The sequence below is a fragment of the Rattus rattus genome, chromosome 3 (assembly GCF_011064425.1).
Source record: "Rattus rattus isolate New Zealand chromosome 3, Rrattus_CSIRO_v1, whole genome shotgun sequence".
NCBI classification, from domain to species: domain Eukaryota; kingdom Metazoa; phylum Chordata; class Mammalia; order Rodentia; family Muridae; genus Rattus; species Rattus rattus.
The window spans coordinates 203,733,320-203,868,228 of record NC_046156.1 but is presented as its reverse complement, the minus strand read 5'-3'; the positions used below and the strand labels follow the sequence as shown (position 1 = coordinate 203,868,228).

At 42.4% G+C, this 134,909-nt stretch overlaps 3 protein-coding genes and 1 pseudogene across 7 annotated transcripts in view; 2 read left to right on the top strand and 2 right to left on the bottom strand.

The window, feature by feature from the left end:
• Ankrd34b (ankyrin repeat domain 34B) overlaps window positions 1–7,610 on the top strand; it is a 16,892-nt gene extending 9,282 nt beyond the window's left edge. For all 3 annotated transcript variants that reach the window (XM_032899039.1, XM_032899041.1, XM_032899040.1), the window contains one exon: window positions 4,191–7,610. In XM_032899039.1, coding sequence (XP_032754930.1) covers window positions 4,214–5,740 — 1,527 coding nt within the window. In that variant the 5' untranslated portion in view covers window positions 4,191–4,213 and the 3' untranslated portion in view covers window positions 5,741–7,610. The remainder of the gene's footprint in view (window positions 1–4,190) is intronic.
• A 6,389-nt stretch (window positions 7,611–13,999) lies between these two features.
• Window positions 14,000–49,198, bottom strand: Fam151b (family with sequence similarity 151 member B). The gene is made up of 6 exons (XM_032899038.1): window positions 49,084–49,198; window positions 39,502–39,627; window positions 35,251–35,416; window positions 30,492–30,709; window positions 29,528–29,663; window positions 14,000–14,595 (listed from the first exon to the last, which is right to left on the bottom strand). Exons 1-6 carry the CDS (start codon window positions 49,106–49,108, stop codon window positions 14,436–14,438), a joined length of 831 nt encoding a protein of 276 aa, XP_032754929.1. The 5' UTR covers window positions 49,109–49,198; the 3' UTR covers window positions 14,000–14,435.
• A 2,603-nt stretch (window positions 49,199–51,801) lies between these two features.
• Zfyve16 (zinc finger FYVE-type containing 16) lies at window positions 51,802–96,352 on the bottom strand. Of its 3 annotated transcripts, none has more exons than XM_032899035.1 (18): window positions 96,300–96,352; window positions 87,436–87,544; window positions 84,331–86,606; window positions 83,023–83,119; window positions 80,100–80,261; window positions 77,647–77,789; window positions 75,250–75,628; window positions 73,828–73,950; window positions 72,549–72,704; window positions 71,572–71,796; window positions 69,158–69,240; window positions 67,768–67,872; window positions 67,186–67,333; window positions 64,244–64,324; window positions 59,899–60,061; window positions 58,809–58,914; window positions 57,783–57,950; window positions 51,802–53,298 (listed from the first exon to the last, which is right to left on the bottom strand). In XM_032899035.1, exons 2-18 carry the CDS (start codon window positions 87,503–87,505, stop codon window positions 53,137–53,139), a joined length of 4,647 nt encoding a protein of 1,548 aa, XP_032754926.1. In that variant the 5' UTR covers window positions 87,506–87,544; window positions 96,300–96,352; the 3' UTR covers window positions 51,802–53,136. The 3 variants fall into 3 exon arrangements, with proteins under 3 accessions (XP_032754926.1, XP_032754925.1, XP_032754928.1); XM_032899034.1 differs by lacking the exon at window positions 96,300–96,352 and adding an exon at window positions 93,683–94,059; XM_032899037.1 differs by lacking the exons at window positions 51,802–53,298; window positions 57,783–57,950; window positions 58,809–58,914; ... (10 more) ...; window positions 80,100–80,261; window positions 96,300–96,352 and adding an exon at window positions 93,683–94,067 and having other exon boundaries at window positions 82,397–83,119.
• A 7,165-nt stretch (window positions 96,353–103,517) lies between these two features.
• Window positions 103,518–105,305, top strand: LOC116896057 (annotated as a pseudogene).
• The last annotated feature ends 29,604 nt before the right edge of the window (window positions 105,306–134,909 follow it).

Below are 134,909 nucleotides of genomic sequence, written 5' to 3'. Positions count from 1 at the left end.
AGAACAGGCCCCCAGGTGGCCCCAGGGTGGAAGCAGGGCACTGTCTATCACTGGTGGGCGGGAGTTAGAGCCCATTGTCCACACTGTCCAAGTTTCCCCATGCCAGCATGGCTCAGGGGTCTGAGTGAACGTGGAATTGGTGTACTGGCTGGGGATGGAGTCTCAGACGCGTGGTGTGTGGTCTCACCAGAGTAGTGTAGGCTTTGCCACTCCCTAGCGTCTTTTGGCTTGCCCCTTCCTAAAGCTTCTGTGTTGTGCATGGGAGGTTAGCTCTTGGCTTTCTCTGGCTGGCTCCCCTGGAAGCTTTAGGGCCTCCAGGTTGCTGTTGTCTTCCCTGTTTTCTCTCTGGCTTTGTGAGTGTATGTCTTTAAAAAAAAAAAAACTCATTTGTTTTGGGAGGGAGCAAAATGAGATGTGTGCATTTTGCTGTATAAGCCCCAAGCCTAGCCACCTGCAGCCAGATTTCCCAAGTTTGGTTCTGCCTGTCATTGTAGATAATTGCAGATTAGGCCCCACCATCTCCCTTCTCCTTTGGTCTGCCTGAAAAGGCCTTTTTTATGTTAATTTTAAAATACTTATTATTAGCGTGTGTGTGTGTGTGTGTGTGTGTGTGTGTGTGTGTGTGTGTGTGTAGAGGGGGGGGAGGTGTGAGTCGAGACATGCCATGGTGCACGTGGAGGTCAGAGGACAACGTGGAGTTGGTTCCCTCTTTCCGCCTCTTTCTGGGGCTTGAACCTGGGTCATCAGGCTTGCACAGTGAGCACCTTACTCACTAAGCCTTTTTATTGGCTCCTTAATTTTATGTTTGCTTGTTTGTTTGTTATTGGTGCTGGGGACAGAACTGGGGGCCTTTCATGTGTTAGGCAAATGCTCTACCACTGAATTACATGCCTAGCTACCTGCTAAATTCTTAGTCTTCAAAAAGAAGCTCCAGTGTCTGACTTCTGAAAAACCTCATTTGTTCCCAAATGACTAAAGCTGTTTAAATCTCATGAATCCTGCTATAACCAGCTCCGTACAGCACCTTCCGAAGCCTCTGTGAGCTCCTCAGCAAAGGCTGGTATCTTTGCAGCTCTGCCCAGCACCTGTCAGGGACTTACGGATGCCAACGGTGAATTCATTTCTGGGCATGCCCACTCTGTCTTTCCCCTGTTGGCCTTCTGATCTCTTCATGTACTCTTTCTCTCTAGTAAGAGACTAGTCTATTAATCACCCCTCATATTTTCAAACAGAAAATTCCTGTCCCGAAATCCTAGTCCTTTTTATTTTTATTTTATTTTATTTTATTTTATTTTGAGACAGGGTCCCACTCCCCAGCTCCCACACTGACTTTAAACATATTAGGTAGATCAGACTGACCTCAAACTCTTGGTGATCCTCCTGCCTACACATCTCAAATGCCAGGATTACGAGAGTGACCCACCAGCTAAGAGTCATATCTTGGGGGGTGGGGAGGTTTTGCAACTTTATTTGACATTGAGCAGGTTAGTTCTCATTCACATTGACCGTCTGTAGATTTTTTTGAAGGTGGTAACAGGCACGTAAGTTACCAATGTGTAGAGCTTGTTTGGTGAATCCTCATCCTTATTACATTTTCTGGACAAACGTGCTGGATGTGATACGGACGGGGCATTCCTTATTCCCAGACGGCTTTACTGAGCCTGGTGTCAATGCACACATCTGGAGTCCCCATTTCCTTCATGGCAAATTTCCGATTTCTCTGAGTGCCCAAGGAGCACGCTTCTTGAAGCCCACTCCATAGATGCGCTTGTGTGTGTTGATGGTGTATTCTCGGGTCACCACCTCATGGATGACAGAAAGGTCATTCTCACCACCCTTCCCCTTCTTTGCAGGAGAAATTCTGCCTGGCCCAAGTTGGGAAGGAAGAGCGTGAGGGATTGTGGGATAAGGTCGCATAGCCGTACAACTTCCGGGTCACGGGGAGGCGGGGAGGAAGAGGTGGGGGGGTCATAATTTTAAATTAAAAAAAAAGTGATTCGATGCCCTCTTCTCGTGTGTCTCATACCTACAGTGTACTCATAAATAAAAAAAAAGTGCTTAGCCAATTTACTGTGCTGTGTTGGCATTGTATAGAAATGAACAGCCGTGTTGGTCTAAAAATGTTCCTAGTTTTCTTTCTTTTATTTATTTATTTTTTTTTTTCGGAGCTGGGGACCGAACCCAGGGCCTTGCACTTGCTAGGCAAGCGCTCTACCACTGAGCCAAATCCCCAACCCCTAGTTTTCATTTGTACAATGCCAGTGCATTGTATGATCTAGGGAGCGTCTTATGAGAGCTTGGCTACAACAAATAATAAAATATGCTCTAAACAATGAAAAGATCCAGAGACTAGAAGAAACAACAAATTTCTAAAAATTATTCAGATTATACCTACATCCTATACATATCACATTTATAAAACTTATCTGATCTTTGTCTCCTACTGTAAGCACAACTGAAAGGTTTTTCTCTTAGCGCAGTATAAAATGACAATTATTACCCCCATCATGAAATTATCTGTTGAGAGAGTCTGAATCAGAGATATTTAAATAAATTAAGCGTGTATTTTTAGTGTCAATGGTAAAGATTAAGTGATTACAAATCCCGCATTTCTCCTTTTACATTTCGTTTACATTTTATTTTATGTGTATATGCATATGAGTGTCTTGCCTGCCTGTATGTCTGAGCACTACCTGCATACGTATTGCCTGAGGAGAACTCAAGGAGGCACCAGCGTCTCTGGAACTGGTATCACAGTTTAGAGCAAAACGAGGACGCTGGGAATTGAATCTGAGCCCTCTGAAAGAGCAGCCAAACTCTTAATGACTGAGCCATCGCTCCAGTTTCTTAAAATAATAATAACAATTTTCTTAAGATTTATGTTTATGTAGGTGTGTGTGCATGCATGTGCACATGTGTGTGCGGTCTATGCATTGGGTTGGAGGATTGAATACACAGATCCATATGCTTACGCTAGTACAATTCCCCGAGGAGACTAGAGGAGGCCCCTAGTACTGCTTTCTGTCTTATATCTTTCAGACAGGATTGTTGCAGTAAAAATTAAAAAAGAATGTTTTCTATCAGTTTCTGCCAGCCAGATCCACTCACTCCCGCTGCTTCTCTGCCACACAGTCCACAAGCCACCATCTCTTGGCTGTCTCCCTTGTAGCTGCCCTCTTAGCACGGTCCCCTAGGCAGTAGTTACCATGCCTGGCTGGCACACATGCACACACACACACACACACACACACACACACACACACACACACACACACACACACACACACACACACACACACACACACACACATTCTGCTGGCTCTGCACATTCTTACTCCTCCCAGGCAACAGAACCAGATCCGTACGCTCCAACTGCCTCTCAGCCATCTCTTTCACACGCTGTCCTCTTTAGCCTGGTAAAATCAGAGTTCCAGAAACTCGTAATTTAGCGATTAGATTTACATGTTAAATTCTCAACCCACAATTCATCCACACACTAAACCCACTGCTAATTGATCAAGATATAAACTATCTACTTTACCTAAATCTGAACCACCCTCCCCCATAGACGCCATCTTGATCTCGCTCCTTCCTCCTCTCTTCCGCCTTATAAAAACTTTGCTCCGCCCCACTCTCTACTGTCCAATCATGTATCTCCCTGACATCAACCCGCGCAGGGTCTCTCATTAAAGCTAAGTCACCTTTGCAGCTGGACCAGTTGGTCAGGGAGATCCTGGAATCCACCCGGAATCCTGGAATCCATGGGCCTCACCTGGCTTTTCACTGGGGCGCTAAAGAGTTTAAACGCAAGTCTCCAGGCTTGCACAGCAAGCTCTCTTACCTGCTGGGCTATTTCTTCAGCCTAGCTTTTCTTCTTAATGTGAAGGTTTAAAATATTCTCTTCAAGAGCAGAAAATAAGTAGCCTGTCATTAAATGTAAAACTTAGGAAAATATCTGAGTTGGTGCTTCAAGGAAGAGTTTAAAGAAACGTTTTAACTTACAATTCCATAAAGTCACTGTTACTCTGAAAATTCTTATATTTTTGCAATTCATGATTCTGCTCTGCACCCATCAATAACATAAGCCCATCCATGTCCTGTTCATCCATATTTCAGAAATAGACAAAATGACAAGATGAATTTAAGTAGGACATTGAGTCTGACTAATCGTCAATTTTTTTCATAACCAGGTATTGATTTCTGACTTTTGAAGATGGATGAAGGCTCGGAAGTTTCAACGGATGGAAATTCCTTGATCAAAGCAGTGCACCAGAGCCGACTTCGCCTCACTAGACTTTTGCTGGAAGGGGGCGCCTACATCAACGAGAGCAACGATCGTGGGGAAACGCCTTTAATGATTGCTTGTAAGACCAAACATGTCGACCAGCAGAGCGTAGGTAGAGCCAAGATGGTTAAATACCTTCTCGAGAACAGCGCCGACCCCAACATCCAGGACAAATCCGGGAAAAGCGCCCTGATGCACGCGTGCTTGGAACGCGCCGGCCCGGAGGTGGTCTCCTTGCTCCTCAAGAGTGGGGCGGATCTCAGCTTGCAGGACCATTCTGGTTACTCAGCTCTGGTTTATGCTATAAATGCGGAAGACAGAGACACCCTGAAAGTCCTCCTTAGTGCTTGCCAGGCAAAGGGGAAAGAGGTCATCATCATAACCACAGCGAAGTCGCCCTCTGGGAGACACACCACCCAGCAGTACCTAAACATGCCTCCTGCAGACATGGATGGGAGCCACCCGCCGGCCACGCCATCGGAAATTGACATCAAAACAGCCTCATTGCCACTTTCGTATTCCTCTGAGACGGACCTGACGCTTTTTGGCTTCAAGGATAAGGAGTTGTCTGGGAGCAGTGATAACACCTGGGACCCAGACTCTCCTCGGAGGAGGCCTGGGATGGCCACCAATGGGCCCAAGTTATCCCAGGCTCCAGCCTGGATCAAGAGTACCCCATCATTAAAGCACCAGGCCAGAGTAGCCTCCTTGCAAGAGGAGCTCCAAGACATCAGTCCCGAGGAAGAAGTAGCCTACAAAACCAACGCGCTGGCGCTTTCTAAGCGTTTCATCACCAGGCACCAGAGCATCGATGTAAAAGACACTGCGCACTTGCTCAGGGCCTTTGATCAGGTCAACTCAAGGAAAATGTCCTATGATGAAATAAATTACCATTCTTTGTTTCCGGAAGGAAACCAGCCATGCGTGGAAACTCCCACTGACCAGGACCCAGACTCTAGTCAGATTTTTGCCTCCACTCTAAAGAATATAGTTCAAAAGCGAAACTCGGGGGCCAATCACTACAGCTCAGATTCGCAGCTCGCTGAGGGTATCACTCCTCCAACCTCAGAAGATGGCAAAGCTTCAAAGAAAAAGATCTTCGCGCCATCTCCTTCCTTGCTATCAGGATCCAAAGAATTAGTGGAGACTGCCCCTCCTGGGCCCCTGAGCAGGAGGAATCACGCGGTTTTGGAAAGGCGGGGCTCCGGGGCTTTCCCCATAGATCACAGTCTGGCGCAGAGCAGACCTGGGTTTCTGCCACCCTTGAATGTGAATCCTCACCCTCCCATTACAGACATTGGCGTCAACAACAAGATCTGCGGCCTGCTTTCTTGTGGCCAAAAAGTGCTTATGCCGACGGCCCCTATTTTCCCAAAAGAATTTAAAACCAAAAAGATGCTGTTACGGAGGCAGTCCCTGCAGACAGAACAAATTAAGCAATTAGTAAATTTTTAAGAGACCATTAGGAGACACACTATGTTCAAATGTCGGTATCAGAAAAACATAGACTTAGAGAAGAAATTTTAACTATATCCTTTTAAGTCTTAGCTAGTGCATCGCAGCTAGGCAAATCAAAATATAGTGTATTTTGTATTAGGTACTGTGAGCACACCTTAATATATAGCTTCTGAGGGAATTCTAACAAAACGAAAGCTGTTTTACTCAAAATGTCCAATATTTATCAACTTAAATGCGGTCCACGTTGTTCATCTAAACAAAACACCACTAAGAAAGAAAATTGCCTACGTTAGAAACAATTTTTTAACATTTCAGATTGGCTTCATGTTCTTTTATGAAACAATGCTCTCAAGTCAGTAATTTTGTGGTCACTTTATGCCAACCAAGTTGTAGCTTTTCATGTTGTCAAAATCATCAAAGAAAACACTGACATCAGTAAAGCTAAACTACAAAGGAAGAATAAATGGCTCCTTTAAAAATGTTGACTCAGGCAGGTAAAAGTCTAATTAAAACCTTTTAAAGCATGAAAACTAGGTAGACAGAGCAAGTGAGGTTCTCAGGGGCTGCTAATTCTGCATCAGAATGGCAGGTGTGGGGGCAGAGGAGATGGCTCGTTGGTCCTGCAAGCCTGATGGCCTGAGTTTGGATTCCCAGAAAGCTTGTGACACCTAGACAGAGTAGAGCAAGTATCTGTAATCCCAGCATTCCCTGCGGGGGAGATGGGCGGAGCCAGAGGAATCCCCGGAAACACAAGGCTCAGATAGTCTGTCTACACTGAAGAAAAGTAACCCTGGCTCAAACAAGGGAACCAGGATGACTGGTACCAAAGACTGTCCTCTGACAGGCCGACTCCCCATCCTCCAAACTGTCAGGACAAGGCAGCAAACCACATCCTATTTTTTTGCACCGTGCATTGCTTTCAAACAAACTTACCAATCACGTTATCCTGTGGAATTATTTCTCCTGTTATTTTTGAGTATTTTACCCATAGGTTTCCAATATCAAGATAATATAAAAATTAAAAAGGATTCACCCTGACATACATTATTCTTGTCTTCCCAAAAGAAACGCCAAAACAGAACAGGGGGAACAAGAAGTTTGGGATTGTACACAAGTGAGAAGTAAATGCTTGCTTCGTCTTAAAAAAAAATAAGAAACACCGATTAATAGAGTAGTTTAGTTTAGCAAAAATTACAAAAGCCAAGTAGAAACCTAATCATAAGGTTATTACAGGGTCACTACTAAGCAGTATCTTTATTTCTGATATGTAGTTATTAGACAGTCATATAAAGATAACGTCTTTGGTGTGACATCTGGAACATCTAGTATTTTAGGGTCTATGAATAACTTTTAACAAAATACACATTACTATAAGATATTTAAAAAAATGACAATATTACCTACATGACTTCAAAGTATAGCGTTCAAAGAATTCTTCACTCTGGCAGTCCTGTAGCAAAGCCTACCCAAAGTGCTAGCGAACCAAGGGCGTGAGTCTAATAACATCATCTGCACTTTCATTTCTTTGCCCAGCGGGTGGCATGAGGCCTTTCCTGGTAATTTGATATAAGCACTTTGAAATGTACATAGAAATTATTTAATTATTCGTGGCTTTTATTTAAAAGAAAAAAACTAAATTGCAGGTTTTTCCATTTAATGTTTTGAAGAGAATATTAATTACATTAGAAATATTTTTTATTCAGAAATTAAAATTGTACTGATGTTTATAAGTAGCTGAATTCCTTTCGCAAGTTTTAATATCACAAAAAGTACTTGACCTCACATGGTAAGGAAACAGTTTGGAAGAAGAATATGTAAATAGAGTAATTCGTTATCAAGGCGGTATCAATAAAGACTTAAAATATCATTTTGACCAAGTTTTATTTCTCCTTCATATACTAATAATATTTCAACCTAATTTCAAGGGAAATTGTTCCACATGTACTTTAAATAACAAAAGGATAAGAGTCACTTGTTGTCTTCTCAACACGAAAACACAATTTAACATGATTAAAACTTTGTGGACCATTGCCAGAATTTTTAACCTTCTAGCAACCCTAAGCACACTTTAGATACTCAGGTTGTTAGAATCTAGTTGTAAAGCTGCTCCACCAGGCTTCTCACTGCACTAGACAGAATGTGTCGCTGGGTACCCATGATGAGTCACCAGTGTTTCCATCAGGAATCATGTGTGTGTGTGTGTGTGACATCTATATTTGAATTTCATATAGAGTTTGCTTTAACATTAACTTAAAGGTCAACTTTAACTTAGGGGTCTTACAGGTCTTAGTTCCTGGTGAGCAGGATTTCCTAGACTATAGTTAATATAGACCCAAGGAATAGTCATTTAGAGGGGACAGGCAGCCCTTGTTACTAAGAGGAGTGTGACATCGCCTCTCCAGAGAAGGCAGTGGCACCTACATAGTCTATCCTTGGTGGACATGCACAGGGCAGCCCTTTACACATCTCCTTCTGTTCCCTAATAATTGTGATTCCTGTATTTGCTTAACAGAGACTGCGTCTTGAAGGAGGTTTTTGAGGCTGATGAGTTCCTAGGAAGGGTAGAGATAGCAAGCCAGTCAGCTGTGGCAGTCTGTCCCACCAACCTCAGCATGGATCGGTGAGTCAGTCAGTCCTACGAACAAGGTTACATCATCTGCAGGGAAACAAATAGAAACAGATATCGCCGTGGTAAGCAAGACATGGCAGACAGGTAAATGTACATGTTTTGCCATGTGGAGTCTAGATGTAAATGTATCTTTAAATATGGCTACCGTATAGAAATGTAAGTGGGACTATTTGGGGAGGAAGGAGACTAGGTGGAAGGGGAGCAAAACCTGTATGAATATGTTTTTTTTTTTTTTTTTTTTTTTTTTTTGAGCTGGGGACCCAACCCAGGGCCTTGGGCTTCCTAGGCAAGCGCTCTACCACTGAGCTAAATCCCAGCCCCATGTATGAATATGTTAAAGTGAGGCTAGAGAGACGGTGTAGGGACAATACCTGCTGGGCAAGCGTGCAGATGTAAGTCCACATCTTCAGCTGTGTAAGCACAGCTGTGAGCATCTGCATGGATGGCAGAGGCAAGAGCCTAGGCGGTTGTAGCTAGTCAGTTCCAGGCTTAGTGAGGGACCTTGCCCAAATCCTGCAGCCCCAAGCCTCACCATCCTTTACCTTTTATGAACAACCCCACATCCTGGTTAGCAAGAACTATTAGCAGAAGCCAAAAAAGCAAGGTCCGCCAACCATGCCCAGCAATGCTTTTCAAGGGCAACTCTCCATTCCTCCCTCCCTCCTCGCCTTCCTTTTTTTTCTCTCTCTCCTCTTTTTCTCCATCTTTCATTCTTTCTCACCCCACCCCACCTGCAACTCTCTAGAGTCTCCGAACATTTTCCAGGCTGACCTAGAACTTCTGGGCTCAATTGAGCCACCTGCCTCAGACTACCAAGGAGCTGGAACCGCAGGCGATACCCCTGTGTTTGACTTAACACCTAATTTGATACAGGGGTTAGTCCAATTGGAAGCCACGATTCTTAATAGATTAGTAATTGCGTTTATATCACCTTGCTTGCTGCCGGTATTCTGTAGATCACATCGATTTTGTTTTGTTGAGATAGGGTTTCACTATAGAGCTCAGGCTGGCCTTGAGCTGAAAACTCTCAGCCTCAGTCTCCGGGATGCTGGAATAACAGATATGTGCTACCTGCACCTGGCTGCTATTTATCTTTTTGATAATTTCTTATCCACCCACAGCTGGCATTTGGATCACGTGTCCAAGTTCCTAGGAGAGCCAGAGCACAGCAGATCTGTGAGATATGGTGGGCTCGGCTGTCAGCCTCCCAAGCTGACACGCCGTCTCTGTGGACGTTCTTTCAAAATCTACAATTAGAGGGAAGGAATGGAAAGAGAAGGCTGGGAAGGAGGCAGATAACAGGAACCACTGAAGAACTGAGCAGAGTGGAGCTCTGCTGAAATGCAGGATCAAATCCACAGTGAGAGGCAGTCAGGAACACAGCAGGTTCAGAGCCTAGGGTTAGGAAGGTCTGTGACAAATGAAGGAAATGGCTTCGGCTAGTCACTAGCTTGATACGGTCGGTGCTCAGGAACTGCCAGCCGGCCTGTATCGCGTGACTGAAAGATTAATCTGTGTCTACTACTGATCCAGCATTCCTTGATCAACTGTGAGAGAGCTGATTCTGGGCAGGGCATTGAAACCAGAGTGTACACATAAGAGTTGTGGTTTGATTTGAAAATGTCCCCCATAGGTTCCCACTCTGAACACTTGCTCTTTAGGCTGGTGGCAGCATTTTGTGATGCCGGGGCCTTTCTGATGTGGGGCCTGGCTGGCAGAGAAGTCACTTGGTACACACTTTTGCAGGGTGTAGTATGACCCTTGGTTCCGGGTCACTGTCTACACCTGTTAGCCGTACAGGGGACAGCCACAGGCACAGCCATATACATGGTCCCACTGCCATGCATCCCACCCCATGGTGGACTGAAACCCTGAGACCACAACACCAAATAAAGCCTTCTCTCCTCCGTGGTTCTGTGGGTGGTTTGTCACATCGATTCACAACTAATCAATGCAAAAAATGAAAAATACGATGAAGATTCTGCAAAAGAGTTAAAAGCAGGTAAAAGAAGTGGTATTTAGGGGCTGGAGAGGTGGCTCAGAGGTTAAGAGCACTGACTGCTCCTCCAGAGGTCCTGAGTTCAATTCCAGCAACCACATGGTGGCTCACAACCATCTGTAATGGGATCGATGCCCTCTTCTGGTGTGTCTGAGGACAGCTACAGTGTGGTCGGGCGATATATGATAGATAGATAGATAGATAGATAGATAGATAGATAGATAGATAGATAGATAGATAGATAGATAATAAAAGGTGGTATTTAGCTCAAGTAGAGTCTGTTGAGATTGGCTGGCTGGCCTTATATTCTTAGCCTAGAGTCTTCCAAGTGCAATCGAACATGACTAGAAAAGAAGCTACTAGAGTATTTCCACTAGGGCCTCCAATCTATGGAGAAGCTTGTCCTAGGGAGACAGAGGTACCGTTTCCATACAAAGGGGAAGGCTGTGGATCACGCAGCAGGAGGGCGGGCCTCTTACCTGCTGGCCTTTCTTTGAGATTGTCTTCACATGTTCTGGACTGCATCGGGAAAGTCGAGTGCAGACTCTGGGGTTTCAGCCATGCGCACAGCCTTCTGCTTTGTTTTGCTCACTCAGGGTTGGTTGGGACTGCACGGATTTTTGATTGCCCAGGAAAACACTTCAATCCAAATCAATTTTCTCAAATTGAAAGAAAAACAAAAAACAAACAAACAAACAAAAAAAAAAACAACTTGCTAGCTGGCTCCTGTAACTGTGGGTCCTTACTAGGACCAAGAACTTGGAATAAAGGAATAAATGATGTCACTTCCACTGAGAGACACGTGGAAGCCGCCCTGAATTGGAAGCGGTTGGAACATTCTGGCCAGTGCAGATATGAGTTCCTCTTACAGCAGGCAGCCATGATGGAGCAGAACTCTAAAATCAGCGGGAAGAAAGGTGAACAGAAGGCCCTTGCTGGGTAAAGCTCTTAAATTACCATGGCCAGTGGCAAAGTAAGTTATTACAGTCCCACGCAGGCGGGAGCACCAAAAGGTTGGTGTACAACACGAGGAGTGTGTGTGTGTGTGTGTGTGTGTGTGTGTGTGTGTGTGTTTGATACTGGGGATTGAACCCAGGACCTTTCACATGCTATGGTAGTTTGAACGAGAAATGAGAAAACGCCCCACCCCCATCCCACCCCTCCACACACACACACACACACACACACACACACACACACCACACACCCCTGCCCAGGCACACTATTCAGTACTTTCTTCCTAGTTGGTGGTGCTATTTGCTGGGTGATCCACAACCTGGATGGAGTCTCGACATGGAGGCCACAGTGAAATGTTTGTAGAGTTTTGGTACATGGAGATAAGATGGCTGCTCCATTTTCTCTTAGCTGAGCCCCAGAAAACTGTGGGCTTCTTCCAAAACCACGTGATTGGTCAAACTGTGGTCCAAGCTTACAGCCAGTGAGTATAAAGAAGAGAGACAAGTAATGACAGGCAAATTAGAAGTGTAATGTGGGTGTGGCCGCTAGAACAGTAGTCCCAGTTCCTCTATGGATCTGTCTGCGTCAAACCCAGACAGAAGTCCTTGGGTGGGCAGACTCGATCAATCTCATTTTCTACAGGAAGAGATTAGGCTCATCTGAATCTTCCTTTTTTAACACTCAACTATTCTTGCCTTTGTTCATGAACGCATTACTCTTGTGACTCTCAAACCTTGAAAGCTCCTCACAGGCAGGCTCACATCAAAAATAACATGGAGAGGGACGCAGCACCTTTCTATGAATTCACTAGATGCTGATTACCAGAGTAAAAAGCCCAGTGAACTAAGATACAAGCAAATCAACAAACTGTTCCAAATTACTTTTAATAATTTTCTACTGGAGAAATCAAATCCTAATGGCTAACAAGTAATTACACCACTCTCACAGGACCAAAAGCAATTGTAGGTTTGAAAGACTCTGAATTTTGGAACAATCAAACTTTTTATCAATGGCTCCTCTAAGGTGTAAGGGTCTTGTGAGTTGTGGGAAGCAGAACTCAAAAGCTATGGGATGACAACCTTGATACTCTAGGCTTGGGGTATGTGAAAGGGTCAAGTACTTTGTGTACCTTTTCAAAATTCTTCTGTGCATGTGAACAACTTTGCATAGAATGCATAGAAGAATGCATAGTGCTGGTGACCCATGGCATCTTTCTTCATTAACACAAGCTGAAAGGGTTGGCTTCTCAGTGCCTGTTAGCAACTGACACATTTTTGTCTATTAAGATCTGTGAAAATACTATCAAAGGTTGATATGTATACCTTACGACACAGTAAAGAGTACCTCTCAGTAATTCCTTGCCACACACACATCCAAGTATGGGTGTTGGCACAGCCATAGGCATTTTCATGACTGGCCCAAGTCACCCCACTGCCCGCCCAATGCTGTACCCTGAGCATCTATCCTTCTGACCTGTTGGAGTCACAGTGTCCTCAGCTCTCCTGCTCCTTCTGCACTGTGTTTACTATTACCCTGCCCGTGAATAGGCAGCTCACACTGTTTTAGGGCTGTGTAGTAAGTCCATTATATTTAGCAGTTTCCTTGCTGATGGAAATGTGTTGTTTCTAATTAGGGGCTCAGGATATAACTGCCACCAACATTCTGCCACCAGTCTTTTTCTGTGAATACAGGCACTCCCTTGACTTTGTGTTTATGGATAGAATGGCTGGGTCCTAGGGTAGAGTTATTCTCTTTATTGGATATTTCGGGACTGCCCCTCGCACAAGTTATCAGTCCTTATAGTGCCAGTCATTCTGCAACATCCGCACTGCAATCTCACTGTGCGTTAAATAACCTGTCCTGGATGAGAGGTAATACTGTCTGAACCTTTCCAGGAAAACTTGCTTTGGGCATACAAATATTTTATTTTGTGATGTAGCTGTTAGTTTTTGTCTCATTTTTAAAACGCAGGCTTTTGGCTTTTTACCAGTCGTATAGGAGCTCTTTGTGTAAATAGCGCTCCGTTATCAGATACATCTCAATGGTGTCTCTTCATTTTTTTTTAAGAAATTATTTTCATTTCATGTGCATGGGTGCTTTGTCTGAATGTGTGCCTGTGCACCACGTGAGTGCAGTAGTTGAGGAGGCCAAAAGATAGGAGATCTGGAGTTTCAGATGGTTGAGAGCCACTGAGTCAGCCAGTGCTTTTAATCGCTGAGCCATCTCAATGGTGTCTTTTAAGGTGCTCCTCAGTCACCTACAAAATAGTGAAATAGTGAGTGTCGCACACAAGTGGCCATTCAGAATATACCTTGCAGCAGAATAGATCTCACAATTCCATTTAAGTTCTTTTGCTTCTTAGAACACAAAAAGAAGTTCCTTTTTGCCTTAATCTGAGCGGCAGCGTCTTGAATGTCACCTAACTGTTATGCGCTACTGTCTTAAGACTGTTAGGCCAGAAAGATAGCTCAGGGGTACAGCTTCCTGCTGCCATGCTGACGAGCTGAGTTTGACCTCCAGGATGCACATGGTAGAAGGAGAAAGCCCACATTGCCCTCTGACCTCCACACACCCGCCATGGCATGCATATCCATACAAACAACGAATACGTGCAGAAAAACTCAAGGAAGTCGCTAAGGGTTAGATAGGAAAACTTCACTCCGGACAAATATACTGCACTTCTAATTTCAGTAAAAAGTAGTTCATTTATTAATTCAGGTCTTTTTACAAAATTAATGTATGATGATTAAAGAGACGTTATAAAAATTTGCTTTTGAGACAGGGTATTACAATATTGCCCAGGCTGGCCTTGAATTCTTGATCTTCCTGTTTTAGTTCCACAAGTCCCACGTGTTACCCCTCACAGCTGGAACATTTTTACTATAATTTTAAAACAATTTTATTGCAGTTGGTAAAATCTTGTACAGACATGAGACACTGTAGTCAGAGGAGGCATACAATACGCATCTGATTAGATGAATTTAACATAAAGCAACAATTACAATTAATATAGCCATTGATTGAGACCAAACAGCAAAGGATCATAAAACCAAAGAGAAAGTGATTTAAAAGAAAAAAAATATATATATACATTTTAAAATATATTTTTAGAGAGTGACTCGGATTCCAATGGCTTGTTTAAATTCATAGTTTTGTGGTTCCAAAATATCATAGAAAACTTGGGTTTTGTTAAAGCAGTCTCGAATGTAAAGTAAATCTTCAGTGGGGTAAATGTCGTCTTTTCCAGTCCACACGGTCAAGCTGTACCTGTATTAAAACAGAAGTGGATAGGTAAGACGGAGATCAGAAACTAGTGGAGAACCCCCCAGGCCCCGCACTGTCTGACCACACTGCCCTGCTCCAGCCCTCCGCAACATCAAAGCCATCAGCAAGGATACAGATCCCCACTGCTGCTGTATAAATTATGTAATTTCTATATTTCAATTATGAGATGCTCGGTGGCTTAGAGACCCACACGGTGGCATTGGGAATGAGTCATGTTTTGTAAAAGGAGCTGATGAAAGATTTTGCTGCTGATCAAAGACTCTGTCCTCCAAATAAAATTACAACTGTGAACCTGGATTTGCTTAATAGCCTGGTCGGACTGAAACGAAATGCATGATGGGAAGAGATTGTGAGGTGATCAGCGTCACTGTCAATCCCAATATGCAGTCACTAATGATGGCCCCATTATGCCTCTGAGGTTTTCTCATGGAGTGACGGAATGCCAAGAGATGTCATTAACAAGAGCAAATGGGCTGGTGAGAGGGCTCGTTGCTGAGCCTGGTGACCTGAGCTCAGTCCTAGAGACCCACTGGTGGAAGGAGAGAGAACCAGCTCCTGGCAAGCTGTCCTCTGACCTCTGCATGCACACTGTGAGGCACGTGAGAACCTCACCACATACAATATACAAAAATAAAATGAAAAAAAAAAGGGAAGAAGACAATTTTAAGTAAGAGTCTATGCAAAGTTTTATACACGCATAGACGGAGCGTGTCTGGGGAATATTTGCTCTGTTTCCCTCCTTACTGATGTGGCTGTGTTGCCTGTGCCTGGAAATAGGACTCTCTCCAGGAACTGCATCCCATTTTCCCCACTGTGGGGATCCAGGAGAGAGCTCTAGGGCATTTCTGCACTGATGGGGACACAGAGCGAGTGAGGGGTGTGGCTTTGTTAAGCTCCTGTCCTGAGGAGATCTGAGCAGAAAGAAACACACAGAGGAGGAAGATGCCTCAGACTTAGTTCTCAGAAGTGAAATGCAACACACTGAGAATTTTAAACTACAGTGTAGGTCACAGAAAAGAAAAATATACTTTTAATTCTATTATTTTTTTCTCAGATGGGAGCTATTAATTTATCTGGGTTCCATGGTAACGAGCCTTATAACAAGACACAGATATGATCATTTAGGTTAAGAAAAGAATTTTCCAGGTCATTTCTGCCTCATTAAATAGCTCTCCATTTTATTAAGACTGAAATGGGATAATAAAATTGTTAAAGGATATCTTAAACTGGATTCATTTAAATCAATTCTCAGTATATATATATATATATATATATATATATATATATATATATATATATTTTTTTTTTTTTTTTTTTTTGTGATTTGGGGAGTGAATCCCGGGCCTTGTGTTTTTTTGGCAGCGGCTCTCCCACTTCGCTAAATCCCCAACCCCCTCAGTATATATTTTTTAAAAACATTTTATTGTGAAAAAATCACAGATGGTATATAAATCACAAATGTAGATTTTTAACCAGTTATTATATAAGTGAATGTCAACATAACTAAAACACAGAGCAAGAAACTGTGGGCGGCCAGCACCTTGGGGCATCTGTGTGTCCCTGCTTCATCACATCCTGTCCTTGGATCCTCCTCTCACCTGTTCTACATGTTCATAACACTGCAGAGTGGTCCCCAGCCTCATCACTAGAGATGGAGAAGCATTCTACATGTTCAAAAAGGAATAACCCATAGAAAAGGCAGAAAACAAGAAGTATTTATACACTGAATCTTTAGGAGTCTCAGCTTCATAAGCAAGGTATGCGTTAAAAGGCATGCAAGGTCAGATAGATCCTGACTGCAACAGTGGAGGAACTCAGTTCCTCACTCTGCTTCTTATCGGGGGGTCTTCCAGACCCTCCTCCAAATATCAAAGAAGTATCAAATCTAACTTATGCCATAGATAGATCAAGACACGGCTGTGGGATGTCTCACCTGACTGGCAGGGAGCAAGGACTTCTTGGTGAGAGATAAAATCTCTAAAATCAATTAAATTGTGGGCCACAAAGCCAGATTTAATGAAATTGAAATACTTCCTAATAATGTACCATACTATACTGAACTAGAACTATAAATCAGTAGCAAGGGAAACCACAGAAACTAAGCTGGCATTCAGCCTGAATGATGCACTTTTGTTATGTATTTACTTCTGAGGATCAAATCCATGCGTTTTGTATCCTAGGCAAGAACTCTACCAACACCCTAAAAAAACACACTTTTGAATGAACAGTGAGATGTAGACTAAAGCAGAGAGGGAATTTTAAAAGCTTCTAGTCTCAAATGAAAACAACACAATTCACAAGAACCCTGGATGATGGAAAAGCTGCATCTGAAACTGCCAGAGATAAACAGGGAAACAGGGAGTATAGGCAGAGGCAAAGGCCTTCTAAGCGGAGCTCTAAACATACAGGAAACAACTCTAAGAATTGACAATGGAATTACATGCAGTCAGAATGTTCCTGCACAGCACAAGGAGCCACCAAGAGGGTGAGCCCACAGCCTACAGAAGGAAAGGAAGTCTGTGCCAGTGGCACTCGGGCTAACATTTAGAAAACAGAAAGAACTGCAGAAATTAAACATCCAAGCCCTAAATCTTATAATCAGTAAGTGAGCTAATGAACTGAGTAGAAATTTCTCAAAAGAACACAAACAGCCAATAATACTTTTAGAAAGCTCCAACACTTTTTAGTCATCAAAGAAAAGAAAAGAAAAATTTTGAGGTTCCATATTAGTACAAGAAAACAAATTCTGGAGAGAATGCAAGAAGAGAGAAATCACTGGTGGGATGTCAGACTGCAGGGACAGTGAGGACATTGGTGTAGAGGTTGCTCAAAATACTGAAGATAAAACAATCACAAGACCTAGCTATGTTACTCCTGGACACACACGCAAAGCATCCCACATCCTATCAAACAGATACTTGCACATTCATGTCTACTGTCTACTATTCACAACATCCTAAACATCCATCAACAGATAGCTAAAGAACATGTGATAATTATATATATATATGTTTATATATATATGATACCACATTTGTTAAAAATCATAGCTGAAAATTATTTTACGTATCGCAAGCACAGAAAGATAATTTTCTCTGAATTAAAACATTCCATCCCTCAGGACAACTCCTTAAGACCTAGGAAGTACTCTAAAGGAAGATGACTTAACATTCAGAAAGTAAACAACTCACAAGTCTCAGGAAGTTCCTAAAACTTACCAGACTCAGAAATCCCCCTCCTCCTCCTTTAATAAACAGTAAGGCCTGTTGTAGAGAGGAGACTTTGATCTGTAAAGTTGCCAGCCAGTTAAGTAGATAGGTCTGGGACCCTAGCTTTCATGAGTCACCACTGTATTGGGGTGAGCTCTTCGTGATGCCAATGCCTTGAGCCATTCATACTACAGTAGTAAACAATCTTGCAAATAACCCAAATAAACTTAATGGTTCACCAAGTTGGACTTTGGTGATATCAATCCTCTATCTGGGGTAAGCAGTTATTGCTCGTGTCTTCTGGGATAATGCTGTGCAACATACAAACACCATATATTTTCTCTTCTTGAAGATCATAGATTTTAGTATTATATGTGAAGGGAACAGAGTCGATAAAAGTAGAAAGGAAAGGTGACCTCCAAGGGGAGTAAGAGGTTTAGAAGGGAGTGGGAAGAAGGTAACTGATTACATGTGATATAGACTCTATAATAATATATGCTAATTCAAACAAATAAAACTGTCAAAGCAATAAATTTAGTAAATGTGGTGGTTTAAATAAGAATAGACCCCAGAGGTTCACATATCTGAAGGTCTGGTTACCAGCTGGTGGAACTGCTTAGGAAAGATTAGATGAGGTCTTACTTGGAGATTCCTTCATGGAAGAGTGGTCTTCAAGGTTTCAAAAGCCCCTGCCAGGTACGGTTCCTCTCTCAGAGATCGCAGTTACTGCTGCAGTACATGCTTGCTTGCCTGCGTCCTGCCGTAACAGTCATGAACTTTACCCTCTGAAACTGTAAGCAAGCTCCCAATTAAATGCTTTCTCTTGTAAGCTGCCTTCGTCACGGCATCTCTTCAAGCAACGGAATACGAAGATGGTAAAGTTACATGAACCAACATAAAAATAGTGCATTTCTACATACTAACAATAAATAAGAAAATAGGAAAGCAATTCCAATCCAAGAGCATCACAGGGAATTAAATAGGAATAAATTTAACACATGAAGTGTGGTGTCTGTAGACCGAGGATGACGAGTACAAGTTAACACTGTTTATCCGTCAAAGCAACCAATGAGGTCCTAGCAAAGTACCTGCACTAGCTACTCTTCTGTCACTGGGAAACAACACCATGGTCAAACATGGCGAGCTTGCTTCAGCTTATGGTCTGGAGGGACAGGAGCCCATCACGGTGGGAAGGGACAGAGGTGGCAGCAGCAGGCGATAGGCATGCTGGTGGGAGCAGGAAGTTAAGAGCTCACATTTCAACCACAAGCACAGAGCTGAGAGAATAAATTGAAAGTAGGGAAGGATTTATAATCCCAAAGCCCTCCCCAAGAGATGGACTTCCTCCAGCAACTCTGTACCACCTACACCTCCCTGAACAGCACCACTAGTGGGGAACCTCGTGTTCCAGTACCCGAGGCCAGGAAGGACATATCTCATTCAAACCACCATGTTCCACTCCCCGGCCTCCATAGGCTCATGGGCATAACATTATACAAAATGCATTTAGTCCACCTTCAAAAGTCCCCATTGTGGAGCACATTTTTAACCCTATTTAAAAGTCTAAAATCTCTTCTGAGACTTAAGGCAATCTGTTAACTGTAACCCTCTGTAAAATAAAAAAAAAAATCATGTATTTCCAACACACAGTGGGGCAGAATGTGCATTACAGTTGTTAAGGGGGGGAATGGGAGCACCACGAAGAAATACCAGGCCTAAGGAAGTTCAGAGCCTAGCAGGGTCACAACACCAGGCCTGTAGCCATGTCTGACATCTGGGCTTAAAGGGCTTAGATGCCTCTGTCCCTGCAGCACACATCTATCTTTTGGGCTATCCTACTCCCAGTGTGTAGTTCCTCTGGGTAGCTGCTCGGAGGTCTAGCATTGCCAACATCTTGTAGTTTGTTGCTGCAAATCAGGCCTCATTTTCACAGCTTTGAGTCCTCTCACAGCCTCGTGCCCTCTCTGGGCCTTCACGCATGGACTCCAATGCACACGCTGCCTGACCTCAGCAGCAATCTGAGCCCTCGGAGGAGGAATCCATGAGCCCCTCATTGTCTTGCCTCTAGAGTTGGAAGCTCGTGGGTCGTTCACCTACATTTGTCCCAGTGCGGAGCAGAATGCTTCTCAATGGTGCCCATCTCCATAACAGTTACAGTCTGTCCCCCAGGACACACCTGGGCTCTTCTTCTCTTCAAGTGGTGCATTTGTACTTCTTTTTGCCCCCTCTGCTCTTTTCACTGTATACAACAACCACACCACAGAATCAACATCATGCACTCTTGAAATTTCTCCCATTAAAGAAAGTCCTCCTTTACTTTTTAATTTAGCCTCAAGTAAGTTCTTACAGCAAAGACAGAAAGCAGCTAGAGCCATTGCTGAACACCACAGGAACGGTCTGCGGCCGTCTGCTGTTGAAGTCCTCGCTTTCCTCTGCTGTCTGGAGCCAGGCCTTCCTCACAGTAGGCACTGCTCTCCGAACGGCTCTGCTCCAGGGTCCACTGTGGCTGCTGTAAACTCTGTTTACTGCACTCAACCACTTTTCTAGTCCAGACCTGCAAAGCCCTCCACATCTCTCAGAAAGGTTCTCCTCACATGATCAGGCTCCTCACAGACAGCCCATCCTTAGCACCAACTTATGAATGAGCCACTTTTCAGTTGCTGTGAAACACCACAGCCAGAAGTAACTCATGGAAAGGGGGTTTCTGTTGGCTTACAGTAGCAGAGGAACAAGCCCATGATGGGGACACATGGCAGCCAATGGTAGGCATGGTGTATGAACAGGAAACTGAGAGATCACAAACCACAAGCATGAAACAGAAAACAAACAGGTAGAATTCTACAATCTCAGTGCCCACATCGAGGGTCACGCTCCTCAGAAGGCCGCACCACCCAAACCTCCCCCAGACAACACCAGCAACTGGAGAGCAAATGTTCAAACACCTGAGCCTCTGAGAGACACGTCTCACTCAAACCACTGTCGTACTCATTTTTACAGAAATAAATCGACCTAAAGTTATATGGAACCATAGAAGATTTGAATGTCTAAAGACTCTTGAGCAAGAAGAAAAATATTGGAAGTATCACATAAATTGTAATTTGTAAACTCAAATTACAAAGCCACAGTAATCAAACCCACATGCTAGTGTCATCAAAAGACTCAGAGCCATGAAACAGAGCAAGGGAATTAAAAATAGTTCAACAGATTCAACACCAAATATTCTCTTATTTGAAAAAAAGTAGGAATATTGGTATTATTCCTTACATGACAATAAAGGCAGAGAGGAATAATGAAAGCAAGACTGATAAAGCTATCGCTGAGGTGGCTGAAGTTTCTTTCAAGTAATGTCTGATATGACACTAAAAGAGAAAGGGCCATGGCTGCAGCACGGTTCAAAGCAGCAATGCAGGGAGCTGCAGAGACCGACAGGGTACAAGTCAAGCACAGGGCAGAGAGAGGGCGGTCTTCAACACCTATATTAATATAAGTCATTCAGAGTGTCATCTCTACGAGTGCGAAGGGGACAGCCAGCAGTGTAAGCACCCAACAGGAAGTGAACAGAACTATGTTTTAAGGAAGAAAGGGAAGGGATTACTAAGTCATAAGCCAGAGAAATAAAACCAATCCAAGATCCTACTTAAGGAATTATCCAGTCTAGGGATGGAGAGACAAGATAGCCCAGTGGGTAAAACTTTGTTTGTTTGAGATAGGGTTTCTCTATGTAGTCCTGGCAGTCCTGGAAGTAGGATGTGGAAAGGGGTGCCCAGCACTCAGGTAGAAGAAGGGTGTGACGGTATGTGCACAGACCAGCAACCTCAGCATGGCGGTGGGGGAGCAAACCCCTAAGCAGGGTGGCTACCCAGCCTAGCCAATCCATAAGCACCAGGTTCAGTGAGAGACACTGTCGCAGGAAATATGGTGAGCGTGCCTGAGGAAGACATGACATCGCTCTCTGGCCTGTGAGTGCGTCTGCCTACACGTGGGTACATACATGACATCGCTCTCTGGCCTGTGAGTGCGTCTGCATGCCCGTGGGTACATACATGACATCACTCTCTGGCCTGTGAGTGCATCTGCATGCCCGTGGGTACATACATGACATCGCTCTCTGGCCTGTGAGTGCGTCTGCCTACACGTGGGTACACATATGAGGATGTACACATGAATATACCACACAGGCAAACTCTCTAGTCTAAGAAAAGCTCAGGTGCACCAAGGAACTGAAGACTCGTAAGGAACTAAGAGTAACAGGCTATTTAAGTCAGCTGTAACTAAATACTTTTTAAAGACAAAACGAACAAATTTCCAAAAAATTATAACTGATGCAACTTGGTTTCTAAAGCCATTGAAAGAGAAACAAATCCATTTCAGAACAGTATGTAGAAAGGTTCTTCAAGTCCAGCTTTCCCCAAAGCCTCAAGCCTACAACATTTCACATGCAGGCCATTGTGATGTTCTCTTCGATATCCCTGGATATATAACAAAGTACAGCACATCTTATGAAATGCACAGCATTCCCATAGCTAAAACTGGGGAGCAGAATCACGAAGATGAGCACAGAATTGGCGTCGAGACATCTCATGCCTTACCCTCATGGGGAAGTGAATGGATGGTCAGTGCGAAATAGCACTAAATATTCTCTCAGTAAGCACAGAGGAAAAGAAGACACTGTGGGGGTTAGTCTAGATGGAACTTGCTGTGCAGACCGGCTGGCCTCAAACACATAGCGATCCACCTGCCCCTGCTAGCCTGCTGGGATTAAAGACGTGGCCACCACAGGGGACCGAGACTACTTCTGAAGGAATTGAAGAGGCGCTTGGGAAAACTGAACAGCCACTGGGAATCTCATGCTTGTTTAGACTGGCGTCTTTGCAGGATTTGGAAAGCGTCCACATTAACAATGCCCACAGTCACTAATAATTGGATGCCTTTCTCAAATTCCCCACATGGGCATGATGTCATCACGTGAGACTGTTTCTCTTGCGGGTGTCCTGTGCAGTACAGAACACACTCAAGACCCCTGTCACGAGATACCTCCTGGAGTCGCTGCCACACACACAAGTTTGGAGAACCAAGATGTCCTGAGACATTATCTGCTTCAGAGTTAGCTTTACCCTAGCTGTGAGCCCCTGTTCTGGAAACACTAAACAGCATGCCTTAAAAGCGAAAAGAAATGATAGCTCAAAAGGAAGAGAAAATATTGTTTAAAGAGAATATACATTTTTTTTTTTGCTTTGAAAACTTGAAAATCCACTGAAAGCCATTTAAAATGAGAGAAGTATTAGAAGATTAGGACATAAGCAGGTACAAATAAAGACCTTCCTATACGTGGCATGTTGGTATTCTGTTTAAGCTCCACCCCCACAGCTACCTGGCAGGCAGCAGCCTGGTATGCTATACTCTGTCCCATAGTTGCCTGGCAACAGCCAGCTGTGCCTGACACTATAAAAGGGGCTGCTTGCCCCCTCCTCCCTCACTTATTCTCTCTTACCCTCTCTTACCCCTCTTGCTCTTTGTTCTTCTCTGTTCTTGCCCCTATCTGCCACCACCCCACCTCCACGTGCCCATGGCCGGCGCCTTTCCTCTCTTCTTCTACTCTTCTCTCATTAAACCTCTCCACGTGGAACCATGGCGTCTGTGTATATCCTGTCTAGGTATGGGCCGAGATTCGAAACCCTAACATGGCAAGTGAACATTACATATACTTTAGATCCAGGCAGGGCACAACCGCAGCAAAGGACTTTTCAGAAACAGTAGCTTCCGGGGTTAAGAGCCTGGATTGCTCTGGCAGAGGACCCAGGTCACGTGGGGTTGCTCACAGCCACTAATATTTACTCCAGCTCTAAGGGATCCTGACACCTTTGCCTGCACGCTGCAGCTTCCAGTGCTCACATGGGCATGCTCCCGTGTTCCCATGTTCCCTTGAGTGAACAGACAGAGACACGCACAGTTTTAATACACTGGGGATTTGTTACTTTTTGGAGCTGGGAAGTGAGCTAAGGGCCTCACCCATGCAAGGCAGCGCTTGCCACGGTGGTGGTCCCGGCACCTAACCTCTAGTCTTCTATGGTGAAATCATGATCAGATTTTGTTGTTTTATCAACTTAGATAAACATCTCAAGGCTTTTGCTCTAATTTAAAATAAATAATAAATTTCCCACTTCTTCCTGTCTCAAGCTGTGTAAGGCCATTAGAGCTGTAACAATGACAAGGTTTTATAGTCTCTACAATCAGAAGTTCTGGGATGAAGACCACTCAATTAGCTGGTACAATGAGTCACTGCATAATATCCACAGCAGTGGCTCTCAACCTGGGGGTCAAGTCCCCTTTGGGAGTCCAGTGATCCTTTCGCTGGGGTCACATGTCAGATATCCTGCATATCTGATATTTACTTTGAAATTCATAACAGTAGCAATTACAGTTATGAAGAAACAACAAAATAATTTTACAGTTGAGGTCATTATGACATGAGGAAGCGTATTAAAGGGCTGCAGCATGAGGAAGGCTGAGAACCACTGCTCTACAGTTTAATTTCACTCATCTTGTGTCTAGAACAGTGACAGTCATGGCATAAATTTCAAGTGTAATTGGACTTATTTTGTGTTAGACTTTTGTTATGGCTACTGAAGAAAATATGCCCTTCCATAAGCTATACACTTTTCATAAGAGAAAAATCTAGGATCTGAGAACGTAGTTCATTGGGGAACTGCTTTGCTCGGCATGGATGAAATTCCCAGCATCCCCTCCCATACACACACACACACACACACACACACACACACACACACACACACACACACACTCACACACACACATACATACACGCACACACTCACACACACGCACACACACACACACACACACACACACACACACACACACACACACACACACACACACACACACACACACACACACACACACACACACACACACACACACACACACACACACACACACACACACACACACACACACACACACACACTCACACACACATACATACACACACATACATACACACACACTCACACACACACATGCACACACGTGCACGTGCATACACATAGTATGTGAAGTATATTTTAAATGCCAACTGAAGATAGGTAAAGTATTTAAATAAAAACATATTTGTCTTTATTCATTAATGAAATGATACTGAAAGGAATTCTAAATTGTCTTTTTTATTGGTGATTAGTGTCCTTTTAGCTACTTGTTTTCAACTACTTCGTGTGACAAATACTTAGGGAATAAACTGAAGGAGAAATCTGTTTGTTTCATATCACTAAAAAGAGGCTTAGCTTCCACAGTCTTCTAAGCCTCAAGCAACTTTAAACACTCACTGTACTTGCATTGGGGGAAAGATTTTCCATATACAGGTGTGCATCACACACATATACATACATACATTGCACACATACACATGTGTGCATTACACAAACATAGATGTGTATGCATCATACACATATATTTATAGGTGTATGCCTCACACACATACACATGCATCACATACACATACATGCATCACACAAATACACACATGTGCATGCTCATCACATACACAAACATGCATATAACACACATGCACACGTGTGCATCACACACATACATGACTGTGCATCACACGCACATACATATACACATGCAAAGGCTAAGAGAACTTGGTAAAAATGACACGATGAAAACAGTATGTAGTCCATAAACATGAACAGATAATGAAATACAGTGCAAGTTAGCACCCAGGAGACACATGTCAAAATGGCTGATATCGCTAGTGACGACCTAAGGTATACTATTGTCCCAACTTTTCCTGATCATTTTTTTTTTTTAAGATTTATTTATTCTATATAAGCTGTAGCTGTTGTCTTCAGACACACCAGAAGAGGGCATCGGATCCCATTACAGATGGTTGTGAGCCACCATGTGGTTGCTGGGAATTGAACTCAGGACCTCTGGAAGAGCAGTCAGTGCTCTTAACCGCTGAGCCATCTCTCCAGCCTCCTGATCATTTTTAAAGCATTGTTCATATACAAACTTTTTTTTTTGGAGCTGAGGACTAAACCCAGGCGCTCTACCATTGAGCTAAGTCCCCAACCCCATATACAAACTTATTTACATACCACTTGTGAGCAACATTTGAAATGTTGGTAATTTATGCTGTTTATGTCACGAGAACTCATTACTTTAAAAACGATTTCTCACACAGTGTCCTTATTGTAAATAGACAGGTCATGGGTTAACAACCATTGGTGTTTGTCCAGCGCTTTATACAGATTCAGAATGAGGATGAAAGTAGCCACTCACTGCTCTTAAATATTATCTCTATGGATTTCGTGAGACAGTTTACTGTGGAAAAAAGACCCGAGCTTGAAGAAGTTACTGTCAACTTACTGTGCAGAATTCTCTAGGTCACTGGAATAGCCTTTGGTAATATCCAGCTGCCATGTTTAAAACCATGGGGAAAACTATATATAATCCGCCACTTTCGACTCGAAAGACTTAACACGAGATATTTAAGAACTCTGCGGTTTCTGCTTAACAGAAAAGAAAAGTTCCTAGGGTTCACAGCACAGGGCGGCCCGCAGTGTCTGTGGTACTTGCTCCTCTGTCTGTGGCACTTGTCAGGCCTGTCAGGATCATGTTCCAAAGACTTATCTCTGACTGTGGGCTCTCTGAGTTTTTAGGGAGATCAGACATGACCTTTCAAAACCGCCATCACCAATCAGTGGAAATACTGCAGTCTGCGCGTGAGCGAAGTGTGGCCTTGGCCAGGTTTCCTCACAGCTGTGGCTCTAACTCCACAGTGCTTGTGTACACGCTCGCTAAGTCCTCCGTGTCCACATAAATACTCTGTTTATATTGTGAATGCTTCTCAAACAGGGCTACAAGAAGGTGTTTTCAAAAGCCGGAGTTCTGCATAAGAATCCAACTTTTACAATTTAATTTAGTGTCACAATTTAAAAAATAATCTTTAAAAATTAATATAGGATGCTAATTGACTTCAGAGTAATTCTTCAACACTAATGAAAAGCAATAAACCTCGAAGCAGCATCGGTGATAATAGTAAGAGTTACTGAGGATGCCATGCCTGCCCAGGAGAGTGTCTAAAGCATTGCACACTGTGAAAATAACTGTCTCGGGACTGCAGAGGTGTTCAGTGGTTAGAGCACGGTCTGCTCTTCCAGAGGACCCAGGTTCAATTCCCAGTGCCCAGAAGGCAGCTCACAACTGGCTCTAACTCTAGTTCCAGAGTTACATACATCCTCATGCAGACATACATGCAGATAAAACACCAATGCACATAGAGTTAAAAAAAAAGATTTCCTCATTAGCTCAGTACATCTTTTTTCTGCTTGTTAGCCAGACAGATTATTGTCTGGTAACCATCTAATGTCTCTCTTTTGCCATAATGCTGGCTACAGCTGCTCACACAGCTTCAAGTTTAATCCATCTATAAATATTTTATACTTCAGTTTCTCATGCAAGTAGAATCATAATTACTATAAGATCATTGTGAGCTTTAATGTTTTATACTTAACAGAGATTTGTCCATATGAAAACCTCAAGCCTACAGCATGGCCTATAACAAGTATTATGCATTATGAGAGCATGCCATAATATACTCAGCCAGTTTCCGACCGGAATGCTTGGAAACTCTGCTAGCCCTTCTCTGTGCTTACATCCACTTTCTAGGTAGATAAGCCCTCACTAATACAAAGCCATGAACACGCCCACTGTTTCCTTAAGGAAATAAATCAGTTTACATCTATGATGCATACAACAACAGGCCTGCCTCCTCTATTCTCTCCAACCTGTGAATTATTAAGCTGGGCTTTTTGCCAGATGATTATAAAAAACAAGTTTATGTGTTAGAATTCTTTGTATCTCTCTGACATGTATCAAAATATTATTTTTACCAGAATTCCTGATTCTTATGTCTTCAAATATAGCAAAGTTTTCTTTCATAGCTTCTGGATGTGTTACCTTTAAATACCAAAAGACGACTATTCTGAAACTACATTAAAGAGCTAGCCTGGGGGCTGGAGAGACTGCTCAGTGGTTAGAGCATTTGATGCTCTTGCAGATGACCCAGGTTCAGTTCCCAGCCCACATGGTGGCTCACAATCATCTGTAACTCCAATTCCAGGAAATCTGACACCCTCTTCTGACCTCTGTGAACACCAGGCATGCAGACACTATACATGTACACACAGGTAAAAAGCACTGTACACATAGAATATAATAAATCCTGTTTAAATGCCATCCTAGTCTGTTTTTGTTGGGAATATGTTTGGCAGGAAGAATAAGGAAGCTGTATGCACAGCCTTCTCCAGAGACTCAACTGCTTCTGAACCAGTTACTAAACCTTCGCTTTGACGGCTGTAATGCCGGCTTATTCCCACTTAAGTTCTGTGAGTATGCATATGCATGTATGTCTATGTGTAGGCATGTGCAGGTGAGTATACATGCCCTCAGAGGTGTGATCCCCAGAGCTGGGGCTGCAGGCGGCTGAGAGTCACCTGGCATGGGTGCTGGGAATTGAACTTAGGTCCTCTGCAAGAGCAGTGCTTGTCCTTGATCACTGGGCCATCTTCCCAGTCCCTAAAATGTATTTTATATTATTAGTGTCTATGTGTGTGTGTGTGTGGGGTACACACATGCATGCCATGGCTCATGTATGGAGGTCAGAGGACAGCATTGGCTCATGTATGGAGGTCAGAGGTCAATTCTCTCTTGACACATTTGTGTGGGCTGCAAGGCACGATGAGAAGGCCATCGGCTTTCATGGCAAACATGTGGAATTGCTGAGCCACTTGCCAACCCCAGCTAATTTCTCACATATATCAAATGATTAAAATTTTGTGTGAAAAAGATTTCTGCAATGGTAGTGTTCAAAGACAAGCCACCTTTTGTACTTACAGCTGGAAGCTGACAACATTTCCTCGGAACTACCGTGCGCACAGACTGTGGAGGGCAGGGGTAACGCCATGCTCTAAGGTCTGCTGGGAGGGAGTCTATGTGCTGACCCCGTCAGTTTTCACTCCTTCTCCCTTTCACCCACTGCCCTTTGATGATTAGTATATCATGGCCATTTTTTTTCTGTTTGAAACAGAGACTCAGGTAGCCCAGGCAAGACTCCAAGTCCCCCTGTAGCTGAGGTTGACCTTGAATTCCTTAGCCTTCTGCTTCTGTTCCCCAAGTGCTGGGCTTGCAGGCACACATACGCCCTTCTCTCCACATTGTACACTGATATGGTGATAGTTGTGGGGGTTACTGAGGTGTTGCTAGGTATTTAAATGCTAAATAGTGGCCCCCAAGTCGAGGAGAGCCTCATGAACACCACCATGATGCACCACACTTTCAAATTAATTAGTTAATAAATGTCTAGAGACTGTGACTGGGCAGTAGGGAGAGAAAGGCAGAACTTGAGGATGAGTGAATGGTTTGAGAAGAGACCAGAGGAGGGGAAGAGGAAGAAGAGAGGAGACCAAGGGAGGAGGGGACCGCCATGAGAGGAGATGGTCCACAAGCACCACGTGCCCAGGAGATACGGCAAGTAACAAGGGACATGTGGATGGGACATACGTTAGAATAGCTCATAACCTGCCCAATCTGGGCTTACAGCTTGTAAATAAAGTACCAGGATGCGTGTCTTTTGTATGGGCTAGCTAGAGTAAGCCATTCTTACTGCAGATAATCCGTACCTGTTCGACTTCGCCAATAGCCAGAGCAACTGAGAGCACGACGGCCTCACCAAGGCTGCCCTGACCGGGAAGGTGACAGGCTGGGTTAGCTCGCTGCATATGTAGTCCATCTCTTTCACCATCGGCCAGGTGTATCCTGAGGTGGGAAGAGAGGAGTGTGCGTTTGTGATTGGAATCTTGGAAGACAATTAGCTAAAAACCAAACCACCCAGGAGAAGACAGCTCTATCAGTAACTCACAGATGAGCTCCTACTCCACACATTTTCCATTGAGCTCAGAGAGAATTCAAGCATCACAGTACAAGGAAAACATTGGTTGTATTTATGTGCTTCATGGTGCTGGGTGGAACCCATGGTCTTGGGCACACTGAGCGAGCAGAACATCATTAAGCCACCCAGGGTGGTTTGAATAGGCATGGCCCCCACAGACTCATGTGTTTGAATGCTTGGTCCATGGGAGTGGCACTATGAGGAGGTGTGGCCATGGCGGAGGAAGTGTGCCACTGTGGAGGCGGGCTTCGAGGTCTCCTGTGCTCTGGCTAGATCTAATGTGGCAGTCCCCTGCTGCTGCCTACAGACGAAGATGTAGAACTCTCAGGTCCCTGTCCTGCACCATGCCTGCCTGTCTGCAGTGCTTCCTGCCATGATGATAATGGACTGAATCTCTGAATTGTAAGCCAGCCCCAATTACATGGTTACCTTTATGAGAGTTGCCATGGCCATGGTGAGTCTGCACAGCAATGGAAACCCTAAGACACCACTGGACCACAATGGAATGTTCAGGGACAGAGCTGTGCTCTTCAGCCACACTGACACAGCTTCCTCCTGCCTGAAAGGCTCTCATGTGCTTGAGCTAACACATGAGTTTGCTCTGTACCCTACTGAAGAAATGAGTTCAGAATATTCCACACATTCGCAGAGACCAACTTGGCATTTGCTCAAAGCAAACTGATTAGAATTATCACCTTCATTGACTTTCTCAGGATGCCACCCTGTTGTCCAACCCAAGGAAAAGGTCACGTCTGGGAAGAAGGACGTCACGGTGTCCAGAAAGGCTTTGGCGTCTACTACTTTGCTGCTCCCATTTGGCCCGGGAAGGACGTCGGCATTAATCCACACAGGCCGCTGCAGGTGCTGCTTCACGTTGTCCAGGAACAGCATGGATGCTCGGGCGGCTGCCAGACTGAAAGAGTTTGTGACCCGTGAGACTTCCCACACTGAGGTCTTCCTGTCTCAAATCCGGAGTCAAATGGAGGAGCTCTTATGGGACCAGAGGGCAAGACTAGCATGCACCCTACCTCCAAGTCTTTATACTTCATTTCCATGTAGGAACTTATAGATTTTATAGTGATATCAATAATGCCAGTCCCCGTGGACCAAACGGGGCTTCAGAGCCCCCCATTCCGGTCACTAAGTGTGAAGTGATGTACGAAAGATACAAAGGTTTCGCTTGCAGCCACACTCAAGAAGGAGAAGTTGCAGGTGGGCCCGTTCTGAGAGTGGGTCCTGCTACTTCAGCCTTTGATAAGATTGACTGCAACACTCGCAATCCTGAGGGAGGAAAGGTCTCTTTTCCTTCAGGCATGATTAGGTGAGTTTGGAGACACAAACACATTTCTTACATGCCTAGAAAGCCTAAACCCATATCCCTGGGGCTGGAGTGACAGCTCAGTGATTAACAGTAGCAGCTGTCTTTCCGGAGGAACCAAGTTCAGTTCCCAGCACCCGCATGGCAGCTCACAGGCATCTGTACCTGTTCCAGGGCTTCTGACACCCTCAAGAGACATTCATGCAGGTTAAATGCCAACAAACATAAAATAAAAAACAAATTAAAAATGTATTTCCTAAAGCTAATGCAAACTCATACTCTTTCTGTATTTAGAACACTTCTGTGGAAACGAGAAGATATTTTAGCTCCACTTGAACGATGTGTTGTCTTCTCTTCCCTACAACTACTCTAGCCACAGAATTCAAACCAGTAAAGGCTTTTGTTGCTGTTTTCATGTGTTTATCTGTTGGTTCTTGAGACAGGGTCTCACTATGTACCTCTGGCTGGCTGGAACTTGCTATGCAGTACGTGCTAGCCTCAATTCAGAAATCATCCTGCCTGCCTGTCTTAAGCCCTGGGATTAAAGGAAAGGAATGCGTCAGCACACACACGCACACACACACACACACACACACACACACACGCACATGCACACACGCACACTCGCACACGCACATGCACACGCACACATGCACACATGCACACTCGCACACACACATGCACACGCACACACGCACGCGCACGCACACACACACACACGCACAACTGGAGAACCTCACTACTTCTAAAGATGAATGCTCCTGACCCTTTAGAAAGGTTCATCAAGGGAAACAGCTCCTGTGCTGCTGTGACAGAGGCTGAGAACCCTGGGGGCGGGAGAGACCTCAGCTCATCCTGCGGATGGGCGTGTCCGTCGTGCTTCTCTCCTGTCCCTCCTACTTTAAGGAGAGACATTTTCTTAACCTGTGTGCTGACACCAGAGGCATGTGGCCCTTGGCCTGCAGGCTCTTTCCCTTGCATATTCTCCCCACTCTGTCCCTGGAGTGGATGTCCTAGATTTTAGTGGATTAGTAAGTGAGCCTCAGGCGGGACTTTGAATTTAGATGCTTTTATTTCTCTGTAATGCGTCCTGACTTCTACTACACTGACACCCTTTAAAACCTCGATTCTGAAATCCACAGGGAGCCACAAAAGACCCTAAATCAGCAGAGCAACCCAAGAAAATAGAGCAGAGGACTCAGGAGGCAGAGGCAGAGGCAGATAGACCTTTGAATTTCAGGCCAGCCTGGTCTACAGAGAGACTTCCAGGGCCACATGGAGAAGTTCTACCTTGAAAAACAAAAATAAAAACAAAAAACAAAACTAAGAGAAAGAAAGCTGGCTGTGCCACAGTCCCTGACTTCAGAGCATGTAGTCAGAGAGAGGCGTAGCACACGCTTGTAATCCCAACACTAGGGAGGCTGCTGGGGGTTGGTACTGGGATGAGCTCAAGATCTTGACTCAAAAGACAAAACTACACAAACAAACGGACAACAGCAACAACAACAACAACAAACAACAACACACTGAGAAGCTGCAGTAAAATCCACAGCATCATGCTTAAGGTCACACTCTTAACTGTTCCCCAGAGACTCATTCTGAGCACACGGGTCCCAGCCTGTGGCACTGCTTTGGAGACTACAGAGAGGCTGCTAGAACTCGATTAGAGGTGCAGGCCTGTGAGGGCTCGACCTGCACTTGGTTGCAGGTTGCTCCCTGGTCTGCCCCTTGTGAACAGATTCATTTCACCAGAACACTGCCCACCCCCCCCCCCACAGCATTCACCCTCTCTAGCCAGCTGGACGGAAACCCCTCTGAAACCCTGAGCCAAGGTTTGACAGATATTCTGTGAAACAGTTTGGCCACAGCGATGCAAAACTGAACTAATACACAACTAGTAAACTAATGCACAAACTGATCTTACCTTATCCTGCATGCTTAGGAATTTTTTTTTTTTTAGAAATTGAGGGCAAACACTCAAAACACATGGAAGAGGAGGAGGTTCAAAAGTTTAAACTGCCTGGTGCTGTACTTCACGGCCAGGGAAGGCTGCCCTGGGCCTGAGTCCTGAGATCTGAGGCTGGCCCGGCAGTCTCCTTCAGGGACTAAGACTCTGCTAATAAAACAGATGAACCACTCACTGTAAAAGTGTCTTCTATTGTCCTGAGGTAACGTCCCCTCAGAGGCTCACTGCTGAGTGAGAGCTCGCTCTGTCTGACTCTCTCTGGACTCTGGCTGGCTGGTCAACTCACCTGTTCCGGCTCAAAGTCCTGTCCACACTGACTGGTTCAAACCGGCGTCTTTCACCTTTTAACTGAATTGCTCTGCTCTGCCTCTTACTAACTTCGGCAATCCGTTCTAATCTTCTGGCTTGTCCGTCTTCACCCGTGTCTAGCTTGTTCTCTCCTCGATCTGTCTCTGTACAACTGTCCTAGTAAAACTGCCCTCTCTTCTTCTCTCTTTGCTTCCCCCATACCCTGCTGCTCTCCCTCTTACATAGCCTGTTTTCTCTCTATTCTCATGAGAGTTGAGCATATCCGACTCTGTCAAATCTTTCTCTGATTCATCACTTTGTCTGCCTCTTAATTAGACATCACTTTCAAACATGGCTGCTTCCTTCTACAAAGTAACTTTACCTTCACTGTTTGGGTTTAAAGGTGGGTACTAAGGTATGCCTTATTCCAGCCAGAGGGACTAAAACTGTGTGCTAAAGGGGGGTGGGGTGGGGAGGGTTCTGTATTTCAGCCAGAGAAGCCACATTGCTGCATTAAAATCCCTCTAGAAATCACCACCCACAAAACTCTCTGGTCCTCAAATGATTCTGTAACCCAATCTCTGTCAGTCCAGACTCCTATACATCCAGGTTCTACACAGCCACTCATCACAACCAAGTGACAAGGATGGCTGGACATCCATTCACCCACAAATGGTTAGTTAGTTGGTTACCCACAAGGTTGTCAAATCCTACTCGCTAAAGTTTATTTTTAATTTATATATGTGTGCCATGTGGGTGCAGTTGTCTGCAGAGGCCAGCAGAGGGTGTTGGGTACCGTGCAGCTGGAATTACAGGCTGCTTTGAGCTACCTGACATGGGCACTGGGAGCCAAACATGGGTCCTCTGACAACTACTGAGCTCCCTCCAGCCCTGAGAGAACTTCACACTGAAATATGATTCAAAGGTGGGGTGAATTTGCCACCAAATCTAGGTTTGGATGGCAGTAGACACTGGAGTTTGTGGTCATCTGTTCTGCATCCCATCAATTCCAGACATTATAGCTTCCTCATGGCCAAATGACATAAAATGTCTATGACAGACACTGGAGGGAGGTGACACTCATTCCTGCTCACATGGTCAATTCCTGCAAAACAGTATTTTAAAGGATGCTTTGACTACTGACGACTGCATTTCAGACTAGTGTCTTTACTAACGTAATACAACAGAATTGAATATGCAGGTACTGGCTCTGTTACCGTCCTCGCCTCTCTGCACCGGTGGAGAAAAGCACCTTTGTTCTGCCATTCTGTGGTATGATAGTTACATTCCTTTATAAAAGCTGACTTTAGTCTTAGAGGTCCTTAAGGAACAATCTTAGCCATTAGCACGACGTTGTTTTAAGTCTATTCTAGAAACACAGGAAGGTCTAAAAATTCATTTCAGTTTGGATAATGTGTAAGAATAGTCAGTTGTGATCATTTAAATAGATATGTTCACTCCCTACAGACTCATGTGTGCGAATGCTTGGTCCATGGGGAGCAGCACAATTAGGAGGTGTGGCCTTGTTGGAGCAGGCGTGGCCTTGGTGGAGGAAGCTGTCACTGTGGGGGTGGGCTTTGAGATCTGCTATGTTCAAGCTATACTCAGTGTGGCACAGTTTCCTTTTGCTGCCTGTGGATGAAGATGTAGGACTCCCAGCTCCTCCAGCACCATGCCTACCTGTATGATGCTATGCTTCCCACCATAATAATGAACTAAACCTCTGAAACTGTAAGCGGGCTCCGTTGAAATGTTCCTTTATGAGAGTTGCTGACTCGTCGAAACAATAAAACCCTAACTAAGACAGTCGCCACAGAGACGCATGTTTTACTGTTCTCCCTGAACGTGAATTGTAGCAACACGAAGCACGTCTGTAAAGTACCTCTTGAAATCCAACTTGATGCCTTTGCTGCTCTTCATGACCTCAGCCAGCCACTCCTGCAGAGTGTTGTCACTGCTCGTCTCGGGCGGGTGGGCCATGATTGGCTGGCCATGCTCCGAGCCATCGCTAGGAAGAAGGACATCAGCCTCGATCATGTGGGCGGCACCTGCCCAAGTAAGAGAGCTCACATTACTGCCAACAAGGACAGGACTTCAGGAGCAGCGCCTCAGTGCCCTGTGAGAGAGAAGGAACACGGGGCAGCTACAGAATGCCAGGCACTGTATGAGGCCAGCACGCTATCCTTAGATCCTGCAGCCCCTCAACCATTACCCTGCCCATGAATCTTCTAGAATCTAGAAAAGTGAACACAGTAAGGGAAGGGAAGTCTATTAAGTATTTGTTGCTAACAAAAATAGTATATTTGAGCAGAGAGTGTCCCTCAAAGGTGCTGCACACACACACCTACACACGCACCCACACCCCCTCCCCCCCACACACACCCGTGTACACACAGACATACAGACATAGAGAACCACAGACACGTACATGCATTATCTTCTTGATACTCAAATTAGATTCAGGGATATTCACTGTTCATGTCTGAAATGCTACCTAAAAATTAATGTCTTTGATTTAGAGCTTGGCTACTTTTTAGAGGTGGCTTGTTTTGTGGGACAAGCTCTCACTGTGCAGTTCAGGCTGACCTCTAACTTGCAAATGGTGCTGCTCCAGCCTCCCAAATGCTGGGATTGCAGGTATGCACCCCCCCTCCAGCTTTGAATGTGTGCTACCAGGAGAGAAGCAGAAACAGACATCTGGCTGTGGGTACTGTCCTAATAAAACCCTGAAACACAGCATCAGCACTGGGACCTGGGGAAGCATCAAAACGGAAGGAAGGAAATAGACAAAGCAGCATGGAAATTATCTGTAATTTGAAAACTGACACTTGTCTTAATTTTTATATTTATTAAGTGATATATTTATAACTTTATATATTTACTTATATTCTATATAATAAAATATAAATATTTTATATTTGTATTTATTTATAAAATTATATACACACATACATAAACATTTGTGTGCATGCATGTGAATGCCATGGTGGCAGAAGACCAGGTGAGGCGTTGTTTATTTCCTCCTCTGTGAGGACCTGGGTGTCACACTGAGGTTGTCAGGCTTGGTAGCAAGCCTGTGTACCCACTGAGCAGTGCTGGTGGCCCCATCTGTCTTATACAACACTGTCGTTTGTAGTAATGGTCAATCAAGAGAACACCGACTGAATGTGTGGAGTCAACATAGGCAGTTGCTAGGGGACGCTCAGCATCAACTGTCATGAGTGTGTGAGGAAAGGTAAGCGATTAACTATTGGGCTTTTTAGTAGTGTACTAAGGAAATATTTCCAATTTAGACCCCAAACTCCCTAGAGACCTCACCTTCCATATAATTCCATTACTAATTATATTTAAATATGAGTTTGGAGAAGACAAACTTTCAAATCAAAGCACAGAAAAATGTAAATTTAGTGCCAACAGGGCAGCTGCAAGACTCTTTATGAAACTCCAGAGAGACCGCTACTCCCACATAACTATGTGAAGAGAATTTAGAATTTAGAATACTAAGAGTGTACGTCCACAGTAACCACACCTATAGACCAACTGGCCCAGAATGAAGACTATCGCAAGGCTATTGGGTTTCTGGCTTTTGGCTAAAAGAATGGTTTATAATTTGTTAGGTAATAAACCCACAGGCTGGGGCTAGAGAGGCGGCTCAGTGGTGACCAGCCCTGTTTGGTACCCACTGGCTGGCTAATACTGCACAGGATCTGGATTCAGGTCCCAGCACCCATGTGACGGCTCAGGACTGTTTGTAACTCCCCTTACAGGAGACCCAGTGCCCCTTTCTGGCCTCTGCAGACAACATGCAAGCACACAGTGGACATACATACATGCAGGCAGCAGACAAAACACTCAAGACATGGAAAGTTATTAAGTAAATCTTAAAAAATAAAACATATATACACATACATACATATGCCCACATGCCATATACATACACATATATATGCATATATACTATATATACATATACATACATACATATATATGTGTGTATATATACATATATATATGTATATATATCCCTGCATGCCAGAAGAAGGCACCAGATCCCGGATCTCATGACGGATGGCTGTGAGCCCCCATGCTGCTGCTGAATGAACTCAGGACCTCTAGAAGAGCAGCCAGCTCTCAAGCCCTCCCTCCAGCCGAAGCGCACATGTTTATAGGAGATCAGGCATGTACTTGGATCGAAATGAACAGAGATAGAGCTGGAGAGATGGCTTACTAGTTAAGAGCCGTGAGCACTTGTTGCCTGCCATCTAGTAACACAGACATCCAGGCCGTAACCTCTTACGGCCCACAGAAGTGTCTGTAAACGGTCAGCCTTGAGGAAAACAACTCACACAGTAAAGGTCACCCCTTGACAACACGACTGACAGGCTGTGTGCTCACAGCCTGATGGTCAGTGCGGGGCGTGGCTTTTCTGGAGAGCTGCTGTCTCTGCAATCAACACTCATATGCAGGGTTTTGGGGGTATGCTGTTAGCTCTCTTATATGGCAAGCAAAGGAATGAGAGCCTATGCCAGGTTCAAGCCTGTTCAGACGCCCCACAATGAAACTACTCCCGCCTTGACTCTTGCAAGGAGAACTTTCCCCCTCCCGCTCAGGGGTGCCGCCCTATCTCTGGAATTCACTCATTGCTCTCCTTCAGTGTGTTTCAATAAAACTTCTCCTTGTCTGTCCATGTCTGCTGACTCCTTTTCCCCGCATGTGCTGCTGGCCTCCTATACGCCAGTTCACAGGGCAGACAGGAAAGTAGTAGCCAAAGTGGCAACAACTCAGAGGTTTGTTAGCTGATGAGTGGATAAGATGTGCTCCTCTGTGTATAAAAGGATGCAGCGGAGATCTGTGCCAGAATACGGCAACCTCAGAACCACACTCACTGAAAGGAATAGCAGAACTGAGGCGAGGAGCTGGGTTGGGGTGGAGGGCAGTATTCCATCCTGGGGTCAGGAACAAGCATTTGTCTTTAAGAAATGGCAATTTGACTGATGCCAAGGGCTTTGTGGTAGGTTAGCCAGGCCTGGGATGCAGCTCAGCTCTGTAATTCCCACTGCTTGGGAGGCTGAGGCAAAAGACAAGTTTAATCAGCCTAGACTACAGAGAAAGTTTAATGGAAAATAAAAAGATGAGCTGGGCGGGAGGGTCTGCAGTTAAGAGTTCTGGATTCTCTTACAACGGACTAGAGTTCAGTTCCAAGCACCCACATGGCAGCTCACAACTGCCCAGAATTCCAGAGAATTCAAGACTGTTCTGGCCTCTGGGCACCAGGCACACTCATGGTGCATAGATACACATGCAAACAAAACACTCTAGTACATAAAATAAAAATTAAAAAATTAAAACTAAAAAGTACAAAGCAAGATAGAAAAGTAAGAAGAACATGGAGACACAGCTTAGTGGTGGCACTTGCCCAGGATGCTCAAGGGCCTGGAGTCAACATCAGCACCACTAAACACACACTGCTGGGAAGAGAGCAGCCAGGCGGAGGCAGCAGGTGCTCGGACGTCCAGGAACAAAGCCTAGCGGAACCAGGGCAGGCGGATATGAAGACATAAGCCGGCTTGTACAGGGTTCTCAAGTCACTAGGATGGTCTGAAGGCTCCAAAAGCCAGCACCCATCCTCCACACGGATGCTAAGAGATAAAGCAGAGGTTCAACAGAGGAGTGTCGGACTCGTATCACCCTGACGCTAGGACAAATGGCACTGCTTAGCCGAGAGTGAAATGAGCCTGATAATTTCTAACTGTAGCAACCATCCCTGGTCCAAATTCTGCAACAGAGTCTGTTTCCAGAGCCAAGTGGCAGCAAGAGCATCCACACAGCTGCTGCCCACCCTCCAGGGGACCCTGCACTCTCTTCTCTACTGACTGTGGCAGCCTGGTTCCCAATTCAGCCAAATCGCAGCTCAAGACATTTTGCTTGGATGCCAAAAAACATACTCAGATAATATGTTACCCAAAGAAAACTGAAGTAGTCGGGTACGGTAGCTCCTGTCTAGAATCCCAGCCCTCAGAAGGCTGAGGCAGGAGGATCGAAAGTTTGAGGCCAGCCTGGATTACATATCAAAGAGTGCTTTAAAAATGAAGTGAAATGAGATGAGAAACCAATCTCTGCAGAGGCCGCTTACTCTCCAGGGCGTCACTCATCTGACACTTGTGGTTCGCTGCGTGGTACCAGAGTATCTCAGCGCCGTCTTCTGCCGTGATCTGCCCGTTCCTCAGAAAATATGTTAGTATATTTTCACTCCAGGATCCTAAAATAACAATATGTACGTGAAGAGAATATTGGTTTTGATGGGGAATGTTTTTAAGGTAGATACCATGATACTGTGAGATACAATAGCAGGAAATATTTCTATCCTGAGGTAAATAAGCATGCCCATCATCTCGTCGATAGCCATTTGTAAGTTGTGTGAGTGTGTGTGCATGTGAGCTCACAGATGCATGGAGGGCGGCTGTAATCTTATTAGCTTAAGTCTCATCCGCATTTTCATTACCCATTGTCTTCACGGTTGGTGCACATTCCACCTCTGGACTCCCTCAACCTACACATCTGCTCTTTATCCTTTAACCAGCACTGCCTCACCTCTCCTAGGAATAGCCCACGCTGTTATCTCCACTTCTATACAGTCGAAAAATTTCAAGTTCTACAAGTAATGAGATCCTGAATTGTTTTTTCTTTCTGTAGCTAGCTTATTTCACTAAAGCACAATAATACGTTCTAGGCTCCTCTGTGTAGCCACTAGCAACGGCTCTGTTAGAGTGGGATGCTGTTCTACTGATAACACGTACCACATCTTCTTCATCCATTAGTCTGCCATTGTGTCTTCCGTGGCTTCCAGGCCTTGGCTATTCTGAATGTTCACAGACATTCATTTACAAAGTAGTGGGTTTCTTCCCACGGGTATGTGCCCAGAGGAAGGAAATGCTGGATTACAGGGTTAATTTTTTTTTAATAAAGGAGTGAATGACATAATGAGGGGAAAAATGAAGCAATTGAGCTAGGAAAAATAGATTTATGAAACAGAACAGGTAGTGTGATGTGTGGAGCTGCAATACATATAATCATGCATCATGCTATAATTAGTCATCATAAGTATGGTCTGGAGATCAGAGCAGGAAAAGCATATAGGAGAGAACAGAATTGCTAAAAATTAAACACTCAAGAACAGAAATTCTAGACTGTGTCCTCCGAGAACCGAGGTCCCCTGCACAGAGCCACGGCAGTATGAGAGCAGTGAGGGCAGCTCCATCTCCTTCACGGTGTATCTGCTCTCAGACCACGACTCTCTGGGCAGCAGTCACAGGCTCGGCTGGCACACAGATGAAAGTATTGCATATATCCTCCAGTTGCTTACAGCATACCAGTTTCTCTATCTTGTTACCAGTGCTAAGCCTAACTAACCTCCTTGTGTGCGAAATATTCTGCCCTCTGCCAACTAACTGTCTGGCAACAGTTAAAAGCCTAAAAAAAAAAATGCTATCACACATTGCCAATAAAACATCAGGAAAAGTGGGGAGTTTGAGAGATGGTTCTGTGGTTGACAGCACTGGCTGCTCTTTCAGAGGACCCAGGTTTGATTCCCAGCACCACCATGAATGCTCATAGCCTTCTGCTAAGTCCAGTTCCAGGGAATGAACTCCCTCTTCTAGCCTCCATGGGCACTTACATCAGAGCAAACACATACATAAAATAAAAGTAAAAAGTATATAAAATTTAAAAAATATATGTGTATATATAGGATAATTACTCTTTGGTCAGAAAATAGAGCTTCTTTCATTTTGAACTACCTCAGTTCATTTCCATCTAAGTGTATGTATCTCTCATAGATATGGCATTATTTTTAAGAGTTATTTATTTTCTGTGTCTGGGTGTTTTGTCCACCATGTCTGTGCCTACTGTCTGCAGAGACCAGAATACAGCATTGGATTCTGGAACTGGAATCATGGAGAGCTGTGAGTCACCAAATGGGTGCTGGGAACTAATCCCAGGTCCTCTGCAAGTGGCTGTAACCACTGAGCAATCGTTCCAGCCCCAGCATGTTGGCAGTTTACATACCAAATTATACACCACTCCTTTAGTCGGGAAATAAGGGTCAATACAGATAATGTCTGGCACCTTTAGCAAGCACTCTCCATAGAGGAAGGAGAGTTGACTGAGCACTGCTCCCAGCACTGCCCGCCCCAGCACAGGGTCCTGGTCACATATGCAAAAGTATGTATGACATATTTAAATATTCAATTTAATCATTCTAGAAGGCATGTTAATTTTTAGTTGTGACAAATACCAAGCAAGAAAACAATCAAATCATAGTATACATTCATGATAAAAAACATAATGGTTGTGGCTTTGGACACGAATCGCACATCTCAGCAGCTCAGGATAGAAAGATTCTAAGTTAGATTCTCATGTAAACCAGCCTAGACCACACAGCAAGACATAAGATCCTGCCTAAGATAAGGTAAGAAGAGACAGATAGACAGAGACCAAATGACTTAGAAAATTGGTCCTTCTTTCCTGGCACATCGGTTGCCAGAGCAAACCTGGGCATTCATAAACAGTGCACATTAGGTTTTGCCGTGGCGCCTCTCAGCTGTCTTTACAGTGCATTCAGAGTTTTTATTAAGGCACTTTACAAAATAATAACAATACACAATGATGCAGGACTTCTAAGCATGCCAAATACATTTTTTCTTAGGTAGACTGCTATTCTGTACTTAGTGAGCTATAATGGAGTTATGTCCAGGTAAGCTAATTGTTGAGTTAAAATATCCTAATCAGAATACATTCAACATACCTACAGCATCATAGCTCAGCTCAGTCTACTTTAAATGTTTGGAACATATAAATTAGGTAAATTATGGCTCTCTGTAATGACCAAGGCAACATGTAAAGCAAGCATTTACCTGGGGGCTTGCTTACAGTTTCAGAGGGTGTATCCAGGGTTGTCATAGCAGGGAGAGGGCAGGCAGGCATGGTGCTGGAGAAATTGCTAAGGACTTATATCTTATTTAAAGTCGAAGGCAAGACGGGTTTGGGCCTGTCATGGGGCTTTTGAAACTTCAAAGCTTGTTCCCAATGATGCACCTCCTCTGGTAAGGCCATGCCTCTCAGTCCTTCACACAATAGCTCCACCAACCACAGGCAAAGCACTGGAACATGGGGTCCCGTGGGGGTCATTCTCACTGACACCACCACAAAGACTCTCTGTCCTTTGATTGAGAAATCCTAGTTCTATGGATTTATTCCATAGACAGGTAAGATTACTTAGGAGAACACATTACAATCAAGAAATATAATGCATTGTCTGTAACAGCAGAAAGGTAAAACTTTAAATGTTTGTCAACACTACATAGGGTCTGTTCTGTGGCCCTTAAAATGAGCAAGGAACTATCCAGGTACAGTGGAATCTCAGAGACAGGAGTGAAGAGAGCACTAGAGCAATGGTGCTCTACAGCAGGAGGGCAATGGAGACCTATCCACACGTTACACAGCGAGGACAAAATCAAGGCAGCTAGTCTGATGCCTTAGCATCTTTGTGAACGTGTGTTTTCTTTCTGAGATTTCATCAAAGAGAGGGCATAAGATATTATAATTCCAAATGGAATTTAGGGTTAATCAGAGATAGGAGGACATTTATATGAGTGTATACATTTTAATAACAAGGTCCTTATAAGTCTACAGGGAGAAAGGCCAGTAAAAGTTGAGGTGGTGTAGTAAGAAGAACTCAACTAATTATTTCTGGCTTGAGAGGTACAGGAAGAGACAATGGGCTAGAAAGGCAAGAACACGGTCATCCACACCTCCTGGAGAAAAGCAGTCATGTTAACACTTTAGCCCTTTGAGATTTGCTTCAGACAGGAGAACTGAAAACAGCGGCATGGTGGTGGCTGTGTCTCCTGTCAGAATGCCCCTTTCTTGTTAGATGTCCTTACACCACAGTTAGGGTGTTTCCTTTGTATAAGCAACGCCTAAAGCGCCAGGGCTTTCCTCCACACTTGTGATCCATGCCATTGTGTTACAATGTGCTATGCCTGTGTGTGCATGTGCATGTGGAGACCAGAGGACAGTCACAGATGTCATTATGAGCCTTCGCCTTGTGTTTTGAGAAAGGGAGGCTTGCTGACCTGGAGCTTACTAAGAAGCCACCTCTGGGTGACATGCTACTTCCATGGACCCACCTGCTCCCATCACCCCAAGTGCCTGCCTATAGCACGGTCCCAGGTTTTCACACATGTTGTGTAGATGGAACTCTGGTCCACATGCTTGCAAAGCAAGCAGCTTTGCAACTGAGCTCTCTCTGGCCCCTCCATTGTGATTTTGACAACTACCTCTCCCTCTTTTGTGGGCCTCATGGGAAGAAATACCTAAGAAACTGATATTGAATTGAATTAATTGGTCCACCATGGGTTTGGAGGGGAAAAATCTCACCTTACCCCATAAATATGCACCATAAACATTTACAGAAACTCTCTTAAAACCCACAGTACAAAACCAGAGGGAGGCCCCCCAACCTTGGGACAGCCCACTCTACTCCCTCTTCGGAGTTTGATAAATATAAGAACAAACAAAAAGAGATGTGAAGTTAGAGAGAGGTTTAGTCAGATCTGGGGGTGGGGGAAAGATGAATTGATCAAAATACATTGTTTGCAATCTTCAAAGGGTTAATGCAAAAAAAATTACTTAATGTGTACGTGTGTGTTAAAAGGGAAAAGGCAGGCAGAGGTGAGGAGGCCACAACTACCTCAATACCTAGAGTAATGGGGTCCAGGGATGCAGGAACTCCCGCTCAGTCAGGGGCACGCGTTCCTTCCCGTCTGAATCAGTGCCCTGAGCAGACCCTTGGGTGCTGGCTCCCCACCAAGCACCACAACACCCAGAGGAAGCCAGACTCCCAGGTGCTCTGAAACGCCCAGGATCACAGAGGAAGCTTGGCTTCCAGGAGCACTGGTAAACCCAGAATCTCAGGATTACAGGAACCCAGAATCACAGAGACAGCCAGGATCGAAGGATGGACAAGCTAAAGTCAGAGACAGCAAGGGCAGGCAATACTAGGGATAACCAGAGGGCAAGAGGCAAGCACAAGAACATAAGCAACAGAAACCAAAGCTACTTGGCATCATCAGAACCCAGTTCTCCCAGTATAGCAAAGACTGGATATCCCAACAGACTGGAAAAGCAAGATGTGGATTTAAAATCACATTTCAATGATGATGATAAGAGGACTTTATGAAGGACATAAATAACTCCCTTAAAGAAATACAGGAGAGGGTTGGGGATTTAGCTCAGTGGTAGAGTGCTTGCCTAGGAAGTGCAAGGCCCTGGGTTCGATCCCCAGCTCCAAAAAAAAAAAAAAAAAAAAAAAAAAAAAAAAAACCAAAAAAAAAAAAAAAAAAAATACAGGAGAACATGGTTAAACAGGTAGAAACCCTTAAAGAGGAAACATAAAAATCCCTTAAAGAATTACAGGAAAATACAACCAAGCAAGTGAAGGAATTGAACAAAACCATTCAGGATCTAAAAATGGAAATAGAAACAATAAACAAATCACAAAGGGAAACAACCTTGAAGATAGAAAACGTAGGAAAGAGATCAGGAGTCATAGATGTGAACATCACCAACAGAATACAAGAGATAAAAGAGAGAATCTCAGATGCAGAAGATACCATAGAAAACATTGCCACAACTGTCAAAGAAAATGCAAAATGCAAAAAGCTCCTAACCAAAAACATCCAGTAAATCCAGGACACAATGAGAAGATCAAGCCTAAGGAAAATAGGTATAGAAGAGAGTGAAGATTTCCAACTTTAAGGGCCAGTAAATACCTTCAACAAAATTATAGATGAAAACTTCCCTAACCTAAAGAAAGAGATGCCCATGAACATGCAAGAAGCCTACAGAACTCCATATAGAATGGACCAGAAAAGAAACTTCTTCCATCACATCATAACCAAAACATCAAATGCCCAAAACAAAGAAAAATAGTAAAAGCAGTAAGGGAAAAAGGTCAAGCAACATATAAAGGCAGACCTATCAGAATTACACCAGACTTCTCAGAGACTTCTTAGAAGATCCTGAACAGATGACATACAGACCCTAAGAGAACACAAATGCCAGCCCAGGCTACTACATCCAACAAAACCCTCAATTAACATAGATGGAGAAACGAGGGTATTCCAAGACAAAACTGAATTTAAGCAATATCTTTCCACTAATCCAGCCCTACAGAGGATAATAGAAGGAAAAGCCCAACACAAGGAGGGAAACTACACCCAAGAAAAAGCAAGAAAGTAATCTTTCAGCAAGCCCAAAAGAAGATAGCCACACGAACATAATTCCACCTCTAACAACAAAAACAACAGAAAGCCCACATTCACTTGAAAGGTGAACAGCACACTACTCAATGATAACTTGGTCAAGGAAGAAATAAAGGAAGAAATTAAAGATTCTTTAGAATTACTGAAAATGAAAGCATAACATACCAAAACTTATGGGACACAAGGAAAGCTGTGCTAAGATGAAAACTCAAAGCTCTGAGAGCCTCCAAAAAGAAACAGGGAGGAGCATACACTAGCAGTTTGACAGCACACCTGAAAGCTCTAGAACAAAAAGAAACAAATACACCAAAGAGGAATAGACATCAGAAAATAATCAAACTCAGGGCTGAAAATCAATCAAGTAGGAAAAAAAAAAAAGATCCATACAAAGAATCAAGAAAACCAGGAGCTAACCAGACTAACCAGAGGGCACAGAGACAGAATCCAAATTAGCAAAATCAGAAATGAAAAGGGAGACATAACAACAGGAATTGAGGAAATCCAAAAAGATTATCAGATCCTACTACAAAAGCCTATATTCAACAAAACTGGAAAATCTGGATGAAGTGGACAATTTTCTAAACAAATACCAGGTACCAAACTAAATCAGAATCAGATAAACCATCTGAACAGTCCTATAACTCCTAAAGACATAGAAGCAGTTATTAAAAGTCTCCCAACCAAAAAACCTCAAGGTTCAGTGCAGAATTCTATCAGCCCTTCAAAGAAGACCTAATACCAATACTCTTCAAACTATTCCACAAAATAGAAACAGAGGAAATACTACCCAATACATTCTTTGAAGCCACAATTACACTTATACCTAAACCACACAAAGACCCTACAAAGAAAGAGAACTTCAGACCAATTTCCCTTATGAATATAAATGCAAAAATACTCAATAAAATTCCCGCAGACTGGATCCAAGAACACAATAAAAGGATAATCCATCATGATCAAGTAGGCTTCATCCAGAGATACAGGAAAATTTCCAGAACAGAGCACCAGTGGCTTATGCTCTAAGATCAAGAATTGACAAATGGAACCTCATAAAATTGAAAAACTTCTGTAAGGCAAAGGACACTGTCATTAGGACAAAATGGCAACCAACAGATTGGGAAAAGATCTTTACCAATCCTACATCCAATGGAGGGCTAATATCATATATATATATATATATATATATATATATATATATATATATATATATATTTCAAGAAGTTAGACTCCAAAGAATCAAATAATCCTATTAAAAAGTGGGGTACAGAGCTAAACCAAGAGTTCTCAGATGAGGAATATCGAATAGCTGAAAAGTACCTAAAGAAATGTTCAATATCCTTACTCATCAGGGAATTGCAAATCAAAACAACCCTGAGATTTTACCTCACACCAGTCAGAATGGCTAAGATCAAAAACTCAGGTGACAACAGATGCTGGCAAGGATGTGGAGAAAGAGGAACACTCCTCCATTGTTCGTGGGATTGCAAGGTACAACTACTCTGGAAATCAGTCTAGTGGTTCATCACAAAATTGGACATACTACTATCTGATGACCCAGCTATACCAATCCTAGGTATATACGCAAAAAATGCTCCAACATATAATAAGGACACATGCTCTACTATGTTCATAGCAGCCAGAAGTTGGAAAGAACCTAGATGTCCTTCAACAGAGGAATGGATACAGAAAATGTGGTACATCTACACAATGGAGTACTACTCAGCTATTAAAAACAATGACTTCATGAAATTCATGGGCAAATTAATTGAACTGGAAAATATCATCCTGAGTGAGGTAACTCAATCACACACACACACACACACACACACACACACACACACACACACGCACACACACAGCATGCACTCACTGATAAGTGGATATTAGCCCAAAAAGCTTGGATTACCCAAGATACAATCCACAGACCACATGATGCTCAAGAAGGACAACCAAAGTGCCACTGCTTCACTCCTTAGAAGGGGGAACAAAAATATTCATAGGAGGAGATATGGAGACAAAGTTTGAAGCAGAGACTGAAGGAATCGCCATTCAGAGCCTACCCAACCTAAGGATCCAGCCCATATACATAGAGCCATCAAACACAGACAATATTGCTGATGCCAAGAAGTGCATGCTGACAGGAGCCTGATATAGCTGTCTCCTGAGAAGCTCTGTGAGAGCGAGGCAGATGCTCGCAGCCAATCACCGGACTGAGAATGGATCCCCAATGGAGGAGTTAGAGAAAGGACTGAGGTAACTGAAGGGGTTTGCAACCCCATAGGAAGAACAACAATATCAACCAACCAGATCCCCCCCGCCCAGCTCCCCGGGACTAAACCATCATCGAAGAGTCCACAGGGATAGACCTATGGCTCCAGTTGCATATGTAACAGAGGATGTCCTTGTCAGCCATCAGTGGGAAGAGAAGCCCTTGATTCTGTTTGATTCTGTGAAGGCTGGATGGCCCAGTGTAGGGGAATGTCAGGGTGGGGAGGCAGGAGGGAGTGGGCGGGTGGGCAAGCACCCACATAGAGGCAGGGGGTGGAAGGATTCAATGGGGAGGGGAGGTTCCGGAGGGGAAATCAGGAAAGGGGATAACATTTGAAATGTAAATAAACAAGATATTCAATAAAAGAAAAGTTAAAAAAAAAAAAAAAAAAAAAGGCAGGCTGAGCAAGCCATATGGAGCAAGCCAGTAAGCCGCACCCCTATATAGCCCCTGCATCAGTTTTTGTCTCCATTTTCTGGCCCTGCTTGAGTTCCTGTCTTGGCTTTCTTCAGAGATATACAGTTTGAAACTGTAAGCCAAATAACCCATCCCCACTTCTTTCCCCCAAAAGACAGAAGGCTGAAGAGATGGTCCAGAGGTTAAGGCCACTGACTGTTCTTCCAGAGGTCCTAGGTTCAATTCTCCAGCAACCACATGGTGGCTCTTAACCATCTGTAGTGGTATCCTATGCCCTCTTGTGGTGTTTCTGAAGACAGCTGCAGTGTACTCATATAAATAAAATAAATAAATAAATCTTTTTTTTTAAAAGGTGGAAGGTTAAAAAAAAAAGGGTAGTATATGCGGTATGTATGTAAGACCTTTCTGGAAGGATCCACCCACGAACGTGCAGCAGAAGCCTGAGGAAAAATGGGTTGAAGGTTGGGAAGGAGTATAGACCTTAATGAACCATTTTGAGCCTTTAATATCAAAAATAAATTTTCATTTTGTATTTAAACAATCGATTTTCCCTATATTGTTTCCACCTTTGTCACACGGAGACACTGACACTGGCCTCTGTAAAGCCACCCGCCACTTGAACACTCCATACCCCGCAAATACTGGCATTTACAATAACAGAACAGGGAACGGAGTAGGCGGCGCCCGCAGAACCCTCCACACTTACCCGGGCCCCCAGCACTTGCTGCCATGGTGACGGACTGACGCCGCGGTCTGCGCAGGTGCACAGGTTTGGCACACTGGAGGCTGACTGCGAGGCGGAAGCCAGACGACCTGACCGGAACCTCTGCGCTGGCGACTACGCTAGATGTGCGCACGCGCACTGCAACTGCTGGGCTGGGGGTGGAGGGAGGGAGAGAAGCAGGGACAGTGTGGAGAGAGGAGGGGTTGTGGGAGAGGATTGCAGGGCACATTTCCCACAATGCAGAGGTCTAGTTCTGTAGTTCAGCTACTTGTCTCAGGGTACTGCGGGCTGCAAAGCTAGAATACATTACCCGACAGCACAAATGGAAGTGGTTCTCGCCCAGCCCTTCAGAGGGTAAGATTTTTAAGACACTCTGCCTTGAGTGGCTATTATTTTAGCCTCAAGTAGGCCTCCATAGTCTCTGGATTTTCCCCGTCCCAGCCAGAAAACACTATAGCCCCATTGCTTTATGGTCTTTTCATTTTCTACCTGTATTTTCACATTTAAATTTATTACTGAGTCAGGTACGAATGATAATCGTCCTAGAACACCAAATCAGTTGTCCCAAACATTGCATAGTTTAGTGGAGTTTTTGCTGCTTAAGAAAATGATGTATCATGGACATTTTCAAAAACTTTGGTGGAAATATGAGGTATGCAGTTTAGAGCAAAGTGAGAGCAGGTTTCAGTTGCTATCCGACGGTTCTTACATTTTAGGCTGGTGGTGTGCTAAGTTAACACATTCCAAAGGTCTCACCTAGTCACCAGGACATTAGGTCAAGTGAGCAATGCTATTAGGGGAGCTAAAAACAGCACGAGATGATTTGACACAGAGCTTCAACACTCCACACCCTGAAGTTCTAACAACCAGCCTTATTAGTAACGAAATGGTTATAATCAAAGTACTCCTAAGAATACAGGCAAGATTTCTAATCTGCAATTAAGATGCTGTTTACCAATTGCTGAGTAAAAATGTTCAGACAGAAGCAATGGAGCCTTTACTATCCTAAATATAAAGCTACATAACCCAAGTAATTAATGGGGTATGACTATTCAATGCTACACTTTATGTAAGAAATGTCACTATGAAAATGGTGTGGATGACCCTGAAAAAACTAAAAACTACAAGTCACTGTGCATGTAAAGCAAATCACTGTTGTGCAAGCAGCTGTGCCCTGTGCTCACTGCAATGTTAACTCATAAAGCAAGACACAAAGCCAGTCTACACTCTGAGGACAGACGAACAGATGAAATGCAGACAGGCCCGTCGTTTCGGGGTTCACACAGGAGACCCTGTCATTTGTAACAAGCATGAGACTGCCAGATGTTAGGTGAAGGAAGACAGGGACAGGAAGACCAAGGCTGCATCATTTCACTTCTATGCTGACTTCAACAAAAACTGATGGTGGTTTCTGGGGCTGAAGGGCAGAGTCAGAGGAAAGGGGGGCACTGGGAAGATGTCAGGACACGTTTGAGGTAGGAGAAATAAATTCAAGTGTTCTCTCATACAACATATTAACTACAGTAATCCCAATGTGTTGTGCTCTTAAAAACCTAAGGAATAAGGTCATTGCTGCTATTATGTCTGAATGTTGGGATGCTACACAAGATAAAGATGACTGACTACCTGTTGAGGGTATGTGGTAGAAGAACAGGGTAGATCCACGCAGATGGGATATGCACAATATTTAGGGTCATAAAGGTTCTATTGCTTCTGTCTGAACAAAAGCATCTTAATTTCAGAAAGGAACAAAAAAACTAACACTGCTAAATTTTCATGTTTCTTTTTGCTGGACTGTGCATATCTTGAGTCAAACATTTTAAAGCTACTCAATAAAATATAAAACCTAGAATAAGTCAGAAGTTTCTGTTTTATTTCAAGAAAGTCTTTTAACACTTGAATCATATCAAAATAATTCTATTAAGAAACTTCTATGAAACAACACAGAAACCTAGGTTGTCAAAAACCTACCCAACTGTGAACATTAAGACTTTTATTAATCAATCATAACTGTGGTGTTCTCTCTACAGCACTCCTGGTGTTTCAGACTTCTAAGCCAAGTGCCCATTGTGCTGCAAGCTCCTCCTGAGGTGGACACGGGCCTCCTCCAGTCAGGCCCCACACTCGAGAGCCCTTCCTCCACAGCAGCAGTTAGAGGGTCCTATATGTTCATTACCTGCCCCACAGATCTAGTCAGCTGATAAACCTGGTAATGGTCCTTTTGTATAGCACACACAGACACACAGCTTGCTCAACAGATGTATAAATCAAAGTATATTGCACCACATATTTCAAAATGCAGAGAAACTGAGTTGCATTAAAAGTCTTAAGACCATAAACAGATCGTTGTGGATTGACTACAAAGAGTCAACCGATTTCTTTACTAAAATTTCAAATTAAGTGCCAATGTGAAGAAAGACTGTGATCAAGCAAGTGTCTGCATTCAGAAAAACCCATCTCCAAAGGATGCTGTACAATGTGCCTCTACCATTTGAGACTGGAATCCCAATTGTTACTGGTTGTAGACACTGAAAACAAATTCAAAGTTACTTTACCACAGAAGACCCTCCCACTGTTTGGGAAGTTCAATATTCATAAGTTGTGCAGTTATGCTACAGAGTGTATATTATACTGAAAAAGAAACAAATTATGTGAACAAAGGGAGGGTGATATGAATCATTCTTACATTACATCATTTCATTAAATGTTGTCAGTCATAAGTTGCCATTTTATTTACTATCTGTAACATTTCACACTTCCTGTGGCTACTCTCCTCAGTTATGTCTTTGGTTGGTCCAAGGGTGGGTGATTCAGAGGAGACTCATGTGACTGGATTTCTAAGTTGCAATGCTTTATAAATAATCCTCACACAGGGCTATTTAGTGTGGCTTCCTTTTCTTGATAGATATAATGAGTGTTTTTAATATAAAAATATACTTTACATAATAAAAAGGCATCAAAACAATGATTACATTTTATATAAGTTAAATGATACATTTTTCTTCTTTTCTTTTGCTGTTTGAATTAAACCAGAAAGCTCTATCACAACTTTGTGTTAAGTTAAATATTCCATTATAAAAAATAACTAGCACAGAAAGATTTAAAATATGCAAAAGTATTAACGTTTGTTGAAATTTACACTTCATACATTGATGTCAATCGAGAAATCCCTAAGGATTAACATGGATGTAAAGAAACCTGCTTTAGGATTCAGTTATTGCCACACAATGACTACTTCACGGGTCGTCTGGCCTGTCGTCATCTGAAGAGTGTTAAATACAGCGATGTACTTTGTAAGGAAGGAGAAAGAGAATGCACCCTGATACAAAAAATATTGCCTATTTATATATTAGCAAAGATTTATGAAACACATTCCAAATCAAATGTTGCTATGGAAACAACAGACTTAAATAGAGAAGCACAAAGTCCTGAAGCACCCGCAATTATTTTAATCAGGAAAAATGATATATTTATATATGCATATGCATATATATAATTTGAGAAGAAATAAAGGCAAAATTCTAACTTTAATCAGAGTTTGTATGTAATCCTGGAGGTAGGTCTCCATCCCATTTATACAAATAAGTTATCAGCTTTAGTCAAAGAACTGTAAGTCTAGAATCTTGAAACTGGTCTTCGTTACTGAAATACATTTTAAAAGAGACTTCAAAACCAGTATTCTCATTAGCATACACACAAACAGGTATCTCCTTCATTAAAATCATATATAAAGAGGTATAACTAAGTGCAGATACTTTGGCTTAACATTTAAATTACACAGTAAATACTATAAATTTTAAGTTAGAAGAAATATTTCTTCTTTGTTCTTTTAATAAGCATAAAGCTATGAAAATGGTGATTCTTCAAATTTTTAGGTACTTAAATATAGTGCTAATGATTTTTAAAAATCATTCCTACCTAAAAAGCAAAATTATATATTTCAATTATCAAATATTTAGTGTTGTGACATTTCAGTTTTAGTGCTGGGATTCATTTTAACATATCAGTTTGCAACATAGAGCACAGTATGTTCTCTCACTCCAGAAGGTTTTCTAAAATGAAGAATGCTAACTCTATCTCGAGTGGCACGGTGGAGTTGGAGGTCCCACCGTGGATCACAGGTATCAGAGCGCTATCGAGATCGTTCAGGTAATGCTGCGGCAGAAGCTGGCCTTCACAGCCTGCCTGAAATTCAACCTGGAAAAAAAAGAAATCTTGATAAGGTAACCCTAGAAAATTAGCCCTCTTGTGTTGCTTGGCCGAAAAATAGGTAGCATTTTTGAATATTCAGCATAAGGATATTAGTAAAACAATGTTATTTTCAAAAATATATTCTCCCATTTCTTTTATCTCTTTACTATAATTATAACATTATAAATATTGTCATCACTTTATGTTTCCTTTCAACTAAATACATATGTAAATTATATCAAAGTTATATCAAAGTTTTTTAATAATTAGCAATGTAACTCAATTTGAATTAAAAAATCAACTTACTGTGTTTCAAACTGTTGCAATACTATGTTCTGCATGAGATGTATGTGCAGCTGTGTGCGGCTGTGCAGCTGCATTCCCCACTGTGCACAAGTCGAGTCCAGAGGTTTGACCCCGGGGGTCACTAGGCTTCTACTCAGCCTCCACCTTATCTATACAGTGTCTCCCTGTCTGTAGCCACACTGAAAGCAGCAGCCCTGGACTCCTGCTTCTGTGCCCACAGCAGTAGGGTTACAGGCTGCACTGCTGTACCCAGCTTTGGAGTGGGTGCTGGGTCCAAACTAAGGTCCCGATGCTTGTGCAGCACACACGTTATCCACTGAGCCGCCTCACGGGCCCAGCAATACTATTTGACATTAAGATTTAGTATTATTGATGAAGTTTCTATTTTTATACATCTAATGATAAAAGGAAAAAGTGCTCACTCAAGCAATGCTCATCCTTGAGTTGCCTTGAAAAGGGATCTTACAGTGAAGTAATGAAAACACAGCGTGTCTCTTCAGTAGGAAGTGTGAGTTCCAGCTTGCTGGAGAAGCAGACTAATACATCACCTACTCCTGCTTACAAAAGCAGTTCTAATGAAGACTCTGCCTTGGACATTTATACATAATGTCAAACGTTACAAGCGAGGTTTCACTAGCCATTCTGGGGAGGGTAAAGTGTTTCCATGTTGTTGTGCTTTGCCCTGAAGTTACTGTATTTTTATGTTAATTCTACTGCCCCAAAGACAGCGGTCTAGTCACATACTCAGGACTCAGGTGACTTCACCAGAACCACCTCTCCATTGAATTTGTAAAGTACAGGTGAGGGGCAGGTACAGGAGAGAAGGAGGCCTGTCATTGGAGGAGAAGGAAGGATGGGCGGGAGAGAAGTTTGAAGGAAGGGAGGAGACTAGGAGAGAGGGAGAGAGAAGGAGAGAGGGGAGAAGCCATGGCAGGTGAAGTTAAGATTCTGCTCTGTGTATTTACAGGTTGTTATCAATGTTCTTAAGGGATGGATGGTACTGGGCTTTGTATTTTTAAGTGGGCAATTATATCTTACCAATTGGATCTAAGATTACTGTGTTGTGTGTTCTTTTATGTGAGGGTTTGAGTGTAGGAAAGTGTGCGGCTGGGATGAGTTTCCACCAAGATATCTAGCAGATATCTTGGGACACCGCGGCGCGGACCTAGCAGGGTAAAAGACGACATTACTCTTTTATATTTTTATATTTTTACAAGAACACCATGTAAAGGTCACTACTACTGAGAGATTGTCACTGTTGAATAGGTAGGTACTGGTGAGTAGAGATGCACACTAAGGTAACACTGCACACCCTACTGTGCTGAGGCATGCTTGGCCTCATAAGGGACGGAATGACATGGTTTCTGCCCCGGAACAGAGCCAGCAGGGCATGGACCTCCACAAGAGTTGATGGTTGCTGTGGGCACAAAGCTCCTTGTATAATAATGTACATATTTTCATGCTCCTCCCTTGAGGAATGTCCTCTCTGCCAAGGTTAATGACTCCATGATAATCAGAGACAGCACAAGTCCAGGAGGCAAAGATGTGTCTATGTCTCAGCAAAAATAGTATACGCTGTGACTTAAAAGGGGGAACACAAATATTCATAGGAGGGGATATGGAGGCATAGTTTGGAGCAGCGACTGAAGGAATGGCCAATCAGAGCCTGCCTCACATGTGCCCCATATATACACAGCCACCAAACTAGATAAGATGGATGAACTTAAGAACTGCAGGCTGACAGGAACCAGATATAGATCTCTCCTGAGAGACTCAGCCAGAACATGTCAAATACAGAGGTGAATGCCAGCAGCAAACCACTGAACTGAGAACGGGACCCCCGCTGAAGGAATCAGAGAAAGGACTGGAAGAGCTTGAAGGGGCTTGAGACCCCATATGAACAACAATGCCAACAAACCAGAGCTTCCAGGGACTAAGCCACTACCCAAAGACTATACATGGACTGACCCACGGCTCCAACTGCATATATAGCAGAGGAAGGCCTTGTTGGGCACCAATGGAAGGAGAAGTCCTTGGTCCTGCCAAGGTTGACCCCCAGTGTACGGGAATGTCAGAGTAGGGCAGGAAGGAGGGATGGAGGGGGAGGGGAACACCCTTATAGAAGGATGGGATAGAGGGCTTATGTCCAAGAAACCAGGAAAGGGAATAATGTTTGAAATGTAAATAAAAATATATCCAATAAAAAATAAATACAAATAAATGATAAAAATATTCCAACTATAAAAAAGGCTATAGGAAAGAATGATGAAAACATGATTAAAAATATATATATATATATATAATTTCTCTATGAATTGTATAAGGAACTCCGCAGATGTAAAGGAACAGAGGCAGCTGTACTATGAGCCAGCTAGTCAGAAAGCTACTAAGGAAGGAGATAAAGAGATCTGGGGAGTGGTGATCTAAGGCAAGATCCCACCCAGGTAAGTTTTTTGTTTATGCTTACAAAGGCAGGCAGATTCCTAAACTCAAGGTCAGCCTGGAACTGAAGGAGTTTAGGTCCAGGTCTAGGCCCAGGCATGGTAGGAATGGTAATTTCAGGGTGGGATCCCATCCAGCTACCTTATTGTCTATGCTTGGGGTCTTGGGATGCTGATGCATGGGATAATCAAAATGGAACCTGAGGTAAAGAATTGGTATGTAAAAAGACTGGGCTTTTACACACACACACACACACACACACACACACACACACGGGGGGGGAGGGGGGAGGGAGAGAGAAAGAAAGAGAACAATCTGGAAAGCTATCTCAAGCAGAACACACAGGGCATCAGCTTGTAACCCACAAATTGTCTTTGAGTCATTTGATTCTCTGTTCCTCAGAAGCCCTTCTCTCAGGAACCCTCTCCAAGTCAAGGCTGGGCCTTGGCATTATTGCACCTATCAAACGGTCAAAGTTGAAAAGCTCAATTTGGCTGGAGATGCAGCACAGTAGTAGAACACTGGCCTAGCATGCACGAGGCCCTGGGTTTGATTAAAGTTGCTAAAATATAATGGTGTGAATAAGACCTGTCTTAGAAATTGCTGACAGAAGGCAGGCTTAATGGCAGCAGGCCTATTATAATCCTACACTGCAGGCCAAGTCAAGAGGATCACAAATACAAGGTTTACCTAGGCTATAGGATAGGTTCAAGTTCAGAGCCTGCCTTGAAATAAAAAATGAAGGGCTAGAGAAAAAAATGTCCTGAGATGAAACATCTGCCCAGCATGTAGGAGACTTGGGTTCAAGCTCTCAATGCATATTTGGGAACTTGTTTTATGGTTATACTCAAGTTTATGCAAAAGTAAAATACGTCAACAAACTAAATTTCAGTCAAAATATATCAAATATTCATTAGTTGTTATCCATTTATTTAATCAACTCTGACTACTATACAACCATTAAAGAATATGTACTAATATACAATCTCTGATATATTAAAAATGTATGGTAAATAAGACATTTTGAAGAAGTGATAAAAAGTTTCACTACATATATACACTTGCTTGTACATGCATAAAATCACAAGAAAAATACAGTATCAGTTAAATAACTAATCAAGGGGCAATGTTTAAGGAGAGTCTGGAGATACAGTTCTGTTTGGGAAGCATTTACACTGTGTTCTAAAGTCCACATCTCCGTGGCCCAACAACTCCATACTGTACAGCATGACTGCAGTTTCTGGAAACATTTAATGAAATGGTGTGTGTACATGTGTTTACTTTTACATGTTTGAGTCATATAAATCTAACTAGAATACATTTCAAAGCCTATCTACCACACAGGGCAGTAAAAGTCTGACTTCAGTTAGAGATTAACAGAGGGAACATGGGTGCAACGAATTCTGGCTCAGTGATGGGAGTGTAGCTCAGTGGTTGAGTACTTGTATAGCAGTAAGATAAGGCCTTGGGTTCCATCACCAGCACCACGAAAACAAAAGGAAAAAAAAAGGAGGCTTCCTTTTCTCAAAGGGTTAGGTAAAAATCTTGATTTCAGGAGCAGCAAGATGGCTCAGTGGACAAGCTTGACCATCTGAGCTGAGTTCCTAGAACTCAATGACAGGAGGAGAAAACCAATTCCTGTGAGTTATTTTTGACTTCTACACCATGGTCCATATGCCCCACATACAAATCAATTTATATCAGTATAAATCTCAAAAGTACATCACAAAAGTAGGTCTTACCATATCAGTGTCAACAGAAACTCTGAGTCCAATTCTGTTCATTCTGTTACTCTTTAGAGTCCTCAGGTGAGGGCACAGGGCCGCACTGCAAGCCGTGGCGATCTCTTTTGCAAACTGGTAACTACTCGAGGAGAGAGAGATATCCTGGTCCTTTAGGAAGCAGAACACCTGAAAATCAGTCCAATTGGGAAAGAAAGCATGGTTGTAATTAGAAGCAATGAATAAGTTCAATTAAAACAAATAAAAAAGGCAACTACTGCTTTTAGTTCAACTTTAATAAAATTCCAACATTAGATCTTTGAAATCATCAGTTGAGAGCATTCTGTATCTATAGCCTGACTATGTATGATAAAAAAAAAAAATCGGAGATTGCAGATTATAGGAGAGGTCCAACTATTTTTGCCCAAAGTTGACTTGTGTCAATGGAACCCTTGTTAATTCAGTTCAGAGCTGACACTGTAAGAATGTGTGTATGGAATCCAATCAGACAAACATGCTCTGTAGCTGCTATGTCATTCTGTACACAAGATGACGGAAGAACTGGCCCTCTGATGGCAGAGAGGACATGGGACTGCAGACTGGGAAGCTATGGTCAGTACCTTCATAGTGTCTATTTCAAGTCAGAGAATGTGTCAAAATGGTTTTCCCATGAGTGCTGATTATAAGTTGGTGTCAATAAAATCTTTTAGTAAAATAACAATATAAAAGGCTAATTTAGCCAGTTGTGGTGGTGTACATCTTTGATCCCCACACTTGGAAGGCAGAAGCAGGAGGATCTCTGTGAGTTTGAGGCCAGCCTGATCTACAAAGAGAGTTTCAGGACTACGAAGAGAAACCTTGACTCAACAAACTATCAATCAATCAATCAATCAGGGATGTGAGAGAGTCTGGGTGAGGATCCGTTTCCATGTGGAAAGTGGAAGATATAATAAGCTATACCTAAATAATCATAGGCTGAGAATTCAGTAATACGCGACACACACACTATCCTCACACAGCACACGAAGCAGAGATCTTCTTCTATACCTCAGTGCATTTCACAGTCTTTTCTTCAGTTTCAAAATCTGTTTCCAGTTTTATTTTTTCACTTGGAAATCCTTCTAATGACATTCCATCCACTGAACTGATAACACTATGTAATAAAGCAGAACACAGTATAATTAGTATTATGGTGTTTTCTATGAAATTCATTACTGAATTTGGAAAGTAAGATAATAAAGTCAAAGTTTTATATTTAAAGTAACAACAAATATCTCAATTGTATATAAACACTTATCACAATTCCTTGTGTTATAATCTTTTTATCCAGTAAATTATATCTCCTTTTTTATATGTCCAATTCGGTCCTAGCTTTAATATACTTTAGTTTCTTAATAGAAAAGTATCTCACAGACTAAAAGGCTATTTTCTGGGTTACCTGTGTCACTAATTCGACAGGTGCAGCCTATTCTGCAGACAGCTCTGAGTTTCATCCCTAGCACCATATAGACTGGGCATGGTTGGTACAGGCCTTTAACACTAGCACTCAGGAGGCTGAAGCAGGAGGATTTTAAGTTTAAGGCCATCCTGGGTCACATTCTGAGTTCATGGTCAGCCTAAGCTACATGGCAAGACCTTATTTCAAAAATCTATTTTGGAACTGTTTCCTTGTTCTTCCTTCTAGGCCCTTAATCCATCTCCAAAACTATGAGTCTAAGGGCAACTGAACACAGTAGTGACAGCAGTAATTGGTAAGGCCTCTACTGACTACATCACTAAGTCTCACTTACATTCAGGAAATTAACAGAATTCAATCATCAAAAGGAAACCCTTATTTGACAAAAAATGTATACCTGTATACCATATATCAGAAAAGTTTTGCCTTTCCTTAGCCCTGGACAAAGATACCTAATTAATGTTTTAAAATCAGACCCTCCCCCCAAATTGATGGTTCATTATAGCATCCTGCCCAAGGAAACTTACGAGTCTGATTAGTTACATGCTTGAAAAAACATATTGTATTAATTGGAATAGAAACATTAAAGTCAATGTCCTAATTCTATACTCATTTATAAAACATATCATTGTAGTAAAGGGATGTTTTAATCACCCCCCTCCATCAAATAAAAATTCTTACCCTTTGTTTTTCCTTTCTTCCGAATCCACCCAACAGATGTCCACATATTCTCTCAGGTCTACTGCATCAACTTTTCCACACTGAATTTTAAAGTCCTTTTGCTCTCGTAGAGCCAGCCGTAAGCCATCCATGGTCTCTGGGGTTATTTGAACCATTAAGCCATCTAGAAATGAGAGTTATGCTTCATATTGAGTTTGCCAAAACTTCAGTATGTGTGCCAAGTAACAGAATTTACTATTAAAATATTTTTGGTTCAAGATACAAGTTTTAAATATCCTTTGCTTATCATTTAAATGACTCATTTTTTAATTAGGAAAATAAAACTATTTCATAAAGTTAAGAATTATTTTAAGGCTACACAAATAAAGACAGTAGGTTAAGCTTTTGAATCAAAGTACAACAAAAAATATCATCCCCATGATGAAGCAGGATTACCTAGGGATGCAAAGACAGCTAGACATATGCAAATCAGTAAACACCACACCAATTGACGGACAAAACCATGCATGAATCATCTTCCAGAAGAAAACACTGAATAAAATTCAACATCCATTTATGAAAAAAAATCTCAATAAATTAGGTTTGGAAGGTTTAGAAGGAACATATCTTGAAACAAAAAAGGCAACGTGGGGCAAGCTCACAGCAAACCCCATAGTGAAAGGGGAAAAGCTGAGACCACTCCTTTACACTTCTCTTGGCACACTAGTGTAGTTACCCAGACACTAGGTCAGGAGGAGACAAGAAAGGGTATCCAAATATGGAAAATGGAAGTCAAATTGTTCCTGTTTACAGATTGTCGAATCAGGCAAAAATCAGTTAAAGTTGAACACAAAAGCACGATACAAGATAAGGAGCATGTTTATATATACAACAAGCCTGCTGACAAGGAAATTAAGGCAGCAATCCTTCTTATAACAGTAACAAAAAGGAAGAAAATTAATGAAGAAATCAGATGATTTCTACAGTAAAAATGGCAAAATACCAATGAAAGACTCGAGGACACAAGAAAGTATAGACATGGCCTTGTTCATGAACTAAAAGGATTGAAATGGTCAAAACATTGATATTATCCAGAACAGCTACAGATTCAAAACAATCTCCATCTAAATACCAATGGAACTTCACAAGGACAAGGGAAACAAACAAATTCTCACCCCTAAAACTCTCAGGAGAGCACAAAAGGCCCAGAATAGCTAAAATGATCTATCTTAAGAGGAGGACAGAGACTGAGGTGTCTTAATACCGCATCACCCCACACATACACTATAAAGCTATAAAATCTTAAGATTAAACACACACACACACACACACACACACACACACACACACACACACACACCAGAGCAGGATAGAGAACCCCAGGATAAATCACCCACTTAAGCCCCCTGATTATTAACAGAGGAGCCAAAACTTTCACTGTGGAAAAATAAATGAACAAAGTTCCAATAAATGGTGCTATAAAATGATTACCCACTCACACTATGTCACCCTCTCTCACTATGTACAAATTCTCCTCAAAATAAACCAAAGGTCAAAGGTAAGACCTGAAAATATGAACTTACTAGAAGAAAACACAGAGAAATTATTTAAAGTTATGCATGAATAAGACTTTCTATGCGTGAGCCTTGTAAGACTGAAGCATGCTGGGCGTGGCTCCTGCCTAGACCCCCCCTAGTACCCAAGGGGCTGGAAAGAGCATACATGTAACGACACAAAGCCCCAGTAACAAATGCATCACATTAGCCTCTCCGGGAGAACAGGGGAAAGAGAGTGCACTCTAAAACGTGCATGTCAACAAAGACCATTTCTAGCGGCGGGGGGGGGGGCACTGCCCCCAGCATTCTGGAAGCAGATGTGCAGATAACAAGTTTGAGTCTAGCCTGGGCTACAAACTGAAATTTTTTTTTTCTTTTCTTTTTTTTAGGAGCTGGGGACCGAACCCAGGGCCTTGCGCTTGCTAGGCAAGCGCTCTACCACTGAGCTAAATCCCCAACCCCTTACAAACTGAAATTTTGTTGCATAAAATCAAAAGCTGGTTTAAAAAGTTCACAAATGATCTGATAACACTTTTTAAAACAGGTTCTAGAAATGTCTAAGAAATACTTAGCATCACTACAATGAAATGCAGATAAAACCATCATATTTCTCCATCTGAGTCAGAATGATGATGATGATGATGATGATGATGATGATGATGATCCCACAAAAAATAAGCCAAATGCTGGGAACTGGCCAGGGCTTCAGCATATGCCAAGCCAGTGCTCTAGCCTGAGCAACATTTCCAACCAGAGAAGGAGACTACTATGCACTGTTGACAGTAATGCCCCTATGGAGAATAGCACATGAGTTGCTCAGTAAGCCAGAATTAGAACTACCTTATAATCCAACTGTTCACCCACTGGGTGAACCTCAGATGAAATTAAATGACTAATCAGAGTTAGCCTGGGCGTGGTGGCAGAGGTCTGTGACCCCAACACTCAGGAGGCACAGGAGGAGGGCTGAGAATCTGAGCTTAGCCAGAGCTACGTGGTGAGCCCATGCTAGCCTAAGAGAGCAAGATCCTGTCGGAATGACCTCTGATGTTCTCCTCCAAAAGAAACAACAAAAGTAGAGGAAAAAGAGAGTGAGAGATACGTCCACATCCTCTTATTTAGTGCTAATCTAAATAGCCATGATGTGAAATCAACTGAGGTGTTTAAACAGATGAATAAAAACATGGTATAGAGACATAATGGGATATTATTCACCCAGAAAAAAATCCCTGAAATCCTGTCATTTACAGCAACGTGGTCAGAACGAGAGGTGAGACATTAGATTGAGTGTACAATCACAGAAGGAAAAACAATCTCTTGGTTCCAGTCACATGTGGATACTGTAACAAAAGAGTTACTTTAACACAAGAAAAAATAGTGGCTCCTACAAGTTACGGAGGTTAGAAAGGACAGAAAAAAGAGTATATGATGGTTACCATAATACAAGTACATACCTAGAATGCTGCACATACAGAAAGGCAACTAAAATTCACAATCTATTACTTTATAAAGGGCTTGACAAGAATCTCAAGTTTGTTAGTTAACACAAAGAAGTAACAAGGGTTTAAATAGACAGAAATGGTGGTTACCCTGACTTGACCACTATACATTCTATATATGTTCCAAATGATCACAATACCTCTGTATGAATATCAGCAGTTAGAAGAAGACAGTCGACAGAAAATAGGCGAAAGCTGTGAACGAGAGTCTCACAAACAAGCTAACAGTCCATCAGTATGGGGAAGGCGCTCTACTTGCTAATGAACAGGCAATGTACAATGATGACCACACTCAGAAAGACCAATAATACCGTGTCTGCTGACTGTGTAGGTGAGTGAGGAACTTAACAGCCTAAGGGTAATGAAACTGGACAATCACTTTGCAAAATCACTCAGAAATAGTCTATGAAACTGAACATTTACCAAGCTAACTGGCTGAGGAATTCCAATCCTCGATACATATGAACCCTACTGTTTGCCATAAGCAACAAACAATCTAGAAGTTCATGGTCAGGTGAACAAATCATCACTTATTCACAAAATGTTTAAAGACACTGAAACTGAACAAACTAAGAATACAGAATAGGAAGGAACTAGGAAGATAAAGAAAGGGAATAATTCTCATTTTTTTTTCTTTTTCTTTTTTTTTGGACCTGGGGACTGAACCCAGGGCCTTGCGCTTGCTAGGCAAGCGCTCTACCACTGAACTAAATCCCCAACCCCAATAATTCTCATTCTTAATAAGCATAATGAAGTAGCATATTCTATAAATATACTATAATATAAGAGAATAGTACACACGGCAGTTAGTCTAGTAGCTAACTCTTGAGCAAGGGGAAAGAAGGCTCAAGCAGACCCAGTACTGTCCTGCTCTAGACTTAGAGATTATTTCACATAGGTGTGTGGTACTGACTGTTTTTAACAACTTACATAGTTTTTATGTAAGCATCAAATATATTCTTGGTTTTGTTTTGAGATAAGATCTTACTATGTAGATCAGGCTAGCCTCAAACTCATAGAAATCCACCCACCTCTGCTTTCCAGGTGCTACCATACTTGACAGATATTTGTTTGTTAAAAAAAAAAATTAATATTAAGTACTCTATCTGCAGGTACATCCACACACCAGAAGAGGGCATCAGATCTCATTACAGATGGTTGTGAGTCACCATGTGACTGCTGGGAACTGAACTCAGGACCTCGGGAAGAGCAGCCAATGCTCTTAACCACTGGGCCATCTCTCCAGCCCCACAAATACATTTATTAAAGGTAAAGAAATAACAACTTTATATTAAAACATATGAAGTGTATTACCTTCGACTATGCTGGATTTGGCAAGAAATCCTGAAGATGTTTTCAGAGCACCATTGAACACCACAAAACTTGCACCTGTCACTGATAACAAATAAGTTATATTTTAATCTGTCCATTCTCTGCTGTATTTATTACCCAAAATGTAGAATTTCTGCATTTCAAATATTTGATAAATGTTATTTTTATAACACATTAAAATATAACAAAATTTTAAAAATTACAATATTAGATAAAATAGTGTTTCAAATGAAGGACTACTGTATTATTTAAAATGTTTGTGCTTTTGTTAATGAGGGTGTCATGAGTTAAATTCACTGCAGGTGAACATAATATTTGTAAGTCCCTGTGAGGAGAATGGTTAAAGTACTTTCTTCTAGTTAAGATCCCTAGAGTCCATGGATGGGTGTGATGGTCACTTGAATCTAGCCTTTGAAGGCAGAGATAGACTCCTCAGACCAAGACAGCTAGCAAGACTAACATGTCAATGATCTGTGTGGTTTGAATGCTTGGTCCATAGGAGTGGTACTATTAAGAGGTGTGGTGTTACTGGAGTGAATATGGCTTTGCTGAAAGAAATGCATCACTAGGGGGTTGGGCTTCGAGGTCTTATATGTTCAAGCTAGGCCTAGTGCAGCAGTCTCCTGCTGCTGCCTACAGATCATGTAGAACTCTCAGCTCCTTCTCTAACACCATGTCTGCCTGCACGGCACCATGCTTCCTGTCACGATGGTAATGGACTAAACCTCGGAAACTAAGCCAGCTCCAATCAGATATTTTCCTTTGTAAGAGTTGTAGGGGTTATGGTGTCTCTTCACAGCAGTAGACTAAGGCATCCTGCCTCCCAAGAGGTCTCCACATGCACACCTGTAGAAAGAATATCTTGGGCGTTGTATGGATCCATCACCTGTCAATTAAAAAGCCATGGCTTAGACAGGTAATAGGAGGTGGGACATCTGGGAGGCAGAAAGAATTCTGCATGGAACCTGAGCACAGGTAACCGACCACATGGCAGAATGTAGTATTTTAAGTTATATCTACTCAGAAAAGACTCTAGCTACATGGCCAAGGCATTTGAGTCTGAGTCTTACTTCTGGGAGCTTGGGGCTGGGAGGAAGAATCAGCACTAATTTCTATACACACCTACACACATGTGTACCTACAGATATGCAAAACATGCTTGCATACACAAATAAAAACCACACAAATGAAAAGCAGAAGAAGGAAAAATCAAACATAGCTTTTGTCAGTAATCTCACCCCTAGAAACATTACACGCACGCATACAAGGTTACTCATAACAGCAGTTTTGTAAGTAGCTGAGCAATGGGAACCCACTATGACAGTGAGACAGCTCTCTGACAGATAACTGCCAAATGGAAAGCTAGACAGTGCAGTTCTTCACTAGCACAGAATAACCTGAGAGGTTAAAAACAACAGCATAAGGTGCACAGTGGAACAGGCATCACAAACTCCCTGGAGGATGCTCTTGAGGATGTACATGGACACCCTTGCCTGAGTGTGTGTTACACAAGGTCTCTGGAGAGACACATGAAACAGTAAGGTGGCTTGGTGATCTTTAACAGGATGCCTAAGTGGTTAAGGGGAGACTTTTTTCACCACAGCATAGATACAAATAGTCTTAATCTTACCACAATGTAAATATGTCTTATTAACAATAAATACTTAAAACTCCATAAATTTACAGGCTGTGAAGATGGTTTAGTCAGTAAAGTGCTTGCTGTACAGGGATGAAAATATGAGTTCAGATCCCCAGCCTTCATGTACAAGACTACATGTGCAGTCACAATTGTAATCCCAGCAGAGGTAGAAGCAGGAGGACCCTGGGGGCTTACTAGTTAACAAGTCCAGGTGAACTGGTAGGCTCAGGTTTAGCAACACCCTAGCTAAAAAGACCAAGGTGGCAAGAGAGTTGAAAACATCCTATTTACGTAACTCTGATCTCCACGTGTACATGTGCGAACATGCACAAACAAACACAGAGCTCTTAAATTTATACTGACAAAAGTGTGTCAGTTAATGGCAAAGTATAAAATCAAATCTAAACGTATCTATTCAACCTACATATTAATAAACAAGAAAATACATTAACATATCAACAGTGGCCTTATTTTGTAAAGGTAGGTGTGTGTGTGTGTCTGTGTGTGTGTGTGTGTGTGTGTGTGTGTGTGTGTGTGTGTGTGTGTGCTTTGCAGGTACCCTCAGAGTCCAGAAGAGGGCATTAGATCCCCTGGAGTTGTAGTTATAGGTAGCTGTGAGCAGGCAGGTACTGGGAACCAAACTGAGGCCTCTGTAAGAGCAGAACACACTCGTAAGTACTGAGCCGTCTCTCCAGCGTCTACTTCTTTTCACTGCTTTTCAAAATGTATTACAGATGAGTATACAACATGACCTTTATAACTGGAAAAAAGTCAGTGAGAATATCAGGCTACTGAATGTTATCCTGTTAATATTATGAACTGCTTAGCTTCCACTCAACTTTCAATATGTTAGGCTGTTCACCACAAGTCAGGGAATGGCAGCAGCTGTTGTCCTACTGTCCAAGAGGCTGCTCACTCCACCATCTTCATCCTTTCTCCATCCCCAGTCTCTTGGCATTATAATTCTTCACCCTGGTCCACCCTGTGCCCTCCCAAGCAAAAGGAGCTGAGCAGAGACTGAACAGATGTGAAAACATCTCACTCCAGAGAGCAACAACTGAAAAGAGGATTCTCACACAACGGGGTATGCTAAAGGTGCCAAAAGGAACAGACTTCCAAATCTGTACATCTACTGTAGTCAGAAATAAAACACAGAGTAGGAGCAGTTCCCATCTACCATGCATGCAAGCTGAAATGTTAAGCACACCGTCCATCGCTAATTCACAAATAGGCAATGGGCGTCTGTTTCTCTTTGGAGGGCCTCTTGGAGGGCATCATAACTTACCTTTCCTTGGCTGACCAGTGGCACTGTTGGCCTGAGTCTGATAAACTCCATCACTCTGTACACAGACCAGATGAGAATCTGCTTCTGTACTAAAACTAGCCCCAATACTGATGACGTGCTCGTTAGAAGAATTTATTACCTTCAATACCTGAGGGGGAAAAATACCACATTTGTTAAGAAAACATTTATGTCTAGACTAGAAGTAGTATTACTGATTACCTTCCTAATTACCAAGCTTTAGTCTGAACAACTCCTTGGGAATTTAACAAAGATAGATAGAGGGATAGACAGACATACAGACCGACCAACCGACCGATTGACCAGCTGACTGACCAAGGGATGGATGGACAGATACGTATGGCAGGCAGAAGGTAAAAATCTCCTCAATTAATAAATAAAGTAATTTTAAAAAGGATATAAAAAACTGGGTCAAACAAATTGTCTATTAACAAACTTTAAAAATATAAAACATGTTGTTATGAATTAGATAACCTGATTCAAAATAAAGAAACAAACAAAAATGTCCAGTCTCTGGAATTGCTGTTCAAGTGTCTTTAGATCTGGATAGGCAAGTATACTTACATCACTGTACTTTTTCCGAGGTATCTTTATACAGCTTTTCCCCATTTCCATATGGATCAACAGCTGATCGATGTTATGCAATGTATACTGGTAATTTCGAAGATCCTACATAAATGATCAAAGTCCCATTAACATTTAGCCATCCACTAAACACCTCCATCAGCACCTACAGTTTAAGTCTTCTGACGCAGTCCTATCAAAATGCTACACAGAAAGACAGTCCTAACTTGAAAAACAAAACACCTCCCCACCAGGAAACCCCACAAACTAATCCTTCCAACTCCTTCTCAAAGTAATGCAGACTATTCTCAGGAAGAAGTTTGCAGTGCCTGGAGACTGCTCTCCTTTCCTGCTACAGCTCTCCCAAAACAGAAGTCCTTTCTGTATCAGTTGCCCCAAAGCTCCTTTAAAGGCGCATTCACTTCCAGTGCTCCTCGGGCTGGGCTGAGGTGGAATGTCAGTAGCTGAGGCCTGCCCTCGTAGGGACTATTAGGATCCAGACCCTTTCAGTTTTCTTTTTCTTCCAAGCACTATGAGATGAGTGGCTTCCCCCACCAAGCACTCCCTCCAAATGCTACCACAGGCCTAAAACAACAGAGCCACAAGACCTTGACCTGAATCTTCTGAAGTCACAGCAATAGAAAACTATTCTCGGGCTGGAGAGATGGCTCAGTGGTTAGGAGCACTGACTGCTCTTCCAGAGGTCCCGAGTTCAAATCCCAGGAACCACATGGTGGCTCACGACCATCTGTAATAGGATGTGATGCCCTCTTCTGGTGTGTCTGAAGACAGCTACAGTGTACTTATATATAATAAATAAATCTTCAAAAAAAAAAAAAAAAGAAAAAGAAAACTATTCTCTTACAAGATTATCTCCCATGGTTTGAAAAAGTAACGGAAAACTGAGAGGCTTTAAGCTAGCTGTCAATGGGAACCTGGAAGTAGGTCTGCTAAAACTTTCATATAGTAACAAGCAAACATAAGATAACAGTGTGGGAGGAAGGGAACTCAGAGGTCACCTTATCCATGCCTTCCTACTACAGATGAGGACACCAAGATCAGAATTTGTCCAAAATCACAACGCTGATTTACTTCACTAACACTCTCACTCAGCTTCATCAGTTTTAGAGGTTTGTGAGGAAGCCTCCACTACCTACGTCAATACGCAAGAACAAAACAGTACAAGGAACCAAAAGACAATCTGAATTAGGGACACATAAATTAGGACACACCGTATTCTAAAGTGAAGCAGAGCTCATTTATATTAAGTGGTTTAGAACTTATATACCAAATACTCCAAATTAAAATGGACAAATAAAGTAGGTGAAATATAATAAATAAACGTTTAAAGAAACTATATTTAAAACAACACAATAGTCCAGTTACTTACAACAAGTAAGTTCATAATAGTATGTCCTATTTCTCCGAAAAGCGGTCTCCTGCCTCTGACACTTGTTAGAGGAGCAGGATATGCTGCACATGAAAAGAATGACTGTTACTGTCAACGATAGCACCAAGTCCAGTGTTTATCATTGTTATTGTCTTCTTTCAAACAGAAAGTACATATAGATACCAGTCAGTTACCAGAGAAAAGCAAAAGCTGTCCATGCAGCTGCTAGACACTGCAGCTGGAAAGCTGGCACAGACTGTCTTATTTAAATCTATAGCAAGCAAGGTAGTCTATACCTACTTAACAGATAAAAAGGTCGAAACAAAGATAAACAAACTTGCTCACTTAACTGTTAAAAAGATTTGAAATTGGGCTTTTCTGACGCCAAAGCATTTAATTTTTTATTTTACTCCATAAAATTCCCAATGGGAAAGAAAAATTATAATAATTGATTCAATTCCTATAAAGTTTTTCTAATTTAAAAAGAAATTAAAAAAATTAAAACTTAGTACTTTTTGGTCTTTTCTTTTGTAATGCTGGGGATTGAACCTGGGGCCTTGTACAGGAGAGGTGAGCAATATACAAGGGAACTCTAATATATAATATAACCCTAGGCCCCAAGCTCAAGACTTTAAAGATCTACACTTAATATATTAAGTTGTGGTAACTAAAAGTAGTAATTAAAAATTAAATTTTGACTTTGATGATAGGGGTTCCTTACTATGTAAAACAAATATTTGATTCTATATAAAAAATTAACTTTAATCTCATATTTTGTGTGTAATCCTGAGAATTTGCAGCATTTTACTCTGAGCCAGTGTTTTCTCTATCTGGACCAGTGTTTTATTGCTGATAATAAAATTTGGATGCTGTTTTTATTGAAGATTGGGACAATATACTAGTTAGCCATCAATCACTATGAGGCCATAGGCATGGCCAGTAGCTTCAACAGAAGCACCTAAAAGTAGTAAGCCTAGTTCTCTCACAGTGAAGCCTAGAAGATCATGGAGTAATGAGGATCTTCTCAGAAACTGCAGAGCTGAGCACTAGTGAGGAGAGGAGTCATGGGTAGAGATTAACTAGCCTCAACGCCTGTATTTGTTACCGTCGGCTGGACCTTAGATAGGCTTGACACTGAAGTTAGCAGAGCTCCTGCTGTTTAGAGATATACTTGGATTTTTTAATGGAATTTATGGGACATTTAATAACAAAAGTTAAAGTACCAAGATTATGATTAAAAAAAAAACAGCTTTCTCAGATCAGCGACCACCTGTTTTCACATCGTCAGTCATTAGTCATGAGACTGTATATGGACAGCATGTCATTCTAACCATTTCCGAGGGATGCTCATATCACTCATAAGAAAATGAGGTTAGAAATTCAGTGTTTACATTAACATACCTTTACAGTTTTCTTGACTTTTAACACTAATTGTATTTCTATCAGTCTAGACATCTTTCACAAGTACGCATTCTGAAATAGAAGTAACTAAATTGTCTCTAAGATAATACATACTAAATTATTTAAGTCAAGTTCCTCATAGTTAAATATAATTTGCTACAGGTAAAACAAAAAAAAAATACTTTTAAAAAAAAAGCCAGGAATAAAGGTACAGAGGTATTTTTAAAGTGTAGCATTAGAAACAATTTTGAAATGACAAAAATAACCATATATAAAAGTCTAACAATTATAATAGTGCTCAAACCTTAATCTGTGTCTAAAGTAGGCATGTAAACACACACACAAACTTGTATGTAGGCGATGTATTTTATAGTACTTCTGAGTAGTTAGGTAAAGGCTAGGAATATAAACAGTAAAGTGAGGAAGTGAGACTAAGGAAATGGCAACCGCCATCTCTAAAGCACTTTTCTAAAAGTCTTCAACCCTTGACTCCATCCGCCAGTGTTACGACAGTATTACACTGAAGAATCACTTGCTTGTGTGCCAGCAGAGGGGACACTAAATTGCCTACTGTGTGGTTAAAACACAACTATCAACAGTACACGATTTTATGAACACTTTAACAGAAGTAGCGCTGTCAGTAATGTGAAGAACGGTGTTTTGCTTTGAGAGCCCGTAGTCTCTGCAAGTGAAGCGGGGACCGGGAGTCTGAGGTCATCAGCTTCACAGGAAGTGTAAGGGCTGAGAGCGGCTAGAGTGGCTGAGAGTTATGAGACCTTGCCTCAAAAATATCAAATATTAAGGTAAGTTATATAACTTATGAGCATACTAATAGCTCATGAAACACCATCTTTTTCACACTAACTTGATACAAGAGGGTTGTTGTGGAAATTTAAAAATACACCAAATCAAAAGTAATTCTATTAATCTAGTAAAAATTACTTGATTTCTCTACTGCTTTATCTTGAGTATATCTGAAAATACAACACCGGCCTCACTATTTTCCAGCTTACCTTTGTATTCTGCGCCCAATCTCAACATGAGACGCATAGGGAAAGCCTTTGCCCAGGGAATCTCCAGCTTGTGGATGAGAATGCCACAGAGAAAAGGGCTCCTTGGTACTGGGAGATCGTCAAGTTTCTGAAAGGTAGGTGTGATGAATAGGAACCCTCCGTGATCCTTGCTACTGAGAAAACTCTCAGTAAAGGTCAGATTGTCCAAGTTTTCTACATACTTTCCTGGAAATAACATTATTAATAAAGATATTTTAAGTTGTGTATTATTATTTCGATAAAATATTCTTAGTCTGAATGTCCTAATACACATTTTCTTAAGTAAAAGTAATGCAGAGATCTTTGCTGTTCTTGTATTTCTACTCTTACAGCAGCCTCTGTTGGGTGTGGTAGAGTGACATATCTCAAGAATGCCTAAGGCCCTACGGTTACTTCATGGCACCCAAAACAGTAAAAAGGCAAAGTGGGGAGCAGAGCCACTCCTGGAGATTGGGTTGGGGACTATAAGAAAAATTTGAAAATGCTCCCAGTTACAAAATATCTTAATATTTTTCTCCTTTGTGCATGGCAATAAGAAAAGTTACTCCCAGGGGCTGGGGATTTAGCTCAGTGGTAGAGCGTTTGCCTAGCAAGCACAAGGCCCTGGGTTCAGTTCCCAGCTCCGAAAAAAAAAAAAAAAAAGAAAGAAAAGTTACTCCCCTTCCAATGGAATATAGATAAGGACATAGATACATCTAGAAAACTGAGGCGGCAAAGGTATTTTCACTTATAAAATTAGAAAACTACATACAGACACTCATCACATAAACGTCTAGATTTAAAGAAATCAATGTAACTGAGCTCTTTGTAGAAGCCATCAGTTTCTTCACACAGTAAATCTTCAGCACAACCCGTATGGCTGAAATATAAAAGCCTTTAACTAGTTTTCCACCCCTAGTCTCGGCAGTTCAAAACAAAATGGTAATAAAGTAATGTACCTTTCGAAGCATCCTTATATATGGTGATGAATAGTCTAAAGATGTCCTTAGGAACTGTATCCTCATTTGGCAAGCATAGCAACAGGATAATAATTTCTGCCTGTCCCAAACCATGCAATCCATTGGTTGAGAAGTACCAATACTTATCTGAGGAATCTTGAGGAATAATGACATACAACTATAAATGTCAATTTTTATTAATTTAAAAGCTAAACATTACTTTTGTATAAAGCACAATTTACCCAATTTTTAAATTCTCTTGATTAAAAACGTTCAAGCATTTAGGATTCATGTACAATAAAACCAGAGATTATCACAGGAGACACCAGTACCAGCAATCACCTGGAAGTGAAGGGTGCACTGACAGAGGGGGAAGCGGTGTCTGCTGAGTGGCGTTTGTTTCAGAGAGGGAAAAAAAAATCAATGTGTTACTGAATAGTAAAGATTAAGCATTTAGGATTCATGTACAATAAAACCAGAGATTATCACAGGAGACACCAGTACCAGCAATCACCTGGAAGTGAAGGGTGCACTGACAGAGGGGGAAGCGGTGTCTGCTGAGTGGCGTTTGTTTCAGAGAGGGAAAAAAAAATCAATGTGTTACTGAATAGTAAAGATTATTTATGATTGTGAATGATTTATCTTATTTACTTTAATTAGGACTCAGCATTTGAGAAGCAGAGTAGGGAAGGCTGTCACAGGTTTGAGGACTGCCTGATCTACATAGTGAGTTTCAGGCCAGCCAAGGATATGCATTGAGTCCTTGTGTCAAAAACAAAGAAAAGAGGAAAAAGTCTTTACTGCTACCTAATCATGATTTCATTTACAAAGTTCGGTCTATCTAAAAGTACGACAGAAGACAGGCGGTTAGACACTAAGCATCAAAAAGTGCGTCCGCTGGGCCGAGAAGGCAGCCTAGCAGCAGCAGGATGCTTAGCACCCATACATGAACGCCTACATTGAATCCCTAAGGGACATGGGAGGAAAAGGAGGGGTCAGGAGAGGGGGCAGAAGCAGGCAGAGGGAGAAGGAAAATGAACAAAACAAAACCATCGCAGCTCAGCGGAGTATGCTGCAATCCCAGCACTCCACAGGAGGAGGCAGGGGAACATAAGCCAGAGGCCAATCACTGTTCCGTCTAGAATCATGCAGTCACATTTGGCTGAAGAGTATTCAAGTCTCTTCATTTTTCACTATTTGTCAACCAAAATGCAACATGAAGATATACTCAATTTAGGTATCTTTACTTGAAAATTAGAAAAAATGAATCTCTACTTACAAAATACCAACTTGACATTCACAAGTAGGTTTGCATTTAGAACAAATGTGGCAGGAGGAAATCCTTCACTTTCAAGAAGCAAAATGATCTGCTCATGAGATGGACGTTCTTGTACTACAGGCACTAAACAGCAGAAATGTGTTAGTCAGGACAAACGGCCTCTCAAATATGCTTGAAGTGAAAAAATGTCTAAATCTACCAAAACAGTTAAAAACAAAACCAAACACATTTCTCGAAACTGCTTCCCACTCTGTTCAATAATTACATATGCATTTTATCTTTCTACCTACTAAACGCCTAATGAATAGATATAACTCATATATATATATATATATATATATATATTCAATTACCATTGATGTATAAAAGTTTTGTACTTCTCAAGTTTTAAAACAAACACTTTTATCGAAAGTGGATTCTAGGGCCACAAAATGGCTCAGTGGGTTAAATAACTTGTTATGCAAGTTTACTTCCCTAGAACCTACTGTAGAAGGGAGCAGCCCAGTCCCTCAAAGCTGTCCTCAGACCACCACACATCACATGCACATTAACGTGGACTCTAATGTCTCAAGAGAATCTACATTCAGGCTTCCTGTGCTGCTTGCTGCCATACACATATGGGTGACATGTAGCCGCAGCAATGCAAAACCGGACGACCAATCAGAAAATGCATGATACTCAGGAACAGAGCTTAAGAGCACGTTTGTCTCTGGAGTAAGCTCACAAGATGTCTCCTACAGGCAACAGGGTAATAGTAAGCCTCTTCTCTCTGTGCTGACACGCAAACAACAACCCATGTTGTTTCAGGATGTAGTCTATGCTTGGGGAACAGGCAACTTTGAGTGGGAGGCACTCTGAGTCTGTCACAGGAGACCCAGCTCATCTGCTTTCTCTTTTCGCAAAGAAACAGAGACCCAGTGAGAGCAACTAACATGCTTAAAGTCATACATGAGGTAAGTAGCAGACGACGACCTACAGTTCCATGCTTTGTCACTGAATTACTGCTATTAAAAAAAAAAAAAGCTAGAGTTAAAACTCAAAGTAGAAATATTTCTGATGAGTTTCTTCATTGTGTTAGACTTTAATTCCTCCTAAATCAGAGATCCACATGTAATAAATGACTCAAAAATTCAAATCACTTTGGATTTGTTTTGTACTTTCTACAAGCTAAATTATCACCCCTTATACATAGCATAACAAAAATGTTTAAATTTTTAAAATGCATTTTATATACTAGAGACAAAATTCATATGTCCTTTTTAAAATGTTATTTTTCCTTAGAGCAGATATGGTATCTCACACTTGTCCTCTCAGCAGCCTGGTCTATACAGCATGTTACATGGTAGCATACAGCTGCACAGACTTTGTCTTTAAAATTCCAAACTAAGGGTTCTTTTCCAATTTAAGTAGCTACTATCCTACCTGATCCATCTTCTCCAGATGTGGCCAGAAGGGGAGGCAAACCAACGTCGTCATCTGGTAGAAGACTAATGTTATTGCAGACACATTTGGCAACACCACACAATAACCTGTAGTCTGAAACACTAGCAACAGGCAAACCAGTATTAGCAGGGACAACAGTAGGAGTAGATGGCTCCTCACTGTCCACAAAAACATCATCTTCTAGTGTGAAAGGGCCAGCTGTGGGCAAGCCTTCAGCGCCTGTGCTCCCAGGCAGTATCTCCAGAGGTGCAGCACGGCAAATCGGACTCTGAGTTATCTCACTTCTTAGAACGTCTCCTACACCGTTGTTTGCTTTCTCCACCGTAGGAGAGGGGGTATGGTCCACTTTATTTATCACCTGCAAAATAGAGAATAGAAAATTAAATCAGTCTATATTCTCTGTTCAAGAGTGAAATGTTGATCTCCATAACCAAAACTATTTTAACAAAAATAAAAGAAACCAAGGTAGGCTTCTAAAGTTCAATTTCCCAAAACATGAAGGCTCTCTGGCTTCTCTGAGTTCAGGTTTCACCACATTAAGGAGCACAGAGGTTTAGTTAATGACTGTACCTACTATGTTACACAGTGACCGACCGACTCACTCAGTTCTAGACTTTCTCCGTAAAACAGCCTGGGGAGATGGAGAAGGAGAAAAAGGAAGGTGGCAAAGGAGTGGCTGGGAAGCAGAGTAGAGAGCCCACAGCAGCACCCCGGAAAAAGCAACCACCAAGTCGTCTTCATCAAAGCCTCTTTCTCTTTCAGACTGCCCAGAACGGATTTTAAGGGGAAGAATTCATGACAGTGAGTGTGTTTAGGGTCTGTTCTGTTGGGACAGTGACTGAGGATACGTGTGAGCTAAGGACTACACCTTTCCTAACTCTGCCTACCTATAGAATCTACTCAACAACTTTCACTTGCGGGCGGTATAGATCACATGACCTCTACTTATACCTGGTACTGCAAGCTGTGTAAATGCAAGCATAAATAGCACCAACAAATACTTTCTTCAATGTATAGAAACCATTAAGCTAATATTAATCTAAATTAAATTATGATTCTCAAGTTGCAGTCCAGGGAATGCTGAAGTCCACAACGTCCTTTCAGAGGAACAATGAGGTCCTAGCTTCTCTTCATAAAACCAACAGAATCTATCACACCATACTCATGTCGAAGCAGAACAATGCCACTCTCCACTGACTGAAGTGATCTGGTTTTCAAAATATTATATATTGGCTTATATATTATAGAGTTTATAAAATGGTTTTACTTTTTAAAAACTTATACCAAGGGGTTGGGGATTTAGCTCAGTGGTAGAGCGCTTGCCTAGGAAGCCCAAGGCCCTGGGTTCGGTCCCCAGCTCCGAAAAAAAGAACCAAAAAAAACAAAAAAACAAAAAAACAAAAAAACCAAACTTATACCAAAAGAGGGCATCCAATGCCCTTATAGATGGTTGTGAGCCACCAAGCAGTTGCTGGGAATTGAACTCAGGACCTCTGGAAAAGCAGCCAGTGCTCTAAACCTCTGAGCCATCTCTCCAGCCACTATTATTTTTAATTAATAAATATTTTGAAGTTTTTTCTACCTTTGTTTTAAAACAGTAACTATAAATACATATAACCTATATAAACTATACTTTGCAGCTCTCTATAACATTTAAAGCTTATGAAGAGGTTCTGAAGTTATTTGTTTAAAAACTGAGAATCACTGCCTAGAACTAACGTTTAAAGGGGTAAACACAGGGCTGGAGGGATGGCTTGCAACTATGAGTGCCTACTGCGCTTACAGAGGACCAGAACTGACTACCAGCACCCACACCACGCTCCACATCCAAGGAATCCAATGCCCTCCTCTGGCTCTGTGGGTATCTGCATGCATATATATATATATATATCTTCAGAGACAGACACATATTCACATAATTAAAACTAAGTTTTTTCTTTCAAAAAAATTACTATTAACAATGTCAATCCAAGCATATCTCAGATCTAGGGGACCCAGGCTCCATAGTGAAGCAAGTGTGAGTGTACAAAAGCTATGTTTACCTTGTAGTATAGCCTACTACAAGGGAATACAGTGGACAGCACTGTATACATCTAAAGAGAAGGTCACACCTTTATTACAAACACTTTACTACTAAAGAATGCTAATGGCCATTTTGAGCTATTGGAAAAATGAGGCTGACAGGCCTGCCCAAGCAGCACTTCCCACAATCTTCAACTTAGAAATAATGTAGTTTGCAAGGTACTATAAGGGAAGCAAAATAAAGCAAAATATGCATATACATTTTTCTAGGCAAGTTCAAGGCATCCAGAGGATAAGCACGCTAATAACCACGTGAGGAATTATGATTTAACTAGTGCTTTTTAGGTTCCTTACTGTGGGCGCATCAGGTAAGACAGGACTAAAGTCATCAGAACACCTTTTACTTCCAGAGGATAATTTCGTAGTATCTGCAACTTCACCATTCGGCAGTATGCCATCTGCAAACCATACTCTCTTCTGTTCTCGGGAACATGGTCCTAAGATGAGTTGGAAAAGTCAGTTGGGTTATTTGGCAATATGGCAGTGTTATAACACCAGATAGGCCTGTTCATGTTGTCAGAATCCATCTGCTATTCACCCGAAAGTCCTACATCCTCAGAGAAGCCTAGGAAAATGGCTTCTCTAATTCATGTATCCTGAGAAGAGTCCATGGCTGTCTAATCCACACCAAGAGAGAGCAGCAGAGCAGTTGTGGTCATGGGAGTCTCGGGCTCTGAAAGGAAAGGGGAATCTTAGGGCTTATGGACAGCGGGGAAGATATAAGGCGAAGTCTCTATGGAGTGGCGTGTTAAGTCAGCTTTCCATCGCTAAAACAAACCACCGAGGAGATGACTGTTTCTCGGTCCTAGGTGGCTTAGCTCCATTTCCATGGCTTGTTACACGGTGAGGAAGATGAGGCAGGGCAGAGCTGCTCATCTCAGGGTGCCCAGGAAGCAGACAGACACAGTAAGAAAAAATGACAAAGCAGATACTTTCCAGGACACACCCCAGTGACCTACTTCCTCCAGCTAAACCCCGCCTTCTAGATTTTACCCCTCCCAAAAGGTCATGGGATTATGAAGCAAACAATAGATTAATTCACTGATTAGCTCAACACCTAAGAAATCCAGTCACTTCCCTAAAGCTCCATTTGTGAACACTGTACTGGGGACCAAGCCTTCAACACAGGAGCCTTTGGGACACATGAGATTCAAACTATAACCAGCAGCTACTGCACACACCTTAAGGGCTGAGTAAGGTACAGGAAAGAACAGACCGGGGCCTAGAAGATAAGCGAAGAAACCACACAGATAACAGAAAGAACTAAGTTTGAAAAGAAGTGTGAAACTGGATCACTTATATATTTAAGAGGTCTTTTTGTATTTTCATTTAATATACAAACAGCAACACTGTAGTTCTTACAATATGGGTCATAAACCTTACTAATACATATTACCATTTCCTCTCAAATCTGGAGGAAATATTTGTTTAAAAGCAGGAAGACTTATTTTTGTTGTTATTGTTGTTGTTAGAAAGCATCTAGACAAAAGAGTTACAAGAATTAAAATGAGATGATTTTAGAACATAAAAACACAAGAAGTTTCATGTCTCCTTTTTAGAATGGAGAAAATATGGAAAAATGGAATTAAGTACATGTATTTGTAACATGGGTGGGTGTATTAAACAAGGTGCCTTTCTTACATTTACAATAGTCTGATGATTTAGATTATCTATTTAAGAACACACAAATCATTTTAGACACAAACTTATTATCTTAGGGTTAAAATATACAATTTTATTACTATATCTCCATTCAGATATGATTATAAATAGAGTAATAATCTAAGCCCCCACCAACTCAACTCTCAGAAGAATCAAATTTATCTTTAACTGATATTTACAGGTATTTTCTAAAATGTCCCAGCCTTTGCTTCCAAACAATGTCTGCAAATATATACTGGCCTTGTATGAGGCTGAAAACGGTCACAATCTAGAACAAACTAGCAGATAATTCAAAGGTTGAAATAGATGCTATGGTAGGGCATGTCTGTAACCAATGACTCATGGTAGGTCACTTGAGTTCAGAAGCTTGGACTAGCTTGAGTCTTAAAAACAAAAGACAAATTCATACATAATAGTTTGTTATTATTGTAAAATATACAATTAAAGAGAAGTTTTTAAAGAAAGAGTATTTACTGGTTATCACGAGAACCAAGCCCCCATTCTACACTGAGCTCTTACATGCTGTCCTGGAAGTCTGGAAAGCACAAAGCTTAACCTTGTCTTCTTGCTAACTGGCTGTGGTCAGAATGTGCCAGGCATGGGGACTGGTGGGAAAGGGAGGCCAAATGTAGAAAAGGATGGGATTCTTTGTGCCCTAATCCCTGCTAGGATTTCTGCACCAGCAGCAGCACCAGCACCACGAGCAGCAGTTATGCCACAAGTCCTGCGACTTTCAGCACTCCTAACATTGAATCTAGCTCTCCCTCAGTCACCTGAGCACCAGCTGTAAGAGAGACACCTTGATGCTTCCAATATTTGCCATATGGTACCTTCCCAGGGGTCACAGAGCTTTAGCCATATGGTACTTTAGCCCCCAACGCTATCCCCTTCCACTCCCTGCAGTTCTGTGAATCCGAGACTCCTGAGCGTATCTCCAGTCTCCACCATGCACGTATAACGGGTTCCTTTCAGAAATCCCCCGACACACAACTGGTTTCTCTTTTCTGTCTGGATCCTGACTACTAGAGTATTTCTACTTAAATAACTTATTCTTGGTGTAAACCACAGCAGTTTACTCTGGTTACCTTCGACATTTGGTTGTTTCAGTGCTGAGATGGGCAAAGCTGTAGGTGAAGGTATGCTGGACGTTTGGGTCTCCTGAAGTGGCTGGGCAGTGACACACTCATTAGAATGATTAGACTTAAGACAAGCACCACCTGGACTCATCATCCTTTCAAATGCCTGAGCTATAAAGGGGAAAGAATAGTATTAACAACTTATGTTTTTGACCTTCCTAGTAAGCTATAATAAATATTTGATTTTTCAAGTTATAAGGAGAAAGAAATAAATGGCCAATCATGAGAAAGTGGCACTTGGCAAAGGTGTCCAAGTGACTAGCATTTAGTTGACAGCACTCCACTTTGATAAGCTATAAATGAGTTATTTCAATATTTTTCATTGTTGTATGCTTGATATCCACTGTAGAAAAATCATCTATATCAAATACAAGTATCTGTTTTTTCCTTTTACTCCTAAGATCTACTAGCAAAATGCTCTAGAGTAAATCTTTACGACCCAAATGATTGATTATTTCTTTGATCCTCATTTTAAAGTCTTCAATGGCTCTTTTATTTGTTTGAGACCAGGTCTCTCTGTGGAGCCCTGGCTGCCCTGGAACTCACTCTGTATACCAAGCTGGCCTTGAACGTAGAGATCTGCTGCTTCTCTCTGCCTCTCAAGTGCTGGGATTAAAGGTGTGCAGCACCATCCCCAGCCTTTATGTTTATGCTTTCTAATGAGAGTAAAGCTTCAAGCTGTGTAAATGACAGGCCCTGTAGGCTCCACATCCCTCGTCTCATCTCTGTGTACAGCCCACTGGCTCACCATGAGCAGCGACCTGAGCCTTTGGTCTTCAGGCTAAGCAAGTACAGTGTATGCTGTCTGCTTTCCCCTCTGCCTGGGACGTCCTCTCCACAGGTTGTCACACAGACCCAGTCTATTTCTTTCAAGTCCCTAGTCATGTATCATATTATCAAAAAGCATTATTATGGCCACTGACCTGTTTCTATCTATCTTTGTACATTTTTAACTTTAAATTTAGGGTATTATTACCATCTAATGGCCTCTCTGTTTAATATCCATTTATCTCCACATTCAAAATTTCCACTGATAACAGAACATCTATTTTGTTCTCAGCTAGAGCTCCAGAATACAAACTACTCCCTAAATACTATAGAATAATATTTCAGTAAGAACAAGGAACAGTACTGGCAATGGCATCTTCAGCACTTCTCCAAACTGAATGATGGTAAGTGCTATCATTGCTAGTCTTCCTTAATATCCTGGAATGACAGCGCTCTCAGAATCACTCCACTAGCTAGTAAAGTCCACACTCAGGTGTCTGGATCCAAGTCTACCTGACAGTATTCACATGCTGCTGAAGCTCACACAATCCCGAAAGCGCTCTCAACACCCACAGTCTCTACTCAATCCTTTCTTCCACTGAACGCACCTCACAGACTGAGTCTGTTCATGTCTGATAAAATTGTTTACATGACCACTTCAGTCAGTTTCTAGCCTAGAGTTGACATTTTCTTGTAATATATAAATCATTGATATTTCCCTAAAAGAAACTATGTAAGATATCGAAATACAATAAAACAGGGTATCTAATAAATTCACTCCATGACACATTCTTTTGTGTGTGCATGTTGATGGGAATTAAACTCGTGGTCTTGTACATGCTAGTCAAGCACTCTACCATTGAGTAACATTTCCATTATACATTATATCTTTGAGAAACCAAACTTTTATCTCCGTGTTCTCTGAAGTCTCTTTAATGAGCGTATCCTCCTATCTCTTGGGCTATACAGTTAGGATGTCTCTTCCCCAAATTTAACCTATCAACTCCAGCAATCCTAGCTTTTTAAGTAGGAACTTTAGGTGGAAACTTGCTGTAAAATTGTAATTCTAGCAAACTGCTTGGGCTAATAGCTACAGAAACAGTGCAAAAAGAAAACAATTATGAGCATGTAGCTTCTTCATAAACAATGGCAATAACATAAAAGTGTTAAAATGATACTCTATTATCTTCCAGAGTACAGGTCAACAGCAGGGAGCAGAGCAGCTTACCTCAGGCTAACAGACTCACACCAGAGCTTTTTGGAGAATTGCTGAAAAAATATATCTTCATTCAAAAGAGAAAAACAAATTATTATCAGGTATTTATTCTCCTGGCTAATAGGAGCTAGTGCACAGGCCTGGTCAAAAAAAGGGTCAAGTAATTTTTGTTGGGAATTAAACGGTCAACAAATCTTTGAAAATGCAAAAACTACTCAAAAGAACAGATATGTATCTAGAGGTGAAAGCACATTATCACACACACACACACACACACACACACACACACACACACCCTGTGGAAACTCGAGACCATCAAGGCCACTGCTGAAAATGGAAACTAGCTAGAGAGCCAAGAAACAATGGGAAACACAAACACGTGACATTCTAAAACTAAAAACAAGAATAGACCAAAATGTGCACACAGCATGGTGTCTATGAGTTTATAGAATCATACATGAGTCCTTATCTTCATTTTCATTTCAGGCAATTGTCTAGCAGGTAAGAACTACAGCCTTGCCTTCTAGCACTACTACAGAATCCAGAGCACCAATACATGGGCACTTTTACGACTGTCTCCATTTAGATGATGAGGATGGCAGTGATAATGAAACAGTTGGCAGGTGAAATGCAGCACTTAGGGACTTGGTACCTGTTAAAGGGTAATCAACTGCCACTCCAGAACCTGAGTGCTTCCTTTCCAGACTGGTAGTGCTAATTGTGAGAGTAGTATAAAAAGAGAAACTAACTTGACATGTCCCACCTACGCCAGATAAGTCAACACTAGGTCCTTGCCGTAAGAAAATAAAGAAGTTTATCTTTGTCATAATCCAGTTATTCTTAATATATGTTCATTTATGTAAGAAAACATGTCAGCTGAATACTCACCTTTATTAATAGTCTCATAGCAGATCACACATACTCTTGCTTCCTTTTCTAGATACTGAAGCTTACATTTCCTGTTACAACAGACACCACAAAATACCTATGAAGAATAAAACACTCAATTTGGTTTTGTCTCAAGCACAATAGAGGCAAAGGGATAGAAGCTCAAGACCTAATCAGATGAAACTTACTTTCTTTTATTATATGATCCATTTTTTTCTCATCACCACAACCATGAATATAATTATTTAATGATCTTTAAGTCAAGATTACTAAACAATCTTGACCGTCAAGGTTAAGTGGAATGAGAGATGTCTAGTTCTGGGTGTGCCTATGAGGGTGTTTCAAATGAGACTGGCAAACAGAATGACAACTAAGGGGAAAGACGTGCCCTGGATGTGACCAGCACTTCTAGTAGACTGGGGACCTGGCGAGCAGAAAAGTGGACAAGCTGTAGTCTTCCCGAGCAGGTCTACTGCTGCTGCCATCACTTGAGGACAACGAATTCCAGCTTCGTCAGCCCTATCAATGACTCCAGGGAGATCAGAGGCCTTTCGCATCACACAGGACTGCACAACTCATCCACCACCACCTTGATCAAAGGCTTCCAGCTTCCTGAACTAAGCGGCGACAGCACTATCTGCCTCTACAACATACAGATAACCATTTCTGGAATAATTAGCTCCTAACATCAAATTTAATGAACCCCTTTATAATTATGCATATATAATACATAAATATATACTAATTGTTTTTCTAGAGACCTCTAATATAATGGATATTTTTATTTATATGATATCTTTGATAAGGAAACATTTTGAAACCAATTATGTTAACTGAAAGGCATTAAAAACTTCCTTCAATAAATGTCTATCATTTAAAAAGCTTCCTGTAGCAGCCCAGTGGTAATAAGCTTGCCCATAATTTACAAGAACCTGGTTTTCTTAAGTAGGACACTATTTTGCTAAGGTAGAAAGAGTAGTTTGATCTGAAACCAACATGAAGAATACTGAATAAAAAGCATGCCTTAGAATTCATAGACAGCATCTTTATCATCAACCTCAATCAGGACACAAAGTCTGGCATGGTGTTCTTTATAGGCCACTGGCTCTCTCTCTATTGTTTTCCTAGGCAATGATCAGGAAACTGGCTGCAAAATGGGTTTACAGCTAAGAACTTGGAACGCTAATTTATCAATATGTGAGAGCACCGACACTTAGAGGACAGAAAAGAGTTTTCCTGGTGTCTGAGGACCCAGTTTTAATCCCCAGGACCGTGGACGAATAAAAAGCTAAGGTTTCTATAACTTACTTTCCCACAAGCTCGGCAGTGGTGTCGCCGTTTTGTAAAAGTGAATTTGACTTTGCAGTTCATACAGTTTGGAGCTTCTGAATCAGGAACCCACGTAGGTTGTTTCTGGCCCAAAACCAAGCCTTCTTTCCGTATATTCTCAGGCAGTGAATCCTTGTTTGCAGTTACAAAACTGGATCCACCTTCGGAATTACTTTCTATGTCGATATAATTGGAGTTGAAGCTAACCTGAGAATCAGGTGTATGATCTGCAGGGCGAGTGGGTGCAGCAGCAGCATTTGCTGTGCTTGGCTCGCCTGCTGGCACACCTACAACATGTGGCTTACTCGGTCCCTGTGAACTGCTTGTTCCTGGTGGACGACTCGGCAGCTGCTTAGGTCGAGCTCCTCCAACAGCCTGGGTGTTAATACTGGGTACTGGCACTTCACTCCGTATGTCAGGCTGACGAGCAGATAACCCTCTTTCCGTTGGAATTGTGCTTTTTTCTCCTACAGAAAGACCACCATTTTGTACTGTGTTTTCTTTATCAGTTGTTTCACAAATCACAACGCCTCCACTTTCGCCAGCAGCTCCTGCTTCAGCATTGAAGTATCTATCACCAGCATTTTCATCACGTAATCCTTTCATATCTATCTGATTCATCTGCAACTGTGAATCACTTGCATTTTCTCCAAAAGACATGGGGTTAGAGTTCTGAAGACTCTGTTCCTTCAGAAAAGCATCAAGTTCAGCATCGCTAACCAGTATGCCACTTCTCATGCTTTCATCAATATTAAAGTAATCTAACTCTTGCCCATCCATATCGCCACTGGAAAAAGTGAGAGCTTCACACTGACCAGGAGCCTCTGAGGCACTCATGGTAGGGGGTGCCATTTGAGACCCAGCTGTGGCAGGGTTGGTACCCTCAGGGTACTCCAAAGGCTCACCGCTGATTACCATCTCCTCAAGTTCAACCTCTCCATCCCCTTCCTTTTCATTTACTGGCTGAAGAAACATGCTTTCCTGCTTTTCCTTCTTCAGGAGATCTGTCTCCCCATCTAAAGCGGCACTCTTCTGTATCTCCTCATGTGCAGTTACTGCATCATTGTTCTGACCTTTAGACTCATCAGAGGGTAAAAAATCACCGTGTGCATTACAGTCAACTAAGGATCCACACAAAGACCCAGACAATGAAAGACAGGACAGTGAAGGGGACACACCATCACTCGAAACATGTAGAGATGAAGAAGAAACTTGGATGACATCATTATTATCTTTAAGGTCTGAATTTACCAAGTCCTCTGCCACAGTCTGCTTTATGAACACAGCAGTTCTACTTTCCTGGACAGAAAAGTCAGGTAACTTGAAGTTTTCATCTTTTGAAGTTAGGTCATTTGGGGATATCCCTTCATTTTTTGGAAGCTTGCAAGGCATAGCAATTATGCTACCTCCTTCTTCTAAACACTCTGTACTATTGCCTGCCACGCCTACTTTCTCTTCTGCCAAATCACCGTCATCTTTTAACAGCTCACATGGCAGCCTCTGGTATTGTGGGCTATCTTTGGTATTGGACATTTCTGAACTTTGTTCAGTCAAAACAGATGGCATGCCAAAATCAACTGCTTCTAACTCATTAGAAATCATTTTATCCTTTAAATTTTCTGTTCTACTATATTTACAAGAATCGGAAAGTGCCATGTCCACTTCTGCACCCGATTCTTGGATCCTACTGTTATCTCTGCTTTGCACACCAGCGTTGGTATTATCCTGCTCTTCCCTGACAGCCTGACTACCACCGTCTACTGAAGAAACAGCGAGAGTATCTGAAACTGAAGACAAATCCAATCCGATCAAAACCTCTGAACCTGAAGACGAGTCCAGTGTGATCAAAGTATCTGCAGGAGACTTCGAGTCATCTGGCAATAACTGTTTAATGTCTTCCTCACTACTGGTGGCGTGTACTAAGTTACCCATGTCACTTATCAGGTCACAAACAGGCTTGCTACATCGTCTCATACACGAAGGCTGGATCTCATCTGAAGTACTAGCATCCACGGAAGAAAGAAGATCAAGTCCCGCCACGTTTTTTTCATTCTGTCTAGAGGTTAACGCCTCAGGTATCTTTCCTTGGAGAAAGGTCTCATTTGCTTCACAGCATGTTTCTGATGAGGCATGACTACTAATGCATCTTTGGTCCTTTGACAGTAAAGCCAGCTGTGGAGAGGCCAACTCTGAAGAAACTGAACACTGGTTAAAAGCATAAACATCCTGCACATCTTGGAAGTAATCTTGTTTTTCTAGGAAAAAAAAATAGAAAACACAGTTATGTGGATGACCCAAATCAAATAAAGGTTATGATGATAAGGTTTTAGGACTTCACATTGACTTTCTATTTGCTATGAACCTTCTAGTTTTACCTCTTAATTGTCATAGGTGACAGAAACACTGTCAATAACTCAGCTGCACTGTAAACCATACCAGAAAAGGCTGACAGGCAATCTTATCTTTAGCTGCTTTTGTTCTGTCATTGTCCTGATTGAGTTTTGTAAACTTGACACAAGCTAGAGTCATCTGCGAAGGGACTCTCAGTGAAGAAAACATCCCCACCATATATCTGGAGGCCAGTCTGTGAGGGTTACTTTGATTAGTGGTTCATGTGAGAGCGCCCAACCCACTGTGGGTGGTGCTACTTCTAGGCAAGTGGTTCCAGGTTGTATAAAAAATAAGGAACAAGCCATGAGGAACAAGCCAGGAAGCATTACTCCTCCATGTTCTTTGCATCAGTCCTTGAGCTCCTCCCCTGACTCCCTTCAAGACGGATTATATTCTACATACTGTGAGGTCCATTTCCTAACTTCATTCTGAGGAAATACCATCTCTTACAGAAATGACATTTCATTTTACAGAGTTCTATCTATTTGTTTTTAGCTTCTTCATCAAGATTTTCTAAGTTCGTATCTACAAATTAACTTTTATTTCTGACTATTGGTATAAAAATAAGCTAATATGCTATAATGAAGCAGGCACATTTTTGATAGAACGTTAACAATGTGACCAAGATTGAATTCGAATTTTGTTAAGGAGACATTTTAAGATTCTAGAAGCAAAGTAGAAAAACCAACAAACCTGGGTTCTGCTCAAAATCATCAAGAAGTTTGTCCAAGTCACTGACAGCTGCTTTAAAGTAACTGTCCATCCTTCCTGCGGGCTTACTCACAGTTTAATTCTTTTATGTCTAGAAAATAAAAAGTGCAATATTATATCTACTTTCTACTATATAAATATTATACCACCCATTCTCTGTCAATACAACTAACAAAGTAGAAACAAAAGTAAAATTAAACAATACTTCTTTCCCATAACTTAGAAAGAAAAATGGTCTCTACATGAAAATTTCACAAAAGTCAACTTTTACAACACAACATCTGTACACACAGGCTGTGTGGGAAAACTTCCTGACCTGTGACATAGCTGAGGCAGAAACTCTACCTGGTGAGCTTGAGACACTGCAAGAACCTACCAGTGACCAACACCAGAAGGAAAGAATCCCAGTTAGGGGGCTCTTTCTCACTTAAAGGGCAAGTGACCATCAAAATAATGAGGAACATACCGAACTGAAAATAGTTCAAATAAAATTTAAAGACCAAAAAATCATAGCAACATTAAATCCAAAACCAAAGCATCCCATCTACTGGAGGAGTGCTAGGGTACTATTACTCTGAGAATTAATAAATTAAGGAAAATGAACAGAGAATAATCCTTCACTATTTACAGAATACACTATTAACAATAGTTGTTAAGGAAATGTTCTTTAGGTAAGAATTTGAATAAATAAATGCAGACGGACTTAAACTTAAAAAAAGTCTTTTCATAGCTTCTAATGCAATAAATGGGTAAGCAATGTTACCAATGAGTGTTAAGACTTTAGAGGAAAGTCTGATAGGGGACTTCAAAATGTTAGGGTTGGGTCGCTTCACTGCAATCCAGTGATCAGCTTCACCACTGATAATGTGGAAGAACAACCTCACAGAGAACACGAGCCTGAGCCTAGTTATACCACTAACTGCATGCTTGCAAGAAACTCAGTCATTTAAAGACAGCTAAGGAGATTTAAAACAGCAACAAACAACAACAACAACAAAAAGAAATAACAACCACAGCAAAACCCAAAACAACCAACTTTTTAAGTTAATACAGGAGATATATATATGCGCATATACATACATATACACACACACATATGTATACATACGTATGTGTGTATATATGTGTATGTATATATATATATATATAAAAGAAAGAAAAATTACTTCCAAAGTATTACCAAGTATCTTTTTAAAAGGTGCAATAAGGGTTGGGGATTTAGCTCAGTGGTAGAGCTCTTGCCTAGCAAGCGCAAGGCCCTGGGTTCAGTCCCCAGCTCCAAAAAAAAGAAAATGCTAAAAGGTGCAATAAAGCAATGCAAATTTTATAAAAATACATTCAAACGAAAGGACAGAGATAATTAAAAACATTCCAATGTTGCCTGGGATACAGAAGAACAGGAGTGAAATAAGGTTTTTAGAACTAAACATGATTGAGAGGCCTGACCTAAGGCCTCAGGTGATTCAGAAGTAGAGAGCACAAAGGGAGAGATTACTAAGCAACAAGCACAGAGAAAGAAACGATTGGTGTAAAATAGAAATGTAGAGGTCCAATCCTAGAACAAGAATAGTATTCCTTCCATAAGCGGTAAAGAGCCTGAGAAAACTTCATTTGAAGGCAATGTCAAGAATTTTTTCCAGAATTCATGAAAAACTCAATGAATAAAAATATATCACATCACAAAAACCAGAAATTCACATTTTTAAAGTACATTATAGGTGAACAAATAAACTCCAAAGATAGAGCAGCCAGAGAGAAAGGTCATTTTCAAAGTTACAACAATTACACTTATAACAACACTAAACCAAGGTACACTTCAGAAGCATTTTCAGTAACAGTCTATGGTATCCTGATTTAATAAAGCCTATTAGTTCTTGTCTTCATTGTCAAAAAAATACCATTCTACCATACGCACAGAAATGTACACACACACACTATATCTATGTATCTCTATCTCTAGATCTATATCTACCTCTATATGCAATAGAAGGAGTCTGAAGGAAGAGACAATGCAGGAAGTGAAAGAACACCAAAGCATATTCTGAGAGAAAGAAGCATCTATGCAATTATGAAACAGGAACACAAAACCATAGGGAAGGAACACATGGGAAACAACAGTTAATCAAAATGTCAACAGTGGAAATCTTAAAAAAATTCATTCATAAGACACACTAACAAGATTAAATGTATTTGTTAAAAAGAAGCAAAACTTGAAACCAACAGTTTAAACTTCCAATTTGGGAAACTATGTTAAACAAACAATTTATCCCAAAGAGAAATACCAATAAACTGACAACTAAAGAGTACTGGGCTTGTGGCTGTGAGCCGCCTTACGAAGCATTCACTTACGCATTGTGTTATATTTATATGTTTTTGTTATTTTTTAATGTTATTTGTTTGGATTTTTGACAGTCTCATTTTGTCCACAATGTCCTAACTCAATATACACCCCCAAATAACCTTGAACCCCTGACACTCTTGCCTCTCCTGAGTGCTCCTGTTACAGGTATACAGCACGACTTGGAAGAGAGCACGTGGAAGTGGCTTCGTTCACAGAAAAGATGGAGGCAGCCACAGCGTGTAAGGTCTTTAGTGGGCACACGGGAGGGTAAGTAAACCGCGGTGCAGATACTACTTAGTGAGATCCGTTAGCCAGCCACAGGAGCACAGGAAGGACCTCTAATCACATACAAATAAATAGGGACTCTATGATCCAACTATGTAGCATTCTGGGAAAGTAATGCTACAGACATAACAGACATACCAGTGACTGTCAATGGCTTGGAACTGGGTAGGGCTGGAGAGGACTAAAGAATACAGAAGATATTTCATGGTAATAAAGTTACCTGTATGATACGATGATGAACCAAAAGAATAAACACTTAAAAATATCCATATAAGTTTATAGCACAAAGAACACCTTTCAGTGTACACCTGACAAAGAACAAAAGACTTATAAGGTCAGAGACCCCAGAAGGAAATACTGAATGGACTAAGCATCAAACCTGATTACAAATGTATGGAACAATGCCCTAACGGGGAATGGAGGAAAAGGAACTGCCTTTTGGAAATAAATGTTTAAGACTAAAAGCAAAAAGAACACTAGCACAGAACTCTCACTTCCTAAAGCGACTACTTACTTTAGTACATGCAGAGTGTTATTTAAGTTACTTAATACATTTACTGTAACATCTGGAGCCACCTTCTGGAATTTAAACTTTCATAGGAGGGGACTAGCATTTTGTTCACTCATATATTCAGTGTCCTTTTCCCGTCCCCACTTTTTGTTATTTTACATGTATAGGTGTTTTGCTGCACATATATTTATGTACCACATGAATACCTGAAGAGGTATCATATGCCCTGGACCTGGAGTGAGGCAACATGTGCTGGAAATTGACCTGAGTCCTCTTAAAAAGCAGCCAGTGCTCTTAACTGATGAGCCGTCTCTCCAGTCTCATCTTCAGTGTCTTTATCAGCGCCCACTGTGTAAGGTATGCTGTTGAGTGAACACAAGAGTTTCTGGAGAAATGCAACAGGATTGGTTATCATTCTGGAATTAAATTTCTCAACAGTAACAACAGAGCCAAGAAACATGGGAGCCATGCCTCTAAAATCTAAAAGTTACAAATGAAGCCATCAACCAAATGTGAGGGTTGAAAGAGTGTTTAGATGTACTGAAAGATGTATTTTACAAATTACAAATATACAGGAGACTCCAAAGAAGACAAAGACTTGAAATCTAGGGAACAAAAGGAATGCATACAAGATCATAAAATGGTAGCCCAGGAAAACTGCAATATAGCAGGCCAAGGACAGAAACAAGGTGCCAGAGATCTTACAAAAGATAATGTAAAACAACTATATTATTGGATATATTTGAATCTACTCAGAGGTGAATAGCCTATCTTGTCTGAGGGCTTAAAATCCCAAAGAATACAAAGTACACTTTAACAAAAGCATGAGTCAGGAGTGGTGGCACAGGCCTTTAATCTCATCACTCAGAAGGCAGAGGCAGGCAGAGTTCAACACCAGCCCGGTCAACAGAACCAGTACCAGAACAGCCAGGACTACACAGGAAAAATCTATACCAAAAAACAAAACAAACAAACAAGCAAAATATAAAATATATTATGAAAGGTGCATGAGCGGTAGAGAGATACAAAAACTTAAGGTCACTTGTTACTCTAGAAAAGCAGCGATTACATAATGATACACACAGATAACTCAAAGTTAACGTGTAAGTAGCTTGAGGGTGCCAGGGAAAGAATGGGCACTGCAGTGCTTAGAGAGGGTGGGCGCAGCCAGGCTAACTCCTGTATTTAATATGCAAATGCTCCCAACTAGAGCAGGGCAGGCGTGAAGAGGAGAGGGAACTGAACAACTAAATGTGTTACTCAAACATCTGGAGGTTAAAAACACTGAAGTCACTAGACTGAGGCTGTCTGTTTCAGTTTTGTGAGAATTAGTCTTTACTGCCCTAAGGCATCTACTTCTAGTAACAAATTGACTTCATCCCTAGACATTTAAAGTATTATTTTATTTGTATCATCTGTAGAAGAATTTAGAAATAGTTGCTGAATCATCTTCCCTAGTCTATGATTCAAACAGGAAGCCTAGACTTAAGATGAGGAGTCTACTCATCTCTGGAGAGTAGGATTCTGGGTAAGAGCAATAAAGGGTAACTAGATTAGGTTATTCAGCATAGTAGCTCATATCATTTAATCTTTATGTATGGTATGGTTGCCCCACTCCCTTTTTGAAAAAGGATCTCACTAGTGATATACCCCTAGTAGGCCTGGAACTTGCTATGTACACCAGGATAGCTTTGACTTGTAGAGGTCTGCCGGCCTCTGCCTTTTGAATACTAGGATTAAAAAAGTATATGCATCAGGCTAGTTGTCCCTTTGACAAAAAGAGAAAAATAAACTAGAATGGTAAAAAAATAAGCCAGGAGTGATGACATATGCTTGTAATCCCAGTACTCAGGAAATAGGCAAGAAGATCATAAATTCAAGACCAGCCAGTCTGATCTACATAGCAATTCGAGACTAGCCAGCACTGTATAGTGAGACACTATCTCACAAAACCAGTAAACATACAGTTTTCACTAGCAAAAGTCAGCGAACTTTAAAAACAAACCAAAGATTCCAATAAAGAACATCTATTTGTGGGCTGGAAATGGCTCAGTGGTTAAGAGTATTGACTACTCTTCCACAGGTTCTTAGTTCAATTCCCAGCAACCACATGGTCGCTCACAACCATCTGTAATAAGATCTGATGCCCTCTCTGGTGGGTCTACAGTGTACTCAGAAAAGAATAAATACATTTAAAATATATTTTTTAAAAATCTATTTGCGAAGTGTCTCAACATAACACACTACTAAGCATACTATTTGAAGTGCCAAAAATACAGGAAACAATACAACTCAGCATTTGTAAAAAGTATGACAACACAAGTACTTTTTGTTGAAACTCTAACACGAAGTACTTACTACTAAGCTGTGGGTTTTCACATTTCAATGAAGCAGACTGTGCTTTGTGGCTAGCAATGCATTATAGATTAAAGAAGCAAACTACATGCACATACTCTCTACTTATGGATGACTCACTCTCTACTGTTTATGTGGAGACGCATTGGTAAGATTTGTTTCTAATCTCGGGTATATGAAAATGACCTTTACCTGATTACTTCTATGATTTACTCGTGAGTGTGGCTGGCCAAAGAGAACTTCCAGAAGCTAACCGTCCTCCATCGTGTGTGAGGGCTCTAACTCCTCAGGCTCTCAGGCTTGGCTGCAGGCTCCTTTACCCATTAACCCCTTGTGCTAGCCCAACGATAACTTGACACATTTTTACTAACTTAACCACTTAAATACTCTCAGATTTCCAAACAAATTTTTGTAGTATTTACTTTCAAAACAGTTTTAAAAGTCTATTCATGGTTTTAAAAAATTTGCTAACAGGGATGATTAATAAGAAAATAAAACACGAGTAAAACTTCTAGAATTGCTAAGGTGAGAGACAATGAGGATACGAGCAGAGACTGAGGTGAAGATGACACAGAAAAATAGCTAAAGAACCAGAACGCTTGGAGACTGAAAAAAGGAGATGGCTGGGATTACCGACAGACCCCACACTGGGTGACCGGGTAGACCAATGGACATATGACTGACCATCACAGGCAACTCAAGAGGAGCAGAAAGAAGGGAAACACTTTCTCGACTACCTTGAAGCACCTTGAGAACATCCTGGGGAGATGTCCAAGAAGCTGTTGAATATAAGGACCTGGAATACAGAGAGGATTCTGAGATAAATTAGATTTGGAAATTGGCAATTCACGGCAAAACAATGCTGTGAATGGAAGTGACCTACAAAAGGATACAAGAATATAGAAGCCTGACAGTGGACAACTAATGGTCCCCAAATCTGTCTACATAAAACTGTGCCCTCGGTTACATATACTTCTGTAGGAACTAACCAATATACAACGTCAAAACATAAATGTACAACATAAATCCATTTTCCACAAAGATTGTTAAAATAGTATTAGCAAAGGGGAAAATACAGAGGAACAAATACTAAACAAAATCTAGTGCAGGATTATGTAACCCTCTCAAAACTAAATTATACATCTCTACGTTTTACTTTAACAGGGTAAAAAATGATAATTTTATTATTTTCCTTAAAAATAATAAAAATCTGTTAGAAGGCAGTTGGACACTAGGCTATAAGTGGGTATAAAAATTGTACAGAAAGACAGTAATACAATCATGAAGGAAATGTTCAATGTACACTAGAATAATTAGGATTTAAAAACATCCAAGATTTTCTTAAATATAATAAAGTATTTGGTGTTGGTAAGGTATAAGTTTTAAAAAAGAATCTCAACAGCTAGGGAGAGAAAATGATACAGCCTCTCAGGCAAACAATGTAGAAATAGTAGAAAACCATATATAGTAATAGTCTGGGGTGGGAGGAATCCAAATTCTCTCTTTAAATTCAAGAAGCCAAAACTACTGAAAAATATGCAGATACTTTACCAATAATTAGGTGAAATAAGTCAAACAAAAGACCAGGGATACAACAGAAAATTATAGAAGGAATCCAAGTTAACTTCTGTCTATCAAAATACATTAAAAGGGAACATAAGTCTATGACCTAGCAATTCAACCTCTAGAAAAACACAGTCCTCAAGAACACAAGGAACTTTCAATGTTGCAAAGTTTGTAAGTGGGAAGTGCAACAAGTGAAGAGCTCATTTAATTCCATCAGTTTTCTCATGCTTTGCTGAGAAATCCTAAACGCAGGGTCTTCCAGGTCTTCTCTCTTCTAGCCATTAACTATACAGAGACAGATTTCCTTCATGTGCTTTAAACTTAACAAGACAGCACACCAAGATGAACTAAGAAACACAAGAATTCAGCTGTCTTTCTACTATGACAGACACTAAAGTAACTTGCTTCCTGGTAGAGCAATGCCACCCTTCTCTCTAAACTTAGTTTGGAATATAGTTGGCTTTCAACAGAGACATTTAGTTAGTGCACTGATACTTTACTCTCATCTTGTTTAATTCTGAGACGCAATTTACTGTGTACCCCAGGCTGGCCTATAGCTCAATCCTCCTGCCTCTGTTATTTGCTGGAATTACAGTCATGACCCACCATGCTTCATTGTATTACTATTTTTAAGTGAATACGAAAAAAGAAAAAAAAAGAAAAGAAAAAGAAAATTTTGAGTTTTAATTTCCAAAATGTTAAATATTCTGCATTAACAATTACTTTTTCCTCAATATTTTTCAATTGTTATTATCTTCAATCAGATGGGGAACTATGTGTAATTGGTATTATGATTGGGGATAAAAAATAGTCTTATCTATAAGATAGCTACTTCAAAAAGTAGTTTTTGATCATATATTATGTGTACAGCTTTTTAAAAAGTAATGGGTGTATGTGTAAGGCTTTTTAAAACATGGGAGAGGCGAGCAACACCCTGGTCATTAAGTTTAAAATGCAACAGGAGCAAAAGGGGCAAAGAAAAATGTCAAAATGTTAAGCAGCTAGCTACTTTTGCATGGTAGAATGGTAACTATCTCATTCCTGATTCCTTCCTCTAATTTTTAAATAGTTTGCCACTTAACGTGTAGTTTAATATCAAAGAGAAGAGAAAAATAAAGAAGTTACATGAAAAAGCAGACAGAGCTCTACTCAATCTAACCACCAAAGTTTTGCCAACTCAAAAAAACACCAAACTCAAAGTGACGGAATCGGATGACATCACCAAATTATTCTTTGAATTAGAAAGATGAACTTAATATTAAATTTATGGGCCGGTTTTCTGACATGTCTAACCAAGAACACGGGTCTGGAATGTAACATATTGCAATCACGGTCGTACCAACAGGTTAACCGTTAAAAGTTAAGGTCATCTCTTCAGAGGCACCAAAGACAAGACAGGGAGCGAACACTGGGGCATCCGTGAGACGGAGGAGACGGCGGCGATAACCGGTGCCTGTGGGACTCGCGGGATCCAGTGCGCCCCGGCACCGCACGGCGGGCCTGAGGTGGGGTGGGGTATCCGGGCCGCACAGAGCCCAGGGCGGCAGGCGGGTCCCGGAGGAAGGCGAGGCCAGGCCGTCGCAGCCCAGCGAGTCCGCGGCCGCCCCGCCCCTCCGCCCGCAGTACGCTGAGGAGAGGCCGGTGGCGGCTCCGGGACTCTTACCTCCCCACGCCCCGCCGAGCTCTCCGGGACTCGACGCGACGCCGCAGTGAGGCGTGCAGGGCAACCCGACAACAACACCTAGGACAACGCGACGCCGACACAGATCTCGTCCCCAGCCGACCTACCACAGAGGGGCGCAGGCGCAGAGAATGCTTCTCGCTGCCACACCCCCTCCAGGGAGCCTCATCTCTGCGCATGCGCGCTGCTGGGGTCCGAGCCCAGGCCCAAGGGCGTGCCGGAAGTGGCGGAGCGACTCTGCTCCCGGCTGGAATCCTGCGCTCGGACGCTGTCCAAAGAACGCTCTGCTGCTGGCCTCAGGAGGCGACTCACACCACAGCTCAACTGACGCGGCGCTCCGGTTTGCACCGGCCAAAACCAGCGGCGGACACCGTATTTCACCTCCAAATGCTGATCCCAGCGCGAGCGGAGCGACAGAGCCCGCCCTACCCTTCTGGCTGTACTTCTGCATTTCCAACCCGCTGTAGCCTCCAGAGCAGCTGCTGTCTAAAATCAGAAGCCAGCTAACCTCTCTGAAGGAGATGCGGGACACCCGTGCTCTCTCTACTTCGGACTTTCGTCCTTTTCACCACAAGTTCTAAAATTCAAAGTGAGAAGAAATTAGTAACCGGACCTGCTTGGGGACAACTGGCGCAAGCTGATTGCAAGCGTTATCGCTGTGATTTGGGCTCAGAGACTTAACAATCAGAGCTCACATCCTCAGTTCAGTAATTGCCAACCATTGTTTATCTTTCAGAGATTCTGGATCTCTAGTTCTGGTGTTTCTAAACTCTAAAGTGGAATTGTGTGATTTTTAGATCAAGAGCAAAACTTTTTGGTTGTATAAAATGATTGACATGTTCTGTGACAGACAATACAAAAGAGATGCTTTGCTTTCATTAGCTAATCTTAAGAATAATTCCGCAAAGTACAGTGTGTGTTTTCTCTTTTATACGTTGGACGCTGTCCACAGATAAAATGGACCATCGTCTTTTTGGACCCTTAATTCAGAAGCAGGGGCTCATGCATACAAATTAGGGGCAAAAGTATTTATATAATACAATGTAAGGACAAATAAGAGTTTTTTTTTTTCTTTTTTTCGGAGCTGGGGACCGAACCCAGGGCCTTGCACTTGCTAGGCAAGCGCTCTACCACTGAGCTAAATCCCCACCCCAAGAGTTATTTTAAAATGAACAAGACGCCAACACTTTAGAGTATATGCAAATAAATTCACACAATTGCATAAATGTCCACCACATTTTATTCATGCTCAAAGTTAATAACGAAGCAGAAACAGTGTATTATTCTCCATAAATCTACGTTACCAATTTGCTTAATTTATGGATGAATGACATTGGTGAGAATAATGTGGATACTCTCATACCCTGGTGTGGATATAAGTTAAGACAAATTTGGATGTAAAGTAGGATTTCTGAAAGAGCCTGCTTAGTAGCCAGGTGCAGTAGCACAAGTTTCCTCCTCCCCAGGAGCACCCGTAAGGAGAAGCAAGGTGAAGGCAGAAGTTCCAGGAGGAGAGAAGGGCAAGAAAAACTGATAGGGACCGAGGAGGGCAAGCACCTGCCACTCTGTCCTACCTTGCTCCTATTATTGGAAATATGTTCTTGACATTGAAACTATGAATCCAGCCCCTATTCTCTCCTTCCCCTTTCACTACCTGAATTTGAATTCTTCTTCTGTCTTAGCTTTAGCTTTGTGACTGAAATTGCTGGGCTTAGACACTCTGTTAGTGAGATTGTGGTCGGAATGCTACATAGCCTGAGATACCCACATAGCACAATTGACTGATCATTTGTCCCCACTGACTTATTCTCTTTGGTGAATTGTTGGATTCTATTCCTGTTGGTATGGCAGTGCCCTATGACTGTGGTGCGTTAACAGCCTTCAGGCATTTTTTTAAATGGACTTTCTGGGGCGGGAGGGGAGGCTCATCAGGTAGCACTGGCAGCTCTTTCAGAGGACCCAGAATGCTCAGAACTCACATGGCCATAACAAACAGTGAGGGGATCCAACACAGAGACATAGAGCAGGCAAAACACTCATACACATGAAAGAAAAACTCCTTTTTTTTCCATCTTTATTAACTTGAGTATTTCTTATTTACATTTCAATTGTTATTCCCCTTCCCGGTTTCCGGGCCAACATCCCCCAACCCCTCCCTCTCCCCTTCTATATGGGTGTGGCCCTCTCCCCCAACAATCACGTTCACTGGGGGTTCAGTCTTGGCAGGACCAAGGGCTTCCCCTTCCACTGGTGATTTTACTAGGCTATTCATTGCTACCTATGAGGTTAGAGTCCAGGGTCAGTCCATGTATAGTCTTTGGGTAGTGGCTTAGTCCCTGGAAGCTCTGGTTGGTTGGCATTGTTGTTCATATGGGGTCTCAAGCCCCTCAAGCTCTATCAGTCCTTTCTAACATTCCTTCAAGAAAAACTCTTTTAAAAGCTGATTTTGTTAACATAAAATCTTGACAGCCACTCTATGTGACTGTTGCCTTAGAAAGCCCTGGTTTTTTTTTGTTTTGTTTTGTTTTGTTTTTGTTTTTTTTTTTTTTTTTTTTTTTTTTTCAGAGCTGGGGACCAACCCAGGGCCTTGCGCTTTTCTAGGCAAGTGCTCTACCACTGAGCTAAATCCCCAACCCCTGGATTTTTTTTTGTTTTGTTTTGTTTTGTTCTGGTTCTTGTTGTTTGTTTCTCAAGGCCTGATCTAAAATATCAATAGTGCCAAGATTAAACCAATGCTTCCAATTCCTGGTCCCCTTTTTCTTCTCTCATTCTTTCTTTTTTGTTTGTTGTGTGAGTGTATGTGCGCACACGTGTACTGTTATTCTTTTGTTTTTTGAAACAGGTTTTCTTGTGTGTCTGTAGCCTTGGCTGTCCTGGAACTCATTCTGTAAACCAGGTTGCCCATGAACTCAGAGACCAGCCTGCCTCTGCCTCCTATCTGCTGGGTTAAAGTCCTGCTCCACCATTGCCCAACTCGGCTTAGTCCCTTTTCCTCTTGAGAGACCCCAGCTTAGCAGCAGTAAAGCCATTTTGCAAGGCTGTATTTAGATGACTGGTTCAGGGAAGGGTCAGAACACTGAGAACACGGCAGCTGCCAAACTGGATGTTTGTGGTTGAGTGCCTGGCAGCAAAAGGGGGAAATGGAAAGCTCCGGGAGAGGTCCCACACCCTAGTGGAGGGCCGAGTCAGCCGTTATGTTTCAGGAAGGCAGCCAGGGAACTTGCCCCTGGGCTGAACCCTCGCCTCATTAGAATCCACCAATTATGTCCCTGTAACCATGCATCTGCTTCTGTATGCTTGCTTCTGCTCCCCAGAACCCTATAAAAAACCCATCCCTGGTTCCGCGGGGTGCGCCAGTCCCCTGAGTTGACTGAAGCGCCCACAGGTGCCTGTGTATCCTGATAATAAACCCTCTTGCTGATTGCATCCAGTGGTCTCGGTCTGGTCGATGGGCTTGAGGGTCTCCTTCCTGAGGGAAAGTTCTCTCTGAGAACTCTTCATTTGGGGGCTTGTCCGGGATCGGAGATCCTCCACCCAGAGACCACCGACCACCCACCGAGGTAAGCAGGCCCGCGTCTGTCTGATTCTGTCTCATCTTGCCCTATTCTGTCTTGTCCTGTTCTGTAAGCGCTCAGCTAGTTTGACTCAGATCTGGGTTGTTTTGAATCTGGGCAGGACGGAGAAGGAACTGACGAGCTTGGATTTCTCGCCCCGCAGCCCTGGAAGATGTTCCAAGGGTGCTTGGAGCCCGGCTTTTCGGGGCTCAATCTGTATCGGAGGGATACGTGACTCTGGTTGGAGGAGAAGGATCTGGACATACGGCACCTCTGTCTGCATCTTTGCTTTCAGAGGGCCCCGGACCCTCGCCACCTCCATCTGACTTTTTGCTTTCAGTTTGGTACCGAAGCCGCACGGCACGTCTGTCTGTTGCTTGTTTAACTGTTGGAATTGTTTGTCTTCTCTGTGTCCTAATTTTCTTTAGAACTAACATGGGACAGTCTCTAACAACGCCCTTAAGTCTTACTCTTGACCATTGGAAGGACGTCCGCGACCGGGCAAACAATCAATCCGTCGAGGTCAAAAAAGGAAAATGGCAGACCCTCTGCACCTCTGAGTGGCCCACTTTCGGAGCGGGCTGGCCGGTGAACGGCACATTTAATAAGATCATTATTTTACAGGTTAAAGATCGGGTCTTCCATGGACATCCTGACCAGGTTCCTTATATCATCACCTGGGAGAGTCTCGCATTTGACCCCCCCACTTGGGTGGAACCCTTCATAGACCCGAATTGGCCCCCCCTCAACCCCCATCCTGTCCCCTCGGCCCCGCCTGGACCTCTGGCCACGTCTTCCTCTCTCTACCCTACTCTAACTAAATCAGAGCCTTCTAAGACTTCCTCCTCTAAACCTGTCCTCCCGGCAGATTCAAATTCTCTCATAGATCTTCTTTCTGAAGACCCTGCCCCCTACATATACTTGGTATACGGTTTTAGACCTGAAGGATGCCTTCTTTTGCCTCTGGCTGAGCCCGGAAAGCCAACCCTTATTTGCCTTTGAGTGGAAAGACCCTGAAATAGGGCTTTTGGGACAGTTAACTTGGACAAGACTGCCTCAAGGATTCAAAAACAGCCCAACGCTCTTTGATGAGGCCTTACACCGGGACTTAGCTGACTTTCGAGTTCAGCACCCCACCCTCATACTCTTGCAGTATGTAGATGACCTTCTCCTAGCGGCCACTTCTGAAACTGCATGTCACCAGGGAACCGAATCCCTTTTACAGACTTTGGGACAATTAGGCTATCGAGCCTCTGCCAAAAAGGCTCAAATTTGCCAGACCCAGGTTACTTATTTAGGATATCAGCTACAGAATGGACAGTGATGGCTGACCCCGGCCAGGAAACAGACTGTGGCCGGCATCCCTGCCACCAAGAATGGCCGACAGCTACGGGAGTTCTTAGGGACGGCGGGATTCTGCCGCCTCTGGATTCCCAGGTTTGCTGAGATGACAGCCCCCCTATACCCTCTCACTAAACTGGGGGTGCTCTTCCAGTGGGGGGCAGAGCAACAAGAGGCATTTGATAACATCAAACAGGCCTTATTGTCCTCCCCTGCCTTGGGTCTCCCTGACATCACCAAACCCTTTGAACTGTTCATAGACGAGAAACAAGGGTATGCTAAAGGGGTCCTAACACAAAGGTTGGGACCCTGGAAGCTCCCTATAGCCTACCTGTCTAAGAAATTGGACCCCGTGGCCTCCGGCTGGCCACCGTGCCTGAGTATGGTGGCAGCTATTGCCGTCCTGACCAAAGACGCTGGAAAATTGACCTTGGGACAGCCACTCACCATCCTGGCACCCCATGCAGTGGAGGCCTTGATAAAGCAGCCCCCTGACCGTTGGCTCTCTAATTCCCGCATGACCCACTACCAAGCCTTGTTACTGGATGTAGAGCGGGTTCAGTTTGGGCCCGTAGTCGCTCTCAATCCTGCCACCCTGCTTCCTCTACCAGAGGAGGCAGAACAGCATGACTGCCTACAAATCCTCGCAGAAGTACATGGAACCAGGCTCGACCTATCGGACCAACCTCTCCAGAACGCTGACCACACATGGTACACGGATGGCAGCAGCTTCTTGGTAGACGGGGAGTGAAAAGCTGGAGCTGCAGTCACTACGGAGGACAAAGTGTTTTGGGCGAGAGCCCTGCCTGCTGGTACCTCTGCACAACGGGCTGAACTCATCACCTTGACTCAAGCGCTCAAGATGGCAAAAGGTAAGAGGCTAAATGTGTATACAGACAGCTGTTATGCCTTTGCCACGGCACACATCCACGGGGAGATCTACCGAAGGCAGGGGCTGCTCACATCCGAGGGTAAGGACATCAAGAACAAGGCTGAAATTCTGGCCCTCTTAGCAGCCCTATTCTTACCCAAAAGACTGAGTATTATACATTGTCCAGGACACCAAAAAGGGCACAACCCAGAGGCACGAGGAAACCGGCTGGCCGACGCCACGGCGCGAGAAGCGGCCATGAGCAAACAAATTCTGCCCTTAAATATCCCAGACCAACCCACGTCCCCACAGGTGGGACAGACAAGTTGGGTTTATACCCATGAGGATATAGGGCTCCTAGAAAAAATGGGGGCCGTCTACTACCCTCAACTAAAACAGTGGGTCTACAAAGGAAGAACAGTTATGCCAATAAATATGACTTTTGAATTGATCTCCTTTTTACATAAATTAACCCATTTGGGGTTTAAGAAGATGAAAACCTTACTAGATCAAGAAGAGATGAACCTGTGTCTCTTAAATCGGGACAGAGCAATACAAAAGGTGACTGAGAGTTTCCAAGCGTGCGCTCAGGTTAACCCGGGAAAAACCATGATTGGACAAGGAGTTCGTCCTAGGGGACGCCACCCCGGCACCCATTGGGAAATTGATTTTACTGAAATTAGACCATGTATGTATGGACACAAGTATCTTCTAGTGTTTGTAGACACCTTCTCAGGATGGGTCGAAGCCTTCCCCACAAAGCACGAGACTGCAAAGATGGTCACCAAGAAGCTCCTTGAAGAAATCTTTCCCAGGTATGGCATGCCTCAAGTGTTGGGGTCGGACAACGGACCCGCTTTCGTCTCCCAAGTAAGTCAATTGGTGGCCAAATTACTGGGGATTGATTGGAAATTACATTGTGCCTGTAGACCCCAGAGTTCAGGACAAGTAGAACGCATGAATAGAACAATTAAGGAGACTTTATCTAAACTTACGCTTGCAACTAGCTCAAAGGACTGGGTGGCCCTCCTTCCCCTAGTTCTATATCGGGTCCGGAACACCCCGGGCCCCCATGGTCTAACTCCTTTTGAAATAATGTATGGAGCACCACCCCCATTTATCCATTTCTTTTATTCAAACATTGCTGATTTTGCTAACAGCCCTTCTCTGAGGGCCCATCTGCAGGCCCTACAGATCATGCAGAGAGACGTCTGGAAACCCCTGGCCACTGCTTATCAGGACCAGCTTGAGTGTCTGGTGGTGCCATACCCGTTCCAGATTGGAGACACCGTGTGGGTGCGCAGACATCAGACCAAGAATCTCGAGCCACGGTGGAAAGGACCCTACACCGTCCTCCTGACTACCCCAACAGCCCTAAAGGTAGACGGGATCACGGCCTGGATCCACGAGTCACATGTCAAGGCAGCCTGGCCTGAAGAATCGACTAATTACAATGCTACACCCCAGACATGGAAAGTTCAACGCACCCCAAACCCCTTAAAGCTAAAACTCCTACGTGGCTCCTCCTAGCCCTTTTGTGGCCCGGAGTCGGTAGGGGAATGAGCCCCCACCACATTTATAACATTACCTGGACAGTCACTAATCTCATGACGGGAGGGGTGGCTAATGCTACCTCCGTAAGGGGGATGTTGGCCGATGCCTTCCCTACCTTATACTTTGGACTACAAGTGGGAGCCTGGCACTACCCATAATTGGCATCCCTCAACCACCTACTATGGTTGCGGCCCGGCATCCCACAACAAGGGGATCTACGTTTGCCCTGGACACAGAGTGAGCCGGCAGTGTGGAGGGCCGGGGAGTGGGTACTGTGCCCAGTGGGGATGTGAGACCACTGGGGATGCGTATTGGAAGCCATCCTCCTCTTGGGACCTGATCACTCTGAAACGAGACGGTCGTTCTCCTTACACCTCGTGTAAATGGGACGGGAAATGCAATCCCCTCGTCCTCCACTTCACCGACTCAGGTAAGAGAGTGACTTGGGACGGGCCCAAATCTTGGGGCCTGCGCTTATACATCACGGGGACCGACCCCTTGGGCCTGTTCTCTCTGAATAGACAGGTCTCTCCCCTGGCCACTCAACCCATTGGACCCAACCTAGTTCTACAAGATCAGAAACCTCCCTCGCTCCCAGCACAGGCCGGACCCCCGTCATTGCCTAAAGTCACTCAGGCCCCTGGTAGCACCCCTACAAACCCCTTCTCCACGACGGGGGGCTCCACCATTCCGACCTCCCCGTCACCAGGCACCGGAGATCGACTATTCAATTTGGTTACCAGTGCATGTCTGGCTCTCAATTATTCAGATCCTTCTAGGACTCAGGAGTGCTGGTTGTGCCTCGTTTCCAGTCCACCCTATTATGAAGGGGTGGCAGTCATTGGAAACTATACCAACCTGACCGCTGCCCTGGACAGCTGTGCCAATACCCCTAGCCACAAACTAACTCTGCCCGAGGTCTCAGGACGAGGGCTCTGCTTGGGGAGCATACCCCCCACACACCAGACCCTCTGCAACGCCACTCAGAGTTCCCACTGGAAACTACTTCCTGACAGCCCCAAGAGGCACGTACTGGGCCTGCAACACCGGACTAACACCCTGCATCCTGGCCACAGTCCTCAATCAATCCTCTGACTATTTTGTATTGGTAGAAATCTGGCCCAAAGTCACCTACCATGAACCTGAGTATATATACTCGTTTTTTGAGAGACAGACTCGATTCCGACGAGAGCCTGCCACCCTGACCTTAGCTTTGCTCCTAGGAAGAATCACCTTGGGGGGAGTGGCTGTGGGTATAGGGACCGGGACCACTGCACTCACAGAAACTGGTCATTTCCGTCAGCTACAAGCAGCCATGAATGCAGATCTTAAAGCTATAGAAGAGTCTGTGAGTGCATTAGAAAAGTCCTTGACATCGTTGTCTGAGATGGTCCTCCAAAACAGACGGGGCTAGATATGTTGTTCCTCCTCGAGGGTGGATTGTGTGCTGCTCTAAAAGAAGAGTGTTGTTTCTATGCAGACCATACCAGAATAGTAAGAGATAATATGGCTAAGCTTCGAGAATGCTTGGCCCAGAGACAAAAGCTGTTTGATTCCCAACAAGGGTGGTTCAAGGGGTGGTTTAACCGATCCCCTTGATTTGCTACCCTCCTGTCTACTTAATCTTCTCCTAATTCTCCTTTTTGGAGCCTGTATCCTTAACAGGCTGGTACAGTTCATGAGGGATAGACTTTCAGTCATTCAGACTCTCGTACTGACACAACAGTACCATAGGCTGAGACAACAGGAAACAGAGATCTCTTAACCAAGTCGAGTGAAAGATTTCACTCAAAGTTAGCAGAAAAAAAATGGGGGAAGGAGAGACCCCGGCTTAGCAGCAGTAACACCATTTTGCAAGGCTGTACTTAGATGACTGGTTCAGGGAAGGATCAGAACACTGAGAACATGGCAGCTGCCAAACAGGATGTTTGTGGTTGAGTGCCTGGCAGCAAAAGGGGGAAATGGAAAGCCCCGGGAGAGGTCCCACACCCTGGTGGAGGGCCGAGTCAGCCGTTATGTTCCAGGAAGGCAGCCAGGGAACTTGCCCCCGGGCTGAACCCTCCCCTCATTAGAATCCACCAATTATGTCCCTGTAACCATGCATCTGCTTCTGTATGCTTGCTTCTGCTCCCCAGAACCCTATAAAAAACCCGTCCCTGGTTCCGAGGTGCGTGCCAGTCCCCCGAGTTGACTGAAGCACCCACAGGTGCCTGTGTATCCTGATAATAAACCCTCTTGCTGATTGCATCCAGTGGTCTCGGTCTGGTCGATGGGCTTGAGGGTCTCCTTCCTGAGGGAAATTTCTCTCTGAGAACTTTTCACTCTGGTGACAACAAGCACAAATATGTGTTTAGAGAATCTCTTCACCAGTGCAAATTAAACTTTGTACCAAGCAGCAATACACCAGTAGTTAAGGAGAGAGATGTCTAAAATGGCTGTTTACAGAGCACACAGAGAGCAATGTTTCACACCTACATGTGAACCAGGAGAATGCTTTACAAATGGGTATCGTTTATTGACCACCTACTGAAAGGAAAATTATACAGATTTAAGGTTTAAAAATATAAAATTAAAAGAATAAGTTTCAAAATCCACAGACTCAATGCTAAACACTTTCCAGGCAGGGCGGGGCCCGCCCTGCAGCCAAGACTGACAGGCCATAAAGATAAAGAAAAGGAATACAGGAACCAGCCCAGGCTTCTAAAATCCTGAACGCCCCAGTCAGCACGTACTCTTCTGCTGTGCTGTAATCTCACTGCCATGTTTAAATGAGCCAATCACTTATAGCCGTGCCAGAAATTAGCCAATTGTGTGTAACAGCGCCAACCCCCCTAGCTTTCCCTATATAAACCCCTGACTTTTGAGTTTTGGGGTCGACACCTCTGTCTCCTGCGTGGGATACATGTCAGCCCGGAGATCCCCATAATAGATCTCCGTAATAAACCTCACCTTTGCTTATTACATCCGAAATGGTCTCTCTGTGTCTGGGGTCCGCGATTTCCCGAGACTTGAGTAAGGGTCTCTCTCTGCGTGGGATCTTTCATTTGGGGGCTCGTCCGGGATCGGTGTTTCCTGGGGCGCGCCATCCTGAGACTCGAGCTAGGATCTTTCACTACTTCTTTTTAGCCCTGATCTGTTAGATGAGACAAGCGTTTCCTAGGATAAACAGTCTTGCTCAGCTGTGAACAAACCTAGAGCTCAGGAACGCCCCCTGGTGTTGAGAGTGCCTGCCTAAGCTCACATATTTGCAGAGGGCTTTCTCTGAACAATGCATTGAGGCACACACTTCCTGCAAACAACCTGTTATTCTTTACACAAGTGCATCAGCTGCTGGGAGAACAGATTTCCTTCAGTTCTTGCAGGACAGTTATAATTACGACACTTAAAAACAGTTCAAACACCCAAAATTCATTTGAGTGTGTTTTGAAATCAGTGGCAAAGAAATGTGTGGGGTGATGTCACATGTGAGACAGGCACAAGATAGAAGGAGGCCTGTCATTGGATGAGAAGGAAGGATGGGCGGAGGAAAGGTTTGGAGGAAGAGGAGGAGACTGGAACAGAAAGGAGGAAGAGACAGGAGGGACAGAGATAAACCATGCAGGACAACATGGCGGGTGACCTTAAGATTCCACGCTGTACCTTTGCAGGTTGTTACAAATGTTTTTAAGGGATGGATGTGTATTGGGCTTTGTATGTTTAGGTGGGCAATTATATCTTATCAATTGGATCTAAGGTTATTGTGTTGTGTGTTCTTTCATGTGTAGATTTAAGTGTAATGGAGCGTGGGGCGTGGTCTGGACCGCCATGGAATTGGAATGTGTGCTTCTGGCAAGATATCCAGCAGATATCTTGGGGCACTGCAATGCCAGACCTAAGGGGGGAAAAAGACAACGTTAGTTTTTTTACTTTTTATATTTTTACAACAACAGAAATGAGTAAGAATATCATGAGGACTTGTTGATAAATCTTATTTTTAAAAAAATCTGCTTTGGACATCAATACTTGCTTGTATACCATAATTTCACTGTATTTCCTATCAAGACAGACCCATTACAAATGCTCTTATCTATTTATGATTGAACTATGTTTTAACAAATGTGCATGTGTTGTCTAGACTAACTTCACACTTCTGCCTCAGCCTCCAAAGTGCAAAGATTACTGGTTACATGTTACTTTGTTAACAATAAATTAAAAGAAAAACTATAGCACTGTTACTTTGTGACATCAATTGTTTTGTAACTTGTGGCCCAGTCGAGTTGTTCTATAACATATTAAGTTCAAGACTGATAGCTTTGTTTCCTTGTGACTTCTAGAATAATAAGAAAAGCACACATGCTACTATGAACTAAAAGGCCAGTCCTATGCAAATGCAAGTGTACTTTGTGTCACTCCGATTTGCTCTCAAGTGTTGTCTCTATGCACAGTACATTGTTATGGGAGTTACATAGATTACAAGAATGACTGATTCAGGGCTTTAACACTGAGGAAGTTCACAACCCACCCTGCCATTCTTTTATTCACTAGCATAATCATTTGAGAGACTAATGAAAAGGGATACAAAGTAATATATGGGTTTTTAGTCAGTTAAATCTTCTGCAACTGGTTAAGAAAAGAAAAGTGATCATGAAATACAGTAAAAATAAAATGTTATGAAAGCAGGGGGCTGGGGTGCTAGAGAGGTGGCTAAGCAGTTAAGAGTCCTTGTTACTCTCATAGAGGACCTGGGTTCAGGTCCTATCGCCCACATGGTGGCTCAAAGCCACTCTAACTCCAGTTCCAAGTTGTCTGGTGCCACCTTCTGACCTCCTGGGGCACCAGACATGCATGTGGTACACATACACGCAAGCAAGCAAACACCCATACACACGAAATAAATAGATCTAAAAAATAATACTGAAATTTCTTAACAAAATTTGGGTTTTGATATTTGCTTTGAAAAATTACTTGTATCAACTTCGATCTCTAAACAGCTCAATTTATAACTAAATGCTTTCTATATTTCAGGAAATTCATCCTGAGTGTAATATATTTGGAAAATTTATTCCTTAGATTAGCCAGTCATTCCTTAAATCAACAGCAGTTTTTTATGAAAAACGCCCAGAATCTTAATGATTTTAAGAGGCTTATGGGCTCACGATATAGTCAGTGGTAGAATGTTTGGCCAGCATGGGTGAAACACTGCACTCTATTTAAGCACTATAAGGGGGTAGAACTTGGAGAGCCAAATACATGTTAACATTACTCCCATTACTCCCAAAGCCATTTTTTTTAAATAATCTTTTTGTCTGTTTGGTTGGTTGGTTGATTGGTCAGTTTGGTTAGTTGTTGATTGGTTGGTTGGGTGGTTGGTTGGTTGGTTTGGTGGCTGGTTGGTTGGTTGGGTGGTTGGTTTGGTTGGTTGGTTGGGTGGTTGGTTGGTTGGATGGTTGTTGATTGGTTGGTTGGTTGGTTTGGTTTTGGTATCTCTGTACTGTTGGCTGTCCTGGAACTAACTATGTAGGACCAGTCTGGCCTCAAACTGGGAGATTTGCTGCTTCTGCCTCCTAAGTGCTGGGATTAAAAGTATGCACCACCACTGCCCAGCATACATATTTTTAAAAAACAAATTTTAGGAGCCTAGATCCTTATTTGTTAGATGGGAATGCCCTATGAACAGTTCCTATTTTTTTGTCTTTATTCTTGAGAATTCCATACACATACTCAATGAAAACATTATCGCCAAATTTCTCTATGTACTTCTAAGCTCCACTTCCTACATGGTCCCTTCCCAACTCCATATTCTCTTTTTAAAAATAACCTATTAAGTTCAATCAGTGTTTCCCGAATGTGGATGGTTGCATGATCACCCAGTGGAATATGGGAAATCTACCTTTGGCCACACTTTCAAACAAGCATGAGCCCCCGCCCCCAAATGCCCAAGCAACCCCCAATCACCAATAGCTCCTCAGTAAGAAATGAGGTGGGTCAGCACCTCCCAGTCTATGCTGGTTCGGTTGGATGGATCCTGCGCTGGTCTTTCACAGCTAACCACAGTGGGTGAGAGATCATAAGTACAGAAGCTTCCATCTCATAGGTCTCCTCGCCATGATCCAGCCCTTACATTCTTCCCACCTCCTCTTATTACATGTTCCTTGAACCTTGATGACGGTGATAGAGAGGGAAGAAAATGTCTCATTTAAGGGCTGCGCACTCCGTCTCTTCTTCTCAGCACTTGGGCCACACATGCATCGCAGCATCCCCTATTGCCTGCTGCAAAAAGAAGCATCTCTGGCCAAAGTCGAGGACAGCCCAAGTCTATGGATAGGAACACAAATATGTAAAATGCAATTTGACAGACCCACCATTTAGCAAAATACCAACCGCAAGTTCTATCCTAGGGCCTATGGCATCCTAAACCATGCAGGATCCAGCAGGGTTATAGTATCGGGCATGATCCCATCCTCAGGAGCAGGTATCAAATCCAACCAGAAAGCAGTTAATTCCCCATAATAGTCATGCCTCTATTGTCCACATCCCATTCATTTCTGAACGCTTATAGTAGCTGTATGGTATCATATCTCATTTATGACATCTTTGTGCATGTATATAACTCACAACTGCCCTCTCTTTTTTTTCTTTTTTTTTTTTTTTTTTTTTTTTTTTGAGCTGAGGACCAAACCCAGGGCCTTGCGCTTGCTGGGCAAGCACTCTACCACTGAGCTAAATCCCAACCTCAACTGCCCTCTCTTATCTGCCTTCTCACCTCTTCCTGCTGGTTCCCTTGCTTTTACCAAATAGTCCCTTCTGTTTTCATGTAATGATTTTTAGCCTAGACTATGGACACAAGAGAAAATAAGTAGTATTTCTCCCTCTGAATCTGGCTTTCTTTAGCTTAATATGTTACTCTTTTGTTCCATCAAATTTTCTAAAAATAATATGATTTTGTTCTTTTTTTTATGACTAAAACTTCTGTCTTGTCAATATACCACATTTTCTAAATATCTGTTTTCTTTAAAAAAAGTTTATTGCATTTACTTACTTTGCATATTTGTGTGTGTGTGTGTGTGTGTGTGTGTGTAAGCAGATGCATGGCATGGCGTATATGTGGGTCAGAGGACAGCTTGTGTAGTCACTGTATATGTGGGTCAGAGGACAGCTTGTGTAGTCACTCTCTCTGTCTACCATGTGGATACCATGGATTTAACCTCAGGCTATCAGGCTTGGTGGAAGATGACTTTATTCACTGAGCTATCTGTGTGGCCCCTATGTATCTATATACCATTCATCTGCTGAGGAGTACTGTGTGTGCATGGCAAAAATGTGTGTGTGTGTGTGTGTGTGTGTGTGTGTGTGTGGTGTGTGGTCATTTAATAATAGCATTAAGAAATAGGACCTTCACAATATAATTAAGTCATGAAGACAGGTCTCTCATGGGTAAAGTCAGCCCATACACACACATTGTTTTCAATGCTTGAGTTTATTCTCTTCTTCCTTCTGCCAAGTAAGAACAGCAAGATAGTGCTGCTTCCAAGAAGCAGGCCTTCACCAAATACTAAACATGCCAGCATCTTCTCTTTAGACAGCTTCTCTGTCTAAAGATAGCCAGTCAAATTTTCTATCACTTTCTCTGTTAATTAAAATGAAGGAGAAACCTACACATGAAATACATACAGTATTAAATAAAACAGCATTAAAAAGAACTTGGTTCTGGTTCACACGATAGATATAAGACAGGATCTCACAGTGGAATCCAAGTAGACCTTGAATTTGTGATCCTCCTGCTCCAGCCTCCCCTGTAGGCTTATATATATATATTTTTTAAAACCTACTTTAATACCAGTACTTAAATGCTTTAAACTCCCTACTAGCCTACCACCCACAAGAGGTAGTGGAAAGGAAAAGTTAATAGGACAAAGGAAGATATGGATCTGTTTAGAAATAGTTCTTTGGCTTCTGGTCTCCTTCTGCACCCAGAGCTAAGGTTGTCCCAAGGCTGTCTGTACCCAAATTCCGCCTGGAGAGAGCTAGTCTCCCAGGAGTGCTCTAACTCCTAAAACCACAGGTAAAACTACCACTCTCACTCCAATAACTATCCAAAGAGGGACCTGCCAAGAGCACACAGGGCACAGGAACTGTGGAACAGCCAGAAACAGGATCCTTCAGGTCTCCAAAGAACTGAGGCTGTCCCAAATCCTGCCCTGAGAAAGCTGGTCTCCCAGGAGTGCTCAGACTCCTAAGATCACAGACTCACAGGCCTGCATAAGGGCCATATTCCAGTCAGAGACAGCAAGACCAACTAACATCAGAGATAACAAGATGACAACAGTCAACGGCAAGGACATAAGTAACAGGAACCAAGGCTGCTTAGCTCCTTCAGAACCCAGTTCTCCCACCACAGCAAGACATGGCTACCTCAACACACCAGAAAAGCAAGATTTGGATTTAAAAACACATCTCATGATGATGGTACAGGACTTTAAGAAGGACATAAATAACTCCCTTAAAGAAATACAGAACAACACAGGCAAACAAGTAGAAGCCCTTAAAGAGGAAGCACAAAAATCCCTTAAAGAATTACAGGAAGGTTGGGGATTTAGCTCAGCGGTAGAGCACTTGCCTAGCAAGTGCAAGGCCCTGTGTTCGGTCCCCAGCTCCGAAAGAAAGAAAAAAAAAAAAAAAAAAAAAAAAAAAAATTACAGGAAAACTCAACCAAGCAGGTGAAGAAATGGAATAAAACCAAAAAGGATCTAAAAATAGAAATAGAAAAAAAAAAAAAAAAAAAGAAATCACAAAGGGAGACAACCCTGGAGATAGAAAAACCTAGGAAAAAGATCAGGAGTCATAGATGCAAGTATCACCAACAGAATACAAGAGATAGGAGAATTTCAGGGGCAGAAGATACCATATAAAACATTAACACACTAGTCAAAGATAATGCAAAATGCAAAAAGCTCCTATCCCCAAACATCCAGGAAATCCAAGCCACAATGAGAAGACCAAACCTAAAAATAATAGATATAAAAGAGAATGAAGATTCCCAACTTAAAGAGCCAGTAAATATCTTCAACAAAATTATAGAAACTTCCCTAACCTAAAGAAAGAGATGTCCATGACCATAGAAGAAGTCTACAGAACTCCATATACATTGTACCAGAAAAGAAATTCCTCCTGTCAAACAATAGTCAAAACACCAAATGTACAAAACAAAGGAAGAAATATTAAAAGTAGTAAGGGAAAAAGCTCAAGTAACATATAAAGGAAGACCTATTAGAATTACACCAGACTTCTCAACAGAGACTATGAAAGCTAGAAGATCCTAGGCAGATGTCATACAGACCCTAAGAACACAAATGCCAGCCCAAACTACTACATCTAGCAAAATGCTCAATTAACATAGATGGAGAGACCAAGATATTCCATGACTAAACCAAATTTATATAATATCTTTACACAAATCTAGCCCTACAAAGGATCATAAATAGAAAACTCCAACACAAGGAAGGAAACTACACCCTAGAAAAAGCAGGAAAGTAATCTTTTTTCAACTAACACAAAAGAAGACAGTTACACAACCATAAGTCCACCTCTAACAACAAAAATAATAAAAACAATAATCATTGGTCCCTAATATCTCTCAACATCAATGGACTCAGTTCCTTAATAAAAAGACATAAACTAACAGACTGGATACATAAGCAGGACCCAGCATTTTGCTGCATACAGGAAACACACCTCAGTGACAAAGACAGACACTACCTCAGAGTAAAGGCTGGAAAAAATTTTCCAAGCAAATAGTCCCCAGAAACAAGCTAGAGTAGCTAGTATAATATGGAATAAAATCTATTTTTCAACAAAACTTATAAAAAAAAATAAGGAGGGACACTTCATACTCCCCACCCCCCAAAAAAACTACCAAGAACTCTCAATTCTGAACATCTGTACTCCAAATGTAAGGGCACCCACATTCATAAAAGAAATTTTTCTTAAGGTCAAAACATACATTGCACCACACACAATAATAGTGGAAGACTTCAACACCACACTCTCATCAATGGAAAGATCATGAAAACAGAAACTAAACAGAGACACAGTGAAACTAACAGAAGTTTTGAACCAAATGGATTTAACAGATATCTCTAGAACATTTCATCTTAAAATAGAAGAATGTACTTTCTTCTCAGCATCTCATGGTAACTTCTCAAAAATTGACTATACAATCAATCACAAAACAGGCCACAACAGATACAAGAAAATTGAAATAATCCCATGCATCCTATCAGATCGCCACAGACTAAGGCTAATCTTTAATAACAACAAAACAACAGAAAACACACATACACATAGAAGCTGAACAACATTCTACTCAATGATAACTTAGTCGAGGAAGAAATAAAGAAAGAAATTAAATACCTTTTTAGAATTTAATGAAAATGAAGTCACAACATACCCCAAATTATGGGACACAATTAAATTAGTGCTAAGAGGAAAACTCATAGCTCCGAGTGCCTCCAAAAAGAAACTGGAGAGATCATACACTAGCAGCTTGACAGTACATCTAAAACCTCTAGAACAAAAAGAAGCAAATACACCTGAGAGGAGTGAGTGGCAGAATATAATCAAACTCATGGCTGAAATCAACCAAGTAGAAACAAAAAGAACTATACAAAGAATCAACAAAACTAGGAGCTGTTTTCTTTGAGAAAATCAACAAAATAGATAAACCCTTAGCCAGACTAACCAGAGGGCACAGAGACAGTATCCAAATTAACAAATCAGGAATGAAAAGGGAGACATAACAACAGAAACCAAGGAAATTCAAAAAATTATCAGATCCTACTACAAAAGCCTATACTCAACAGAACTGGAAAATTTAGATGAAATGAACAATTTTCTAGACAGATACCAGGTATCAAAGTTAAATCAAGATCAGATAAACCATCTCAACAGTCCCATAACCCCTAAAGAAATGGAAGCACTCATTAAATTCTCCCAACCAAAAAAAGCCCAGGACCAGATACATTTCATATAGAATTCTATCAGACCTTCAAAGAAGACCTAATACCAATACTCTGCAAACTAATCCACAAAATAGAAGGAACACTACTGAATTCATTCTTTGAAGCCACAATTACAGTTAATACCTAAACCACACAAAAACCCTACAAAAAAAGAGAACTTCAGACCAATTTCCATTATTAATATTGACGCAAAAATTACTCAATAAGATTCTCCCTAACTGAATCCAAGAACACATTAAAAAAATCATTTACTATGATCAAGTAGGTATTATCCCAGGGATTCAGGGATGGATCAATACACAGAAATCTATCAACATAATCCACTATATAAACAAACTCAAAGAAAAAAACCACATGATCATCTCATTAGATGCTGAGAAAGCATTTGACAAAATTCAGCACCCCTTCATGATAAAAGTCTTGGAAAGATCAGGAATTCAAGGCTCATACCTAAGCATAGTAAAAGTAATATACAGCAAACCGGTAACCATCATCAAACTAAATGGAGAGAAACTTGAAGCAATAACACTAAAACCAGGGACCCTCTCTCCCTACCTATTCGATATAGTACTCCAATTCCTAGCCAGAGCAATTAGACAACAAAAGGAGCTCAAAGGTATACAAATTGGAAAGAAAGAAGTCAAAATATCACTATTGCAGATGATATGATAGTGTACTTAAGTGACCCCCAAAAATTCCACCAGAAAACTCCTAAACCTGATGAACAATTTCAACAACGTGGCTGGGTATAAAATGTATAACTCAAACAAACCAGTAGCCTTCCTTTACTCAAAGGATAAACAGGCAAGAAAGAAATTAGGAAAATGACACCCTTCACAATAGTCACAAATAATATAAAATACCTCAGTGTGACACTAACCAAGCAAGTGAAAGATCTGTATGACAAGGACTTCAAGTCTCTTAAGAAAGAAATTGAAGAAGATCTCAGAAGATGGAAAGACCTCCCATGTTCATAGATTGGCAGGATTAATATAGTAAAAACGGCCATCTTGCTGAAAGCAATCTACACATTCAATGCGATCCCCATCAAAATTCCAGCTAAAGTCTTCATAGAGTTAGAAAGAGCAATTCTCAAAATTCATTTGGAATAACAAAAACCCAGGATAGCAAAAGCTATTCTCAACAATAAAAGAACTTTTGGAGAAATCACCATCCCTGACCTCAAGCTGTATTACAGAACAATAATGATAAAAACTGTATGGTATTGGTACAGAGACAGTCAAGTAGATCAATGGAATAGAATTGAAGACTCAGAAATGAAACCACACACCTATAGTAACTTGATCTTTGACAAAGAAACTAAAACCATACAGTGGAAAAAAGACAGCATTTTCAACAAATGGTGCTGGTTCCACTGGAGGTCAGCATGTAGAAGAATGCAAATTGACCCATTCTTATTGCCCTGTACAAAGCTTAAATCCAAGTGGATCAAGGACCTCCACATCAAACTAGATACATTCAAACTAATAGAAGGGAAAGTAGGGAAAAGTCTTGAACACATGGGTACTGGAGAAAATTTCACAATTTGCACCAATGGTCTATGCTCTAAGATCAAGAATAGACAAATGGGACCTCATAAAATTGCAAAACTTCTGTAAGGCAAAGGACACTGTCATTGGGACAAAATGGTAACAAACAGATTTGGAAAACATCTTTTCCAATCCTACATCTGATACAGGGCTAATATCCAATACATACAAAGAACCCAATAAGTTAGATTCCTGAGAATCAAATAACCTGATTTAAAAATGGGGTACAGAGCTAAACAAAGAATTCACAGCTGAGGAATATCGAATGGCCAAGAAGCACCTAAAGAAATGTTCAACATCCTTAGTCATCAGGGAAATGCAAATCAAAACAACCCTGAGATTCTACCTCACACCAATCAGAAAGGCTAGCATCAAAACCTCAGGTACTGGGAAGGATGTGGAAAAAGAGGAACACTCCTCCATTGTTGGTGAGATTGCAAGCTGGTACAACCACTCTGAAAATCAGTCTGGCGGGTCCTCAGAAAACTAGATATAGTACTACCTGAGGACATAGCTATACCAGTCCCGGGAATATACCCCAAAGATGCTCCAACATATAACAAGGACACATGCTCTACTATGTTCATAGCAGTCTTATTTACAATAGCCAGAAGCTGGAAAGAACCCAGATGTCCCTCAACAGAGGAATGGATACAAAAAACATGGTCCATTTACACAATGGAGTACTACTCAGCTATTAAAACAGTGACTTCATGAAATTCTAAGGCAAATCAATGGAACTAGAAAATATCGTCCTGAGTGAGGTAAGCAAGTCACAAAAGAACAAACATGATATACACTGAGAAGTGGATATTAGCCCCAAAACTTGGAATACCCAAGATACAATTCATAGACCATATGAAACTCAAGAAGAAGACCAAAACGTGGATACTTCAGTCCTTCGAAGGAAAAACAAAACAAACAACAAGAACCAGAACAAAACAAAAAATACTTTCTGCCCTCTTGTGACTGAGTAGGGAGATAAGACTCATCCAAGCAAAATAACCATGAGCATGAATGGTGTGTGTCATTTCCAGGTTGGACTCTTTACTCAACAAAGTAGGGTCACCCAGAACCTACTTTCCCTGTAGCACAACCACAAAGATCATGTGTAGCTGAATCCTCGAAAGTCTAAGGAACAAAGCAACAAGAAACAAGCCTGTCGTCATGTGCCACGGGGACTGTGGGAAGTGTTCAATGGTAACCATTTAGCTTAGTTACTCTCAGCACAAAAACTAAACCTTCAAGGCATTCCTTGAGGTATGAATGTGATGTTTTCCCTCGCCAAGTGAACTACCCGAAGCTTTTAATTATTACAAGTGACAAGTATAGTTTATCATAAAGAAGTACCTCAGAGAGACAGGTAAATTCTTCTATGTGTTAAGTGTGAATCATTTATAAATGTAGAAATAGGCTATGTTCTGAATGTTTAGATCCCCTCAAAATTCAGATGTGAAATACTGTTTCCCAGACTGATGGTATTAGGAAGGAGGAGTGGGGCATCGTGAGATTAGGAGGGCTTTGCCTTCATAAAAGGAATCATGTCAACACCCAGTAAGGAGTCATCTGTGAAGGAAAAATGGGCCCTTGCTAGACCTTGCCAACACCTTGGTCTTGGATCTCCTAGCATTTAAAAAGTGTGACAGATAAAATTTTAATGTGTAGTATTTTGTTATAGTTCTCTTAAGGGACTAAGACAACAAAGGATGTACCACTCCATCCCAACAACCAACAGCTCATGGTCATAGATTTTATTTCATCTCTCTACCCTATAGATGGATTCATTCACACATACACACACACACACACACACACACACACACACACACACGTATGTGTATGTGTATGTGTATGTGTATCTGTATGTGTATGTGTATATGTATATGTATATATGCTCTCTCTTTCTCTCCCTCCATCCCTCCTTCCATCCATCCCTCTTTCCCTCCCTCTCTCTCTCCCCTCTCTCTAATTGAGAGTGTTGTCTCGATCTAATCCAGAGCTCACATACGTTGTGTAAGCATTGCCAAATCTCATTTTTTCATATCTTTTTATTGATAAACTTTTAATGTAGATTTAAAAGATAGACAGTTTTCAAAGTGGAAATAACAGCACAAAAACACCTGTAGTCAACACCATCAATTCACTTTTATTCCCTCAAAAATTATTTAGTTTTTTAGAAATGAAGTTCATAAACAAAAGGGAAATAAAGCTTAACCATTCATTGACCAAGAGTTTCAAGAGAGTAAGTATCTTCATTTGTCTTCTAAAGAAAACCCATGCTGGGGACAAGGCTCCATTAGCAAAGATCTCCAGCACCACATAAATCAAACAAGGTGTAATTCTAGCATTTGAGAGATGGAGGCAAGAGGATCAGAAGTTCAAGGTCATCCTCAGCCACTTAGACTTCAAGGCCATTACATTGATCTTTGTCTCAAAAAAGTTTTAATTAAAAAATAAAAATAAAAGAGACCGATGGTGAAGTAGTTGGTTTAAATATGTAAATGTATTTACACTCAAAACATTAAATATAGACTGGAGAGATGGCTCATTGTTTAAGAACACTTACCATTCTTGCAGAAGACCCAGGTTCAGTTCCCAGCATTCACTTTAAGATGACTCACAACCTTCTGTAACTCCAGTTCCAAAGAATCAGTTGCCCTCTGACCTCAACAGGTATCTGCACAGAAACTCATGCAGACTTGCCTACATATAAATGGATAGATAGATAGATAGATAGATAGATAGATAGATAGATAGATAGATAGATAGATGATAGATGGATAGATAGATAGACAGACAGGCTTTAAATAAATATCAAATGAGTTTCTAATCCATAATGCTAAGTCATTTCTCGTTTTTTTCTTTTGTAAATGTATCTAAGATCTTTGCAATTCTTTTTACCATTCCAAATGTTTGATACTATAAAAAAAAAAATCCTGTTATATCCTTTGCTACAATCATAGGAAAAATATTTAAATTGTCAAATATTAACTTTTAAATAAGCTTAGAAGTTAGTTATAATTCTAGTGTTAGATTTCTGCTTTCTTATTTTTCTCAAATTCATAAAGGAGTTTGAATGAGAATCCTTTTCCAAACTTCTGAGTATGTGTGAGGGGGCGGGGATCTTACTATGTAGGGGTGCCATCCTGGATGACCAGGCTGGCCTCAAACTCACAGAGATCCAATTGCCTCTGCCTCCCAAGTGCTGGGATTAAAGATGTGTGTCTCTACCTGGCTCCTATTGATTACTTTAATATATTAAAGGACAGTCGTAATATAATTTCTCTACCAAACTTGCAAAGATATAGACATAGCATATTGGTACACATATGTGTAAGCCTTGTTTTGAAGCTGGCACATGGGAGCTCGCCAGCGCTCAAACGCAAGATGGAATTGGCATTACCAGGCACTCAGACAAGAGCCAACATTTGGTCACCTAACTCTACTGCCAGTAGCATGCCAACGGGAGCTAGAGAGGGAGAGCTAAAATTTCAATCAGGGGAATGAAATCAAACACTCCACTTGTTACCATGTGGCTGCTGGGATTTGAACTCAGAACCTCTGGAAGAGAAATCAGTGCTCTCAACCACTGAGCCGTCTCTCCAACCCTGCTTCCTAGTCACACTAATAATGACACTTTACAGGAAAGTTCAAACCACAGCTAACTTGCTGTATGCCAGTTACCAGCAGTAATGAACTTGAGCCATTGTCTTATCTATACACAGAAAAGCCAGGTATATGGGTTAACACTTTTTTTATATGCACAATAAATATGGAAAAAAAACCCACCACCACTCCTTGAGTGAAGGCTTTTTGTGAGGGTCTGCTATGATGGGCCACTGTGTATAACGGGACCACACAGGCACAGGTCATTAGGTGCCATTTTCTTCCTATTCATGGCATCCCGGTGCCTACTTCCTTTATCACACAAGGACTCTTGGATAGGATTCTGCTCTTGATTCTGTTACCGTTCCTAAATCAAATTTTCTCCAGTGACTGAACTGCTTCTATTTCAGCGGTGGCCCTGTTGTTTCTATTACGGGGTAGAATCATTCTGGGTGGTTTTCTTTTTCTCTGTTTTAAAAGGGTATATTTGGTAAAAGACCTCAGTAGATCAAAAAGTGTGAGACTTACACAATGCTTGTTTTCTTTCGCAGTAACATCCAGACACAGGTGACGTACCGACATCATGAGCTTTGCTGCCTAAATTCAACCCCGACTTTGAAACCTAGTTGCTTTCTTGTTTTAATGCTTATGGCTGCTGTTGCAAAAGTCACCTCAAGATCCAAGGTGGTCGAATCCGTTCCTGTAATCACACCTCAGTCTCAACTAGCAAAAAGGATAGAGGCGTGGCGTATATAGAAAGACGCACGCACGCACGCATAAGCTATCCCTTAATGAAGGTTCTGAAGCTGGTACAGGACGCTCTTTGTTTAAACTTGCTGGCCTAAATGAAACGTTAGGGTCGTAAGTATATGCAAGGAAAATCAGGCATATTAGCTACTTTTCTCTTCCCTGCGACAAGAGAGAAGACAAAAGCTACTTAAGGAAGGAAACATTTATTCCAGCTCACAGATTGAGGGCGGGGTCCTTAAAGCAGGGAAACCGAGTTGTGAATGATGGGAGGAGCATGGGGCATGTGGTCCCTGTGCGGGTCAGCAGGCAGAGATAGAAGAAGACTGGGGTAGAATCTTACTCCCTCCTTTTCATTTAGTAGAGGACACCAGCCTATGGGATGGTACAATCCACAATCAGGGTGAAGGCTGTCTTTTCAGTCTCACAGATTATACCATTAAGGGTTCCGTGGCCAGTGTCTACTCATCGATGAAGCCAAATGAAGACACCCTTTCATCACCCACAATGCCTCCTCTCCAAGCCCATTTTCGTGAAAATGTCTACTCTCCGAAACCATGGAATCTCTCCACCGCTCTGATTTCTTACTAAGGCCAGCAGTGACCCCAAGAAGACAAATGATCTTGTGCCATCTTCTTTGGCTTCGTGGCACCTGGTCGAAAGAGAACTTGAGGTGCTTTGCCCCTTGGGGTTTCACTATGCCAGACGCACTTCCTGGATCTCTTTGTGAACCTCTGGGAGCTGCTCCTCCTTGGGAACACCTACAGACAGACCTGCACACAGGGCTTTTTCTCTTCCTTAGGGTCTCCACAGACGATCTCATCCATTGATGCCTTCCAATATTATCACCATGTGCTAATGATTCTCAGAGCCCTCTTCTGAGCCGGGTCCATCTAATTAACCTTTTACCCTGAGGTCTCACAACAACAGCATACAGTAGTTAGCACAGTTATCTGCTGCAAAACCGAAACTCAACAGCTATCGCTAATGGACAAACGTACTTTCCAGTCCTTCTGAGAACATAAATGTGCAGAGTTTGTTTTTACAAACTTAGTATTTTTGTTCATAGTATGGATCTAATAGCGTTGTTCCCTGCAGGAAGAACAAAGCATTAGCCAAACCCCATCTCAAAAGCTCAGTGTTAGGTTTTGGATCCAGTCTATCTCTGCTTCCAGCACTCACTGTACCAGGAGACGGTATCATGTTGCTCAAGGTGGGGACCATGCTGCCTTTTCTCTCTCACCACACACGTTGAGACTTCGGAGCTTTATTGACCTTGTCCCCAGTTCATCTCAGACCCTCAACCCTAGCTTCTCACTGTGACCACTCCCTCAGTGTTATATAATCTGCTTTTAGCCCTGCTCCTCAGAGTGTGACGACTCGCTCATCTCTAGACAAGTTCACCTCGAGCCAGAGGCTCCCTGTCCTGCAGGCAGCTCACACTGCTACAGAACCAGGTCTCCCTTTGCTGTGTCCTCTGCTTCATGTGAGCTACTCCACCTTTCCCACTTCTCAGATGTTTTGTCCCCAAATCCCTTTCTCCACGAGCTTGCCCAGCCTACCTAATATAAACGTGCATCACCTTGTCTACCAAGCCTAGCGCTTTATGTGGGTTATTCCGGCTGAATACCCGCTCTTAGGCCTGCAAATGACCCTCCATATCCTGGAGTCATCATATATGGATTCGTCATATAGCGGACTAAAAAATATAGAGGAAAAGGTTTTTCTTTAAATAAAATGTCTGACATAATAATAAAACAATCATGGAAGCATCAAACCAGAAAGTTTAGTTGCCATGACAACCATGTTCCCAATTTGATACTAAGGCTGGCAAAAACTCAAACTGCAAGAGAAAAAAAATAAAATGTGATGGATTTATGGCATAAGTGATAAAAAAAAAATATGTGTTCTAGAATCCAACAGTTTGTTTCGGTTCTAACTGTGGTTCCTAACCTTGCAAGTTAACTCCTTAGTTCTGCTCTCTTTCTATTTCTATTCCCAGAGCAACATACATAGGAATAACACTTAACCAAGACCAAGTACTTGGCTGGAGAGATGGCTCAGCGGTTAAGAGCACTGACTGTTCTTCCAGAGGTCCCGAGTTCAAATCCCAGCAACCGCATGGTGGCTCACAACCATCTGTAACGGGATACGATGCCCTCTTCTGGTATGTCTGAAGACAGCTGCAGTGTACTCACACACATAAAAATAAACAGATCTTAAAAAAAAAAAAGCATGTGCCACCCATCCATCGCCTGAAGGGATACACAGCACTCCCAAGACAGAACTCTTGGTCTCCTCCTCTTGGTCTCCTCCTTCCTCCCATCCAGTCTATGGGACCTCGACTCGCTCCTTTCTGTTTCTGCCACTGTTGAGGACGTATGCTCACCTTCCTTTCCTCTGCTGTGGCCTCTCAACTGACCTTCAGCTTCCGTTCCCGTTTCCACTCGGAAGCCAGAGTGCTTAGGATACAAATAGGACCGTCTGACTCCTGTCTGAAACCTGACAAGGGCCTGGCATAAACATCCAAACATCTTGGATTTCCCAGAGTCCATCACTCATCCGGCTGTCAATTATTAAAGAGGCCTTCCCCTGGCCTGGAACGGCACTGACAGACATATTTACTATGCATGTTAGTATGTGCTTGTAGGATATCTATTTTAGTCTTGATTTACCATGCTATAGGAACTTCATGCAACTTCTGATTTTTAGATTTTTAAGATCTTTTTGTGCTTATTTTTTGTAATTCAATGGAAAATTTTTGTCCAGAATTTTCACTTGACGAGTTTTCAGGAGTATTATTTTTACAAGATTTATTTTTAACTTGTGTGTGTGCATGTGCGTGTGTGTGTGTGTACACAAATGGGCACGCTCACACACGTGAAGTGCTCAAGGAGGCCAGAATAAGGAGCCAGATCCTCTGGAGCTAGAGGTACAGGTAGCCGTAGACTGACTAACATGGAGTTTGGAAACAAACTTGAGACCTTTAGAAGAGCAGTAAGCAATTTTAACTGTGGTACTGTCCCTTTGTCCCCAGCAAATATATTTTTACTATTTTCCTAACTGACTCAATATTCAGGGTTTCAGAATGTTGGCTGATAAACATTTTATGTAACTTGTAAGTATAATTTGCAATCAAAAGATTTTAATACCCACATCGATATATTTTATTGAATGTTTTTCTATAAGATATGGTTATTGGAATATTCCTGAAACTTAGAAATACTCCAAATCAGAGAACTTCTTGGGTTATCACATCAACTAAAATATATATTTAATTTACGTATGTGAGTACACTGCCGCTGTCTTCAGACACACCAGAAGTGGGCATTGGATTCCATTACAGATGGTTGAGAGCCACCATGTGGTTGCTGGGAATTGAACTCAGGATCTCTAGGAAGGGCAGTCAGTGCTCTTAGCCATCTCTCCAGCCCCTCAACTAAACTTTTTAAAAGGGCTCTTAATATAGGTACCTTTAAATTTCAACATGAACTAAGTTTTCGCAAAAAACAGTCAACTCCTAGTGACAACTGGGTATATCTTGTTTCCAGCGTGGTTGCTGTTGTTGGGTGTTTTGCTGTTGTTGTTGTTGTTGTTTTGTATGTGGTTTTGTTTGGTTGAGGCAGGGTTTCACTGTGGAGCACTGGCTGGTGGGATTTATGATGACCCTCCACGCTCTGCCTCTCAAAGGCTGGGATTGTAGGTGTGAGCCACCATGCTAGGGTCGAGAAATGTCATTAATAATAAACATTCCTGCATAATTAACATAAGCAATGACGCTGGATAGAGCCAATGCAGCCTGGCCTAACAATGTGCTCAAGTGGGATGGTTCAGTGGTAGAGTACTTGCTTGGTGTAGTAAGGTTCTGGGATTGAACACTATAGAAGGATAGGTTTTGTTACAGGCAGGGTCACAGCACTTTGTGATGCTCCGACAGGGTTTTTAGGGGAAAGATTTTTTTTCTTCCCAGTGTTTGCTTTTTAACGTGTGCTGCGATCTCTCTTTGACTTTCAATGTCTAAGCAAGTGGCTAATTTGTCTTTCATTAGCCAAAAACATTTTTTTTTGCTATGTGTCAGAATGTGTGTAAATGTTTAAATGTATAAGCATCACAGTAAACTACAGACTGCATAACCACATTAAGATAAAAATAATATAGGCAGAGTGGTAATGCCACACAACTTTAACTTCAGCACTTGGGAGGCAGCGGCAGAGAGATCTCTGAGTTCAAGGCCAGTCTGATCCACAAAGTGAGTTCCAAGATAGGCAGGTCTACACAGAGAAAGCCCGTCTCAAACAAAGCAAAGCAAAACAAAACAGTTAAATGTAATGTTACAGCTTGGTTATAGTGTTCAGTCTTTAAATTGGCAAATAAATAAAAACATCTCATAAGCTATGGCTGAGGGTATAAAGCTAATTGTTTTTCTATTCTTACTTCTGTCATGGATTTTTTTTTTCTTCTGGGTTTGGTGGTAGATAAGTACACAAAATATATTTGACACTGAAAGTGAAATATTTACTGTGAAACTTTACAGCTTCTATTCAAGATACCAATTCTAACTATAAAAGTTTATTGTTGGGGTTGGGGATTTAGCTCAGTGGTAGAGCGCTTGCCTAGGAAGCGCAAGGCCCTGGGTTCAGTTCCCAGCTCCGAAAAAAAGAACCAAAAAAAGAAAAAAAAAGTTTATTGTCTTCTTTAGTTACTAAATTAAATTATAATTTAATTTAAAATTACCTTAATTAAGGTAATATAATTATAAAAATGCCTTGATTCTAAAAATAATTGAAGCACAACTTGTTATAGTAGTAAATACTTTAACTACTTTTTTTATTTTTTTAACTACTTTTTTTTTTAAAAAAGATTTTATTTTTATTTATCTGGGTGTGTCTGTGTGAGTATATGCCCAGTGTGTACAGAAAAGTGAGTAGGAGTCCCTGGAGCTGGCGTTTTTTAGGCAGTTGTGAGTCACATGATTCACTCCTGGGAACCAAACTCTAGTCCTTTGGAAGAACAGCAAGTGCTCTTAACCGCTGAGCCACTGCTCTAGTCCCCAGATATGTTAATTTAAAACTAAGAGGAAGGTGTGTAATGTGGCTTAGTGGGTATGGTGTGTAGCTGCTTGTATTCTAATGCTAATTATGCTCCCCCCAAAACACTGATTACAGTAGTGTCTGTGCTAGCTTCTGGGAACCTGACCCCAGTTGGTTCTCATTGGTAAATAAAAATGCCAACAGCCAATAGCTGGGAAGGACAGACAGAGGCAGGTCTTAGGAATTTCCCAGGCTTGGGACAGAGAGAGAGAGAGAGAGAGAGAGAGTGGTTGTGTGTGTGTGTGAGAGAGAGACAGAGACAGAGAGACAGAGACAGAGACAGAGAGGAAGGGAAATCTACCATGCTGAGAGACATGAAAGAGATGTGAGTGTGAAGGAGAGAAACACCACGCCTGAGAAGAGTGCAGGACAGAAAGGCATGGCTGCCAAGTGAAGGAGCCGGGAGAGCGTGGCCCTGTTGGGCAGCCACCTGGGTCCAGAATGGCCAAGACAGAATATAGAGTTTAGCAAGCAATAGCTCAGGATCATTGCAGGAGGCGGATCAACCACATGGAGGTTAGGCAGCTGCACAGCTCGGCAGAGCTGTTTAAGGCATATCAAATAAAAAGGGTTTGTGTGTGCATCTCGTTCAGGAATGCAAACCATCGGGGTGGGTAGCGAACCTGCTGCTGGGATTTGTTTTTTTCTTTTTTTTTTTTTGGTTCTTTTTTTCGGAGCTGGGGACGGAACCCAGGGCCTTGCGCTTCCTAGGCAAGAGCTCTACCACTGAGCTAAATCCCCAACCCCTGGGATTTGTTTTTTTAAAATAATTATTTTAACAGGGGTGGTTCGAATGTGCTTGGTTCATCAGAAGCGGCACTGTTAGGAGGCGTGGCCTTGTTGGAGAAAGTGTGCCACTGTGGGCGTAAACTCTTTGTGACCTTCCTCCTAGCTGCCTTCAGAACAAGACAGAAACTTCAAGAATATTTGTTTCTTTGAACTAGCTGTGTAAATGTTCCCCCTTTAGTTAGCCTAATCTAGAAATAATACAGGACTTAATACCATCTGCATAGCTGAGTGTGGTGGCTCATGCCTTTAAACCCAGCATTCAGGAAGCAGAGGTAGATGAATCTCTGTGAGTCCAAGGCCAGCCTAGTCTACCTGGTGAGTTTCAGGATGGCAAAGGCTACATTGTCTCAAAAACAAAACAACAAAAACAGAAAAAGAAAGGAAAAGGAAAGACTATATGCTTACTTCATTTCCACATGAGAAAATGTGGTTTAAACAAACCAGAGAACCTGATATCCAAAGAAATAATCCAGTGGTCATTAATACATCAACGTCCTATATAAGTAAATAAAATATTTGGGGACCGTAATGGCCCAAGGTTTCTGAGGAAGAGTAGAGAGAGCTTCGATCCTGGATTCTTCAAACTTGAGGATGGCAGGGATGGGCTACTTGCACCCTGCCAGCCTGGCACCATAAAGCCTGCTTCCCCATTACCCTAGTCAGAATGTTTTACCGTGGCAGGTATGAGGCTTCACTTCTTGTTTGAAAACCCCTCTATGCTGGTACCAATGTGTCTTAGTCAGGGTCTCTATCCCTGCACAAAAACATCATGACCAAGAAGCAAGTTGGGGAGGAAAGGGTTTATTCAGCTTACACTTCCGCATTGCTGTTCATCCCCAAAGGAAGTCAGGACCGGAACTCATACCGGGCAGGAACTTGGAGGCAGAAGCTGATGCAGAGGCCATGGAGGGGTGCTGCTTACTGGCTTGCTTCCCCTGGCTTGCTCAGCTCACTTTCTTATAGAACCCAAGACCACCAGCCCAGGGATGGCAACACCCACAGTGGGCCCTTCCACCCTTGATCATTACTTGAGAAAATGCCTTACAGCTGGGTCTCATGGAGGCATTTCCTCAAGGGAGGCTCCTTTCTCTGTGATAGCTCCAGCTTGGGTCAAGTTGACACACAAGACCAGCCAGTACAACCCCGTAAGGTTTCTTCTGGACCTCGGGCCCTTCAACCCCTGCGTATGTAGATGAAGCACCCTCCAACACCCCTGCCAATGGTGCACAGCCACACAAACCTTTGCCCCAGAGACACTGGCCACCTCCCCAGGGGCATAACTATCCCTTTTGCCCTTCCGATAAAGGAACCGATTTTCCGAAGCTGTTCCCAGGTGTGCTTGTTGCCTGCAAACTCACGGTAGAGAGTCTGCACCTCACCTGGTGGCTACCCAAGTCTCCCTCCCTCTAGCCCAGCTGTCGCACATGGGCCTGGCTACCTGAGGGAAAAGCCATGGGGCAACAGAATGCTTGTACCTATTTCTACCATCTAAGAAGGAAGTATTTATGTATTTATTTTCAAGTGTGGAAGTGTGGAAGAAGAGGGGGACTGGGGTGAGGGGTGGGGCCATGCAGAGGCCAGCAGTAGGGCTTCAGATTTCCCTGAGGGAGGAGCCACAGATAGCTGTAACCCACCTGATATGGATGCTGAGACTCCATCCCGGCTAATTTTATGTCAACATGATGCAAGCTAGAGTCATTTCATTGTAGGACACCTCAGTTGAAAAATGCTTCCTTGAGATCCAGCTGTAGGCAAGCCTACACGGCATTTTCTTAACTAGCGATGACGTGTGGGTGCCATCCTTGGTGGTCCTGGGCTCTATAACAAAGCATGCTGAGCTACCAGGAGCAAACCAGTAAGCAGCACTCCTCCATGGCCTCTGCACCAGCTCCTGCCTCCAAGGTCCTGCCCAGTTTGAATTCTCGCCTTGGCTTCCTTCAACAGACATGATTCGGGAGACGTAAGCCACATAAACTTTCTCCTCCAGCTGCTTTTGGTCATGGCGTTTTATCACAGTAGGCAAGGCAGACCTGAGCTCAGGTCCTCGGCAGCTGCAGTGAGTGCTCTGAACTGCTGAGCCATCTCTCTCTCTACCCCAGCAAGCATTGTTAACAGCATACTTTGTAGCATTAATCTGAACTGCATTACCAAAACCTCACCCCTAAGAAATATGGTAGAAATATGGGAAGAGCTTTTGCTTCCACAGGCATTGTATTAACCAGCCATCATAGCTATAATGCTCTGTAAGGACCCACTGAAAGCTCAGTGAGCTTGTTATAAGTTCATGCATCTTTGGGTCTATCCATGGTGCTCTAGATTGGACCCACTTGGCCCTGGCTCCAAACTGTAGGTAGGCTTCAAGTGTGTACCTTGGTATTCTTATCTGCCTTGGACACGCGCATACTGTCCTCTTGGCATAAGACAGAGATCAGAGGCCACGCCCTATGACTGATTTCAAGCCTTTACTTTTAAGCTCCCTTAGTTTCATCTGCCAAAGGTAGTCACATGAGTAAGTGCAAGTTAAGGCATAGAAAAGTACACTCCCCAAACAGGGCCACGCAACCACGTAAATATAAAAACAGGAGAGTGTGTTAATTACCTTTCTCATTGCTGTAACATAAAGCATCTTAAGGAAGAAAGCTTGTACTTGGCTTACAGTTCTAGGATGTACAGTCCATCATGGTGGGGAAAGCACAGCAGCAAGTACCGTCCTGGGAAGTACTCTGCACACTGCCGAAGGAGAAAGATAGTCATCAATGTCATTCAGATACGAGCCTTGCAACCTGTATTAGTGACCCACGCGCAAGGCATACTGGTGTATTAGTGGTAACAATGTTATGGGAATAACCTATCACTTTCTGATTTGATTCAAAGCCTGCTCCATGATAGGGAACACAGACCTGACCCTGCTAAAATGGCCAAGAGCCTTAGACTAGATAGGTCACAGGCCTACGGGAAAACCTACTACTGTTATTCTGCTAAAGGGACATGGCCATGAAATAACGCCTGAAGACAGAGATCACGGATCAGTGCCTTGTCCAGGTCTCCATCAGAGAAGCTTATTCTGACACTAGATGGGAATGAATGCAGAGACCCAACTGAAGAAAGTGGGGAGAATAGGAGACTTGAGCATGCTCAGTCCCAAATGAGATTCCCATCAAGCCCCTCCCCCTCAAGGCTCAGGAATGTTGTGGAAGAGGAGGAGGAAAGACTGTAAGAGCAGAGGTGATGTAGGACTCCAAGGAAACGGTATCTTCCAGACATGGCCTAACTGAGGCTCATGCATACTCACAAAGACTGTGCACAAGGCCTGCACAGGTTCGAGCCAGATGGGGTTCCAGGGCTGAGAGGACATAGGTCCCCACTCAGGCTAGCTGGCAAAGTTTTCTCCGATGGAGTCTCACTGGGTGTATCAACCACACCTCAGGGAAGGTCCCACGCCCAGGGGGAGTTTGGCAGCACAAAGGGAGCTCTGTGCTATTTTGCGTTCTTTGGGCTTTTTTTTTTTTTTTTTGTCTTAGTCTTTTGTTTGTTTTGATTTTTGTTTTTGCAGGATTATTTTTCCTGGTGTGTGTGTGTGTGTGTGTGTGTGTGTGTGTGTGTGTGTGTGTGTTTTGTCTCACTCTTTTTTGAATATGAGAAAAAGGACAGGAAGTGGGAAGGAATTGAGAGAGAACTTAACCAAAGTATATTATATGAAAAAAAGGTAAACTACAAACTCCACAGACATGCCCTCTGGCCGCTCTGTGGAAGCAAGCTCTCAATTGAGGGGCCTTCTTCCTAGGTGTCTCTAGATTGTGTCACATAGATGAAAACACCAGCACAGAGATATTAAAGTAATTTCTAACATTAATGCACTTGCTTTAAAGCAGATTTAGGTTTAGAAAAAGTTGAACAGCACACAATTCCCATATACTTCTCTTCCTGACCACAGGCCTATTTCATTTCAATAGGAACCTTTTTGCTAAAATGTTGGAGCCCAGCTTATTTCCTTTCCCCCTCAAATATTCCCACTAGAACCCTACCTCCCTTTCTCTCCCTCTCCCTCTCTGCCTTCCCTGAACACACACACACACACACACACACACACACACACACACACAGAGTGTTGACTAAAAAATTAAGTAGAAAAATTCAACTCCGAACTCATCAACATTATTACTACTGCTGCTCTCTGAGCTTTCCTTTAATAATCTACAAATGTGGTCATTTGTTTTCCCATCCAGGAAACGTGGTACTGTCTGTGTGGGACCCTGGGGCAGAAAGAATCGATTCTGCTCCTAAGTAGAGAAGCTTATCTCGATCTGCAGCTGCGACCTCCAGCGACCTCCTTAGTCATTTCATAGATGTCAAGTGATTCAGTAGGTCTCAGCTGAGAAGGAAAGACTGTAGACTCTAGTGCTTGAATTGAGTCCTACCGGATGAAAGGTTTAAACACTTGGTTTTCTCATTATCAGAGTAAGTGCTCGTTAGAATAACTTCTCAGTATTAGACTTTGACATCCCCCCTTTTAGCTCCCTCTTGCTTGTTCTGATTTTCTTTTTCTGCATTTTGCTCATTTGCGCCAACTTTAACACTGTTTCTTTTTCCTCATCTATTGTTACAGAGAGACCATTGGAACTACCTCTGTAATTACGCAAATAAACTATTAACTCTTCTTCAGAAGGCCCGATTGTTTCCAAATCAGGAGAGAATCCAAAAAATTCTTAATTTTTAAATTACATTTTCATTTAGTGTGGTGGTGGGGGGTGGGGGTGGGTGGCAGGTGTGCCATGGGCCACCCATGGAGGTCAGAAGGCAGTTTGCAGGATTAGCCTCTCTATCCACTGTGTTGGATAAGGGATGAACTCTGATTATCAGACTTGACAGCAATTGCCAGTGCCTGCTGAGACATTTCCCCAACTCACTCCCACCCCTACCCCCCCTCCCATCTTCCCCCCCTCCCAGGAGGCAATTCTCAGTGGTGTGTGATCTCCTTGCTTGTATTTCTGGGGCAGAGCATTGATCTTAGCTAAGTCTGGTCATTTTTACATCCATACATTCTATCCTGTCCATCCATCCATAGCTGGTGGGATTTCCACTGAGCCTGGTAACGGGCAAGTGCAGAGCTTGTGGGTTTGAGAGGAACTGCCTTCCAATGCTTGTAGACTCACATCCCTGCAGCAATCCCCAGCCCCTACTACCCTCAGGAATTACCTCTTGAGTGACTTAGTTTCTTCAAAAAGTACCACCAGCACCTTGTGTTTGGGGCAAAGGTTGTGGGCAAACCCTAGCTGTTGCCTGTCTGGGAGCTGAAGGACAACAGACAGAGGGATTTCTGTTAGCTGTATCAATCAGTGCTGTGGCTCCTGTCTGATGTAGCAAATAAACAGAAGTGGCCGCTTTAAAAAGGTCTTTAAAAACAGAAACATTTATTAGGCATATGGAAAACCAAAGCCTTGCTCCTGAAATCCCCTTCCTGCTGTTTCCTGCACATTCCAATGAGTGGCTTTATCCTTCCAGTTGCTCAGAATAAACTTGGGCACAGCCCTTACTCCTCTCTCCTTCCCCTCATATTTTCTCAGAGCCATCGGCAAATCTTGGTTCGGGCTACCAAAATGCATCTTCTCTCTGGTGCAAACTAAGTCTCTCTGGTCTGTTGCAAATGGTTCCACTAGAGTTGCTCTTTGGCTCTGTTGCCCATGGGGGGAAAAATAGTTAATCTGCTCACAGTGGTAAGCCACTACTTGTGTTTGCTCTCACAACTTAGTTCTCTCCTGACATGGAACACCCATTATTAGAAATCAGGTGCTCCCCTAGCCTACCTTCAATGACTGAGCACCAGCAGCTACCTCGTTACCAGTCCGCTAACCCTTTCAAAGGTCCCCTGCCATCACAGACTCTCTCTCTCTCTCTCTCTCTCTCTCTCTCTCTCTCTCTCTCTCTCTCTCTCTCCCCTGTCAGTGTCTCTGTGTTTCTGTGTCTGTTTCTCTCTGCCTCTGTCTCTTGTCTATTTGCTCCCACTCCCAATAAATTCCTTGTGCTATATCTGATCCACAGTATGATCTCTGCTGCATTCCTTGGCCCTGGGCCACCAAAGTATTAAAAAAAAAAAACCCACATGAGCTTTCTTCCTGTTTCATTATTAACTTGGAGTCTCGGTGTCTTAATGTGAACCCACTAAACCCTAGGAGTCAGAGCACCGGTGGCACAGAAAGGAAAAAGCAAAGCTAGGAACCACCTATTCCTGACTTGTCCTATGCCACCAGTGACATGGAGAATAGCCATGGCTGTGGCGACTCTGGTCATCTTCTAACCTCCTCCCAGGCCCATTCTCTGCTTTTCTTTTTGCTCCTCTGGAGGGAAGAACAATGACTGCTTTGGTCCTTGGTTAAGTGTTTTCCCTGTGTTATTGAAGGCGTGGTCTCCAGCTGAGAATGCTGCAGTATTAGCAAAGTCTAATAGATGGCCTTTCTATTGTTGGGGTCATGCTCTTGAAAGGGTGTTAGGACACTACCTCTCTTCCTGTGTCCTGGCCGTAAAGTGGACAGATAGGTCATTGGCCCCAAAACAATGGAGTCAGTCACTCAGTCATCCAACCTGTGAGCCAAACAACCCATTTCTCCTCATAACCCGGTCATTTTGGATATTTTTGTTAAGGTATTAGGAAGCTGACCCACACCCTCCAAACTGCCTTCCACGAGTGTTTTGATTATTAAATCCACAAGATTTCTCCTCCTTTCTGTCTCTGTGTGTGGCTTATGATCAGGCAGAACTTGGTCCACTGCTCTCTGGTTCCCGTCTCTGGCTCTCCCTCCTCCATCCCTGCCCTCTGTCAGTTCCACACTGCCTCGCTGAGGTCTAGTTGTGCCATCAGCTCTCCCCCACATTGGATTTTTTCTACCAAAAACCCCGTCCCATTTTCTTGGCTAGATGGATAGTGCTGTCTTTCAAATCCCCGCCATGTGCTGCTAATGACTGGTGTGATTTCCTGCTGCACGGACATTCCTCCAGCACATGACTAGCATTTGCTGGCTTACATATCTACCTCTACCTTCTAGGAAAGAAGAATCATTTTAGAATCCCGCTCTAGGTATTTTGTTTTCAAAACCAGAAACGAAAGCGTCTGTTTCAAAAATGCTCTCTAGCAAGCATTGCCTCTCTTCCCACTGGGAGAGAGATGTTTCTGAAAGATTTTCTTGGTCCATTACTACAACCTTACTATGACGTCGTCCTTATCAGAGGAGAAAATGAAGGCCCCGTGAAATTAAGTAACAAAATCATAGTTGGTGGGTAGTGAAGCTTGACTTTCCATTTGCCTCTGTATGGTTAAAGGGTTTTCCTCAGTATGGTGCACATGTACATTTGTGAATCAATTTCAAGCACTATGTCCAAAGAAACTAGAGAGGAGCTATAGCAGGTTGACCTGCTACTGTTTGTATTCTCATGTTAATACTACTTCCTCAAGAGCAGTCTCTCTCTTTCTCTCTCTCTCTCTCTCTCCCTCAAACACACACACACACACACACACACACACACACACACACACAATGAGAAGTCCATCATGAACTCAGGTGATGTCATGTGAACTTTCTCCCCATTCTAACTGGTCAATAAAAGGATAGAGCCTGTTTGGGGGCCCCCAAAATGGTTGCCCCAAAGAAAGTCCTAATGTAAGATACTGAATGACCCTGCCCCCAGTTATTGGTGATTGGTGAATAAAGATGCCAACAGCCAATCGCTGGGCAGAAGAGAAATAGTTGGGGTTGAGTTTTTGTGAGCATGGAAAAGAGGAGAGGAGAAAAGAGAACACCACATAAGCACACCCTCAAAAAAGGAAGAAGAATCGCTAGGAGAGAAGAAGGGAGAGCCACCATGGCTAAGGAGCCAAGAGAATGTGGCCCAGAGGGCTGCCTGGTTGGAGTTGAGAGCAGCCCAGATGGAACACGATAAATAGTGATGGCCTGGGGTTATCACTGGGAAAGTAGATAACAGCATGGAGGGTAGGCAGCTGCCCAGCTGTTGTGCTGCCTAAGCCGTAGTTAAAAATATAAAAGCTGTGTGTGCTTTTTATCCAGGACTCAATGATCTAGGGTGGGTAGAAACCCCACGCTGGGATTATTTAATATTTTGTTACTACAGGAACTTGTGAACCCATGTAGGGCTGAGGCCAGCATAGCAAATGGATGAATGCACAGATAAGCATGTCCCCCATCCCCACCATACAATACAAAAAGTTTGTACCTCTATAAAAATATTCATTTATCAGCATGTGAACATGAGTGTGTATACAGGCATGCATGTACATGAGTATGCTCTGCCTGTGTATGGAGGTCAGAGGTCAATCATGGCTCTCCCTTTTCAGGAGTGATTCACCTTGTTGTTGGGACAGAGTCTTTGCCATTCTGCTCAGGGAGGCTGTTCGGAGCCATCAAAGGAGAAGCTAACAACTAGCCGGTGATCTTCCTGAGATGAGTCCACCTTGGATTAAAATCCATGACAGATTTGCTCTAATAGGCAAGACCCAGGATAAATTCATTTTAGGAAAGAATCCTGTTGTTAATATGCTTTTTCTGTTATTAGATATATAACTGTCACTAAATATTAGCCCATCCTTTTGAGCAGATCTCTGCAGAACA

Bases quoted from the DNA above. Each gene is read 5' to 3' on its own strand.
- Fam151b (XM_032899038.1), bottom strand. From the start codon at position 49,108: ATGGCAGCAAGTGCTGGGGGCCCGG. The intron at 30,710-35,250 runs GTACTTTACAGA...AAACTCTTTCAG, and splicing joins ATCAAGTTGGATTTCAAGAG to TCTGGCAGCCGCCCGAGCAT. The intron at 29,664-30,491 runs GTGATAATTCTA...TTCCCACCTCAG, and splicing joins TCCTGAGAAAGTCAATGAAG to GATACACCTGGCCGATGGTG.
- Zfyve16 (XM_032899035.1), bottom strand. From the start codon at position 87,505: ATGGACAGTTACTTTAAAGCAGCTGTCAGTGACTTGGACAAACTTCTT. The intron at 86,607-87,435 runs GTTTGTTGGTTT...TTTTTTTCCTAG, and splicing joins TGATTTTGAGCAGAACCCAG to AAAAACAAGATTACTTCCAA. The intron at 67,334-67,767 runs GTAAGTATACTT...TTTCCCCCTCAG, and splicing joins CTCGGAAAAAGTACAGTGAT to GTATTGAAGGTAATAAATTC.